At 40.8% G+C, this 144,179-nt stretch overlaps 4 protein-coding genes across 4 annotated transcripts; 2 read left to right on the plus strand and 2 right to left on the minus strand.

The window, feature by feature from the left end:
- Positions 1 to 24,470: 24,470 nt before the first annotated feature.
- On the minus strand, positions 24,471 to 58,947 carry LOC139470266 (uncharacterized). The gene is made up of 17 exons (XM_071252613.1): positions 58,883 to 58,947; positions 56,672 to 56,725; positions 53,052 to 53,126; positions 51,545 to 51,633; positions 50,139 to 50,230; positions 47,927 to 47,994; positions 44,387 to 46,716; positions 41,667 to 41,771; positions 38,555 to 41,352; positions 36,626 to 36,805; positions 35,205 to 35,343; positions 34,606 to 34,925; positions 29,523 to 29,610; positions 28,259 to 28,386; positions 27,896 to 28,031; positions 25,933 to 26,085; positions 24,471 to 25,022 (listed from the first exon to the last, which is right to left on the minus strand). Exons 1-17 carry the CDS (start codon positions 58,945 to 58,947, stop codon positions 24,892 to 24,894), a joined length of 6,951 nt encoding a protein of 2,316 aa, XP_071108714.1. The 3' UTR covers positions 24,471 to 24,891.
- Positions 58,948 to 87,042: 28,095 nt separating this feature from the next.
- On the minus strand, positions 87,043 to 87,519 carry LOC139470433 (mucin-19-like). The gene has a single exon (XM_071252842.1). The coding sequence runs from the start codon at positions 87,517 to 87,519 to the stop codon at positions 87,043 to 87,045; it is 477 nt and encodes a 158-aa protein (XP_071108943.1).
- Positions 87,520 to 101,928: 14,409 nt separating this feature from the next.
- On the plus strand, positions 101,929 to 104,642 carry LOC139470434 (uncharacterized). Its single transcript, XM_071252843.1, has 4 exons — positions 101,929 to 101,939; positions 102,905 to 102,988; positions 103,529 to 103,605; positions 104,431 to 104,642. Exons 1-4 carry the CDS (start codon positions 101,929 to 101,931, stop codon positions 104,640 to 104,642), a joined length of 384 nt encoding a protein of 127 aa, XP_071108944.1.
- Positions 104,643 to 132,497: 27,855 nt separating this feature from the next.
- On the plus strand, positions 132,498 to 136,161 carry LOC139470003 (fibrinogen gamma chain-like). Its single transcript, XM_071252291.1, has 3 exons — positions 132,498 to 132,848; positions 135,117 to 135,216; positions 135,503 to 136,161. The coding sequence occupies exons 1-3, from the start codon at positions 132,498 to 132,500 to the stop codon at positions 136,159 to 136,161; spliced, it is 1,110 nt and encodes a 369-aa protein (XP_071108392.1).
- The last annotated feature ends 8,018 nt before the right edge of the window (positions 136,162 to 144,179 follow it).

Here is a 144,179-nt window from a genome sequence, read left to right on the forward strand (position 1 = left end):
GTCATACCAAAAGACGTTAAAATATGGTACTTGTTGTTACCATGTCTGGCGCTCGGCATAAAGGACTGGTAAAACAAGGTTTGTTTGTGTTTGATAAAACAAGGACTGGTCATCTCGGAGTCAGTATACTGCGTCTGAGTGGGGTATTGGTGTTAAATTGCGGTATGGTATCTCAGTGAGCTAGCACTATACATCGGCAACAGTTCGGACTAGTACAAGCACACACACACACACACACACACACACAGATTTATTTACTAATATAACTTATTACGTTTCCTCAAACAGTGAGGGGCGGTCGGGTTCGTAGTGGTTAAAGCGTTCGCTCGTCACGCTGAAGACCCGGGTTCGATTCCCGACATGGGTACAATGTGTGAAGCCCATTTCTTGTGTCCCCTGCCGTGATATTGCTGGAATACTGCTAAAAGCGGCGTTAAACCATACTCACTCACTCAACTGACATGAACCCAGTTGCTTAGAGGATCCTGAGGGGGTTGGGTATGGTTGGGGTGGTTGGGTTGGGTTAAGGTTGGGTTTTGGGTGGTTGGAATTTTCGCACAATCATAACACGACTACAAACTGCGAAATGTTTCACGAATTATGTTTCATGTTTCATGTTATACCTCGCATCGAAATGGTGCCGACACGAGGCGCCAGAGGGAACCTAGGATTCCGATCAGCAGTCATTTGATTCTGGCACGATGCTTGTTACGGTCCATATACGACGTTTAGAAGTCGGCTCAAATGATGGTGTTGTTGGCTTCATAGCTGCGATGTCTGCCTTGGTGAAAGACTAAGAAGGGACACTGATTGTCATGGTTGAATGAGTGAATAGGATTTTAAGCCGCAGTTTGGAATGATGTTGCCATGCGTGTCACCAAGAATGTTCTTCCCACATCGTACCTTTGGAAGGACTTGAACACGGGTATTCTTTGCTTGAAGGTGTCGCGATAGGTGTCAGGGGGGAAGGAGGGGAGGGGTGTCAATGGGGGGAAGGAAGGGGAAGGGTGTCAGTGGGGGGAAGGCGGGGAGGGGTGTCGGGGAGGGGGGGGGGGGGGGATGGGTGTGTACCTACAACCAATGCTTGCCGTAAAAGGCGACTTTGCTAGTCGTAAGAAGCGACTAACGGGATCAGGTGGTCAGGCTCGCTGACTTGGTTGATGCATGTTAATTTATCCCAATTGCTTGGATCGATGCTCATGATGCCAATCACTGGATTGTCTGGTCCTGATTCGATTATTTACAGACCGCCTTCTGAAGCTGGAATATTGCGGCGTCAAGCAACAAATAAATAAACAAACAAACAAACAAACAAACCATGTTTGTACCTGCACTGTCAGAGGAAAACGTACTGTTCTCACAACGGTTTTGATCCTATCTCCATGGTTACAGTTTAATGTTTATCTAGACGCCAGAATACGTACAGCAAATGACGAAACTGGAACCGTTTAAGTGCGAACGGATCAAGTATTTGGACAACATTAATCCCGATATGTTTAACCACGGAATTCTTTAGTTGCAGTCAAGAGAGTTTAAACAAACTCGTTTAATATCCTTGATAAATTAATACACATGTTCCTGTGTGTTGAGAAATGTATTTCTTTCTGCGCAAAACTCAGTCAAGAATCAAACTTTTCATAACACAGCAACTATCACAAATCACCATCAGTAAACGTTTTGAAACTGGGAGATAAGGCATGCCTTTGGCTCGTACGAGTGACGAGATGTTTACGGAAGGCCCGAACCGCAAATTACATGCTATTTGCGTAAAGTCCTTGAGAACAATACGATTTAGAACGTTTATCGGCAGAATAAATTGCCCAGTTTCTGACTGTACTCAATTGAAGCTATCGCACACCGAGCCATCAGATCGCATTCAAGATGGCCGCTGATAAGACGAAGTGTCGTCTGCCTCCACACAATGTGGCTCTGTTTCCCGCGTCATGGAGTCTATGGGTGTGGAGTAGACGGCTGATTTCTAACGCCAGATAATGCTATCTGTAGGCAACATAATGGCGGTCTCTACTCGTCAAAACTCAAGAGAGAGACATTTATGCCAGGGAAATTCGTGGATGATGAATGTTGCCGGAGTGTCGTGACGTGTTCGTTTCACAGGTTTGAAAACTCAACACTGAGAGCTGTGCTTTGTTTCAAACCCGTCGCCAGGTCGTAAATCGTCTGTTATTGTTATAGCCCTCGGCGCACGGCCCTTCCGAAACTGTACACCCCTTCATTAGGATCATATCCAGGCATATGATATACGTTGAGTACTTGCGAGGAGGTAAACATCATGATTAAAACGGGAGACATTTTTATGCTGCAAACGTACTCCGTGGACGCGAGATGATTTGCATTTTAACGCCATGACATTAACGGAAACGTTATTCCGAAGCCTTTAGTTTGAGTCGCCATTTGTGCTGTTGAGGCGACGATTATGTGTCTATGTTTAGATGAGATAAATGTCGGTATAACACGTAGAAGATATAAACATGCCACGGCTTGCCGTAAATATAGGTGTGTGGGGACGTCCAAGGTCAGCTTGATCATCTTACTCTATACGAACATCAAGCAATAAAACGACCTTGCAGTGATGATGATATGTACATATCAAGACGTAGCAGCGATGATCTTGTTTACATATGAACAGGGCAGTGATGATCTTGTTTACATATGAACAGGGCAGTGATCTTGTTTACATATGAACAGGGCAGTGATGATTTTTTTTACATATGAATAGGCAGTGATGATTTTGTTTACATATGAATAGGGCAGTGATGATCTTGTTTTCATATGAATAGGAAGTGATGATCTTGTTTACATATGAACAGGGCAGTGATCTTGTTTGCATATGAACAGGGCAGTGATGATTTTGTTTACATATGAATAGGCAGTGATGATTTTGTTTACATATGAATAGGCAGTGATGATTTTGTTTACATATGAATAGGGCAGTGATGATTTTGTTTTCATATGAATAGGAAGTGATGATCTTGTTTACATATGAACAGGGCAGTGATCTTGTTTGCATATGAACAGGGTAGTGATGATTTTGTTTACATATGAATAGGGCAGTGATCTTGTTTACATATGAATAGGGCAGTGATCTTGCTTAAACATATAGGGCAGTGATGATCTTGTTTTCGCATGAGTGAGTGAGTGAGTGAGTATGGTTTTACGCCGCTTTTAGCAATATTCCAGCAATATCACGGCGGGGGACACCAGAAATGGGCTTCACACATTGTACCCATGTCGGGAATCGAACCCGGGTCTTCAGCGTGACGAGCGAACGCTTTAACCACTAGACTACCCGACCGCCCCTGTTTTCGCATGAAGATGGGGCAGTGATGATCATGTGTACATGGGAAGATTGGGCAGTGATGACCATTTATAGAGATGAATAGGGCAGTAATGATCATGTATACATGTTAATAGGGCAGTGATGACCATGTTTAGATGTGAATAGGGCAGTATTGATCACGGGTACATGTGAATAGGGCAGTGATGATCATTTATAGATATGAATAGGGCAGTAATGATCATATGTACATGTGAATAGGGCAGTTATGATCTTGTATAGATGTGAATAGGGCAGTGATGATCTTATATAGATGTGAATAGGGCAGTAATGGTCATATGTACATGTGAATAGGGCCGTGATGATCTTGTATAGATGTGAATAGGGCAGTGAAGACCATGTATAGATATGAATAGGGCAGTGAAGACCATGTATAGATGTAAATAGGGCAGTGATGACCATGTATAGATATGAATAGGGCAGTAATGGTCACGGGTACATGTGAATAGGGCAGTGAAGACCATGTATAGATATGAATAGGGCAGTGATGACCATGCATAGATATGAATAGGGCAGTGATGACCATGTATAGATGTAAATAGGGCAGTGATGACCATGTATAGATATGAATAGGGCAGTGAAGACCATGTATAGATGTAAATAGGGCAGTGATGACCATGTATAGATATGAATAGGGCAGTGATGACCATGCATAGATATGAATAGGGCAGTGATGACCATGTATAGATATGAATAGGGCAGTAATGGTCACGGGTACATGTGAATAGGGCAGTGAAGACCATGTATAGATATGAATAGGGCAGTGATGACCATGCATAGATATGAATAGGGCAGTGATGACCATGTATAGATATGAATAGGGCAGTAATGGTCACGGGTACATGTGAATAGGGCAGTGATGATCATGTATACGTCGTCCTCCACCCACGTCGGAAACATCTACGGAATGATGCGGTGTTCCGAACTATACCAAAGACAAACGACACAGTTACCGATCTGTTTATCTTATTTTCAATTTTTCAACTCTCCCCACAACTTCAAGTCGTGACGTAATTCCAAGTGTGTCAGGTCGCCAGGACTTACACCTCATATGTGAGGTGTTATAAGGAGGAAAAGATGAAATTAAATTGACAGCACACTTCAACTCTTCGTTTCCTTTCTGCTGTACTTCTTTCTCAAACACATAAAAATAGTTATTATCTCAAATACATTATAAAACACCAAGGTCAGAGAAAAAAACAGATTATCCGCCTAAACAGATTCCATTGTGCATAAAAGGCAAAATCGCGGTACAAATGATGAATCACTGAAAATCAGTGAAGACACCAGCTGTTCGCGAAACAAAATTATATTATAATTATAAAATTATATAGTCCACAGACATTTCAGTTTGGGTAATGCACAGTCCTTGTGTGTGCACATAACCGGCTCAGCACACCACCACCAACAAACTCAAGATTAGGGGACGATTTGGTAGCCTAGTGGATAGCGCGTCGGCTCGACACGGGTTCGATTCCCAACGTGAAAATAAGGTGCGGTACCTGGTGTCCCTCGTCACGATGTTGCTGAAACCATGCTGACTTGTGTGCTACCAAACTGACTCACTCACTCGCTCGCTGTGAGAATAAAATATTCTTAATTAACACCCAACTGTACACTTGTTCAAATGCATGTTGATTGATCAGGGCCAATTGTGTCTTACACAGTAAACTACGGTTATAACGAACTCAAATGGACCACCAATTATAATTCGTTATAACCGTAGTTCGTTATAAGTATTTGTACAACATATATACACAAAATGGATGAGACAAAGAAACAGTTCGTTATATCCGGAAGTTCGTTATAAGCGTGTTCGTTATAAACGTAGTTTACTGTAAACTACTAAAATAAATGAATACACAATGCCATTTAGAAAGTGGTCAAATGTAAGATAGGTTTAGGGTTAGATCGCTGACTTTGTGTGCTGGCGATTAGGTGCCTCACTCTAGCAAGTATGGGTTCGAATCCCGGACGGGACTTAACCCCCCAAAAGTACTAGAATCTGTACTTTACAAAGAAAGTGTTATCCCAAATATAACATTTGTTACTTAAATAAAGTTTCCACACATTCAAAAGTTCAATTGAATATTCCTTCAAATGATTCAGTGTCATCAAATTCAAATTTCTGAGAAAAAATCATCAAACCATATTTAAGCGAATGGCGACACACAGTTATTTCAGCTGTCCCAACTTTTACAGACCCGGTCGAAAAGACACACACTTCCCTCTCGCTGATTGCGTTCAATGTATCGTGACGCGGCCTTTGTAGGCTGGTGATCAAAACGATATGACCACGTTGATAATTATGTAAAAGGTTTCACTTCAATTATTAAACTTATCGCCGTATTCCAGAAAAGCGACCTTGGTTTTTCGCACGAAACACAATTAAATGATAAGGCTTAATGCACAACAAGTGTGATCAATGCCGAACCATGCATGAAACCAACGTGTTGTTCTGCGGAGTCGAGTGACATCCCGTCAGTCGATACGGCTTTACGGGGTATGATATTATCTACTGTGGCGCTGGCATAATTGATTTGAAATTAACGTGGTCTGCTCCGGCAAAGATATCAATGATCAAAGACTTCCGATCGTTTATTGATTGTACTAAATAATTACCCCGATATGGAAATTCATAGCTATTATCATGTTTAAACTGTGTTGGATATTTGAGCCTGTAATATAATTTTATCAAACTTTAAATGTTAATTACATTGGTGGCGCTTAAAAACCCAGACAGGGGTGATTACATTTGTGTTTGAATACTGAAGGGCATATGCATTTAAATTGTTGAGAGAGAGAGAGAGATAGAGAGAGAGAGTGATAGGGAGAGAGAGGGGGAGAGAGGATGAAAGGAAGAGAGAGAGAGTGAGAGAAGGTGAAAGGAAGAGATAGTGAGAGAGGGTGAACGGAAGATAGTGAGAGAGGGTGAACGGAAGAGAGAGAGAGAGAGGGTGAAAGGAAGGGAGAGAGATGGAGAGAGTGAACGGAAGAGAGAGAGTGATAGGGAGAGAGAGAGAGAGAGAGTGAGAGAGGGTGAACGGAAGGGAGAGAGTGATAGGGAGAGAGAGAGGGTGAACGGAAGAGAGAGGGGGGTGAAAGGAAGAGAGAGAGGATTAAATGAAGAGAGTGGGGGGTGAAAGGAAGAGAGAGAGGGAGAGAGTGAACGGAAGAGAGAGAGAGGGGGGGGTGAAAGGAAGAGAGAGAGAGAGGGTGAAAGGAAGAGAGAGAGATGGAGAGGGTGAACGGAAGAGAGAGAGAGGGTGAACGGAAGAGAGAGAGAGGGTGAACGGAAGAGAGAGAGGGGTGAAAGGAAGAGAGAGAGAGAGGGGTGAAAGGAAGAGAGAGAGATGGAGAGGGTAAACGGAAGAGAGAGAGGATGAAAGGTAGAGAGAGAGAGAGGGTGAACGGAAGAGAGAAAGAGGGTGAAAGGAAGAGAGAGAGTGAGTGAGTGAGTTGTGTTTAACGCCGCTTTTAACAGTATTCCAGTTATATCACGGCGTGTCAGCTTAATGTGGGAGGAAAGCCCGAAGTGATGCAGGTCTAAGACGTTTACCACTTCGGTGAAACCCACGAGCACGGGTATGGTGCTGACAAACCTAGAAACATAATTGGGGCGAACCGGGATTCGAACCCACAATCATAGGTTTCTGGCGTGCCCAAGGGACGCAACTCTGCACAGCGAATTGCGGCGCCTTAGACGACTGGGCCACCCGTGCCCCCGAAGAGAGAGAGAGGGTGAACTGAAGAGAGAGAGGGTGAAAGGAAGAGAGAGAGAGGGTGAACGGAAGAGAGAGAGGGTGAAAGGAAGAGAGAGAGGGTGAAAGGAAGAGAGAGAGATGGTGAACGGAAGAGAGAGAGGGTAAACGGAAGATAGAGAGGGTGAACGGAAGAGAGAGGGTGAAAGGAAGAGAGAGAGAGAGGGTGAAAGGAAGAGAGAGAGATGGAGAGGGTAGACGGAAGAGAGAGAGGACGAAAGGTAGAGAGAGAGAGAGGGTGAAAGGAAGAGAGAGGATGAAAGGTAGAAAGAGAGAGAGGGTGAAAGGAAGAGAGAGAGAGGGTGAACGGAAGAGAGAGAGAGGGGTGAAAGGAAGAGAGAGAGAGAGGGGTGAAAGGAAGAGAGAGAGATGGAGAGGGTGAACGGAAGAGAGAGAGTGTGAAAGGAAGAGAGAGAGAGGGTGAAAGGAAGAGAGAGATGGAGAGGGTGAAAGGAAGAGAGAGGGGTGAAAGGAAGAGAGAGAGAGATGGAGGGTGAACGGAAGAGAGAGAGGGGTGAAAGGAAGAGAGAGAGAGAGAGGGTGAACGGAAGAGAGAGAGAGAGAGAGAGGGGTGAAAGGAAGAGAGAGAGAGAGAGGGGTGAAAGGAAGAGAGAGAGAGAGAGTGGTGAAAGGAAGAGAGAGAGAGAGAGGGGTGAAAGGAAGAGAGAGAGAGAGAGGGGTGAAAGGAAGAGAGAGAGGGGTGAAAGGAAGAGAGAGAGATGTAGAGGGTGAAAGGAAGAGAGAGAGGATGAAAGGTAGAGAGAGAGAGATGGAGAGGGTGAAAGGAAGAGAGAGAGAGGGTGAACGGAAGAGAGAGAGAGGGTGAACGGAAGAGAGAGAGGGGTGAAAGGAAGAGAGAGAGAGGGTGAACGGAAGAGAGAGAGGGGTGAAAGGAAGAGAGAGAGGGTGAACGGAAGAGAGAGAGAGGGTGAACGGAAGAGAGAGAGGGTGAAATGAAAAGAGAGAGAGGGTGAAAGGAAGAGCGAGAGAGAGGGGGGTGAGAAGTGGTGGGAGGAATATATGGGTCTCGGTTTTTTGGAGAGAGAGAGAGAGAAGAGAGAGAGAAGAGAGAGAGAGAAGAGAGAGAGAGAAGAGAGAGAGAGAGACGGCAGTTGTTCATAAAACTGGCGCCACATGAAATCTACAAATGGTAGACTATTAAGTATATAAGTTATGTTCCGTGTGTGCGTAATACAATAATATATATGCTACTCATATTACACTACCATACTCAAAAGAAGTTAAAGAACACCCCATGACTACAGTTAATCTGCCAAAGTCGTCATGACCATTAACTATAGTCATAGGAAAAAAAAATTGGTGCTCTTTAACTTCTTTTGAGTAGCATATATGCGTGTTCCATGCACTTGATTCTCAAAAAGAAACTAACTATAACTAAATATAATATTCAAGCTTACGCAAGACAGCGTCGTTTGCACATGTCTAATGTATTTTAATATTAAGGTTTTCAAAAGTGGTTAAAATATTTTTGAATTCGCTAACAGTTCAGTGTTGTGTAAATCAGAGAGAACGAATCAAACAGGACAGACGTGACCTGGAGAAACATGGTGATCGGATTTGTTTGATGGCCAACGTTTGTCCAGTTGTTGGTGAATTATCTTTTTACCAGAACAAGAGGCCCGCCCATACGGCCTGCATCGCGCACCTGGATATTTACATAATCATGACAAAATATACATTTGCTTTGTACATGTATATAATACTGCAAAGATTCCGTATTTTTGACTCTGTCAGCATTTCAAAGGGCTGGATGGCAAATCTGACAGCATGAACGTGTACTTCTCTAGACACAAATGCAGCATAAAGATCTGAACTGTTTCCATGTTCAGAAACGTTCAGTCCACCATTTCTCCAATTTGATCCCCACCACCGGAGAATGCATATATGGTTGATATCTATCGCTTAGTCCCAAAGAAGAAGTCGTTTAAAACATTAACACCTAGTTACCCTTATTTTGCCCCACCCCTCAGCCCCACCATTTGTACAGTTTTGAATCCTCGCCACCGGAGAATGCTTCTAACCAAATATGGTTGATATCTATCTCTTAGTTCCAGAGACGAAATCGTTTAAAACAACAACGCCAAATAACCTTTATTTGGCCCTGCCCCTCTGTCCCTTGGGGGGTCAGCGCTCCCATTTGTACAATTTTTAATCACCACCACCTCGGGATGCTTCCAGTCAAATTTCGTTAATTTCCAAATAGTGGTTCAGAAGAAGACGTCGTTTGAATAAATTGTTGACGTACGGACGGCGGAGGACGGACGCCACGGTATGGCATGAACTCACCTTGGTCCTGAGGACTCGGTGAGCTAATAAAAACTAGAGCATGTGTTCGTTTGACAGGATCGTTAACTAGAGGGCTGATATCGGGGACTATCTTACACGTTTAATGATTAATCACAGACTTGCTTGTTTGTTGTTTAACGCCGCACTCAGCAATATTCCAACTATATGACGGCGGTCTGTAAATAATCGAGTCTGGATTAGACAATCCAGTGATTGACATCATAAGCATCGATCCACGTAATTGGAATACGATGGCATGCATCAACCAAGTCAGCGAGCCTGACCACCCGATCCCGTGAGTCGCCTCTTGCGACAAGTATTGTGGCCTTTTACAGTAAGCATGGGTTGCTGAAGACCTTCTAACCTGGATCTTCACGGGTCTGATGTACGTCATACAAAGACCGCCTCCATGGTCAAGTGGTAGAGCGTCCGCCCGGAGAGCGGAAAGTCCGTGGTTCGATCTCCGGCCGCGTCATACCAAAAGACGTTAAAAGATGGTACTTGTTGTTACCCTGTCTGGCGCTCGGCATTAAGGGGCTAAAACAAGGACTGGTCGGCTCGGAGTCAGTATACTGTGTCTGAGTGGGGTATTCATGTTAAACTGCGGCATGGTATCTCAGAGAGCTAGCACTATAAATCGGCATCAGTCCGGACTAGTACAAGCAGCCACACAAACACACACACGTGCATGCACGTCGCTATATAAGTGCAATAATCTTGGACGCGACGTTAAACCCCATTTCACCTCACCTCACCTCACCTCACCTCACCTCACCTCATACCTAACCAAAACAGACATGCACTGTTGGCATTGGTACTTCCTACACATGTATGTGCTATAGAATTTTTGACCTGGACTGGGGTTAAGATGCAAAATATTATTTGATTATTATTTTAAATATACGGGGCCACTAAGTCATAATATTTACAAAATGGTGTTTCAAAATAGAAGATTAATTCCCAGTTAACTATGTTGTAATGGGGAACTGAGTGACTCCCAGTCCGGCCTTGGCGGTGATGAAGTGGAGGATCAGGACCACATTGGCCACCATCCTCTGCATCATATAAGAAATGAGCAAACCATTCAGCAGTCATTATGAGTGAGTGAGTGAGTGAGTGAGTGAATTGGGTTTAACGCCGCGTTAAACGGGATTCCAGTTATACTACGGCGTGTCAGCTTAATGTTGGGGGAAAACCAAAGTGATGCAGGTCTCAGACGTTTACTACTTTGGTGCAGCCCATGATCACGAGCATAGTGCTGACAAGCCTAGAAATATAATCGGGGCGGAGTGGGATTCGAACCCACACTCATAGGTTTCTGGCGTTCCCAAGAAACGCAACCATATCCAAGAATCGCGGACATTATCAGCGAATTGTGGCGCCTTAGACTGGGCCACCCGTGCCCCCTGTTATTAAAAAAGTTAGCAAGTGTGTTCATATTAATGAGAACAGAAGTAGCGTTTACTATTGTTTGGGTATTAGCAAGTCTGATACCCAAGCTCACACTATGTAGGTTCATACTCCAATGAACTAACACAAAGTGACTGAGTCAATTCCTATACTTTTTATATCACTATATTACCTCAAAGGACGTAGACCTTGATCTATACATAATTATACTCTGTATGTGTGACTTACACTGACAGCCATAATAATACAACAACCAGCTGTATCGCGGAATAAAATAGTTCCTCAAAACGAGAGGTGACATGAGCTGTATGCTCAACATGCTCAATAGGGACAACTTTTGTAGTTTCTGTGAACAAATGTACTCAAATAATATCTTCATTAGATGGGAAATGTCTGTTAAGGACTACCCTAGGAAGTCAGTCGCAATAACACCGCATCGTAACACATTTACATCAATTCCAAGGCGGCAAATTGTATTCCGCGATACAGCTGGATGTTGTCGCAAGCTCCGACGTTCATACAGTCTGGCCCTAATTCTGTGAAGCTAGCGACGACGTTCATACAGTCTGACCCTCATTCTGTTAAGATATCGACGACGTTCATACAGTCTGGCCCTCATTCTGTGAAGATATCGACGACGTTCATACAGTCAGACCCTCATTCTGTTAAGATATCGACGACGTTCATACAGTCTGGCCCTCATTCTGTGAAGATATCGACGACGTTCATACAGTCTGGCCCTCATTCTGTGAAGATATCGACGACGTTCATACAGTCTGGCCTTCATTCTGTGAAGCTATCAACGACGTTCATACAGTTTGGCCCTCATTCTGTGAAGCTATCGACGACGTTCATACAGTTTGGCGCTCACTCTATGAAGGTTCATACTCCAATGAGCTCATACAAAGTGAAAGTCAATTCTTAAGAGCCTCCACTTGGAAGTCAAGATTATTGGTTGGAGCTGATTATAAGGTTAAGGTCGAGAAGTTTATTATAATTGTCATAACCAAGGTATGTGTGTGTACATGATTTAAACCTTTCAGAAACATCGCATATGTGTATAAGTGAGACAGTGGGTGAATATGGTTTTACGCCGCTTTAAGCAATATTCCAGCAATATCACGGCGGGGGACACCTGAAATGGGCTTCACACATTGTACCCATGTCGATCTTTGTAGAAGTACGATGTCGGTAATCCGTGTATACAGATACATACATACTAGAACTAACACAAATCGCTCAAACACATTATTTTGAAATGCATAATTAAAGACGGCAGGTAGATAGATTCACAACACATTGATTTTTAACACAATCTCGGGACGCCGCGTGACACTCAAAATACAACTTATAAAAAATGAAAGTCACTTGTGTTATTACGGCTGTTATGTGACAATTACTCGTTTTAAATTGCAAACTTCCAAGATTAGCTTTTAATAAAGTGATTCAAGAGAAACCAGTGCTGGAAAACGATACCATGTGGATTGCTGGTTATTTAAAAGCGGCAGGAGACGACCGGGTGTCGGCTGCAGGCAAGCACTATCCCTGTCCTCCGTCAATACACGGATACTATTGCAGGAGCGGGTCGTGTTCACGTTTCACATCCTCGAAGTTAAATGTTGACACTGGCTGAACTAGTGGACTCCGGTGGATATATTTTAGTGTGCACGTGAATCATTAACAGGCCACTTGAGGCTATACATAGAATCTGTTTTATATAAATCTGTCATGCACATAATCTGTTGTAGAGAGAATCTGTTATACATATATAGAATCTGCGAAACACAAATCTGTTATACATAGAATCTGTTATGCAAAGACTCTGGTATACGTTAAAATCAGATATTGATAGAATCTGTTATGCATAAATGTTATACATAAGATATGTCATACATAAATCTGTTATACATAAATCTGTTATAGACAGAATCTTTAATTGATAGAATCTTATGCATATCTGTTATGCATGGTGTCTTTTATACATAAAATCTGTTGCACGGATATGGTGCTGACAAACCTAGAAACATAATCGGGGCGAACCGGGATTCGAACTCACAATCATAGGTTTCTGGCGTGCCCAAGGGACGCAACTCTGCACAGCGAATCGCGGAGCCTTAGACGACTGGGCCACCCGTGCCCCCTCGGCACAAGGAGAGGAGAGCTAGCAGCACGAACAATCGTCATCTCCACGCTTTACAATAAACTAACTACCGATGAAGTATTGCGATAGCTTTTGTGTGAGTGGACCCAGGGCGGAATGACGAATAGAACCCACAATCAGCAGCTCCTGACAAGGAAAGGGAAGGCGACTCTGCATAGCAATTTGTGTCGACTTCAGACGGACACCTCTCTTACAAATGTTAAAACAACGATACAGCGAAGTGAGATCAGCTTCGTTAAACTTTCAATTTATCGTATTGTTTGTATGTGCACTCAATAAGGATATAACCATTACATGTAGAGATAGACATATCCGGCCAAAGTCATCATATCTAGCGTGGAGCGGCAAAGTTAATTTATTATACAGAAATACAACTGCCCCGAAATGTCTTGATCTGTGCCTTGTTGCGCACAAGCAGTGTTTGACTGTAGCGGTAATAATGAGCAACATTTACCAAGTTCGGGTGCTGAAGGAAGTTACAAGTAGAATTCCGATTATTGGAAATGATTTCTGTTGACGTAACACATAAAAACACGTCCTTAATGAATAAATACTCTATCTTTCTTATCTCCGAGGTCGGAGAGCCACGTCAATATCTCAACGCACCACGTGGATGCACGCGACCGGAAGTGTAACCAGAGGTTGGCGTGATGCTCCAATATAATTAATCTTCAGTGTCGGTGTTACTTGATGACCTAACGCAAAAATATAGCGTGACATTTAGCCTCGATGTCGACAGGCTAACCAGACGGTGGATGAAACGAACACGAGCCATCAAGGGAGATAACCTCAAACTCTGGCGTTTCTCAAGCAGTCATATTCAAACGTATTCGAAAATAAAAAGAAAGACATCCTAGACATTTCTGTGCGGTTATGGAAACTGAATTATCATGTAATGTTCAACAAAGCGACGGGTGGTATGGCGTGATGCTGCACTTAAAGACCCCATATATAACAGCAGTGTCTCATCTATGACGGTTTATATCAGACCCGTCATGCTGTTTTAAATCAAGAAACTGACAGCACTATAGTGTGTTTTCAATTAAATGAATGAAATGTGTACCACAGAAAACACGCGTGATGTCAACATTTTAGCAGTCCAATCGATCATGAAGAGTAACTTTGGTGAAACATCAATTTTAACAGTATGACAGCGTCTGTACTGATGTTATTATGTTTGTTTGTTGTTTAACGCCGCACTCAGCAATAGTCCAGCTATATGACGGTGGTCTGTAAATAATCGAGTCTGGGCCAGACAATCCAGTGATTGAAGTCACCCAGACTGACGGGGCGTCCATTAAGTCGCCTCTTACGACCAGCGTAGGGTGCTCTCAGGTGTTGGCAGGGCTGGGACGAGTCCAAATGTTTTACCCGGGTGCCCCACCCCTCATACCCGAGTTGTGTACAAAATATCCGATTGGGAATTGTTTCACCGCAGCCCTTACACACATTATTCAGATACATGAAGAAAACGATGTCACGCATGCAAGTTGTCTGACGCTTTACCTTTAGTCAAACATATAAATGTCACAAGGAATGCGTGCAGAGTCAGGAAGACTTTTCGGTGATTTGTTGGTTACCATGGAGTTACAGTAATGATTTCTTGTCATTAAACAATATGTCACGTGACTAATCACGGGCCCGGGGAGCCCTCGGGGTACCTGGTCCTACTCAGGTCCCACCCGACTCCAGGTCGCGACTTACCCGTTCAGCCCTAGAAATCTCCACGGGAGTGTCACCAGTGGTGGAGGAGTCAATTCCTGGAGTCGGACTCTGCCGGGTGCAGTCGGAATACTTCTACAAGCTGCGTGATCTCACGAAATAGTGAATTATGTTGAAACCGGTAAACGTAGAAAAACATCGCCCACTAGACAGGTATCTAACCATAGAGTGTCACACACAGCGATCACACGACCTAGATTATTTAGTGTGGTATTGGACACTTCAGATATAAAGCGACTTTATACACTGGATATTCGAGGCTGACTCCTGGCAGTTATGACTTGATCTTTTAAAATATAGAAATATGATACAATTCCACAAATTCCAAAACCATTGACTTACCAGGCACACTCGCTTTAACGCGGAAACCTGGCAGTTTTATCGATGCAATTGCACGACAGAATTCACATTGGAAGTCTGGCTTGGTGCACAAGCAAGCTCAGCATATAAGGGAAATGTGTTGATTTTGTGAAGATTTATAGGACGCTTCATCCAGTAGTGTCATCCGGCTCATTAAACGGACTATTTGAATGAAAACCACAGCGACGATAGAAAATGGTATTCTTTCTACTTCTACCAGTTGCAGATGTGACAGTGATTAGTTGGCCCTGGCTCATTGACAGTGATTACTCGGCCCTGGTTGAATTTGACAGGGATGACTGGACCCGGGCTCATTGACATCCTGGGCCCTGTTGAATTTGACAGTGATTACTCTGCGCTTGTTGAATTTGACAGTGATTACTCTGCGCTTGTTGAATTTGACAGTGATTACTCGGCCCTAGTTGAATTTGACAGTGAATATTCGGCGCTGGTTCATTCTGATAGTGATTACAGTATCCTGCATGGTTGAATGTTGATGTGGTAACTGTGTCCTGGTTGAATGTTGATGTGATAACTGTATCCTGGTTGAATGTTGATGTGATTACTGTGCCCTGGTTGAATGTTGATGTGATTACTGTGTCCTGGTTGAATGTTGATGTGGTAACTGTATCCTGGTTGAATGTTGATGTGATAACTGTATCCTGGTTGAATGTTGATGTGATTAATGTGTCCTGGTTGAATGTTGATGTGTTTACTGTATCCTGGTTGAATGTTGATGTGTTTACTGTATCATGGTTGAATGTTGATGTGATTACTTATCATGATTGAATGTTGATGTGATTACCGTTTCCTGGTTGAATGTTGATGTGGTAACCGTTTCCTGGTTGAATGTTGATGTGATTACAGTATCCTGCATGGTTGAATGTTGATGTGGTTACTGTGTCCTGGTTGAATGTTGATTTGTTTACTGTATCATGGTTGAATGTTGATGTGATTACTGTATCATGGTTGAATGTTGATGTGATTACTGTGCCCTGGTTGAATGTTGATGTGTTTACTGTATCATGGTTGAATGTTGATGTGATTACTGTGTCCTGGTTGAATGTTGATGTGATTACTGTGCCCTGGTTGAATGTTGATGTGTTTACTGTATCATGGTTGAATGTTGATGTGTTTACTGTATCATGGTTGAATGTTGATGTGATTACTGTGTCCTGGTTGAATGTTGATGTGTTTACTGTATCATGGTTGAATGTTGATGTGATTACTGTGCCCTGGTTGAATGTTGATGTGATTACTGTGTCCTGGTTGAATGTTGATGTGTTTACTGTATCATGGTTGAATGTTGATGTGATTACTGTGCCCTGGTTGAATGTTGATGTGATTACTGTGTCATGGTTGAATGTTGATGTGATTACTGTGTCATGGTTGATTCTGACTTGGAAAATAATCTGCGGTTGTAGACAATGAAGTCTGTACCAGTAATGTTTGTTTGTTTATTGTTTTGCACTGCACTCCGCAATATTCCTGCTATACCCATGGCCTGTAAATAATCAAATCTTGGAAGACAAACCAGTGGTTGATCTTATGAGCACCGTTCCCATGCTCAGGGGCACAATAACACATCATCAACCAAGTCACTGAGCCTAATCACCACACCCAATTTATTTGCTGTGACATATTTCCTTTCGGTCACTGCTTCCAAACAAGACAAACTGTCAAAAATTATGTTTTGTGCGAAAAAACCTGCGGCTGTTGTCTCTCATAAGCATAGGTTACCGTGGCCCTTGTCATGGCTTGAATCTGCATGGGATTTGGTAACTTCCTGTGTGATAACTGACATCCATGATGGGATTTGGTAACTTCCTGTGTGATAACTGACATCCATGATGGGATTTGGTAACTTCCTGTGTGATAACTGACATCCATGGTGGGATTTGGTAACTTCCTGTGTGATAACTGACATCCATGATGGGATTTGGTAACTTCCTGTGTGATAACTGACATCCAAGATGGGATTTGGTAACTTCCTGTGTGATAACTGACATCCATGATGGGATTTGGTAACTTCCTGTGTGATAACTGACATCCATGATGGGATTTGGTAACTTCCTGTGTGATAACTGACATCCAAGATGGGATTTGGTAACTTCCTGTGTGATAACTGACATCCATGATGGGATTTGGTAACTTCCTGTGTGATAACTGACATCCATGATGGGATTTGGTAACTTCCTATGTGATAACTGACATCCATGATGGGATTTGGTAACTTCCTGTGTGATAACTGACATCCATGATGGGATTTGGTAACTTCCTGTGTGATAACTGACATCCATGATGGGATTTGGTAACTTCCTATGTGATAACTGACATCCAAGATGGGATTTGGTAACTTCCTGTGTGATAACTGACATCCAAGATGGGACTTGGTAACTACCTATGTGATAACTGACATTCAAGATGGGATTTGTTAACTTCCTGTGTGATAACTGACATCCAAGATGGGATTTGGTAACTTCCTGTGTGATAACTGACATCCATGATGGGATTTGGTAACTTCCTGTGTGATAACTGACATCCATGATGGGATTTGGTAACTTCCTATGTGATAACTGACATCCAAGATGGGATTTGGTAACTTCCTGTGTGATAACTGACATCCAAGATGGGACTTGGTAACTACCTATGTGATAACTGACATCCAAGATGGGATTTGGTAACTTCCTATGTGATAACTGACATCCAAGATGGGATTTGGTAACTACCTGTGTGATAACTGACATCCATGATGGGATTTGGTAACTTCCTGTGTGATAACTGACATCCATGATGGGATTTGGTAACTTCCTGTGTGATAACTGACATCCAAGATGGGATTTGGTAACTACCTATGTGATAACTGACATCCAAGATGGGATTTGGTAACTTCCTGTGTGATAACTGACATCCAAGATGGGATTTGGTAACTACCTATGTGATAACTGACATCCAAGATGGGATTTGGTAACTTCCTATGTGATAACTGACATCCAAGATGGGATTTGGTAACTTCCTATGTGATAACTGACATCCAAGATGGGATTTGGTAACTACCTATGTGATAACTGACATCCAAGATGGGATTTGGTAACTTCCTGTGTGATAACTGACATCCAAGATGGGATTTGGTAACTTCCTATGTGATAACTGACATCCAAGATGGGATTTGGTAACTTCCTGTGTGATAACTGACATCCAAGATGGGATTTGGTAACTTCCTATGTGATAACTGACATCCAAGATGGGATTTGGTAACTACCTGTGTGATAACTGACATCCATGATGGGATTTGGTAACTTCCTGTGTGATAACTGACATCCATGATGGGATTTGGTAACTTCCTGTGTGATAACTGACATCCAAGATGGGATTTGGTAACTACCTATGTGATAACTGACATCCAAGATGGGATTTGGTAACTTCCTGTGTGATAACTGACATCCAAGATGGGATTTGGTAACTTCCTGTGTGATAACTGACATCCATGATGGGATTTGGTAACTTCCTGTGTGATAACTGACATCCAAGATGGGATTTGGTAACTTCCTATGTGATAACTGACATCCAAGATGGGATTTGGTAACTTCCTGTGTGATAACTGACATCCAAGATGGGACTTGGTAACTACCTATGTGATAACTGACATCCAAGATGGGATTTGGTAACTTCCTATGTGATAACTGACATCCAAGATGGGATTTGGTAACTACCTGTGTGATAACTGACATCCATGATGGGATTTGGTAACTTCCTGTGTGATAACTGACATCCAAGATGGGATTTGGTAACTTCCTATGTGATAACTGACATCCAAGATGGGATTTGGTAACTTCCTGTGTGATAACTGACATCCATGATGGGATTTGGTAACTTCCTGTGTGATAACTGACATCCAAGATGGGATTTGGTAACTTCCTGTGTGATAACTGACATCCAAGATGGGATTTGGTAACTTCCTGTGTGATAACTGACATCCATGATGGGATTTGGTAACTTCCTGTGTGATAACTGACATCCATGATGGGATTTGGTAACTTCCTGTGTGATAACTGACATCCATGATGGGATTTGGTAACTTCCTGTGTGATAACTGACATCCAAGATGGGATTTGGTAACTTCCTGTGTGATAACTGACATCCATGATGGGATTTGGTAACTTCCTGTGTGATAACTGACATCCAAGATGGGATTTGGTAACTTCCTGTGTGATAACTGACATCCAAGATGGGATTTGGTAACTTCCTGTGTGATAACTGACATCCATGATGGGATTTGGTAACTTCCTGTGTGATAACTGACATCCAAGATGGGATTTGGTAACTTCCTGTGTGATAACTGACATCCAAGATGGGATTTGGTAACTTCCTGTGTGATAACTGACATCCATGATGGGATTTGGTAACTTCCTGTGTGATAACTGACATCCAAGATGGGATTTGGTAACTTCCTATGTGATAACTGACATCCAAGATGGGATTTACCCGAGTTTGTACCCATTGGACTCTTAATAATTGGAACATCGGGTCCCAGTCCCAGTCTGGCCACATGAAGCATGCTTGATTTCTCATTGCGCATGCTCTGAAGCCTAAAGCCTATTAAAGTCTGTAAATAATCAAGTCTGGGCCAGACAATCCAGTGATTGATATGAGCATCGATCCACGCAATTGATATATGATGACATGCATCAACCAAGTCAGCGAGCCTGACCACCTGATCCCATTAGTTGCCTGTTACGACAAGCATAGTCACCTTTTACGGCAAGCATGGTTTTCAGAAGACCTTTTCTACCCCGGACCTTCACGGGTCTCATCCCCCAGGAATCCATGTGTAGGCCTCTTGGACACATGTTGCATCAAGCCCTGTCAGTGTACATATTAGACTTTGGGTCAGACACCAGCAATCCGCAGATGGTCAAAGAAACAAAATCGCAAAGTTGAAGCAAACAAATGTATTTCACTTTTTTGTAATATTCAGTATGATTATACATGAGCATGTACAATTGAATTGATTTATTTTCAGTCGGTTATTTGCACATTAGAATGAGAATTCATCAGTGAAGTACAACATGGTACAATTTGATACCAGTGGAAACATTGTCTCATATATAAACCGTAGTCAGAATCGTACAATCCACTCTGCTCTTTGCATAGATTTCTTATGCACATGGAAAGGGTTTTGTCACTTATATTTACTTAAAACGGAAAATATTCGGCTTTTGTAGCTCACCTGATATTCAGAGTTGTAGCACAATCACTTGAGTGAGTGAGTTGGGTTTAACACCGCTTTTAACAGTATTCCAGTTATATCACGGCGTGTCAGCTTAATGTGGGAGGAAAGCCCGAAGTGATGCAGGTTTCAGACGTTTACCACTTTGGTGAAACTCATGAGCACGGGTATGGTGCTGACAAACCTAGAAACATAATTTGGGCGAACCGGGATTCGAACCCACAATCATAGGTTTCTGGCATGCCCAAGGGACGCAACTCTGCACAGCGAGTCGCGGCGCCTTAGACGACTGGGCCACCCGTGCCCCCCACAATCACCAGAACTTGACCTCTTTGGTAATATTAATCAATATTTGTCACACAATCACACTTGATCAACATTTACATATAAAAGTGTTTCATGTTCATATTTGTCAAAAGTCGTCAGGAAACAAGTCCCCAGGTTTTTATGATAATTTTGTTTTTGTTCACGAAATTGAGCCGTAAATCACAATCAGAAACAAAATAGAAATTGATTAAATTTGTTTCTCTTTTCATGACTGCTCTATCCATGATGGTTCCCAAAAATATAAAGACAAAATTCTAATAACGCTTAATTGTTAATTGTTCAGGTGATAAACACATTACATATATTGTCTTGAGACAATGCAAACCTCAGCATCTACATGTAACACTAGAATTAATATACATCCTTCACTTTAAACAGAAATAGCATTTAATTAAATAAACTAAACTGACTCTAAAAACTATGTCAACAAACTTATAAAACATATTCAGCAATTATTTTAAAGTAAATATAAAACATCAACAGCAAAGGACAACTACATGCCACAACAGATTTCATTGGGGGTAAAAGGCAAAACAGCGTTGAAAATTTTATGAATGGATCAATGAAAATAAGTAGTGACACCAGGTGTTCGCAAAGAGGGTAAGCATGTCCTGCCCTACCTGTAGCACTCAAAGTTGCATAAAAGTAGGTGTTCGTCGGCTGACGACGTTGTTTTAATTTAGTTTGGCCTATTAATATTGAAAAAAACCTTTTGTAAACCAAAACCAGAAAAATTGTAGTCTAAAGAGTTTTCATGTGAGCATCAATTTCTCCGTGCTGATTATGACGTTGTCCATTTGAACCACCAGTGTGGCCTTGGCCAGAACTGTTCTGTCGCACAGGAGCAATAAAAATTATTCAGCAATACCAACTTATATTAATTTGAAGTAAATAGTTCTATTAATTTGGCTAAAGAAAAAATAAGTAAAACTCAACATACAAAGCATAAACATGGCACAAGATGAACTGAAAACAATCTACACTTGGTCACTGCATCATGCATCGGACACAAGGACTCACAGATACCTCACACACACAGCCAGATACCTCACACACACAGACAGATACTTCACACACACAGACAGATACCTCACACACACACAGACAGATATCTCACACACACACACACACACACAGACAGATACCTCACTCACACACACAGATACCTCACACACACACATATACCTCTCACACACAGCCAGATACCTCACACACACACACAGACAGATATTTCACACACACAGCCAGATACCTCACACACACAGACAGATACCTCACACACACACACACAGATATCTCACACACACACACACACACACACAGACAGATACCTCACACACACACACAGATACCTCACACACACACAGACAGATACCTCTCACACACAGCCAGATACCTCACACACACACACAGACAGATATTTCACACACACAGCCAGATACCTCACACACACAGACAGATACCTCACACACAGACAGATACCTCACACACAGACAGATACCTCACACACACAGACAGATACCTCTCAAACACAGACAGATACCTCACACAGACTCACAGATAGATACCTCTCACACACACAGATACCTCACACACACACATATACCTCTCACACACAGCCAGATACCTCACTCACACACACAGATACCTCACACACACACATATACCTCTCACACACAGCCAGATACCTCACACACACACACAGACAGATATTTCACACACACAGCCAGATACCTCACACACACAGACAGATACCTCACACACACACACACAGATATCTCACACACACACACACACACACACAGACAGATACCTCACACACACACACAGATACCTCACACACACACAGACAGATACCTCTCACACACAGCCAGATACCTCACACACACACACAGACAGATATTTCACACACACAGCCAGATACCTCACACACACAGCCAGATACCTCACACACAGACAGATACCTCACACACAGACAGATACCTCACACACACAGACAGATACCTCTCAAACACAGACAGATACCTCACACAGACTCACAGATAGATACCTCTCACACACACACAGATAGATACCTCACACAGACAGATACCTCACACACACAGACAGATACCTCACACACACAGACATATACCTCACACAGACAGATATCTCACACAAACAATTTTAACAAAAACGCTTTGCCTTTGAATCATTGACTCCCGATTACTATATTTAACTGTAAAAGCACCCACTTGCTAACACTGATTTAACAGCTGTCAAGGTGATGGTGCTGAAATATTTCTTCTCAGACACAAGGTTTAAAATCACACAAGTTACTTCCCTTTACCAGCGAGTTATGAGGCAGCATTCACACCACCAACACACACACTCACTCACCACACAAACTCTCATTCAACACACTCACCACACACACACTCACCACACCCAACCCCCCCCCACACACACCCACACACACACACACACACACTCACCACACACACACTCAACTATTGAACGAAAGATACAATTCACAGAATCGTCAACATTTGATTGAACTGAACGTTTTGTTCCCAACGCTCTGAAATGGAGACTATTGAGGTAAAGCCTATGAAATGGGTACCGGCTATTGGAATATGAAACAAGATAGAAACCTCTAAAGATTGTTTTAAAGAGTTCCAAACTAAAACTGACATTACTAATTACCTGCATCAATAAACACGATTCCCTTACATATTTCTTGACCTGTTTCACTGTGGTTTAAATAGGGCAGATTTGATACATTTTACCAGAAATCATCTCACCTATGATAAATGATCAATTCTCTTATCTTGTTTCTGTCTTGGGTTCAGCTTGTTTCATATCAGTTGGTCTTCCTGGATAGTTTACCATATATCCTAGAATAGCGAAGCATATATCTTAGAATAGCAAAGCATATATCCTAGAATAGCGAAGCATATATCCTAGAATAGCAGGCATATATCCTAGAATAGCGGAGCATATATCCTAGAATAGCGAAGCATATATCCTAGAATAGCGAAGCATATATCCTAGAATAGCGAAGCATATATCCAAGTATAGCCAAACATATAGCAACGTTTAGTGAGTGAGTATGGTTTTACGCCGCTTTTAACAATATTCCAGCAATATCACGGCTTGGGACACTAAAGTACTCACAGAAATGAAAAAAAAACTGTTTTTTCGATCTCAGATTTTACATAAATGCAGTTAATATACAAAATATATAAATATTCAAACAACTCAATTAGTACTAATTCAGCCTTGGCATAAATACAGCATATCAAAGGTTTTTATGTCTTTTTACACGTAAAAGTGTGTAAAAATATGAACAAAACAGACTATTGTGAGACTGATCATACCAGGTGTTAGCAGATCAAGGTGAATGTCCATGACCTATGACACCTTGACGACAGGTGAAAACAGGTGCTTGAAACCCATGTGCATGTGATTTGTCAGTGGTTAGTGATTTGTGAGTGGCATTGTGGGATAGTGAATCATCGTCAAAATATCAGAACGTAAAAGTAACATATTCCCTTCTCAAACAACAACTTACATGTCATTATTATTATGTACATAAACATAGCTGTTATTTTTATTGTTGTTTTGATAACTTTTTTTCCAGGCTAATTTGCATAATGCCTATAGCCTGTTTCTGCCACGTCAATTTGGACTTAGTTTTTTTTTTGAAAGTTGAAAGTGCCTACAAATTACCTCCTGTAAAGTACATTTTGTATTGAGAGATAAAACTAGCAAATCCAGACTAGTACTTTTCCAGTTGTTTTGTTATTTCGTATTTACATCTACGTAATGTTTTGTGTCGATTATTAAATCCAGCAAAACAGTTTTTTTCATTTCCATAAGTACTTTTTAGAAATGGGCTTCATTGTACACATGTCAGGAATTGAACCCGGGTTTTCAGTGTGACGAGCGAACGCTTTAACCACTAGGCTACCCCATCACCCCATTCACGATTAGCCAAAGATATATCAAAGTATAGCCAAACATATATCCAAGTATTGCCAAACATATATCCCCATACATCAGTATCACATGAGAGTTGATAATTCAAAGTTGAGCAAGAGTTATTGCCGACCAATCCCCACATAATATCAACATATCTGACTGATGACAAGATTGTTGAGGATTGACGATGTAGTTGATGTTGCTGATGTTGTTGAGGATTGACGATGTTGTTGAGGATACAGTTGGCAATCAGAAAGAAGGATGATGTTGATGTTGTCTCGGACACAGTTGGCTATCAGAAAGGAAGGACGATGTTTTTGATGTTGTTGAGGACGTAGTCGTCCAGGGGCTGGAGCCGCCAGGTGCTGATGCTGTCGAGGACCCACTCCCTGGATACGGTGATGAGGCGGTTGTGTTTGTAGAAGCCTGCAACACAGAGAACCAGCAACAGTCCACATGCGACGGTGACCTGGAATAACTGACTCTGTACCAGACAACCAGTGATTGATAACATGAGCTCGGTTCCACGCCGAAGGGGTATGATGACACACTGTCTGACCACATGCGACGGTGACCTGGAATAACTGACTCTGTACCAGACAACCAGTGATTGATAACATGAGCTCGGTTCCACGCCGTGGGGGTATGATGACACACTGTCTGACCACCATGACCACCCTATTCATATACTAGCCTCATACATGTTTTTCTGGGTATCTATTTTAATCAGGAATCTTATGGCAGCAGAAGATGTTAACTCTTTAGGACTGAAACATTGACGTGCAATAGAAAAATTGTTACTCCGGAGTTGAATCAAGAGTCACCAGCCATTTTGTAGTCCACAAATACACAGTCCGCCATCCTGGTTTAAATTGGTCTTCAACAACCCATGCTTGTAAGAGGCGACTAATGGGATGGGGTAGTCAGACTGACTTGGTTGATGCATGTCATCGTATCCCAATGTAGTAGATCGATGCTCATGACTTCAATCACTGGATAATCGGGCCCTGACTCAATTCTTTACAGACTGCTGTCATCTAGCTGTAATATTGCTAAGTGTGGCATTAAACAAGAAACAAAGAAAGCATATTCTTAACCAATTTACATTGTGTATAAAGTTGCTAAACGTGATCACATGGAAATGTGAAGAGTGAGTCAGTGAGTATGGTTTTACATCCCTTTATACAATACTCCAGCAATATCATGGCAGGGGACACCAGAAATGGGCTGCACCGATGACAGGAATCGAACCCGGGTCTTCAGCATGATGACCAAACGCCTTAACCACTAGGCTACCGCCCCGGAAATGTGATTTCCTAAGTTAACACAGACTTACAGTTGAAATGCTCCACCTCCGACTTGGTGGGTGCCTCGTCCTCAGTGTCCAGACAACGGATGATCAGCGGAATGGCGGCAGCCATCTTGCCCAGTTCCCAGGGGTCCTCAGCCAGAGTGGCCCCGCCCTGCTGCAGTAGCAGACTCATGTCATCTGAAGCAGGGAGCACATGTTGGAAGACCAGTGTCACAAACACTGCGATATTACAGTCATATCACGGCAAACAGAAGCAATGGGTCAGTTATCACTGTAACCTGTAGTCAGCAATATCACATGAATAATGGCGGTGCATAGATAATATCATCCATCCTTGTCAAGCATGGGCTGCGAATTGGGCTTCAGTGTGGTGATGGGAATTGGTTGCAAGATCATGAGTGAGTGAGTTGGGTTTAACGCCGCATGCAGTGATGCAAGTGATGCAGGTCTCAGACGTTTACCACTTCGGTGAAACCCACGAGCACGGGTATGGTGCTGACAAACCTAGAAACATAATCGGGGCGAACAAGGATTCGAAACCAAAATCATAGGTTTCTGGCGTGACCAAGGGACGCAACTCTGCACAGCGAATGTGCCCTCTGCAAGATCATGATGAAACGATACATCGGTGAACCTGTGCATCATAAGTTTTCATGCAATGATACGATACATGATATGTTTTCTTCTCATAATACCAGACAATACACTTGCTACAGCTAGCTTTTCCTTTAGAACATGCTCTGAAATAGTTATAGACAAGAAGTTTCCATGCAATTTGACGTTAATATGTGTATCGCGATATGTATTGTATCATTACCAATGTATCGAGATACGCATCGTATCATGACCTTGCTACATGTATTGTTTCTCCCCTACTGATGCTTGGATCATCCAAAGTGAAATTAATTACCGTATTCGATGTAATCAGTGCCCTAATCTAATAAGCGTGTACGGTGATATTGGCTAGTGAACAATCCCAATTAGAACCCTTTCCGATTCATCAATGTACACAAGACTTATTTATTCGTGTATGATACGCACTTGTGTGTTATATGCACCCTTAAGCATGTTAAGTATGGGCAATTTAATTCTGGAAAAATATATCTGTTGTGTATAATACGCACAGACTTTTCTTTTGCATCATTTCAGGCTGTCAGCATAAACCTCGAAATTTATGATCTTTCAACTCAATAAGAGCCCCCTATTTCTAATTTAGAGAGTGCCCTCGGTGCTTATTACATCGAATATGGTAGTTACATTTTAGCATCATTTTGCTGTTTTTCAATGTTAAGTTCAATAAAAATAGATTTACAAAAACAAACACAAATAATTACATATTTCTCTCTCCTCACTGTTTGAGGAGTGAGTGAGTGTGTATGGTTTTACGCCGCGTTTAGCATTATTCCAGCAATATCAGGGCGGGGGACACCAGAAATGGGCTTCACACATTGTACCATGTCGAGAATCGAACCCGGGTCTTCGGCGTGACGAGCGTTATATTAGTAAATAAATCTTTTCAGGAAACAAAATTATCTCGGGGTCTTGTTACTATATTTTTTAAAAGATGAGGATAGTTGAAAATTTGAGAAAGGGCAAAATCGATTGTGTTCGGTTATGGAAATCTGAGTTCGCTTGGTCCTTTCGGCCTGCTAAACATCTTCGAAATATTTCAAATAATTGGAACATCACTACTTCTGGGGATCTAGTTAACATGACATCACCTACATCGAGCATGTGGCTCTTGGGCCCGTACTGTCTGCTATCTCCAAAGGGGTACGCTACATCCAACAACTTGCAGGGGTTTCTGTAGACCTGTCTGGTATCTTTAGTCATTTCATCGCTGACTCCGATACACGTGAGTGTAAACCCAGAAAACAGCTTCTTGTACACAATGTTGATACGTACCTTTCGTCATTTCATCGCTGACTCCGATACATGTGAGTGTAAACCCAGAAAACAGCTTCTTGTACACAATGTTGATACGTACCTTTCGTCATTTCATCGCTGACTCCGATACACGTGAGTGTAAACCCAGAAAATAGCTTCTTGTCCGACGTCCGTGCCCTCCGTGGGCCATGGTGGTCCTCCACTATCACTGTGTCTCCAACAATCTCGTATTTGTCCTTCAACCAAGCAGACTTGTGTAAGCGTCATTAAAACTGAACTTTTTACATCAGTTGTTGTTGAAGACTCAACTTAAAACACAAACAAAGAATTTAACACAGCAGGGTATGGTGCTGAGAAACCAAGAATCCAATTCAGGGCAAATCTGGGATTCAAACCCACAGCCATATTTTTCTGGCATATCTCAGGGACAGGTCTGGGCCCCCTTCATCTACTTGTGCCGTACCTCTGGAAGTGGCTTGTTGGCGAGTAGGGAGTCTCGCACCCAGTCGAAGGACACCACCCAGCACTTGCCCACAATCCCTTGGAAGTATTTGAGAGTCCGGTCACAGACAGGGCGACTCTCACCTGCAGCTGCAACAAGTAGTGATCAGTGTGAGGACGGAGGAGGTCTACATGTTCCCCACATCAGACATCGTTACCACCTGTCCCCGAGTCAGTCCTCCCCTGTAACAGCCTCCAGTCACACTTCGAAAGTCATGACACATTCGGCCCTCCCAAGTCATAGCACAGTCAGTCCTCCCAAGTCATAACACAATCGGCCTCCCAAGACATAACACAATCAGCCTCCCAAGTCATGACACAATCGGCCCTCCCAAGTCATGACACAATCGGCCCTCCCAAGTCATAGCACAGTCAGTCCTCCCAAGTCATAACACAATCGGCCTCCCAAGACATAACACAATCAGCCTCCCAAGTCATACACAATCAGCCTCCCAAGTCATAGCACAGTCAGTCCTCCCAAGTCATGGCACAGTCAGTCCTCCCAAGTCATAGCACAGTCAGTCCTCCCAAGTCATACACAATCAGTCCTATCAAGACATTACACAATCAGTCCTCCCAAGACATAACACAATCAGCCTCCCAAGTCAAACACAATCGGTCCTCCCAAGACAAAACACAATCAGCCTCCCAAGTCAAACACAATCAGTCCTCCCAAGACATAACACAATCAGTCCTCCCAAGACATAACACAATCAGTCCTCCCAAGTCAAACACAATCAGTCCTCCCAAGTAATAACACAATCAGTCCTCCAAAGTCATAACACAGTCAGTATGCACAAGTCATGACATAATCTGTCCTCCCAGGTCATAACACAATCTGTCCTCCCAGGTCATAACACAATCGGTCCTCCCAGGTCATAACACAATCTGTCCTCCCAAGTCCTGACAGTCTGTCCTGCCACCTTGGTAGGATGCTCTGAGTAAAGATACAGCTTTTTAGCTGACAAAGCTACAGAGAACCCATATGATGCATTAACCACAGGGCGGTCGGGTAGCCTAGTGGTTAAAGCGTTCGCTCGTCACGCCGAAGACCCAGGTTCGATTCCCGACATGGGTACAATGTGTGAAGCCCATTTCTGGTGTCCCCCGCCGTGATATTGCTGGAATATTGCTAAAAGCGGCGTAAAACCATACTCACTCACTCACTCACTCACTCACTCACTCATTAACCACAAAAGAGTGTGGCGTAAGTCTCCATGACAAACCTTTCTTGACAACAAGGTGGGTGACGGTCTTGTTGAACTTGGGGAAGAAGACACTGCCGGTGACCTTACTGAACTCCTGGACAGACGTCTGAAAACACCAGTCATAGCTCATCAGTTCACCAGTAATAGCTCATCAGTTCAACAGCCATAGCTCATCAGTTCACCAGCCATAGCTCATCAGTTCACCAGTCATAACTCATCAGTTCACCAGTCATAGCTCATCAGTTCAACAGCCATAGCTCATCAGTTCACCAGTCATAACTCATCAGTTCACCAGTCATAGCTCATCAGTTCAACAGCCATAGCTCATCAGTTCACCAGCCATAACTCATCAGTTCACCAGTCATAACTCATCAGTTCACCAGTCATAGCTCATCAGTTCAACAGCCATAGCTCATCAGTTCACCAGTCATAACTCATCAGTTCAACAGTCATAGCTCATCAGTTCAACAGCCATAGCTCATCAGTTCACCAGTCATAACTCATCAGTTCACCAGTCATAGCTCATCAGTTCCCCAGTCATAACTCATCAGTTCACCAGCCATAGCTCATCAGTTCACCAGTCATAACTCATCAGTTCACCAGTCATAGCTCATCAGTTCACCAGCCATAGCTCATCAGCCATAGCTCATCAGTTCACCATTCATAACTCATCAGTTCACCAGTCATAGCTCATCAGTTCACCAGTCATAACTCATCAGTTCACCAGTCATAACTCATCAGTTCACCAGCCATAGCTCATCAGTTCACCAGTCACAGCTCATCAGTTCACCAGTCATAGCTCATCAGTTCACCAGTCATAACTCTCTGACCACAATGCAGTGTTCAGTTACTTCCTTCACAACAATACATTCTTGCAGATCATTTAACCAGCGTTAGACTTTGGCACTAGTCCTGTAGTCCTTGCCAAAAACTGCCCAATAGTTAAGGGATATCCAGGATATCCATGCATACATTCATTATATCAAACAGGCCGCCGGTATGATATCCAGGATATCCATGCATACATTCATTATATCAAACAGGCCGCAAGTATGATATCCAGGATATCCATGCATACATTCATTATATCAAACAGGCCTCCAGTGTGATATCCAGCATATCCATGCATACATTCATTATATCAAACAGGCCGCCGGTATGATATCCAGGATATCCATGCATACATTCATTATATCATACAGGCCTCCAGTGTAACATCCAGGATATCCATGCATACATTCATTATATCAAACAGGCCGCCAGTGTTATAGCCAGGATATCCATGCATACATTCATTATATCAAACAGGCCGCCACTGTTATAGCCAGGATATCCATGCATACACTCATCATATCAAACAGGCCGCCAGTATGATATCCAGGATATCCATGCATACATTCATCATATCAAACAGGCCGCCAGTGTTATAGCCAGGATATCCATGCATACACTCATCATATCAAACAGGCCGCCGGTATGATATCCAGGATATCCATGCATACATTCATCATATCAAACAGGCCGCCAGTATGATATCCAGGATATCCATGCATACATTCATTATATCAAACAGGCCGCCAGTGTTATAGCCAGGATATCCATGCATACATTCATTACATCAAACAGGCCGCCGGTATGATATCCAGGATATCCATGCATACATTCATCATATCAAACAGGCCGCCAGTATGATATCCAGGATATCAATGCTTACATTCATTATATCAAACAGGCTGCCACTGTTATAGCCAGGATATCCATGCATACATTCATTATATCAAACAGGCCACCAGTGTTATAGCCAGGATATCCATGCATACACTCATCATATCAAACAGGCCGTCGGTATGATATCCAGGATATCCATGCATGCATTCATCATATCAAACAGGCCGCCAGTATGATATCCAGGATATCCACATAGAAACAAAGCCCCCTTGGCGTCTCACAGATTACCTCTTTCAGAATGCTTTGCTTTGTCACAGTAATGTTAGAATAATCTGCACAAACAGATTCCACTTGGGAGTAAAAGGCAAATAGTGGTAAAAATCCTATAAATGGATCAATAAAAAAATCAGTGATGACACCAGGTGTTCATGAAAAGGGTAAGCACGTCCTTACAGATAGAGCCTACCACCTACACTGTTGTTTGATCACTTTGTCTTCATGTCATGGTTTTGTGGGCACTGAAATATTGCTTAATATATTTGTGAATTCTAAGGCAGGAATTGATTTGAAATTGTACAAAAACTAGACACAGTTCCCCAAAACAGGTAGTTTTCTAAAAATAGTAATACGAACGGTACAAAAACCAAAAACTCATTTTAAATGAATTTGGATGTCAAGGCATCTACTCCTGTGTAGCCTGTCTACCCCTAATTTGCCATATAAGTCAACCCTCGAAGATGCGGGTCAGAAGAGGTCTTCAGCAACCCATGCTTCTTGTAAGAGGTGACTAACAGATCAGGTGGTCAGACGAGCTGATTTGGTTGATGTATGTCATCATATCCCAATTGCATGGTATGATGCTTATGATATTAATCACTGGATTGTCTGGACCAGACTCGATTATTTACAGACCGCCGTCATATAGGTGGAATAATGCTATCTGCAGCGTTAAACAACAAACAACCAAACAAACAGACCATAGGACTCGTTCACTAACAATCTGTCTATAGTCTCAGCTATTTATCAGTATTTATTTTTCCCAGAATGCAAGCAGGTGAGGTCGACCTCCCACATTTATTAAACTGTGGCCTCTTTGAGTACAACACGGCCAGATCTCATGGCATGTACCCTTGATTCACTGTGTTAATTTAGAATCAGTTTTAACAGCTTGACATCGACTAACCAAAGTCATCATTGTTTGGCCAGTCCGAGTGTCTTCTCTAAATGTATTACCCCTAATGCAACAGGATTATTTCCATTAAGTGTGTTTGGTTCAAAGATTTCTAAATTTGAAAATATATATAGATAAGGTATTGTATGAATTTGTGAGCAGTATCTGTTGTATGTTGTTCCATAGAATGAGTGAGTGAGTGAGTGAGTATGGATTTACGCCACTTTTAGCAATATTCCAGCAATATCACGGTGGGGGACACGAGAAATGGGCTTCACACATTGTACCAATGTCGGGAATCGAACCCGGGTCTTCGGCGTGACGAGCGAACGCTTTAACCACTAGGCTACCCGACCGCTGCTGTTCCATAGAAGATGCAATAGTAACTCATCAGTTAAAAACTTGATTTTTAGTCAAATCTAAATATTTTTTACATTTGTATACTTATCCTGCATTACTCCTTAATGCATTCACTGCTTACCTTGCGACAAAGAAAACAGGACAACGTACCGGCGATGGTCCTGGGTGAAGAAATAAACTGTTCATTAGTACCACTTTTCATACCCTGCCATCACTGTCCTGTGACCTCTGGTGACCATAGGTCACCTCTTCACATCACTGCCTGTCACCCAAGCTTAAGAAAAACATACTTTTGAGGTTTCTGAAGCCAAAGTGGGGAGGCAAGTCTTGGAGTTTTGAAGCGGGAAACCCTCAGAATACAGAAACCTCAATAATTCAGACCCTGAAGGTACGACACCAATTAGTCAATAAACCATGAAGCGGAAAAGTTCAGAAAATCGCAATTACGGTCGGGTTATTTCAATGTGAAAAACAATTGAACATGGGAATTAAAGAGTAGTTCCCTATACATCTTTAGTAATAAAGTCAAATAGCTCATCAACCAATTCTTTACTTCCTACAATATACAGCCTTGTGGACAATTGATTCTCTAATATTCTTCCACTGGCGAAATCTGATCGACTGCACAGGCAATGGACTGGCTCGGTAGAGGGCGAGTTCATTATTTGCATCGGGGGTTGGTATACTGCTGGGCTACAACCAACGGCACAAAACTCTGTACACCTTCGATGTCCTGGAGAGTCACATTGCGAAGATAATGACTGGCGAAAACTGTGTCTGACCTCAAAAAACATCCTTCCATGATTGTTTTAATAGCACAATTGCTGTGTTATGCCATGGTAGAGGCTAGTACCCTGATCTCATGAGGATTATTTGCTCTCTGCGGATCCAAATTGGGGATCGAATAAGCCTGAAGGATGCGGTGGCTAAAATAGAGAAATACTGTTTTCTTGGTGAGGTCGTAAAATGACGATGCATAGAGGGGTTCAAAGGGGAGCCCTCACAAACCTCGAAGTACGACGTACAAGTTCCACACAGGTGGGCGGAACTTTGCCTTCTGATCCTCAAGCCTGAATGAGCGTAATAAGGTCTGTAGTTCCGGGACCATAGTCATCTTGCGATTTTCCGGGACGGCCAGTACTGACTTAAGTGCAACCAAATACATAGTAATGGTGCAAATCTACTACCCTGTTGTATTAGAATTCAAAATGGCGGGGGTCGGTCGGGAAGCCTAGTGGTTAAAGCGTTCGCTCGCCACGCCGAAGACCCGGGTTCAATTCCCGACATGGGTACAATGTGTGAAGCCCATTTCTGGTGTCCCCCGCCGTGATATTGCTGGAATATTGCTAAAAGCGGCGTAAAACCATACTCACTCACTCAATCACTCAAAATGGCGGTGAACAACTAGCGTGTGGCGGGGAAAAAGACAGGGTCTTTTTATGCCTAAATAAATCATATATAACTTTACAACATGTTGAGAGTAATATGAAAGGAATACATCACCCGTCGCAGATGAATTTTAGAATTGTAGACGAAAATTGAAGGACTAAATAAATCCAAAACGAGGTACACGTTTGTGCTGTAGCAAGACAGGCAGTGATGTGAAGAGGTGACCCAAGGTCACGAAAGGTCACAGGACAGCGATGGCGGGGTACGAAAAGTGTGACTCATGAACAGTTTATTTCTTCACCCAGGACCATCGCCGGTCCGCTGTCTCGTTTGTTTTGTCGCAAGGAAAGCAGTGAATGCATTAAGGAGTAATGCAGGATAAGTAAAAAATATACATAATATTCTTAAAATATGTAATTTATTCATTTGGATTCATAGTATGTTTTTTTTATTCAAAATCTGTTGGAAACAGGTCCTTAGATCAAAATCTGATGATGAAGATAAATATCTCACCGCCTGTTCTCGGTTCAGTCCGCTTGTGATGAGCACAATCTTCTCCGATCTGGGCTTTCCCAGGTTGCCGGTCTGAAGTGGACTGAGAACTGTCCGACTTTTGGAAGACTTGGAACGGTCTGGAGATTTAAACTTCTCAATTATCTCAAAGGCTTTGATGATTTCAGCTGACTTCCGTGGCTTGGGGAGTCTGTCGAAGTCAGGCGGGGGAGATGGCGACCTTGGACTGATGAACAGGTCGTCATCACTGGATGAGTCGTCGCCATCTTTTGTCTTGTTGGATGCAGGGATCACATCAGGTGTCATCACCTTGCAGTTTTCTGAAGTGAGATTTACAGCATGGATTTAAAGAGAAGGTTTGTTGAAGAGAATGCTTGTTTGTTGGCTTGTTGGTTTAATGCCATCAGCAATATTCCAGCTACATGACAGCAGTCTGTATATCGGCAAGTCTGGACCAGACGATCCAGTGATTGACATATCCGAATTGTCGGGGTGAAATGACATGCAATGAAGCAAGTCACAGACCACCCAATCCATGGCCACTACGTGCCTCACAGAGCATGGCGTATTGGGGACCAATTCTAACCCAGAATCCTCACCCTCCACAATGTCTACATCTTCCGCCACTTCCACCATGGTCCCATCTACATCCTCTCCATGACCATCATCTTTCATAGCTTCGAGACGCCTAATTTCCTCTCTCATTTTCTCCAAGTCTTTTTCCAGTTTTCCTTGTTGCTGCAAACATGTCATGACAAAAGATTGTATATGGTTTAAGATTGATTGATTGAAGAAGTGCCTGCCTGTGTTGATTGATTGATTGAAGAAGTGCCTGCCTGTGTTGATTGATAGATTGATTGAAGAAGTGCCTGCCTGTGTTGATTGATTGATTGAAAAAGTGCCTACCTGTGTTGATTGATTATTTGAAGAAGTGCCTGCCTGTGTTGATTGATTGATTGAAGAAGTGCCTAACTGTGTTGATTGATTGATTGAAGAAGTGCCTACCTGTGTTGATTGATTGATTGAAGAAGTGCCTGCCTGTGTTGATTGATTGATTGAAGAAGTGCCTGCCTGTGTTGATTGATTGATTGAAGAAGTGCCTAACTGTGTTGATTGATTGATTGAAGAAGTGCCTGCCTGTGTTGATTGATAGATTGATTGAAGAAATGCCTACCTATGTTGATTGATTGATTGAAGAAGTGCCTGCGTGTGTTGATTGATTGATTGAAGAAGTGCCTACCTGTGTTGATTGATTGATTGAAGAAGTGCCTGCCTGTGTTGATTGATTGATTGAAGAAGTGCCTAACTGTGTTGATTGATTGATTGAAGAAGTGCCTGCCTGTGTTGATTGATAGATTGATTGAAGAAATGCCTACCTATGTTGATTGATTGATTGAAGAAGTGCCTACCTGTGTTGATTGATTGATTGAAGAAGTGCCTGCCTGTGTTGATTGATTGATTGAAGAAGTGCCTACCTGTGTTGATTGATTGATTGAAGAAGTGCCTACCTGTGTTGATTGATTGATTGAAGAAGTGCCTGCCTGTGTTGATTGATTGATTGATTCAAGAAATGCCTACCTATATTGATTGATAGATTGAAGAAGTGCCTGCCTGTGTTGATTGATTGATTGAAGAAGTGCCTACCTGTGTTGATTGATAGATAGATTGAAGAAGTGCCTGCCTGTGTTGATTGATTGATTGAAGAAGTGCCTACCTGTGTTGATTGATTGATTGAAGAAGTGCCTGCCTGTGTTGATTGATTGATTAAAGAAGTGCCTGCCTGTGTTGATTGATTGATTAAAGAAGTGCCTACCTGTGTTGATTGATAGATAGATTGAAGAAGTGCCTACCTGTGTTGATTGATAGATTGAAGAAGTGCCTGCCTGTGTTGATTGATAGATTGAAGAAGTGCCTGCCTGTGTTGATTGATTGATTGAAGAAGTGCCTGCCTGTGTTGATTGATTGATTAAAGAAGTGCCTGCCTGTGTTGATTGATCGATTGATTGATTTATGCACCTACCTGTGTCGTGAGGACATCACTCTGACTAGAGAAAGCACTGGACGATGTAAAGTTCATCTGTTGGTCGCCATAATCATTCTCATCATCATCATCATCATCATCGTCATCGTCATCACTGTCACTGTCTGTGATGATGGCGTGTCGAGATGTCTTCCTCACGCCAACAGGAGCTTCATCACTCTGATACACACAAATGATGGAGATGCAAACAGCACAGAAGTAGTTGGAGATAACAAAGACATCAGTCGGGATAAGATATCAGCCCTCTAAGTAGCGACCATTTTGGTGGCCAAATGTGACTTTAATCTACGACTGGAGACCTAAATTTATCTACTGCTTGCCACTTGGCTACCTTAAAGTAAACATTACTGGCGACAATATCTGTTTAAGATATAAGCGAGGTGAAATGGGTTTAACGTTGCGTCCAAGATTATTGCACTTATATAACGATGTGCATGTACGTGTGTGTGTTTGTGTGGCTGCTTGTACTAGTCCGGACTGATGCCGATTTATAGTGCTAGCTCACTGAGATACCATGCCGCAGTTTAACATGAATACCCCACTCAGACAGTATACTGACTCCCAAGCCGACCAGTCCTTGTTTTAGCCCCTTAATGCTGAGCGCCAGACAGGGTAACAACAAGTACCATCTTTTAACGTCTTTTGGTATGATGCGGTCGGGGATCGAACCCCGGACCTTCCGCTCTCCGGGCGGACGCTCTACCACTAGACCACGGAGGCGGTCGTTTAAGATATAAACAGAAAGTAATTGCAAATCTTGTTTACAAAGTCGTGATTGTATGGCCAATGTCAAATACATAATTAATAAAGTTAATAGAGTTACAGGGGTTTGATTAATAGCTTGGGTATTTTTTAACCTGTTGCATTTACAGGAACACGAGGATAACATGGGGTTTTCATGCATCCGGTGTTAGGCTTTATCATGTTTATATGAGCCGGAGACGGTTGGCATAAAACCCCACATTCCCGAGTGATACTGATACAACAAATTTATCTCACCGACATGTTTTAATCTGCTGTTGTGAAAGAATTAAAGCAAATTATAAATTGATAGAAAACAGCTGGTCGATTGAGCCAAGGTTAACGTGTGCCGAGTCATGTAACTTTGATTGACTCGGAAATAGTTTGCAGCTTTTTGCTTCAAAGGGGGGTATAATGGATTTATTCTCCCACTGAGAAATCCATGTGCAGCCTGTTTCGTTCATGGTTTCCACCCTTGCCGAACTACGTTGGAATTCCTGAGCTCGATCGTAGCGACACCAGTGGCTTTTACGAGTTATGTCCCTTCTCTGCCTCTTCTATGGGCCAATAAGATTCCACTCCTCGTATCACTTGCATTTGCTTCAAACAAAATGGTGGCGCCCAGTGAAGACGATCTGATCAATCATCAAGATCTTTATCGCAGAAAACGGATCTTACATCGCGAAGTGCATCAAATCATTTGAGCACCTTGATCAAAACATGAAAAGATTTGGAAAATATCTGTTGACACCGAGTTAGCAGAGCAAATGTTTTGCAAATCCTGCAATCGACCAAAATCTGCATGTCAGTTTACGAACCGGATTTCAATTTCATTGCGCGATTTGGATTGGACTATGCATGGACTCGTTAGTCCAGCCAAACTCTAACTCCATAGTTCAGCAAGGGTGGAAACTGGACTTTTATAGTCAGTTAACACTCTTGCCTCGGGAAGATGGTATCGATAATGATATGATTCAGTATCGATACAGCTGTGATTCAGTATCGATACAGCAATGATTCAGTATCAATACAGCAGTTATTTAGTATCGAATCAGGAGTGATTCAGCAATGGCACAGCAAGATCACTATAGTAAGATAACAGCATACAGCCATCTCAATCAGATGTATTTATCAATCAATGAAGCAACAGATCACAACGTCACTCACCTCGTCCTCAGGGTCTGGCACAGGGCTACTGGCATGGACAGGGGAGCTTGTCTTTGGCAGGTCTGCAAACATCGAATCACCTTCCGGCATGTCTGCTTTCCTTATCACTTCATCGTCATCCCGGAGCACAAACTCTTCATCAGAGCTGGAACACTCCGTCCTGGCCGCAGGCTCCTCAAAGTCATCCAACAACACAATGTCGTCATCAGCCTTATCCTCATTGGAGGACTGAACTGTTGGGAGATTTATTTCACAGTTAACTCTGTATCTTCGTTTATGTCCAGATGGTTCTCTCTTGGATCTTCCCGAGAGTTCACACCCTGAAGACTCAACTGCTGCAACTTCATCATCATCATCACTTGACAACACATGTTTCGTCCTTCTTTCGGATTTAGCCTTATACTCAGTGGATGGATGAATCAGAGGCAGACTAACCCGTGAAGCACGTTGACCTTTGTGTCTTTGTTTCAGTCCATTCCCTTCTCTCTTGGATCTTCCTGACAGTTCACACCCTGATACAACATCTTCACTGTCAACTGCCAACACATTCTTGTTCCTTCTCATGGAATCAGCTCCTTTCATCTTCAAAGATCTGCTCCCAGAACCAGGTCCAGCATGAGTTACATCACTCGGAGTTGGACCGACACATTCGGAATCTGTCAAGGACAACTGCTGCTTTGCAGGTGGACATGTCTCCTGTGATGAGGTCGACTGAGACTTAACTCTAATGTCTTGATTCACAGAATCTGGCATTCTCCCCGATGAAGACTTTGACGAGGAAATTACAATTGGACTGCTGGCACTTTCTTCGCTGGGCTGTTTCTTCTTCAGTGAAGCCAACCCTCTTGCAGCTTTAACACCCTTCTTAACCGATCTTGGTGTCTTGGGACTGTCAGAATCACTTGAATCATCGTCCAAGAACTGTGACTTCCACTCCTTCACTGTGGCTTGTTCGGGAGAACATGTGGGACTATCAACATCATCATCATCATCATTGCAGGTTGGCACCAGTGTGTTCTGTGATGCATCGTCTGCTCCAGCAATGACTATGTTCAATGACTGCTCTGTATTTCGGTTAAAAATGTCCTCCATGGATTCTTGGACCTGACAGCTCTCTGACATAGTATTCACAAGCTGTGGAGTATCATCAACACACTGTTGCTTGTGATGCTCTGATACAATGTCAAACTCTGAATTATTATCACGGCCAGAATTTTTATCCAAACTATGTCCTTTGCAGTTGCTGCTTTCAACAGTGCCACACACGTCAGTGTCCATTGGTTCGTGATCTCCGTTGACACATGTTCCTTCAGCCTCCAGAGACTTCTTAGCGGATGGCTTTGCCCTCCTGCTTAATTTTGTCCTGGATTCTTTGGGTCGAGCTCGCAGAGGACTTCCATCAAGGGAGAAACATTTCCTCTTCGGCCTATGAATGACAAGAGGTTCATCATCCGAATCATCAAGTGTAATCGTAACAGGGGCACTGCTGACTTCAGGAATGGCTGGAGCTTCAGCTGAGTCCTGGAGGGCCGAGGTGTCCTCATCACCATCATCTGCTTCAAGATGCTTTCTCTTCTGAGGCTTGCTTCTTCTGTCAACAGCTTGTGTATTCTGACGTATTTCTTTTCCAGTTGAATCCTTCTGCTGATTATTCCTATTCCTTGTCCTAGATGTTTTGAAACCAATGTCAGAATTCTTAAGAATGGAGACACTTTCAAGAGTGGAGGCTTCTCCCGACCTTCCAGAAGTCACATCCTGTTCGTCTGGCTGCTCGAGTAGACTCAAGGATTCGGTCACAGTTTCAGGAACATCTACAGATGCTTCTGCAGCTCCACCATCAACTTCCACAACATCCGCAGCCTCTTGGTCATCACTGACACACATGTCTGGGGGCAAGGTCAGCTCATCACATCCCACGGGTAGGGATGTGGGGAGAGTTGACGCCTGGCTGTCCACGTGACAGATTCCCGGTACTGGATCCTTTAACTTCTGTTTCTCCTGCCTATAGTCTGTTACATCACAAATAGCTACAGCCTCCTCCGTATCTGAACACGCTATTTCAATAACAGGGTCCTTATTTCTGTTTGAACACCTTCGAGAAACTCTAGATTTACATGTGGTCACACTGCCGGCTGCCTCGTGTCTGCCTGCTCGAGTTCTCAACGACCTCGTAGATCTGCCTCTGCTGGTCTCAGCAGTATCTTCTATCAAGTTCACTGACTCTTCTTCTATACTTTCAGGAATAGCATCTTCACTCTGACTTTTACAATTCGGAACCCCGAGCTTCTCAATACCAACAGCCATACCACTATCATCACAACTATCTTCATCGTGTTTTGCTATCACAGACCCTGAGTTTGCAGCGCCCATTTTCTCTGCATCAGTCACAGAGTGTGAGATGTGTGAGTTGTGTGAGTTGTGTGGAACATTACACATGGTGGTAGCAGTGTCTGCAGCAGTAGTCTCGACCTCATCCTCTGAACACTGGTCAGCTAGAGCGAATCCTTGATTGTCACTTACAATACATCGTTCCTGTGCTTTGTGATGTACTCTACCAGCAGAGGACTGTCCACCTTGTGAAGGTGCTCGATTGAGGCTTACTACAGGTTGTCTTTCCTCACTATTGCTCTGCTTGCTAGTAGATGACGATGGTCTACGTTGGCGAGGGGTCTTGTTACCATCAGTATCTTTTACAGTGCTTCCATCTCGATGACGTCCGGGGCATCCATCAGCCTTGGACAACTGACTGTCCTCTGACATCTGAGAGAGTTGCTTCTTGATTTCATCAGGCTGAATGTCTGAAACAGACACAAAATAGAGTGAGTCAACAGTAAAACAAGCACCTGCAGAATTGCAAGTTGATCTGATCGTTTGTTGTTGCTTAACACTGTATTCAGCAATATTACAGCCATATGATGGTGGCCTGGAAGTCTGGACCAGACAATCCAGTGATTGATTTTATGAGCAACACAGCTATGGTATGATGACACGCAATCAACAAAGTCCCCAAACCTGACCACCCAATCCATTTGGTCGGACTAGCAAAGCAGAGCTTCAAGTTGAAGTGAAAGTTCGCAAATCAAATGGAGAAAGTTGACTTTACCAGGCATACCTAGATTAGCTTCTTCAAACTGCGTGTTTTCTAGAGAAATGTTGAGGTCTTCTGTGGAGGAGCTGTTCGCTGAAGACGGCAGGTCGTCCTGAGTGATGTCATTGTCTACAGAGGCAAATAGGATTTGTTTCAATTATGGCTTTTGATCTTGTGACTCTCTACACTGAAGCATGTGAACTGAGACAGCAAGCACCTGCTAGTTATGTAGGATGAGACAGCAAGCACATGTTAGTTTATGTAGGATGAGACAGCAAGCACATATTAGTTTCTGTAGGATGAGACAGCAAGCACATGTTAGTTTATGTCGGATGAGACAGCAAGCACATGTTAGTTATGCAAGATGAAACAGCAAGCACATATCAGTTTCTGTAGGATGAGACAGCAAGCACATGTTAGTTTCTGTAGGATGAGACAGCAAGCACATGTTAGTTTCTGTAGGAAGAGACAGCAAGCACATGTTAGTTTATGTAGGATGAGACAGCAAGCACATGTTAGTTTATGTAGGATGAGACAGCAAGCACATATTAGTTTATGTAGGATGAGACAGCAAGCACCTGCTAGTTTATGCAGGATGAGACAGCAAGCACATGTTAATTTATGTAGGATGAGACAGCAAGCACCTGCTAGTTAATGTAAGATGAGACAGCAAGCACCTGCTAGTTTCTGTAGGATGAGACAGCAAGCACATATTAGTTTATGTAGGATGAGATAGCAAGCACCTGCTAGTTTATGTAGGATGAGGCAGCAAGCACCTGTTAGTTTATGTAAGATGAGACAGCAAGCACCTGCTAGTTTATGTAGGATGAGACAGCAAGCACCTGCTAGTTTATGTAGGATGAGACAGCAAGCACATATTAGTTTATGTAGGATGAGACAGCAAGCACCTGCTAGTTTATGCAGGATGAGACAGCAAGCACATGTTAATTTATGTAGGATGAGACAGCAAGCACCTGCTAGTTTATGTAAGATGAGACAGCAAGCACATGTTAGTTTATGTAAGATGAGACAGCAAGCACATGTTAATTTATGTAGGATGAGACAGCAAGCACCTGCTAGTTTATGTAGGATGAGACAGCAAGCACATGTCAGTTTATGTAGGATGAGACAGCAAGCACATGTTAGTTTATGTAGGATGAGGCAGCAAGCACATGTTAGTATGTTTACATTTGGAAAGTGTTATTTGACTTAACAAAGTAATAACCAATCAAACACAAGTATAAGTAAAGACCAAATTCTTTTATAATTTGTCATAAGTTATCCATGTTATCAGACTCTATTGATGTAAAAAAACACAATGAATTTATCGAACACATGCTGTTATGGCTGAATTATTCCTGCAAAACAATTCTTGCTCAGACAGTTGCTTTTAAACCTTAATAATGGCAGGTATGTGTGCTTGGCTAGCCAATGGTATTATTGTCTGAAGCACTCATAAAATGCTGCTGTTGTCAGTGTGGGAAATAACATGGATGTGATAGATTATTTTCTAATTCCTCATCATATCATGTGTTATGTTGTTTCATGCATTTTAAAAGCCGGCAATCACATGTGAATCTTCATTCAAAACAAGAGCAGTGGTTAATGTGCAAACAAGCAAACTTCACCAGGAAATCTTGATTACATCATCATCATCATGATTAGACTTGTGTGAGTGAGTGAGTGAGTATGGTTTTACGCCGCTTTTAGCAATATTCCAGCAATATCACAGCGAGGGACACCAGGAATGGGCTTCACACATTGTACCCATGTTGGGAATGGAACCCGGGTCTTCGGCGTGACAAGCGAATGCTTTAACCACTAGGCTACCCGACCGCCCCTAGACTTGTGTGAACATGGTTTACATATTGTTTCTTGTTGTTTAACGCTGCACTCTCCAATATTCAGGCAATATGACGTCAGTCTGTAAATAATCGAGTCTGAACCAGACAATCCAGTGATTGACATCATGAGCATCAAACTCCTCAACTGGGATATGACATGCATCAACCAAGTCAGAGAGCCTGACCAGCCGATCCCGATTGTGGCGTCTTAGGACAAGCATGAGTTGCTGAAGACCATTTCTAACCAAGATCTCCAGGGTCTCTTAACCAGGACCTCCACAGTTTAGCTCTCGCCAGTTGGATCATTTTGGTAACTGTTTTCAACACATTACACATATGAATATGAAAGGGATATAAAATATATTAATTTAAAAAAGGGATATTTTTGATAAAGTTATTTGGGATAACAGTGCACTCTGAGTGGTTTCGTTGAAAACAGTTATGAACATAGCATGTGTCGTGTATTTGACAACAAGCATATCAATTTCAGTTAGTTCCCTCCTTTTTCTGGGGGCACGGGTGGCCCAGTCGTCTAAGGCGCCGCGATTCGCTGTGCAGAGTTGCGTCCCTTGAACACGCCAGAAACCTATGATTGTGGGTTCGAATCCCGGTTCGCCCCGATTATGTTTCTAGGTTTGTCAGCACCATACCCATGCTCGTGGGTTTCACCAAAGTGGTAAACGTCTGAGACCTGCATCACTTCGGGCTTTCCTCCCACATGAAGCTGACACGCCGTGATATAACTGGAATACTGTTAAAAGCGGCGTTAAACCCAACTCACTCACTCACTCAGTCCACCCTTGTTCTGGCTCTAAATGTTTACAAACTGGTGGATCCTGCAAACATGCCCTCAAAAGTCAGAGAAAGGCAGGTAATGTAGATGATATCAAGATATCTTACCTTGCCTGGCAGTGTTCACATCCTGTTGGTGGACAAGCTCCACATCCTGTTGGTGGACAAGCTCCACACTGGGCGTGGGTGAAATGTGAGACTGTCCGGAGCTCTCTGCCAATGATGCCACATCCCCTACATCCAGTTTCTTGGCATCTGTCTTCGTTTCTCTACCAGAAGATTGTGATTTCTTGCGAGGAATGGGAAGAGGCATTTGGCTACATGAATCTGAATCTGTCAGACGCACCTCGTCATTTCTGTGGTCAGTGGTCACCTTGCTGGCCTGTCCACGATGATGGGCCATGTGTGATGGCGGAATGCTCTTAACTGGTTGACCTGTAGCAGCTGACAACATCGGTGTTGGTGGTATTATTGACATAGTCTGAGACTTCTCTGTGTCATTTGAGTTGGAGGAACTAGAGTTGGTGGTCTGTGACTTGACATTATCTGTCGGACCGTTCCCAAAGCTGCCCTTAACTGTGTCGTCGCCATCAATCATCTCAATATCTTCATTCATCACGTCACCAAACCCTTCTTCCAGTTGAGCACCATCTCCTTCCTGCTCAGCCATATTGGACACAGCATCCTGAGTACAAAACGCAAAATCATGATCCTCAGCATCTCCGATCTTCTCAATGAGGCTGCTCAGTTCCTGCTCAGGACTTTTCAAAGCGAAATGGACATGTTTTGTAGCTTTGCTTTTGTCTTTCTTTGTAGTCATATCAGACTCTACACCTCCTCCCAGTTCAGACAAACTGGCCTCCTTGGTCTGGAGATCATCCATCTTCAAACTTAAATTGTTCCCCTTCTTTTTCCCAGGCTTTCTTCCTCTCTTTCTCTGAATCTTCTGCTTGGGTTGCAGAGTCTGACTACTCTTGAACTCGTACGGGTCTGACGATGGCAGCTCCGACTCTGTAGTTTTCTTCCCTGTTGAAACAACCTCCGTCTCCTTTGTCCCTCTTGTCTTAAACATCCTCCTCCTGTTGGCTGGAGGTGCTTGTGTCGATTGCCTTGATTCTTGAGTTCCCTCAACCGAGTTAGCAACATTTGGTCTTGATCCCCCAGCTGCATTGCTCTCAGAAACGCTGAATCCAAAGTTTTCAACTTCACTGTCTACATTAATCACAATCTGTTCACAATTCACTGTACTCGTTGACACCATGTTGCCATGGTTACTAGCCAGAGAATCATTCTGAGAGAAGTTTCCTTTGTCTGTGGCATGCTGTGCTTCCTCTATCCACTGTGCCACCATGCTGGACTTCTGATGCTTCCTCACTTGAGCCTTGCTGTACGTCTTCACTGGACCAACACTGTGAAAGTCCTTAGTCAAGTTGGGAGCGTCCACGCTGCTGAGAGGACTTCCTTCATGAAAGTCTGTCTCATATTGAGACTTCTGTGTTGTTTCGGTCTTGTTCTTCCATCCTGCGGTTCCCCTTGCTGCCCGTCCAGTATAGATGCTGAGTTTAGATTTTATCGGTTTTTCCTTTTTCTTGACTTCCTGAGACTGAAATAACAGACCCCCATCGCCGCTAACATCCGACCCACACCTTTCCCCCTCATATTCAGTTTCTGGGGTCAGTTGTAAAATCTGTTCAATCCGGGAAATATGTTTCTCTGATGTTCGGGACAGACGGCCATCCTTCTCTTCCACACCAACACAAACAGGACTGACACCCTTACTTCCAACTGTGCTATTATTTGCCACACATTTTGTTTCAGTTTTGAAACAATCGTTCGTATCAATGTCCATCGTGTCGATACAAAAGTTATCTCCCTTTCTTTCTATGATCTCCCTATTTCCGAGTGTTTTAACTTCTACTGACCTTGTTTCATTATTTAAACATTCATCCACATCAATGACCACTGCCCCGCCACAAGACTTGTCATTTCCTTCACTGACCCTCGCTTCCCTTTGACCTGTAGACCTCTCATCCGAAGCATCTCCTGTTCCACCTCCGCCAGACAAAACCTTGATGGACGAATCCTCATCTGTACCAACACTGTAACCACTGACAGTCAAACTCTTGTTGACTCCACATGACCCTTCTACAAGGTACTTCAACAACGCTGCCTCTTGCTCTAAAGCTGACATATGTCTAGCATCTGACTCAAGTTTTTCTCCCTCTTGCTCTAAAGCCGACATTCGTCTCTCATCTGACTCCCGTCTGTCTCCATCTCCCACTCGCTCCTCTCCTCCATGCAATGGCACGTGGTCTTGTCGACTGCGTCGCGTCTTCCTGCTGTTGCGTGTTCCTGTGCTGCCAGTGTTTCTCAAGTGTAGAGCTGGCCGATGTAGACGAGTCTCAAGTTTTTCTGTAGTTTCTTCATGTTGGGCATGACTGGAATGTCAAAGAACAAAACAGGAAATTTTAGTATAAATTCTATATTTATATACTTTTTCTACCTCACACTATGCACATCTTCTATCTTCTTCTATCCTAGTGGAAATGTTCTTGAATCATATTTCCAGCTTCTCAAACAAAAACATTAACCCAAACACACCCCAGCATCTCTATGGTAACGACCAACAGCTGGGTCAATAACATGCTCTCCTGCCAGCAACCTTCCATGCTTTGACCACGTGCTCTACCAACTCATTCTTCTTTCTAATCGCCATCGTGTGTGAAGTGTTTCTTGGACCCAGAAATTATATGCATTATATTTTTTAGACTTTACTTCAGCAAAGACAACCATCTCCAAGTAGAGTGCAGAATCATACAATAGACAGCATGTGCATGGGTTCTAGTTTTGTTCCACTAATGTTATATCGGGGCGGTCAGGTAGCCTAGTGGTTAAAGCGTTCGCTTGTCACGCGGAAGACCCGGGTTCGATTCCCGACATGGGTACAATGTGTGAAGCCCATTTCTGGTGTCCCCCGCCATGATATTGCTGGAATATTGCTAAAAACGGCGTAAAACCATACTCACTCACTCACTAATGTTATATCATTCTGATTCATAAAAATGCGGGGGCAGTCGGGTAGCCTAGTGGTTTTAAGCGTTTGCTTGTCACGCCGAAGACCCGGGTTTGATTCCCGACATGGGTACAATGTGTGAAGCCCATTTCTGGTGTCCCCCGCCGTGATATTGCTGGAATATTGCTAAAAGCGGCGTAAAACCACTCACTCACTCACTCATAAAAATGCTTTGATACAAAAAAACAACAACAATAATATATTGTGTCTCTATCAAATATACCCCCACCCCACCTGCAAGTCAGAGTTAGGACAGATACTCAATATATAAGAGTTACAACATAATGCCAGCAAGAGTAGTATTTTGTTTGTTCATACAGCCCTGATGGCAAGTTCTCTGTGACATTATCTGGCCAATTTTCATTCTTCCATAAATGTAGACTGTAGTGAGTGAGTATGGTTTTACGCCGCTTTTAGCAATATTCCAGCAATATCACAGCGGGGGACACCAGAAATGGGCTTCGCACATTGTGCCCACGTTCGGAATCAAACCCGGGTCTTCGGCGTGACGAGCTAACTCTTAAACCACTAGGCTACCCGACCGCCCCTGTAGACAGTATGTGTCCTGGTCTCACCTCCCTGCCGGTACTGCATCTCCTGGACTGTCAACACGTCTTGTGGCTTGCTTCCCACCTCTCCTGGCCTGACAACACATGTGACTGTTTCAACACCCAGGGTACCAGCAACTGGTACTTCTCTGTACGTATTGCATGATCATACAGACATCACTAGCGTGATCGTGTATGTTACAGTTAAATTTGTTTGTTTGTTTGTTGTTTACGCTGCTTTCAGCAATATTCCAGCTATATGACGGCGGTCTGTAAATAATCGAGTCTGGACCAGACAATCCAGTGATTGACATCATGAGCATCAATCCACGCAATTGGGATAGCATGACATGCATCAACCAAGTCAGCGAGCCTGACCACCCGATCCTGTTAGTTGCCTATTACAGCAAGCCTGGGGTGCTGAAGACCTATTCTACCCCAGATCTTCACAGGTATTAGAGTAAATACATGACCAAAATTGACGAGTGTTGTAACTAACTAAGAAATACCAAAAAGGATGAGAAAACGTGGGGATACCTTATAGTGTGACCATGAAGAGAAGTGAAGTCATGACATGTAGGATTGAACACCCTTTCATCACCTGCCCCAGTGCCTCATGGGACAACAGTGGGTTACAAAACGTAATGTGAGGTTGCACGTTCAATTCTCATCAGGAAATTTTCATGTGAAAAGAATTGTGACAAGCAAAAATCAATATAAGATGCAGTTAAGAGGCTGTTTATACAATTCAAATGTAAAACCTCCAAGGTCTTACAATTCAAATGTAAAACCTCCAAGGTCTAACAATTCAATCCAAGGTCTTACAATTCAAATGTAAAACCTCCAAGGTCTAACCATTCAAATGTAAAACCTCCAAGGTCTAACAATTCAAATGTAAAATCTCCAAGGTCTTACAATTCAACAGTAAAACCTCCAAGAAGGTCTCACAATTCAACAGTAAAACCTCCAAGGTCTTACAATTCAAATGTAAAACCTCCAAGAAGGTCTTATAATTCAACAGTAAAACCTCCAAGGTCTTACATTTCAAATGTGAAACCTCCAAGAAGGTCTTACAATTCAACAGTAAAACCTCCAAGAAGGTCTTACATTTCAACAGTAAAACCTCCAAGAAGGTCTAACACTTCAAATGTAAAACCACTCAGCAGATCTCACTTGAAGGTAGAAAGAACCTCTCACAATTTTACAATGAGGTTGCAGGACACCTTAAATAAGGCAATAATGGCAATAGGCTAATAAGTATACATATGTATTCAATGCAATAATGAACTAGGCATTAACATGATTAAAGCCTCTGCCTCTATATTGGTCATGTTGTCAGTGAAACACATGTCACCTCCACAAAGCCATAACCATGATAACACTAGTTATTACCACAGCACACAAAACTTGGAAATGTTTCATTGCAATTTGGGAATTGTTACGGACATTTGCTGCAGACTTGGGGCCAAATATCTGCCTCCAATATCAGAGTTCGTGCTGGCTTTTGAAACTGCCAGTCCCAGAGGATTGGCAACTATAAAAATTACCAATCCTACCTAATTTTTGTCAGTCCCAACATGGAACAAATAAAAAACGTATAAAAATTACCTGGTTTAAATCCTTTCAACATCAATTTCAATGCTGAGTTCTTTCATTGCTGACAAATTCAGTGATGTCATTTCTGAAGTAACTTACTTAGATCTACACATCATTCACACGAAGTTCAATCACAATTTACTCTTTATTTCTGAATATTTTACTTTCACTTGAGACTAAGTCACTACAAATAGATATTTAATCTCAAAGCAAAGCAAAATATTATTTCCTTGAATTCAAAATAGAAAATATTATTTCCTTGCACGCAAAATAGACAATATTATTTCCTTGAACTCAAAATAGACAATATTATTTCCTTGCACTCAAAATAGACAATGGGAAACCCTGATGATAACAGACGAGCTGACTTCATTCGAAAAGTATACTTTTTTTGACTATCGACGATGTTTCGTTCAACTAACAAAGATTTACAAGGTACTTTATTTGCCGGTCAACAGGGACTGGCAGTCACAACTATTAACGATTCAAGCCTCATTTTACTGGTAACAAAACGGGTAATTACCAGAAAACAGGAACACTGCTCAATGCAGATCTACACAAATCTCTGAGACTGTTGTCATAGCTGACCAACCAGACACTTGGTACAACCAGACACTTGGTACCACATGAGGTTATTACCAACCTGTCTCTTGCTGGCAGTTGTCTCCCTTGGGAAGATGGGCTCGGGGGTGCAGGGAAAGAAGTCTGTTCCCAGGTGACCTCGAGATGGGCTGACTGGAGGTGGAAAACACAACATGACACAAGTGACCTCGCGATGGGCTGACTGGAGGTGGAAAACATGACACAAGTGACCTCGAGATGGGCTGACTGAAGGGGGGAAACATGACACAAGTGACCTCGAGATGGGCTGACTGAAGGGGGAAAACATGACACAAGTGACCTCGAGATGGGCTGACTGGAGGAGGAAAACATAACATGACACAAGTGACCTCACGATGGGCTGACTGAAGGGGGGAAACATGACACAAGTGACCTCGAGATGGGCTGACTGCAGGGGGAAAACATGGCACAAGTGACCTCGAGATTGGCTGACTGGAGGAGGAAAACATAACATGACACAAGTGACCTCGAGATGGGCTGACTGAAGGGGGAAAACATGACACAAGTGACCTCGAGATGGGCTGACTGGAGGGGGAAAACATGACACAAGTGACCTCGAGATGGGCTGACTGGAGGGGGAAAACATGACACAAGTGACCTCGAGATGGGCTGACTGCAGGGGGAAAACATGACACAAGTGACCTCGAGATGGGCTGACTGGAGGGGGAAAACATGACACAAGTGACCTCGAGATGGGCTGACTGAAGGGGGAAAACATGACACAAGTGACCCCTAGATGGGCTGACTGCAGGGGGAAAACATGACACAAGTGACCTCGAGATGGGCTGACTGCAGGGGGAAAACATGACACAAGTGACCTCGAGATGGGCTGACTGCAGGGGGAAAACATGACACAAGTGACCCCTAGATGGGCTGACTGCAGGGGAAAAACATGACACAAGTGACCTCGAGATGGGCTGACTGGAGGGGGAAAATCAACATGACACAAGTGACCTCGAGATGGGCTGACTGCAGGGGAAAAACATGACACAAGTGACCTCGAGATGGGCTGACTGAAGGGGGAAACACAACATGACACAAGTGACCTCGAGATGGGCTGACTGCAGGGGAAAAACATGACACAAGTGACCTCGAGATGGGCTGACTGGAGGGGGAAAACATGACACATGTGACCTCACTCACATACACGCCTGGATGTTTGTCTGGGAGACGGGGTTTGTTAGAAAAACTGAAAGCAGTGTATTTCACAGTTTTCTGTGTTAGAATTAATTAATATTTTCACCAGTTTAGCAAGTGGGCAGCCGTTATCACTTATGGGTTTGATGTCCCCATCAGCAGGGCTGAATAGTCAACACTACAACATCCTTCATTGTTGTCTCTTAACTGGTATGGGGTGTCAGAGGAACTTTTTTTACTTCAATTTCCCCCAACGAGTTCCCTCATAGAAACAGAAGCAGGTCTACTCACAAAACTCCCCTGTGTCTTCTTGGTAGGCTGTGATCAGACCTCGGACGTGCTCCACAATGTCCGACAGTCTGTCTTGATCCTGCAGACTCCTGGAAAGCAAGCAAGTGAATGGTGTTTTATGCCACAGTCAGCAATACTGCTGGACCAGATAAACCAGTGACTGAAAGCATGAACAACTATCAACATCATCCAGAGATTCTCAAACAAGCAACGAAGTCCCAGAACCAATCCTGGTTAGCCATCGAGATTTTGTTATCAGCTTACTTTACTTTACTTATTTTACTTCGAACAGATACAGGTAACTCATCTGTCCACAAACAAGAGAGAGGAAACTTTTGTTTGCATCACGGCAGCACTGTAAATATATTGACAAACCAGTGTTTCGACCCGCATTACGCCCAACACAATCGGGGTATGATGACACTATCAACCTTGTCACGCAGCCTGACAGCCTGATCCACTTAGTCACACCGACAGGCATAGGTTGCTGGGGTTGGTTGGTTGGTTTGTTGTTTAATGCCGCACTCAGCAATATTCCAGCTATATGATGGCGGTCTGTAAATAATCCAGTCTGGACCAGACAATCCAGTGATTAACACCATGAGCATCGATCCACGCAATTGGGATCAATGACATGTATCAACCAAGTTAGCGAGCCTGACCACCCGATCCCGTTAGTCGCCTTTTACGACAAGCATAATCGCATTTTACTGCAAGTATGGGGTGCTGAAGACCTATTCTACGCCGGATGTTCACGGGTCCAAAATCCTTTGGCAAGACAGGCATATGAATACACAAAGCCCTTTAGAAAGTGGTCAAATGTAACTAACGTTATATTTGGGATAACACTTTCTTAGTAAAGTACAGATTCTAGTACTTTTTTGGGTTGAGTCCCGTCCGGGATTCGAACCCACACCTGCCAGGGTGAGGCACCTAATCGCCAGCACACAAAGTCAGCGATCTAACCCACTCAGCCACCGAGGCTTCCACAAAAATGAAAGTCCGACAACTGGTAGTCTAGATCACGTACTTTGAGTACCCCTCTGACAAGTGTAAATTGGCACGGCTCCAACGGTCGAAAGCTATGAATACACAATGCCATTTAGAAAGTGGTCAAATGTAACTAATGTTATATTTGGGATAACACTTTCTTAGTAAAGTACAGATTCTAGTGCTTTTTGGGGTTGAGTCTCGTCCGGGATTCGAACCGACACCTGCCAGGGTTAGGCACCTAATCGCCAGCATACAAAGTCAGCGATCTAACCCACTCAGCCACCGAGGCTGGGGAGAAAAGCACAGGCGCAAGTATTCTAACCCGAATCCCCTGGAGAGACAAGCATAGGTTATTGGGACCTATTCTAACCCAGAATCCCCTAGAGAGTCAAGCATAGGTTATTGGGACCTATTCTAACCCAGAATCCCTGTGTACAGAGTGAATACTTCCATATGGTTAGGGTTAGCGACAGGGTTCAAGTTAGAGTTAGGTATGGCCACTGCTATTTCTCACCTTCTCGTTACTGGCTCCTTGCACAGCGGACATGGCACATGTGTCTTGGTCTTCAGAAACTCTGTGATGCAGAATCTAGAAGCAGAAACCACTCACTGTCACACCTAGACTATCATGTCTATGTCATCTTCCTGGTGTAAAGGTGTTAACTGACTAAAAATGTCCAGTTTCCACCCTTGCCAAACATGGCTTGAATTTCCAGGTTCGATCGTAGCGCCACCATCATTTTCCCCAGGCAAGAGAGTTAACTGACTATAAAAGTCCAGTTTCTACCCTTGCCGAACTAGGCTGGTATTATGGAGTTACATTTTGGCAGGACTAACGAGTCTATGCATAGTTCAATCAAACTCGCACACCGAAATCGAAATCTGGTTCGTAAACTGTCGTGCAGATTTCGGTCAATTGCAGGATTTGCAAGCATGTGCACCGCCAACTCATTGTCAGCAGATATTTTCCAAATCTTTTCCTGTTTTTAATCAAGGTGCTCACGTGATTTGATGCATTTCGCGATGTAAGGGCCGTTTTATCACAATATAGATCTTGATCATTGATCAGATTGTCCTGACTGGGCACCACCATTTTGTGTGAAGCAAACGCAAGTGATACGGGAGGTGGAATCTGATTGGTCCATAGGAGAGGCATAGAAGGGACATAACTGTTAATAGCCACTGGTGGCGCAACGATCAAGCTAAGTAATTCCAGCCTAGTTCGGCAAGGGTAGAAACTGGACTTTTAAATCAGTTAACCCTCTTGCCTCGGCAAGATGCGCCACCAGTGTCTACGTCCCTTCTACAGAGCTCCAGATAAGCTTTTGGTGATGTGGGTATTTTACCCATGTATTTAAAAATCATTGGGTATCAGTAGTTCGATCTGGGTATTCAAATTTCTGTTACCCACTAGTTTTTACACATGTGGGTATTTAAGTTAAATATTTAAAAACACTATCCATCTAGGCCCTGCAAACTGGTTTCGTGTGGGTTCGAGAGCTTTATAGGACTCAAAAATACCACGATACTTCCACAAGAAAGTGTGATGGCAAATGATCATGATGTAACTGTCATCGTGGAGTTTGGCAATGTTGACGGAATGCCCGTTTATAATTTCAAAATAAGTTGCTGATTTGCTAATCGAATACGCAGGGTTACTTCACAATATTTTGATGATACGCACAAGTTTTATTTTTGTAGCATATCTGTAATGTTCGTTGAGTATTTGATAAGCTTGGATTTTATTTTACTGCGTATTTCTGCATTTCTTATGTGTATTTTACGCAGATAGGCAGCTTATCTGGAGCTCTGCTTCTACGTTCCTCATATTGGCTAATTAGATTTAAGCTCTCATATATCACTTGCATTTGCTTCAAACAAAATGGCGGCACCCAGTTAAGACGATCTGATTGATAATCAAAATATCTATTGTAATAAAACAGGTCTTACCACGCGAAGTGCATCAAATCACTTGAGCACCTTGATTAAAAACATAAAAAGATTTGCAAAATATCTGTCGACTCCCAGTTGACGAAATCTGCACGTTGAAATCCATGTTGTTTATGAACCGGATGTCTAGTTCATTACAAGATTTTGATTGGACTATGCATAGACTAGCTAGTGCAGCCAAAATGTAACTCTAAAATTCCGGCCTAGTTCGGCAAGGGAGGAAACTGGCCTTTTAAAGTCAGTTAACACCTTTGCCCAGTGAAGATGTGTCTGTGAATGTTGGGGTAGAGGAAATATACAGATTACATATCCTCAATTCCACACCTTATCATGCTTATAGAGAATCCCAAAATGCAAAGTATTATCATTAGGGACTAGTCATTTTATATTCTTGGGAGGTGGAAAGGAGAAGGATGCGGGATTTTAAAACAAATAAACAAAAAGAAATAGTTTGTTCCAAAGTATGCCGGACAAAAACATTTTGCCTCAAGATTTTACCCAAAAAATTGTAATTTTTCGCTGAATGTCCTCTCCACACCAACCAAAATGTTAAGAAAATAATTGTTTTCTTCCTTCTTTCAGAGTTCTAAACATACAAAAGAAGTTGTATATTTTGAAACTAACTGAAAAAACAATCTGACTTCAAAAACGTCCCAGGCTAAAACTTCATCTGGGACATTTTACATTTTCTTACCCAGAGTTCTTTGCAGCCAACCTAGTACCTTCGTCACAGGCTGGCGAGATGTGACAACTTCATGCAACAATTTACACTTGCTACTCATTCATTCTTTGTTTGTTGTTTAACGCCACACTCAGCAATATTCCAGCTATATGAAGGCGGTCTGTAAATAATCGAGTCTGGACCAGACAATCGAGTGATTGACAACATGAGCATCAATCCACGCAATTGGGATCAATGACATGCATCAACCAAGTCAGCGAGCCTGACCCCCCGATCCCGTTAGTGGCCTCTTACGACAAGCATAGTCACCTTTTTCGGCAAGCATGGGTTGCTGAAGACCTATTCTACCCCGGATGTTCACAGGTCTAATCATTCATTACACAGCATACTGCACGTATTGATGATCTACCTACAGTTATAGAAAACATTCACAGGTAGCACCACAAATGCCAAACTCATTCATTTCAAAAAGACCACATGTTCCTAAACATTGCAGACAACTGAAGAGTAAGCGATTTAATGTAAATGTAATGCTTGATGTTGTTATGATCAATAATCCAACGTCATCGTGACAATCATAGAACGGTCACACACAGGCAAGTCTATAAACCTGTGCTCACCCAATCCCCAATTTGATGTTAGACAGCTCCTATACCTAAGGACAAGTATAGGTTGCTGGGGACTGGTTCTGACCCGCTAACGCCAAGGCAATGCAATAACTTACTATATTTTCTTGAGTATAGTGTGCACCCACTCTAAATCTTTTCAGTAGAAAAGAAGAGAACTCATATGTTTGCAAGCTAAGGGTGAAAAATACATCAGTGCACCGTGAGTTTTCGTGCGATGATACGATACATGATGCTTTTTCTGTATCGATACAAGACAATACACTTGCTAAAATAAATTACTTACTACTCGTTTAATGACCTCAGCATTTTTGTCTGTCAAATATTGCAAAATGTGATGTAATTAGCTTCTCCAGTTCACTACCACAAACGTGTCTGCAGCTAGCTTTTCCTTTAGAACAGGTCTTCAGCAACCCATGCTTGCTGTGAAAGGCGACTATGCTGGGATCGGGTCATCAGGCTCGCTGACTTGGTTGATACATGTCATCGATCCCAATTGCGTGGATCGATGCTCATGGTATTAATCACTGGATTGTCTGGTCCAGACTCGATTATTTACAGACCGCCGTCATATAGCTGGAATATTGCTGAGTGCAGCGTTAAACAACAAACCAACCAAATCCTTTTGAACCTGCTCTGAAATATTTATAGTAAGAAGTGTCCACACGATTTGACGTAAATATGGTTACCACGATACGTAACATATTGTGGCCTATGTATCTTGATACCTATCGTATCATAACCTTGCTGTATCGTTTCACCCCTAATGCGTGTATCATGTGCAACTCTCACAGAATGCCTTCATTTTGGGAAAAGAGTAAAAAAGTGTGCATTATATGCAAGAAAATATGGGACACATATACGATTATTGCTTACCTGCAGAAATGGTGATGGCATCTTGTTGCAATAGGGTTCTTCAGAAGATCAAGGCTGAAATACAACCCTTATCATGAAGATAATAAGATTCCAGCCTCAAAGTTCATAATACAATCAAGTCCATGGTTACTAATCTGCAGTAAAACAATCAACAAAAGCAGTAAACTATTTTAGAACATGGCTCAGCTGTTCATATGAAAACTTTCGCCCTGATTATGTTTCTAGGTTTGTCAGCACCATACCCGTGCTCGTGGGTTTCACCGAGGTGGTAAAAGTCTGGGACCTGCATCACTTCGAGCTTTCCTCCCACATTAAGCCACACCGTGATATAACTAGAACATTGTTAAAGCGGTGTTAAACCCAACTCACTCACTCATATGAAAACTAATGAGAACACTCCAAATGTCTTCTATTCTTATTCCTAGTGGTACAGCAACTGCCCGGAGAGCGACGGTCAGAGGCTCATCCCCAGCCATGTCATACCCAAAGATGTTACATGTTGTCACCCTTCTGGCGCTCGGCATTAAGGGCCTAAAATAAGGACTGGTCAGCTCGGTGTCAGTATACTGGGTCTGAGTGGGGTATTCATGTTAAACTGCGGCATGGTATCTCAGTGAGCTAGCACTATAAAATCGGCATAAGTACACTCACCCACCCACACATTTGGACGCGACATTAAATCCTCACCTCACCACCTTCTATTCTCATTCATGATCAATCGATAATTGATTTCCTTTTCAAACAAAAATCAGTCTTGACATTTTTAACCGATTCACAACACTACCTTGTAACTAAGGGTGTGAGGAATTACTGGTATATCGGTAAAATGAGTTTCATTCTTTCCACAATATGTATCACAATATGTTTTCATGCTCTATATATCGGGTGATGTCAAATGGCAATTTTTTAATCGTGTTTTTCTTGCCAAATGCCTTCACGGCCCCGGAGCATGCATCCAGGGCCGCAAGATGGCTGCATATTTATTGACCGAGTAAACACTTTATTGTACCACCATCTTGTTTTGTTCCATTTATGAACTTCCATTCATACCTCAATGTATCAGATTGCTTCTGAATTCAAAATTTATAATTAAATACAATATATCGTGATACATATTGCAATGCGGTCTTGTGCATCGCAAGATATTGTGATACACTTTAAACCTCGAATACCCATCCCAACTAGTAACTACCTGTCTGTAGTAGGGCTGGGACGGGTAACTCGGGTACTCGGGTAGGTACTAAGTAGGACTCAGGTACCCACAGGACTACCCGGACCCGTGGTTAGTCATGTGATATATTGTTAATGTGTGTGTGTGTGTGTGTGTGAGTTGGGTTTTAACAGTATTCCAGTTATATCACGGCATGTCAGCTTAATGTAGGAGGAAAGCCCCAAGTGATGCAGGTCTCAGACATTTACCACTTCGGTGAAACCCACGAGCACGGGTATGGTGATGACAAACCTATAGAAACATAATCGGGGCGAACCGGGATTCGAACCCACAATCATAGGTTTCTGGCGTGCCCAAGGGACGCAACTCTGCACAGCGAATCGTGGCGCCTTAGACGACTGGGCCACCCTTGCCCCCCGATATATTGTTAATGATTAAAATTAAAAATATATAGAACTCTATGGTCACAGTACAAGTCACCTATGTTCGCATTTCTTTCTTGTGCTTCTGACCTTTATAGGTTTGAATAAAAATAACACTTCAGTCAACTTCAGTGTATGCATGACTAACATCGTTTTATACATGTATCTAAATACAGTTTACCAGGGCTACGCTCAAATTATTTTCAACTGGACATTTTGTAACAAAACGCTGAGACCTGTAGCGGGTACCCGGGTAGTGTCGGGTAATCGCGGGATGGGTACCCGGGTAGTAAATTTTGATTCGTCCCGGGCCTAGTCTGTAGTACTGTCATCTAGCCTACGTGACAGACAACACTGGCTCTAGACAGCTAGAAACTTGCCGTTCTTCCACTGCTGGTAGTCAAACTCGTCGGTTAACTTGCATCAGTTTTACCTCCCCATAAATAAGTATACACAATCCTGTTTGGTAATGAATCAAATTGTCAACTTGACAGGTTAATTGTCACAATTCCATCATGAACATTAACCGTATATATTTTTATCATTTACGTAACCGACTGACACACTCAAACCACAGTGAAATTGTCAACGGGTCGATTGTTTACGTTCATATCTCACCATATTGCGCATTCCAATAACTTCGATATTGATCCCAACACCTTTTGTACTTGATTGCTTGTCATTGTATCTTCTTATTTATCTTTTGTTCGCCATGTCATTCTAACAGTAACTTCCCTCCTTCTTCGGTCAATAAACTGTATCTCCCGCCGATATCGCACTGTGGTGCAGTGTATGTGCGCTCTTTATCACTAATGTCCGCCATAGAGCGACCCCTAGTAACTCTGTACGGATAATACGAGGCGGAAATAACTTTCTTCGTAGAAGAGCTAGAAGCTTTCTTTTCATGTTTTCAAAGATAAAGGCAAAGTTATGTGTTCGATCCCGTCTATGGGTCAAAATATTTTAAACAATGGTTTGTTCAACACTTATAGAAATTGAAGGATGTGGCTTCACAGAGGTGAACATTCATTCTTTATTCTACAGGGTGTTAGTTATAGTTTTAATCCTTCCGCCACATATATCGAAGAAAGTCTCTATGCTCCTTGTTCACCTTGAATTGGTGGAACATTTGCTCAGTGTCACAAATGAAAGTGATGGGATGCTTACGTAATTTGAACAGCACTCTAGATAGGGTGTTCGTGAGATCTGGGCCTTAATTGTAGCAGATGGTCCTTTAAAGATTAGTCTTTGAATCAGGCAACAGTGGAACACAAGTGTGATCTTTTGAGGGTTGTTAAGGGTGATATAAAGAGAATACTAGACTCATTCTCGTCAGATACCATTTTTACGAAACGAGTGGACTTTCTATGGTATCTGACCGAGCGAAAGCGAGGTCAGATAACATAGAAAATTCACGAGTTTGGTTGTTGTATTTTAGTTATTACCCACGTTAAAAAGGTATGTAAGTGTAAATACATAACAACTTTTGTTCGTTGACAGACCACTTGAACTGAAACCGGTTGCAAAATCTGGTTGCACATGAATATTGATATATGCCCAAATATGGGCATTGCTTACATTCCTATGCATACGTATTAACAACAAGCACCTGCAGGTCTGTTTTTAAACATAACAGCACCGACGTTCAAGATCCTTTTGGAAGAATTTCTTCAACTTATAAGAATTCAAGCGCCAGATGTTGTTAGTACGCAGGACACCTATAAGAACATTTGAAAAGTCACATATAAGCGCCGCGCTTTGAATATTGGACCAACAGTTGGTCACTCGCACTGCCGGGGTCCCGTCTGTGCATTCAAAATGGTGAGGTTTCCTTGATCTATCAGCTGAATTCATATCATGTCCGTACCATTTTGGAAGAGGGAAATCACAGTGTTCGCCAAAGACATTCATGTTTACTGTACCACCCTTTACTGAAGACGTGAAAATCAACAGCTCAAGTCTGCTTGCATGTCATTGACAGCTTCGAACGAAGGGCAAGGTCACCACCGGAATAAGAAAAGATAACCGTGATCTACTCAGCGTTTTACGCTGGAGATAGGGAATGTCATTGTTCACCTTTGAGATATTTTGGGCCAAAAAATTAGAAATCAGGCACACTTCTACGGAGTTTTCGAATGGTTTGTATCGGAAATGTTCACTTTGAGTGATCTGGTCGTGCAGTCGTGAACAAACAACTCCCGAAACAGTACCACAAAACAGGCTTCGAAGAGGACACTGATGGCACAACCGGATCATTACAAGTAAGTCTCGATATCTGTCAAGATAGTTTAAACGGACTTCATTTCACCACGCTTATCCTTTTACGTTAAATCCAATCGGAAATTGCGAAAGTGGTCGGGTGCGCCACGCTCATGGGGACCCTCGGACTATTGAATGGTAGTCGAACATTGTAAATGGATATAGCTCGATTATATAATGTCTGTGGAAGCTCAATGCATAACTTATATAGGATGCAAACCGAATATGATGCGTGTGACTATCTTATTTGGTTTAATAAAGTGTTTGTTAATATCAGTCGCTCACATGAGATTGCTTCAGTTCTGCCTTGTAGTTGCAAAATGGATGACGTCTTGCGATTTTTTATGAATGAAAAAGGTAGTCCCGGTGTGACAGAGGTCACGGTTATCCAATCAAAACGAATAAAACAAGGTCAACCTTGTACGACACACGTGTGACGTACGGATTTAGTATCTTACCACCTGTATCTTCACCACGTGGGTAATAAACCTCATGATGTGGAATCTACCAAATGCTGTCACACTTAGTGTCTTCTCCTGGTACTCTCTCAGTATACCCTTGCTTGATTGTATAGTCCATAAAGGTTCTTGCATTTGACTTGATGCGCTTCCTCAGTTGCTCTAAACGACCCAGAACCTAAAGTCTCCTTTGGAAGCTAGTGGCATTTCATAATGACCATCACCTGTCGTGTGAATTCCATTCTAGATCCTTGTGATGAAGTTGGCGAGCGTCCTTGTCACGTTCGCTGAAATCAAATTACATCATTCTGGTGTTTTCAAAGTAGTTACTTGAAGTGAAACATATACTTCGTTAGGAATGGTTACTCGTTCATGGCAACTAGGGACGCCTAAAGCCATAATTCTGTAACTGTAACCAATGGCATCATAATCAGACTGTTCATCAGTTCCACGATGATTGGCGTTAATCATCCCAACAATTCCCCATCCGAGGTTGGTCTATTGGCTGTAGTTTTCCCAACCAGATGAAGCAATAACAGCCCTTGGTGCAAGAATGTGTGGACAATTATATCCCATGAGCGAGCCCATTTCAATGTTGTCATTTACCAACATCAAATCATTAATTTTCTTATCCTTACCAGATGAGATGACCTGCAACATCTGGTGTAGGTATATGGTGACGACTCGCTGGTTTAATCTCTCTTGTGTAAGCATCTGGTCGAAATACCTTCAATGAGCTGTTGAAAGCTCTTACTTTAATATTGTTAATCTTCTTGCTGTTCACTATGGCATTCCTAGAAGTCATGGTTGACAGTGTCAGTTTAATGTTGGGGTGATTGAGGTAAAATGGGATTGAACGTCGCGTTCCAGATCTTAACGATGCCATGGAGATTTTAGATGAATGGCTCCCTAGATCCCTTTGAGGAACAAGACGCTCTGCTTCCTGACTGCCTTGACGAAACAGAATGTTTGTCTTTGAAAATGTCTCGAATTTAATTACTTATTCCTAATGCTACGAGTATCTATAACTTTGCAACGGAAATGTTTTCATATTCTTAATTTGCTTTTTCAGGAGTAAGTGTCACTTCCAAAGGCCTGTTGTACATCAATGATAAGTTACTCATCGCGACATCCAAGGGATCATGTTCATTTCGAAGTATGACATGTCTTGGCTATCTGAGATTTTGACACTGTAGCATGTTTTCAGCATATATTCATCAAACATTGAAAATATTTTCCAGTTGATGTAACTGCCATGCTGTACATTTACTAGTTTTGTTACGACCACGTCAGTCTTCAATCACAAGTGTCCTTGATTTCACTGTTAGAATCCTTGTGTTAACTTTCAGTGTCATCGTTGTCAACGTTAGCATTCACATTCACCTTTTGTGACCATATAGTCAACATTATTGATTTCATTTTGACCATAACCGTTTTTCTAAGCCAGATTCCGCAGGAGGAAGATGTTCTTTTCTCGCCATTTTTAATCAGGACAAGTGTTCATATATTGAAGGAAATGTCAAGCTTACCGAGATTGCCTTGGTTATAATACTGTAAATCGTGAAATTAATGCGTCTCCAAAAGAATGTGACCGCTGGTCCCTAGCCAAAAATGCGACTCAATATGAATGCATCAGTGTATTTCTTTCTAAAGAGAATGTCCTCTGTCAGGTTTACAGGGGAATCATCACCTTAATCCAACCTAACAATAATCCAATCACACACCAAATAGCAGCGCTTATTAGCGTTGAGTAGTGTAGACATAAGTGAGTAGAACTCTTGTCTTGAACCCAGCAGTGACAATTCACAGAATGTATATGTTTGAATGACATTGTTCATGTACTTGTTACAAGTGCTGCTCAATAAAAAGTGATGTGGAATACGTAGTTGTTTGTTTTCAGCGTATGTCTAAGTTGGTATTTCTGCTATTGCTTCCAAAATGGCTTATTGTTGATATAAATGCGATATTTAATAATGCGAGCAAAGGCCACTTGCATTTGTCGCATTTAATTCACGCTCGCGTTAATTTCAAGATTTACAGTATCTGTTTTGTCCGTTGTTATCAGAGACACACCAGTCGCAAGTCAATCGGCACTAAATCCGTGAATGATAAACAATTCCGTAAGTTCGTTTACCACACATGTTTCTTTCCTTTGCGATAATGTCTTCATCAATCATATATACCACGGTGTTTTACTGTAAATGTAGTTTGATGCGATTAAGTCCTTTGAGTTTACATTTAGCCCTAGTGCTGTACATTGGGTAAAACACCTTGGGCATACTCTGTATACACTGTACATCCGTTATGTCACAATTCTTACTTCAATATCATGATCACGTAGAATAAATAAACACATGGAATCCCGGTCACCCCGATGATGTTTCTAGGTTTGTCAGCACATACCCATGCTCGTGGGTTTCACCGAAGTGGTAAACGTCTGAGACCTGCATCACTTCGGGCTTTGCTCCCACATTAAGCAGACACGCCGTGATATAACTGGAATACTGTTAAAAGTGGCGTAAAACCTAACTCACTCACTCACTCCACTCAGCATTCTATGGGAGATAACACTGATTTCTTATGCTAAGTGGTTACCTCTAAACAAATAATGCGTAATGACGCGACTACCATTTACACAATATATATTGAGCTTCTGAGCTTTCACTCTTTCATAAAATCATATGGAAGCAGGAAATGATGAATATGTTTCGAGGTTTCTATTTTTTTTAAATATCACAAATGATGTATGATTTATCTGCATAAATCGAGAAATTGGACAAAAAGTGAGTAAATAATATTTACGCGGGATCAACAATGACCATCGACAGATAGCATGCCATTGTTGGATGATAACACGCGGTTGTTGGATGATAGCATGCTGTTGTTGGATGATAGCACACTATTGTTGTATGATAGCACACTATTGTTGCATGATAGCATGCCGTTGTTGGATGAAAGCAAACTATTGTTGCATGATAGCATGCCGTTGTTGGATGATAGCACACTATTGTTGGATGATAGCACACTATTGTTGCATGATAGCATGCCGTTGTTGGATGATAGCACACTATTGTTGCATGATAACATGCCGTTGTTGGATGATAGCATGCCGTTGTTGCATGATAGCATGCCGTTGTTGGATGAAAGCAAACTATTGTTGCATGATAGCATGCCGTTGTTGGGTGATAGCACACTATTGTTGCATGATAGCATACCGTTGTTGGATAATAGCACACTATTGTTGGATGATAGCACACTATTGTTGCATGATAGCATGCCGTTGTTGGATGATAGCATGCCGTTGTTGGATGATAGCACACTATTGTTGGATGAAAGCATGCTATTGTTGGATGATAGCATGCCGTTGTTGGATGATAGCACACTATTGTTGCATGATAGTATGCCATTGTTGGATGATAGCATGCTGTTGTTGGATGATAGCATGCCGTTGTTGGATGATAGCACACTATTGTTGGATGATAGCATGCTATTGTAGGATGATAGCATGCCGTTGTTGGTTGATAGCATGCCGTTGTTGGATGATAGCATGCCGTTGTTGGATGATAGCATGCCGTTGTTACCTATCCGTTATTGTCAACTTCTGCCTCTATATATCTGAAACAGACATCATTCGACACGGCCACCAGGGATGAGGTAAGTTGCATTATTGTTGATCATATTTCTCTTCTTATATGGTGTGCCACAACATGATGTGGCGTATCTCTTTATTCCCCAGGATTTGAACTGAATAAGTCTGTTATAACATTTCACGTGCACTATCAGATTAGACGTATACTTAAAGAAATGAGTGCTCCATTACCGCAGGATCGAGCATGGAATGCATCAAATAATCCGTACAATAGGTTGCGTATGAGCGTATTTGTCAGGAATTTAATGTTTCTAAGAGTAAAGATTGGCGTATTAAAGGAATTAACCATGGTCTAGGTGTTCCGTACAGTGGACAAAGAACTGTTAAAGAAGTCAGCGATGATTTACTTAAAAAAACTCATCAACCATTCAATCCATTTAAGTTGTTACAGAAAAACAATCTTTTTTGTAAGAATGCATAATCTTTATCATGGCTGGGAAATTTCGAGTAACGATTGGAGAGGTTCTCTTATGAGTTTTAAGGGTGGTTTGGCTTATATTGTTACAAAATTTGTACAACTGAACAATACCGCAAACGCTCGGAATGAATTTCTTAATGATAAAACGGAAAATAATTTTACTAACCCAGGAGTTGTAAGAGTTAATGAATCAATAAGAACTTATGTATGGGCAATTCTCGGTGCGCAATTGCAAAAACGAACGTCCATTATCGGTTCTGGGACGGCGCTAGATGCGCAAAAACAGTTTGTCTCAAACGTGGAGGACGCCATTAATTCACCAGTTGACATACCATCGTCTATAAAACGTTATCGAGATGTATTACAGTACGCTCAATCCAAAGTGGACTATGTTTATGCGCCGGGACTATACATGTCTCCGAGTAATATGGAACTTAAGATCGGTCAAGTGATAGGCAATGATAATAAAATTGTTATTGCTACCGATCAACAAAAACCAGGCATAAATTCAGATATTAATACCGAATTAATAACGCAAACAAACACAGGCGAAACGGGAATAGTCAAGCCACAGTTATCTACTATCGCTAAAACATCTACTGACGCAAAACCACAAGTGCCACCGCATTTTGTAGCTAAAAATCAACAACATATCGATGAAAAAACAGCGCTTGTATTAGGTGGAGTCGCGGCTGGTTTACTCATGATTTGGTTAAATAGTTCTTAGCGAACTGATTTGGTTAAATAGTTCTTAGCGGATACGTACAACAGCCCTGCAATTGCTACTATCAGTGCCCACAAGTTTTGACCAAGCCAAGTGGTGGTCTTAGCTAATAAATTCAAGAGGCAGGAAACAATACTCCCTATTATACCGGGAAGTGCACCCGGCGAGCTTTCCCAGTGCTGAACCTAATTCTTTTAAATGCTTTTTTATCCACTCTTTTATACCATCCCTATCAGTAGGCGGTGATCCGCCACCTGTACTGCCACCGGTTAACGCGAGAGTCAAAGTCGATATAATAAATCTCAATGCGGTTAAAATACTGGCAATTGTTATTCCCTGTTCTCTGAACAATGTTTTAATTTTATCGGCCAGTGTAGTGTCATCGTTGAGGACTTGATCGATAGTTTCTCGAATTCGACTTATTTGTGAACGAAGTGCCTTTCTATTACTGGAGGCAGCCTCGAGGCGGGCCGATCTTTCGTCTCCGAAGTTACGTAATCTTTCCGCTACACGGCGTCTACTGAACTCATCACCCGCCTGTTCAAGTTTTGTTTTCTCATAAGCTATATGCTTGTCGATTTCGGATAGCTTGGCTATATTATTGATGAGTTCTCCCCGCATTGTTCGCATTGCCTTGTCCAGACCTCGTAATTCCCTAATACTAAACTCTGCGGATGGTACCTCTAACGTGGAATTATCGTAATAGGTATCCAAGATTTCTCCGAGGCCACCTTCGAGGAAGCTTCCAAACTATCTATGTTACCGAGTTCATCACGCACAGTCCGAAGAACCTTAGTAGTCTTCGCGGAAAGTCGTGAGTAGTCTACAAAACCTAATTTATCACGAACAGTGCTGATACCGTGTTTACCGACTATCGTAGACAAGGCTAGGGGCTTACGAGTACGAGAATTCATAAGATCAATATCCGGAGAGCAACGCAGTTGCAATATTCCTTTTCTATCTATCTCAAACTTTGAATAGTCACGAACAATAGGACTATCATCTTTAAAGGTATCGTAATAATCATTGATGGTTGATTGTAAAAGTTCATCGTTAAGTTTCATCCCACCAAAGCTGGTTTCATCAGTACCCTCTTTGATTGTACTCGGGTTATCAAAATCATCTAGATTAATATCATCCATTTTTATATTAAACATAGGGTACATATTTTCAATATAACAATGTCTTCGCAATACGGACGCAAGTTAAACCCACAACGTAGACTTCGAGATCCATTAGGGGTCAAAGCAATTCGTCAGTCTGTAACTATAACAAATAACCCGAGTACCATCGATCAGAATCAAACGCTTCTGGTTCGCTTTCCTAATCTCGGCACACACGATGTGTTAGTTACGGGAACTGTCCGACTAGCATTTACGATTATTTTGACTTCTACCGACGTTAACAGGGAGCCTGTTCAGAACATAGGTCGTGCTATCGTTAAGAAAATCGCGATTAAAATTAGTGGTAATGAGGTTTTGAGTATCGACGATAGCGATGTATACTATTGTTACATGGATCTCAGGAGAACAGATAAAGAGCGGGAAAACTTACAGTACCAAGGTATTTGTAATCGGAACATGTTGAGACTGCGTGTAGATGCTTCTAGTGGCGATGGCACCGTCGTAAAAGATCAGGCCGTTGCCGACGCATTAGGTTACTGATTCTATATTCCCCTAGACTTTGAATTACTAGATTCCCACATGCTCTTTTATCAAGCATCCCTAGGCGATAGGTTAGAATACAAACTCACTATTAATGACTACGGCAGAGTAATCAGAGCTGCTGAAGATGCTAGCTATTCCATTGACAATATCTCGCTGGAGTACGATATGATAGCAGATCCTGAATTAGCCAGACAAATTCGTAACCGGTATACAGGAAGTTTAGCCATTTTGTACGATCGCTTGCTGCGACACCGAAAGGTCACGAGGGAGAAAAAAGATACGATGTGGAATATCAATCTAAACGTCCCCACGAGGTCGTTGAAGGGTATTTTAATGTTGTTCGAGGACCCCTCCGATGCATTTAAAAGAAATACCTAGCAGTTCTACAATCCCAAGATTACAAAAGTAGAATTGACTATCGAGGGCGTTCCTAATCAACTATTTAGCCAAGGAATGCTAGTGTATCACCAGTGGGATGACATTAAAAAACTTCCTTCTATAAAACGAAGCCCAGAAGTTAACGCGATCGTGAAATATCTGTCTGTGGGGTTGTATCGATGGGTGAATACCTCACCACGTTGCGAACAACGGATGATGACCAACTACACGGCAGTGGGAGGAGAATAGAAAATGCCAGCGAGGGTGTCACTATACATGAAAGATCTCAGAGAGCAGACCAAATGGGTAGCACTGTTTCATTGCAAAGATCGAGATTCATTCGAGGAATGTTTACGCAAAAATGACGTTATTTATACCAAGCTCGAACGAGATAAAGTCAGAAAACTGTTAGCAGCAACGAAGCACTGTAAACTCGTATTAAAAACCGATCAACCAGCTGCTTATGCAATTGCTTAGCAAAATGTGGCAAAAACATAGCAAAATGTGGCAAAAATGTAGCAAAATGTAGCAAAAATGTGGCAAAAATATAGCAAAATGTAGCTAAATATAGCAAAATTAGAGCAAATGTACTAAAATTATAGCAAAAATACGATAAATTGAACATTAGCGGTTAATATGACATAATGTGGTTTGAAATCCTCATACTTTCGCAACAGTTCATTATTACGGGATGTATTGGATATGCCATATCATATTATTTTAGACTTGAATATCTCCTCAGGTATTACATTATGGAATGCGACGAACTCATCGAACAAATGCTGAAAGATGAGCCTGCTCAACAAGTTACAGATAAATCTTTAGATAAACATAGAGAAAGACTCACCGCTTTGGTAGCCGGTGGAAAATGTTCTCAATATTTGGGGGGAAATTATACCATCGAAAAAATTGATAACATGACCGACGAAGAAATTAAAAAACTGTACGCGCATTACGAGTCTAGACTGGGAGCTACCTTGACTAAAACGATAGGTTCGGCTATATTACAACTATACACAGTCGTAGCTAGTACGTTTCTCCCTATCCCGGCTGAACATCGCATGTATTTTTGCGAATCTCTCGAGAAAGACCCATTCATCGAACACGCTATAAGCTCAGTAAGCTGTGAGTTTTATCATAGATACGGAATGTTCTTAGCTCCACTCACCACAGCTTTGATAACGGCTAGGTATTGTCAATTTAAACATACGTGCCCACTTAATAATAATGGAGACTCAACAGGTGACACCACAACAGATTGTGGAAATGCAACAACAAGTGAACGAGGACCCGACTGCACAATGAGTGAATGAGGAACCACCACAAACACAGATTGCACCACATGTGAATGAGAAACCCAGAGTTACGAAAAAATTTTTTTAAAAAATCTCCGCAGGCAGGATGGGAGGACTCACGCACAAAGCGAAACTAATGAATAATTCAAATATTGATCCGATTAAAACATGGGCACTAGTAGGAGTTGTTGCTATAGTGGCTGTTTGGTTGTTTAATAAGACCGGAGAAGAGAAAACGTCACCCCCGATGTCACAACAACAAGTTCAATTAGAGGTTAGCCCCCATATAATGCTATAAGAAGCATGACTACTCCAGTTACAGACGGTAAAATGTTGGTAAACGCGATGTATCATTCAGCTGTGGTCACCGGCTTGGCCATTGGCTATTCCCTTATGGCTAAAATGATTACTAAAGCCACAACTCCCAAGCTAGATTTTAATGGTTATGATATTGGTATGATGATTCTTGATATTGGATTAGCAATGGCAACGAAAGATATGCTCATCAAACAAAGGCTAATCCCGGAAGACATAATGAAGTAATTAAACATTTGAATATTGTATATAATTGAAGATGGCATCATTTGCGATGATGGTCGGTGGAGCTATTGTCAATGCTCTAGGTTTTTCGGGGAGTATTTTTTTATTTTCTAGTATGAGAGGTTCGGAGCAGAAAAGACATAATAAAGCTTTAGAACAACTCGAAAAAGCTCAGTCACAATGGGCGCGGCAGAGACTGGAGAGATTAGATTTTATTCATGAAGAACTGCGTAAGGAAGGACATTCAATTCAAAAGTTTAAGGATGTCGAATCTGCCATGCACGAATACTTCCTCGTTTATGGAAAAAAAACTTGACCCAATACCGAGACCAACAATGAGTAAGTTTTATACACCGTCAGAGGAACAAAAGAACCGCAAGGTCATATTTGTGATAATTGGGTTATCACCTGTTGCAATTTTCAGCTATACAATAACTACGCATAAACCAGAGTGACAGCTAATCAATAAATAACCAACTATAAATAGCCAAGTGGAGATGTGATTTGATTTGCATTTAGACAAATGATATGATAGATGTATAAACCATGAATCTGTGCAGATTTACACTCATGGGTAAAAAAATTCAATGTAACCAACGCTGTGTTGATATTTACTGTGGAATACACTCTTATTACATCAGGCGCGGAAATATAAACTATATGTGTTCTGTATGTGGGATAGGGGTCAAAGGTCGTTATTGTTTATGTAAGAAACACGGTGCTGATAGGGTCAGAAACCAGATTATCTATTCTAGGAAGAGAGATTACATCAATGAGAGGAATAGGTTGGGAAGAATACGTATTTAGATATATCAAAAACAACCAATTAGACAAATGTATCATTTTGCATATACCATTTAACCACAATGGTTTTTGTCAGAGAGTTGAAGCCTATTGCAAAGCAACGTGGTCTACGTGGATATTCTCGAATGAGAAAAGCTGAATTGATCGATTTACTCGGTTTGGAATACAACAAACCCCCGACTGTTAGAGAACTCAAAGCTCAAGCAAAAAACAGTGGGCTGAGAGGTTATTCTCGAATGAGAAGGGCTGAATTGATCGCTTTACTAGATAATAATGATGTTGATGATGTTGATAATGATGTTAATAAAAAACAACAACAAGAATTAATATTTGTACCCACATCTGCCGGCATTGGTAAATATCTAAGAGGTTGGAATAAACGCATCATTAGATACATGAATTCAGAGAATACAGGAAACTTTAGAACGCTGGACTAATAGAGGTTCGGGTTGGGGTGTGAATAAAATCGATAGTTTATATTTAGATATAGCAAATTATATGCCCTTCAAAGGTGGATCTTATATAGATTTACCCCTGTATTATAAGAAGAAAAACTCCTTAATTAATGTAAAAAATAAATCAGATGACTGTTTAAGAATGATGATAAGATCTGCATTGTTCCCCGTAGATTCTAAAATTGCAAATAGACCTTCTAGCTATCCCCAAAACGATGGACTCAACTTCGATGGTATAGACGAACCTACACCAATATCACAAATAGATAAGGTGGAAAAGCAAAATAATTTAGCTATAAATGTTTTCGGACATTCTAAAGGAATTGTTGTACACAGGATAAGCTCCACTCCGGAACATATCCCCAGGATCAATTCATTTCTGATCGAAAAAGATGGTAAATCTCATTATACATGGATAAAGAGTTTAAACAGGCTATTATACGATCAAACAAAACATAAGGAAAAGAAATATTTCTGCGAAAGATGCCTACATGGGTACAGCAGACAAGATCTATTAGAAGCGCATAAAGAAGACTGTAGAGGTGTTGAACAGATTGCTATCAGGATCGATATGGCTAAAGAGGGAAAAAATATATTATAATTTGAACATTATTGTAATCAAATGGCAGTACCGTACGTAATTTACGCCGACTTCGAAGCGCTTATCAAACCTATAGAAAATACCAACCGTAGCAATCAAGGTAGTAGTTTTCTGTACAAAACTCAAGAACATATTCCTTGTGAGTTTGGATATATAGTTGTAAGGTATGATGGGAAAACAAACCAGCCCATGATTTACAGAGGTCCCGATGCAGCGGGAAAGTTCCTAGAATATCTACAAAATGAAGAGAGAATAATAAGGGAAAATTTATTGCGTAAGAAACCCATGTGTATGATGAGGGATGATTGGAGGGTCTATAAGAAGTCAATGAGTTGTCATGTTTGTAATAACCCCTGAATGGGGATTCCGTAAGAGATCATTGCCACGTCACGGGTAATTATCGGGGAGCCGCGCATAACGAGTGTAACTTGAAACTAAAAATGAATTCTCAAACAATACCCATCCCCGTTGTGTTTCATAACCTTAGGGGATACAATTCACATCTCATCATGCAAGCTATCTCAAAGACCGACGGCGGTTTAACGTGCATTCCTAATAATATGGAAAAATACATATCGTTCTCGTTGACTAAAACTATACATTATAGGGACAAGGATGGGAAAGCCAGAATAAAACAAAGTAATGGGCTTAGATTCATAGACTCCATACAGTTTCTGTTATCTTCCCTGGACAATTTAGCTAATGCGAACAATCCTGATGACTTTTCGATAACAAATCAATATACCGATAAGATAACACATCACTTGTTGCCGAGAAAAGGTGTATATCCTTACGAATATATGGATGATTGGTCTAGATTCGACGAAACTAAATTACCACCCCTTGAATCATTCTATAGTAACTTAACAGAATCTAAAATAACAGATGCCGATTATGAACACGCTCTGACTGTGTGGGATAGATTAGGTTGTAAGAATTTAGGCGATTGTCACGATCTGTACTTAAAAACTGATGTACTGTTACTCGCCGATATATTCGAGATATTTAGAAAGACATGTTTAAAACAATACGGCTTGGACCCGGCATGGTACTATTCCAGTCCCGGACTATCGTGGGATGCATTGTTGAAGAAGACCGGCGTAGAACTAAAACTACTCACAGATTACGATATGCACTTGTTTATTGAGAAAGGAATAAGAGTGGGTATATCGATGGTAGCGAAAAGGTATTCTAAGGCTAATAATAAATTAGTGGAAGGATATGATCCGAGTAAACCCAACACGCACATATTATATCTCGACGCCAACAATTTGTACGGATGGGCTATGAGTCAACCTTTACCCACGGGCGGTTTTGAGTGGGTCGATGATATTGATATCCATAATATCAATGAGAATAAAGGGTACATACTAGAAGTTGACTTGGAATATCCAAATTCGTTACATAAAGACCATAACAGTTATCCGCTAGCTCCCGAAAGATTAATGGTTAATAAAGATTGGATGTTGGAATATCAACACTCCTTGATGGGTAATACAAGGTTAGCTAACGTACAAAAAACTCGTACCAAATTTGATGGATAAGACAAAATATATAGTTCACTACAGAAATCTCCAGTTATATCTATCGTTAGGTATGAAACTTAAGAAAATACACAGAGTTCTAAAGTTTGATCAAAGTCCTTGGATGGAGCCTTATATAAGGTTGAACACAGATTTAAGAAAGATAGCTACCAGCGATTTCGAAAAGAATCTATATAAGCTCATGAATCACTCAGTATTTGGTAAAACTATGGAGAATCTAAGGAAGCGTGTTGATGTTAAATTAGTCAGATCTAATGAGGAAGAAAGACTCAGGAAACTTATAGCAAGTCCAGCTTTTAACAGAAGCAAGATATTCGATAACGGCTTAGCCGCGTTGCATATGCAGAAGAGTAATACAAAATTCAACAGACCGGTTTACGTCGGTATGAGTATTCTCGACTTGTCAAAACACTTAATGTATGACTTTTATTACAACAAACTTAAGAAGCAATACGGCGATAGATGCGAGGTGTTATATACCGACACAGATTCTTTGTTGATGGAAATACAAACCGAGGATTTGTATAAAGATATGGCAGAATAAATAGATATGTACAACACGAGCGATTACCCAAAAGATAGTCCACTGCACAGCGTAGTAAATAAAAAGGTGTTAGGTAAGAAAAAGTATGTGGTAAAAAAGCATATCAAACACGAACAGTATAAAGAAGCATTATTCAACGGTAGAACGTTTAAACACGAGATGAACTCTTTCAGACGTTACAATCATAGGATATATGGATTAAGAATGAACAAGACATCATTATCCCCCTTAGATACAAAGAGATGGATTGATGAAGATGGTGTAACTACCTATGCTTATGGTTATGGCGGTAATACTGTATCGTTGGGAACTATGAGCAACTCTTCTTGTACAAATGCCCTGCCGGTCCATCTTTAAGATAATAAAGAATAGGCTCTCCTTCTTTCATAACCAACCAACTAATGTTATATATCTTAAGGGACCAAATCGGATCGGTTGCGCGACGTAGGCCTCCTTCGAGTTCACCAGGCTGATATAAATATCTTACGCTTACTCTATCCGAAAGTTTTTTTCTTTGCCTCTCCTCGGTGCTGAAGATTCGGAGGTCACAGATTTCATTTTAATCGCATCAGATGGTTTCTTCCCGATTAATCTCGTTACTTCGTTATTCAGTGCTGATACAACAGCTGATAATCGTGTCAACCATTCGGTTGATCTCAATCGTTCCGATTTCATTTCGATCCCATACTGATAGCCAAACAAACGTTCTGCTAATGTCCGTTTAAATTTTTCAACGATAGCTTGACTAAGTAGTCCTCTTTTTCACCACGCCTGATTTCGACATCGTGCTTTGTTAACAGTTTAGGCCATTTAAGTGATCCGCGTTTATATATGTGGCTCAGTGCATTAGCTACTTCTGTTGAATCTTTCGAGGTTAATGGCTCAGCCTCCTTGTAGCGACTAGCCACATCCACTATGGTTAAAGCGTATTAATACGTTTTGCGTGTTACCTTATCATGGGGAAGAAACAAGATGTCAGCCTGATGAACTTCATTCGTTGTAAAAATGTTAAACTTCTTCCTCGGTATATAACGCGGTACTGGTAAGTATATTTGCCACATCGCCTGTTTCTTTAACCAATCCTTGGCCACATCGCACAGCGAAAAAAATGCAGTTTCTAGTATCAGGATACTTTCCGGATACCTCCGGACACTTACCCAAAACGCATCCAGGTATCCGGTGGCAGATACCTTGCCGGATACCAGATCCGTGGTATCCGGCATGGACACGTTACCGGAAAGTATGCCACCTTATCTACCCTTATGAAGAAACAAATACTTTGAGATAATAGTATCAAGTGTAGCAAATATTATCCACAGTCTGGAAACCTTTCCTAAATCCAGTTTGTTAAGATACAAAAACGTTCTCACATTCAGCCCATCAATTCAATACAGCAAATTACTTTGGCAATTATCTTTTTCAAGTAGAGTCATAGGCCTATACTCAGCCAGGTTTTCAACATGTCCTTTCTCACCGGATACCTCAATCTGGGTGTCCAAGGATCCGGCACCGGATACCTCATTCTGAGTTTCCAAAAACATGTCACAATTTGTGGGGTGCATTATGTTCAATCAAGTGTGAAACACCTAAAAATATATTGGAAACTAACCAAGAAAATTGAACATTGCTGAAGGTATTCGGAAGGTATCCGGCAGGTATCTGGATGCAGTTTTTCAAGATGTCTTATTTCTTGTAAATAATGTTAGCCTGGGCATATCAGATAGCTGTAGTGATATTCTGTGTCATTTTAGTGGTAAATATCCCCTTAAAGTTGAGATCTATGGGCATGTACTTTTGGAGAAGACAATTTTTCAATTTCATCTATAATTCTTTTTTGATGTTAAGCTGTTTAATGAACAAACATCAGTTCTAATACATGTATGATGATATCCTTAAATTTCATGTTCAGACTTCCAGATTGTTCTGAGTGAAAGTATAAACTCATCGCGTGTGTGCTCACTTGGGCCTTTGGTCCTGGTGAGATGATAATAAGATTATTTGTAAAGGTACAAGTATTTGTTATATCTAGAAATACCAGCTTCATCTAAGTTTGAAACACAATATGCCTCACTCTGAGGGTGACATGTACCAGATTTTATCACACTACAGAGAGCTCTTCCTCAATTACTGTGAACATTTTACATTGAAAGTTAATTTGACCTTCAATATATAATATTGCGACTATTTCAAAAACAATAGTAAAGTGCTTCATATAATTTATATCACCTGTGAAGGCCCTAGGGAAAACTATATGCAACAATGGAATTATGGCTTATACTACTCATTGAAATTAGGTGACTGTGATTTGTTACCACTGCACATACATGAGTATTCAAATAATATAACATATATTACTGCATGCATAATACTTCACAAATATCTCTAGAAATAGGCATTTTAGTAATAATGGAAAAAAAATACTTTATGAATGACCTTCAATATTGCCCTGATCTTACACTTCAACCCTTCATGAGTTATCACTTTTGACCTTGACAGTGAATTTGACCTTCAATATCAGTGACAAATATTTCAAAAACATTTCAAAGAGCTGTCCAGCACACAAACCAAATATCATGTCCTTTAGTGGAATTCAGTGTAATATTGACAAACATATGACAATGATATACAACTATATGTATAAGAGTTTTTTAGACTTCTGCGGGAAAAGGCACTTTAGAGAAAAAGTAAGTGTATGACCTTTTGCCAACTTCTATCCCTGCCCTAAGGAAGAGTTTGGCCATTAACAAACTTTTTGTCTGGCTATGACATTGACCTTTGACATAACAGATCAATGTGTTATTCCAAAGATGTCCAAGCAATGCATGGTTTCATACGATAACTGTGGCTATCAAACTGAGGCAAAAACTTTGAAAATCCCCATATACACAGCTGGCTAATGAAACATAAACAACAAACAAATTGTCATTTTCTTTTATTTTCATGCCTATATCACACATTGAACAGTGTTCACATGATGGTTCCTGATGCAGTATGCAATTTCCTCCTATTCTTCAATACTCATAACAGAGCGGGAAAACTGTTCGCTTGAAAGCATCAGCAGACCATGCTCACCAGTTCAGAGTTACTTGCCCTCAAAACTCCTTTTCATTCTATATTGCCATGGAAAAACAGGAACCAGGATGAGGGGAGGCCAGATGGGCTCTATCCCTGTTGCATTGTGTTAGTAGAATTGTGAACATTCTATTTGGTGTTTGGGTCCACATTTATAGACAAGTAGTCCCAAACATCATTCCTTTCAAGTGATTACCACATGGCCAAAGACAACAATTTCTTCAACGTCCTTGAAGGGTCCCACTCCGACCTGGCATTGGTTGATCTTCTCACATTAGCCAGACCAGCCTTTGTGAATGTGTCCCAGTGTCACTTGGCATACAACTTCTCGGTAGGCCCCCATTGAAATAACAGGACTCTCCTCATCGCTGTCTGCCAATCACTTCTGAAATCTGGAGGGGTCCTTCCAGACTGTCAACCTGGAGTACTCATCCGGGTATTTCAAGCTGGACATCAGTTTCTGCAGAATTATGTATAAAGATTGTAAAAAAGAATTGCAACATGTACTTACAGATAAAAGGCAGCAAATTCACTTAATTTATCATATTTCAGTCTTGTTATATACCAAACATTTGAGATATACATTGTTCCATGCTGATGAGTTGAAACAATCATTAACTGACATCTCTTAAAAATGTTCCTAGCAACCTATGCTTGCCATACAAGCCAAAGTAACAGATGGGGTAGCTAGTGGGCTCATTGATCGCTCGTAATCGTACCCCAATAACGTGGGATATTGTCCACAACAGTCATCATCGGTGCGTCTGGATCGAGTTCATAACATTAATCACTGGTTTGTCTAGTTGAGATATGAGATTTAATTATTCATAATCCTTGTCATTTAGCCGAACTATTACTGGATGTGGTGTTAAATGAGTGAGTTGGGTTTAACGCCTCTTTGAACAGTATTCCAGTTATATCACGGCATGTAAGCTTGATGTGGGAAGAAAGCCCGAAGTGATGCAGGTCTTACATGTTTACCACTTTGATGAAACCCACAAGCAAGTGTATGATGCTACCCTCGATTCAAACCCACGACCATCGGTTTCTGTCAAGCCCAAGAGATGCAACTATGCACAGCAAGTTGTGTTGCCTTTGATAATTGGGCCATCCATGCCAACAGGTGATAACGAACAAACAAACTAAAGAAATATTTGCAGAATAGCTTCATGAACATGATGAACCAAAGAGAATAATTTCAAATATTTACCAGTCACTGCTACTCTTCTCTTGTTCCTCATTGCTTCTCTTTTTCCATTGATGCTTGGCAGATGACTGACTCATTCATTCATCCAGACATTCTGCAAACATAAGTAGCATTCTAATTACAGAAATGTCCAAACTGTACATGCTGTACATTGAATTCAGTTGAAAAGACCCCAGTTGAGATTCCAACTTAGAACTGTCCATATTAAAATATTTCATCCCAAACATTCAGAGATAAAACATAACCCCATATTTAACAACTGTTTGACAACAAAGCCACGGTCATTCAACATACACTTTACATAGGGAATCACTTGTTGCAAAAAAGATCATTCCATGAAATATTGAATTATTAAGTTATGAAGCTTATACAAAACAAGGATATAACAGTGTAATTATTAAAATATCTTAAGCGTCAAAGAAAATAAAGTCTTTGTTGACCATTATTGTAAATTATAGTCTGTATTAGCATCCCACGAAAGTTTAGAGTTAATAATCGTTCCTAGATCTTTGTACTTATTAACAATTTCAATTTTCTTCATTATCTATAAAAAGTGGATCTAATTTGGATCATCTTGTTTTGACCACAAATCCATAACGCCCCTTATGCAAATCCTTGTCGTCATAACAAACAGTTGACCATAATACTGAAAAAAGACCCTTGACGTTCACAGTAAAGTATGTAGAGCAGGACACATTCAGGTAAGGAATATGTGAATATTACAATGATCACGTATTAAAGTCATTTACCACATGTAAGCTTCTCACGTGTGACACATTAACTTTTATAGCCAACATGTAAGTAAATGTGTAATTATATTTTTTAGGACAAGTAGCCTGTCTATCATATGTTAGTATTTGCTTATGTATATAATGTAGAAATATGTTTACTTCAACTGGATACTTTGTATACTAATGTGACTCACTGTCTTATTTCATATACTCCCTGTACTCTGTGAGAATGATTAATAGCCTCAACTTATTTTTCCAGATGTGAAGAATCAAGAACAGCTTCAATTACAGGGAAGCTTTGGAACACTGATCATCGTGAAATGGAAGATAAGACATTTTAAGGGTATGAACATTTTCACTTGAACTAGTTGAACAATAACCATGATGACAACTTTATCATGGGGGAATTTTTGGTGGTGGGGTAGCCTAGTGGCTGAAGCGTTTACTCTTCATGCTGAAGAACCAGGTTTGATTCCTGCCACATAGCTGGGATATTGCTGAGTGTGGCGTTAAACATCAAACAAAGCAAACAGCCGCATACTTACTCATGTGGGGATTCCAGGTTGAAGTTGGTCCCCATCAACATGATCAACCTATGCTAGTTGTAAGAGATAACTTAATGGATCGGGTGATCAGGCTCGCTGACTTGGTTGATCCATGTCATCGTATCCCAATTGTGTGGATCGATGCTCATGATGTCAATCACTGGATAGTCTGGTCCAGGCTTGAGTATTTACAGACCGCCGTCATATAGCTGGAATATGGCTGAGTGCAGAGTTAAACAACAAACACCAACATGATTCTAGGACCTGCTCTTGTGGATATCATTTTGAGGATCCTACACATAACTTCTTTTCACGTTGTAACTATTGCAATATGTTCTACTACATGTGTTTTAAACATATTTTTTTTCATAGATTATAAGTAGATAATGAAGGAGAAGTCCATATTGATTAAATCTACCAGATTCTGAGATAAATGCACGTATTGATTTATATATTTCAATGTTTTCCTGTACATAATTTACAACAATACCATATAAAGCTTTCTTATATCATTTCCATGCTGTTAAATAATACCTATGATTTGTAATAATAGCATAATTTGGACAAAAATTAGTAATGAATGGTATTTTTATAACAGGTGCCACACGTGCGGGATAGGTCATTTGACATGAATCAGTTTTATGTGAATTTAAATCACTACAAGCTGATCTGAGTCATGAAAGGATATGACTTTGATTCTGTGAAAATGGAAATGCTAAAACATCTCCCGATATTAACCATGCTATTACAGAATCTGTTCACTTGTTTTTGTATGTAAAATATTTTTGAACGATTACATCCATCTAATGATTGTGTGTGTGATATGCCAGTATGTAGAGATATATGTGTACAAGCATGTACATACGCGTATAAAAATTATGTATGTTTGGCTAGGTACCAGTATATGCATGTGTGTTGTTTTGTGCGACTTGTATATTAGCATTATGATAGTTTCAACAGACAGTTTATGTATATCAAATGTTAAATGTCTTTGTAGGGAGAATTGCATATCAAAACTGTCATTATTTTGTAACTGATAAGTAGAACTTTTAAGTAGAAAAAACTATTATCTGGCAAGATACATTTCCTTGGTCCACAGAAACATGTTACCAGTAAGCTGACTTGATAAGTAGCATATCAATCAGTGTGGTTGGAAAGTAACTAAGCCGTCACTACTCAATTAAGTAATTAACAGACAATTGCAAGTGATAATACCCACCCGACACTAATTGCCCTGTTAATCTCTAATCCACCAGGGGGCGGTCGGGTAGCCTAGTGGTTAAAGCGTTCGCTCGTCACGCCGAAGACCCGCGTTCGATTCCCGACATGGGTACAATGTGTGAAGCCCATTTCTGGTGTCCCCCGCCGTGATATTGCTGGAATATTACTAAAAGCGGCGTAAAACCAAACTCACTAACTCACTCTAATCCACCATGAGTTGACATTGAGTTCATCTTGCAAATGAGCTGTTGTGAGCGTAACGAGATGATAAACATCAAATGTGAGGCAGGCTTTGATCATGTGTTCTGTAGAAGAGATGATGTCACTTGTTTAATGTTTATTTAGGATAAGCTACATCCCTTGATGCTACCAAGACCATCCTTGAGATTATCAGACAGTTTGTCTGGATACAACCTGATGTCTCAACTGTACTTATTGGATTCTGCCTTGTAGCAAACTATGTGTGTGACAAGGACTTTGACCACTCTGTGCAGATGCATAACAATGCATAATGAACTTGGGGTATGATTCAATTATGTCACACAAGTCAAAGGTGGGTTCCAATGTATTTAGAAACACACGATAGATTCAATACTGCGTACCTTTATAACAATCAAATGAGTATTCAAAAAGGAATACACATATATTTACAATTACCCTTGAAAAGTTCAAAAACCGAATAGAACTACTTTAATTATGATTACACTTGACCAATATATTTGGCAGTTTTCCCGTTATTGTTAATCTTCATTAAAGATAGGATAAATGATAATTATTTCCAATGTGGCTCCCATTGCAACTAAAGCAAGGATCGATTCAAATTAAGCCTGATTCAGCTGCTACATTGAAATGTAATTGCTCCTCTAATCAGTAATTCAATCAGTTGTATAGTGACTTGATATTTGGCGAAAAAATCTGTTGTATGAAATCCTAATGTTACTTACTTTTGTATTTTGGATGATATTTGTATTTGGTAGCCTAGTGGGTAATGCGTTCTCTGAAGCCCTGGCTTGTATTCCCCACATGGGTACTGTGTGAAAAGCCCATTTCTGGTGTCCCCGCAGATATATTGCTGGAATATCGCTAAAAGCTGTGTGAAACTATACTAACTTGCTCATTCATTATAGAGTATTTTGAAATCGCTTACATGACTTGTGTGATTGAAAGTTTTGATAATTATGAATAGTTCTGCTGTTTTTACGTATAAGAACCTATTTTATGCAATTTTGCATTGCCTTGCAGGGTAGAAACTAACATGTTTAGTCCACTAGTCCTTTCAATGATAACATATATATAGCAAAACCCTTAAAAATGGCTAATTTGAACTAGTCCTTATGATAACTTAACTATGGGGCAGTTTGGCAAGGACTACAGGACTAGTGCCAATTTCTAATGCTGCCTTGTTTACCCTTCCTTATATTTTGATGTAATGCAAACATTTGAGAAAAAATCAGGTGAGCCTTATTGCACTACAGGAATTTTTTTCAGAAGATCAATTACAATTTTGTATTTTCTGTAACATTTACTGTTCGCTATGGCTTTTTTATAATGGTTAACATGGTTTGGTAAACAGTTGCTTAATAAATTGTCATTACCTTACTGATTGAGAAACCAACTTTTTACCCTTTGTCAATATATGTGTGTTTCTTATATTTTTTAATGACAAGTTTTTAAAGATGTTACAAATTGTTTCAGGTACCTGGATTTCACAATGACACCAGATCAGACAAGTCATACAAAGGACTCTCCGGATGATGAATAATCCTACCCAGAACAACTAACGGGTTCACCTCAGAAAGTGATGATTCTGAATGAATAATGCCACATCAGTGTGATTCTGTAGGTTGTTTTATTACGACATTAATCAAGTCTAAAGGAATTAATACCACAGCAGTGAGACTATGTTTATGTGGTGTACACTGACGCTGACTATACAAATCTGAATGATTTTTGTGGTTTACTGCACAAACATAATTGACTTTAGATATTCTTCTACCTTGAAATTCTTCTGAGATTTGACTAATTTGTTTATTTAGAAAATGGCATTGAAGCATCTGTTTCTGTTTTTGAAAGTTCTTGCAAACACCTCTGGTTACTGAACCAATGAAATGTCATAAAATCAATAAATATGATTTTTTATCTTAACAAATTCTTTGTTTTGCTTCTTTAAGAAATATGATATTGATCATTCATAACAAAGGTGCTGAGCATATATCAAATATACTAATGCCCTGAATGTTTTCCTACAATTAATACAGCTCACTGAACGAAGTTTTTAGTTCCATGTCAGTAGAAAAATTACATTGATATTTTTATGTACCGGTACTTTATTAGGTGTTTTCTGTGGATGCCATTAGTCTTATGCACCCATTTGGGTCAATTATATTCTGTTTTAAACTTCAATGAAACTCGTCTGTCAAGATGTAACAAGAACTGATACAGTTACAAAATAATCTTTTATTAATCTCACCAGGAACAAAGGCCCGAGTGAGCACATAGCCAATGACTGTCATTTTTTCGTCAGAGTGAGTATGGTGTTATGCCACTTTATGAGCAAAATTCCAACAATATCATGATGGGTGACACCAAGCAATGTACCGATGTGGTGAATCGAACGCTTCAACCACTTGGCTAGAACAAACTGGGAATACGAAGATGAAATGTAAGGATACCATCATACCAGGACTGAATGCTTTTCATTTAAGACGCTGAACATCTAAAATGAAATATATATGAACTTGAAAAATGTTTTCACCAAAAGTACATGCCCATAGACGTTAACTTTAAGGGAATATTTACAACTAAAATAACACAGAATATTACTACAGCTATCTGTTATGCCCAGGCTAACATTATTTAGGCCCAAGTGAGCAAACACTCGATGAGTTTATACTATCACTCAGAACAATCGAGAAGTCTGAACATGAAATTTAAGGATATCACAATACATGTATTAGAACTGATGTTTGTTCATTAAACAGCTTAACATCTAAAAAGAATTATAGATGAAATTGAAAAATTGTCTTCTCCAAAAGTACATGCCCATAGATCTCAACTTTAAGGGAATATTTACAACTAAAATAACGCAGAATATTACTACGGCTATCTGTTATGCCTAGGCTAACATTATTTACTAGGAGAAAGACATCTCGAAAAATTGCATCCGGATAACTGCCGGATACCTTCCGGATACCTTCAGCAATGTTCAATTTTCATGGTTAGTTTCCAATATATTTTTAGGTGTTTCACACTTTATTGAACAAAATGCACCCCACAAATTGTGACATGTTTTTGGAAACTCAGAATGAGGTATCCGGTGCCGGATCCTTGGACACCCAGATTGAGGTATCCAGTGAGGTATCCGGTGCCGGACACCCGGATTCCAGGTGGCATACTTTCCGGTGAGGTGTACCATTCCGGCAAGGTATCTGCCACCGGATTCTTCCTATACACAAGAAAGGACATGTTGAAAACCTGGCTGAGTATAGGCCTATGACTCTACTTGAAAAAGATAATTGCCAAAGTAATTTGCTGTATTGAATTGATGGGCTGAATGTGAGAACGTTTTTGTATCTTAACAAACTGGATTTAGGAAAGGTTTCCAGACTGTGGATAATATTTGCTACACTTGATACTATTATCTCAAAGTATTTGTTTCTTCATAAGGGTAGATAAGAGTATTGATTGGAAGCTTTTGATTCACATTTTAGAAAGGGTCTGTTTCATAAATTATTGTTTGGAAATGCGAAAGGTAAAACATTTTGATTAATGAACACTGGATAAGAAAGTGAAGTCTTGTGTTTCATTACAAGATGGCAACATAGTTTTTTTGAATGTAATATTGATGTTTGGCAAAGATGCCAGCTGTCGCCATTATTAATTTCTTTCATTATGAATGATTAATTTGTCTTTCGATAATCAGAGGTGCATTCATATCAATTAGTTGGAATTATTTATCTTACTGCTTTTGCACATGATATTTTAATTTTGATAGCACCTTTAGAAGTTTACAAAGCAGCAGTGATAAGCTAACTACTTATCGTGATAAATGTCATTTAAAAGTCAACGTGGATAAGATGAAAGTAGTTATATTTGGAAAAGGCAGTAGATTGAAGAATAATGAACAGTTCACGCTGAAAGCACATACAGTCTTTCGATAGGGGATGTTCTGAAGGCTCCAAGGCAAAGCCTCAGGCCTTCATGATGAATACTATCAAATATATTTAAGTTACTTTTACAGGCCCCACCATAAATGATGGAGCCATAGTCCAGTTTAGAACGGATAAGTGGAGGAGGGTTTTCTGATCCCCTCCCCACTTTGAATTTGAAACGACTTTCAGAAGGTCAAGGGCCTTCAGGCATATATGTTTCAAGTTTCAGCAACAACAGGAAAGAAAAAGATTATTTTCATTCTGAAAATGGTGAAGATTATTATGAAATATTTTCAATGCATGAGCTCAATACTGCCCTTGAGCAAGCTCATGATACTGCAACTGGATCTGAAAATATTCATTATAAGCTCTTAAAACACTTGCCTGAATCATGTCTCAAGACGCTTTTAAATTTATTTGATGATATTTTGACATCAGGTACTTTTCCTCTTTCGTGGTAAAATGCAGTTGTAATCCCCATGCCAAAACCTGGTCGGGATCATACAGATCCAGCAAATTACCGTCCTATATCACTAACTGCGTTTGCAAAACTATGGAGCGAATGGTGATTAATGTCTTAGTTTGGCATTTGGAAACCAATCATCTCATTACTGATATCCAGTGTGGTTTTCGTAAAAATAGAAGTACCATTGATCATCTTGTGCGTTTAGAATCGTTCCTAAAACATTCCTTTGTATATAAATAACATGCTGTATCCATCTTTTTCGATTTAGAAAAAGCCTATGATACAACTTGGAATCATGAGATGTTCATGATTTTGGATTGAGGGGCCGTTTGCCCCAGTTTGTATCCCGTTTTTTAACCGAAAGACAATTTCAAGTCCGCGTGGGTTCAACCCTGTCTGATCATTTTAATCAGGATCAGGGTGTCCAACAAGGAGTATTTTGTCTATCACATTATTCAGCACATTATTACTCTCCTCTCTACCACCACACTTTGACCTCGTCTCCTCTCTACCACCAACCTGTAACCTTGTCTCCTCTCTACCACCAAGCTGTAACCTTGTCTCCTCTACCATCACACTGTAACATAGTCTCCTCTCTACCACCATGCTGTAACATAGTCTCCTCTCTACCACCAAGCTTTAGCATAGTCTCCTCTCTACCACCAAAAGGTAACCTAGTCCCCTCTCTACCTCCAAGCTGTAACATAGTCTCCTCTCTACCATCACACTGTAACCTAGTCTCCTCTCTACCATCACACTGTAACCTAGTCTCCTCTCTACCACCAAGCTTTAGCATGGTCTCTTCTGTACTACCACACTGTAACCTAGTCTCCTCTCTACCATCACGCTGTAACCTAGTCTCCTGTCTACCACCACACTGTAACCTAGTCTCCTCTCTACTATCACACTGTAACAAAGTCTCTTCTCTACCACCAAGCTTTAGCATGGTCTCTTCTGTACTACCACACTGTAACCTAGTCTCCTCTCTACCATCACGCTGTAACCTAGTCTCCTGTCTACCACCACACTGTAACCTAGTCTCCTCTCTACTATCACACTGTAACAAAGTCTCTTCTCTACCACCAAGCTTTAGCATGGTCTCTTCTGTACTACCACACTGTAACCTAGTCTCCTCTCTACCATCACGCTGTAACCTAGTCTCCTCTCTACCACTAAGCTTTAGCATGGTCTCTTCTGTACTACCACACTGTAACCTAGTCTCCTCTCTACCATCACGCTGTAACCTAGTCTCCTGTCTACCACCACACTGTAACCTAGTCTCCTCTCTACTATCACACTGTAACAAAGTCTCTTCTCTACCACCAAGCTTTAGCATGGTCTCTTCTGTACTACCACACTGTAACCTAGTCTCCTCTCTACCATCACACTGTAACCTAGTCTCCTCTCTACCACCATGCTGTAACCTTGTCTCTCCTCTACCACCACACTATAACAAAGTCTCTTCTCTACCATCACGCTGTAACAAAGTCTCTTCTCTACCATCAGGCTGTAACAAAGTCTCTTCTCTACCATCACGCTGTAACCTAGTCTCCTCTCTACCACCAAGCTTTAGCATGGTCTCTTCTGTACTACAACACTGTAACCTAGTCTCCTCTCTACCATCACGCTGTAACCTAGTCTCCTGTCTACCACCACACTGTAACCTAGTCTCCTCTCTACTATCACACTGTAACAAAGTCTCTTCTCTACCACCAAGCTTTAGCATGGTCTCTTCTGTACTACCACACTGTAACCTAGTCTCCTCTCTACCATCACGCTGTAACCTAGTCTCCTGTCTACCACCACACTGTAACCTAGTCTCCTCTCTACTATCACACTGTAACAAAGTCTCTTCTCTACCACCAAGCTTTAGCATGGTCTCTTCTGTACTACCACACTGTAACCTAGTCTCCTCTCTACCATCACGCTGTAACCTAGTCTCCTGTCTACCACCACACTGTAACCTAGTCTCCTCTCTACCATCACGCTGTAACCTAGTCTCCTGTCTACCACCACACTGTAACCTAGTCTCCTCTCTACTATCACACTTTAACAAAGTCTCCTCTCTACCATCACGCTGTAACCTAGTCTCCTGTCTACCACCACACTGTAACCTAGTCTCCTCTCTACCATCACGCTGTAACCTAGTCTCCTCTCTACCATCACGCTGTAACCTTGTCTCCTCTCTACCATCACGCTGTAACCTAGTCTCCTCTCTACCACCACGCTGTAACCTAGTCTCCTCTCTACCATCACGCTGTAACCTAGTCTCCTCTCTACCATCACGCTGTAACCTAGTCCCGTCTCTACCACCACGCTGTAACCTTGTCTCCTCTCTACCACCACACTGTAGCCAAGTCTCCCCTCTACCACCACACTGTAGCCAAGTCTCCCCTCTACCACCACACTGTAGCCAAGTCTCCCCTCTACCACCACACTGTAGCCAAGTCTCCCCTCTACCACCACACTGTAGCCAAGTCTCCCCTCTACCACCACACTGTAACCTAGCCTCCTCTCTTTGGTCATTTCCTACCAGGTGATCCTGGGGCTGTTGGGGACCTAGTCTCATACGTGCTAAGAGATCAAGTGTTGCATATGTTTCCACAGTAACTAAGACTGGAAAGTATTTTCGTTAATCTGTAGAGGCATAGATACAATAACATGAAGATGATGAAACTTCAGTGATAGCAAATCATAGTAAATTTTGTTCTCTGCTTTCAGGAGTCACGTATATTCTTTAGAATGTGTTAATAAAATTTAAGTAGGAAACATATACTCTTCAAAAAAAGAAACTTGACACTGACTTTCAAAATGTAATATAATGCGATTGTTTCAAAATAGGACACAGAAACCATAATTGAAACAATGTTTGATCAATGTACACAATGTTCAAAACATTAATCGTGTCACCTAAACAGACACACGTCAACGATACAGTTAATGTCAAAGGGGTACAGAAAATGTCAGTATCGGTTGTGCCCACCACGTGCATCAATCGCCGCTTGACACCGATGACCCATAGATGCAATCAAGTTGTCAATTACACGCTGTTGGATGTGCTGCCATTCATGCTGAAGTGCATCAAGAAGCGCCGGAAGTGTTTGGGGCGGTGGATTCCTTCTGCGAACTCGTCCCACAGATGCTCAATCGGGGTCAAATCTGGTGACCGGGCTGGCCAAGGTAATGTCTGGATGTTGTTGTGTTGTAAGAAGTCCTGACAAACGCGTGCAATATGCGGTCGAGCGTTGTCCTGCTGGAACTGTCCGCCATGAACGTTGACGTGAGGAAAAACGTAAGGCTGTAGGATCAAGTCTCTGTATCGCACACCTGTCAATGCACCTGCCACCATCACGAGAGGCGCTCTACCACCGTGATGAATTTCGGCCCATACCATGACACTCCCGCCGCCAAATGGGACAACCTGCTGCACACAGTTTACTCCGACGTCTGTAGACACGTGCGCGCCCATCAGCACGTGTGAGTAGGAAACGGGACTCGTCAGTAAACAGTACATTTCTCCATCTTGCACGTGCCCATCTAACCCTCTGTTGGCGCCAAAGCAGACGGTCGGCCAGATGACGTGGGGTCAATACATGACGTCGAACAGGTGTTCGTGCAAAAAGTCCAGCCTCCCTCAGTCTGTTGCGGTCTGATATTCTGTGTACCCCAGGGATCTGTGTGGTTGTAGACGTTGCTGTGGTAGTGCGGTCTCGGAGGTGTCGCAGCCGGATGTATCGATCTTGTGCTTGGGTTGTCACCCTTGGTCTTCCTGACCTTGGTCTGTCGTCAACTCTGTTGATGTTGTTGTATCGGGTCCACAGTGCGGAGATTGTCTGTCTGGATACGCCAAAGTGCCTGGCCACTTCTTGCTGAGTTGCTCCAACTTGTAATCTCAAAATGGCGTTGTTCCGTTGAGCTGCATTCAATCTTGGCATTCTGTCACCGCCTCTACTGCCGTTATAAGGTCTGTATGAACAGCCGTTGATGTGGACTTTTATACCAATTCAGCAGGGGGGCCTGCATGCCTAAATGCGGGATCCTGTGCTGCACGTTTTTTACAGGCGGTTGCGTTTGGATGAAGCTGTAAAATTGCTTTATGTGCTTTGCATGTGTTTTCGCGATTTATAGACACATCATCTTTCTGTTTGAATTATTTGGTTCTCATTTAATCTAATTGTAATTATTTTAGATATTTGGCAAAAAGTGGTTTTATATCTATGTCAAGTTTCTTTTTTTGAAGAGTATATTTAAACGTGTATAAAAAAGTAAATGTGTGATTTCACAAAATACATCGATGCAGGCTCCAAATATTACTCCTGCCTACTCTTCCATGAATAAGTAACCCTGACAGAGATAGTTCTCAGTATCAAGTGAATAAAATATAACCCGAATTGTACAGAAAGAACATTGTTGATGACGTCCATGATTGAAGAAGACAGATTTTAAATAATTTATATGATGGGCAATACAGATTTTTGGTTAGCGATCCAATTCTGTACTTGGAATATTCTATTGTCGACGATCATTTATATAGTGTATTGGAACAGGACTTCAGGTGTTTTGTAACCAGACTCCCTCCGGAGCAAGACCGCACCCGTGGTCTAGAGGTAGAGCCTCCGCCCGGAGAGCAGAAGGTCGATTGGGGTTCGATTCCCGGACGAGGCATACCAAAACACGTTGAAAAATGGTAATTATTGTTAACTTGCCTGGCACTCGGCATTAAATGGCTAAAACAAGGACTGGTCGGCTCGGCGTCAGTATACTGTGTCTGAGTGGGGTTGTCATGATAAATTGTGGCATGGTATCTCTTTGGGTTACCACTATAAAAACGGCACCAGGCCGGACTAGTAGAAGGAAGCACACACACACACACACACACACACACACGCACGCACGCACGCACGCGCGCACGCACGCACGCACACACACACACACACACACACATACGTGTGTGTGCACGCACGTCGTCATATAAGAGCTGCGGAGATAATGATGGAAATAATTCCAGAATCGATTATTTGCATACCGCCGTCATATAACTGCAATATTGCTGGGTGCGGCGTTAAACAACAAACAATAACACACATACACACATACACAGGCCATTTGATAATATATGGAGTGAACCCTACCATTTCTTCTGAAACAACATACATCCTGCTTGTACTTTATCTCAATGCCTTTTTTATACTACATACGCCTGGGTGCGATAAATGCAAGTAGAAATATACATTGTGCAAATAAACTATTAGTTCTTTTCATATAGAGGATTTGATAATGTCCACAGTAGCATAAACATTTTGGGTATATAGATTATATGTACAATATAAAGAGTTACACGCTAAACTACACTGGATTTTGCCATTTGGACACCAAGGCGGTATAGTAAAGTGTGTGAACTTCACATAAAGTTGTTGATATTAAACCAGGGCAAAGTCATTGTTATGTTCTTCGTAAGTGAAACCGAGTGTGCGCTCAAAAGTGTGTTTTGTTTTACGCCGCATTCGGTAAAGTCCCAGCTGTATCCCGGCGTCCTGTAAATAAACGGTTCAGACAACCCAGTGGGTAATGATGACAAAGAGTCAACCAACTCACAGAAGCTTAAAACCGACCCTTTTAGTTGCTTCTTGCAACATGAGATAGCGCTCCGGGGACCTTTCCTTTCCCTGGCCACCATGGGTGCATAGGTTCAAAGAAATTTCACTGACGAGAACACATACTATACCACAATATACTATATTTACTTTAAATTATGCTTCCTGGTTATCCAAGCATAACTATTTTCCTTGTTACATTTTTTAGTTCCTCTGTTGTATGGAATCCAGTTGTGGACGCAACTCTGCACATGGAATTCTGCCGCCTCAGACGACCGCCCCTCCCTCTCAATACCCCTACCCCCCACCCACCACACTTACTCAAGATACTGCATGATAATAAATAATGACACGAACTTAGTCGCTGATCAGAGCTCGTCACTGTTAGACAGACGATGGTCAGTACATGTCGGTATTGATCTCTCACAACCAGACGGAGGTCAGTACATGTCGGTATTGATCTCTCACACCCAGGCGGTTGTCAGTACAGATGGGTATTGATCTCTCACACCCAGGCGGTGGTCAGTACAGGTCGGTATTGATCTCTCACACCCAGACGGTGGTCAGTACAGGTGGGTATTGATCTCTCACACCCAGACGGTGGTCAGTACAGGTCGGTATTGATCTCTCACAACCAGACGGTGGTCGGTACAGGTCGGTAATGATCTCTCACAACCAGACGGTGGTCAGTACAGATGGGTATTGATCTCTCACGCCTAGACGATGGTCAGTACAGGTCGGTATTGATCTCTTACAACCAGACGGTGGTCAGTACAGGTCGGTATTGATCTCTCACAACCAGACGGTGGTCAGTACAGGTCGGAATTGATTTCTCACATCCAGACGGTGGTCAGTACAGGTCGGTATTGATCTCTCACAACCAGACGGAGGTCGGTACAGGTCGGTATTGATCTCTCACACCCAGACGGTGGACAGTGTAGGTCGGTGTTGATCTCTCACATCCAGACGGTGGTCAGTACAGATGGGTATTGATCTCTCACATCCAGACGGTGGTCAGTACAGGTGGGTATTTATCTCTCACATCCAGAGGGTGGTCAGTACAGGTCGGTATTGATCTCTCACATCCAGACGGTGGTCAGTACAGGTCGGTATTGATCTCTCACACCCAGACGGAGGTCGGTACAGGTCGGTATTGATCTCTCACACCCAGACGGTGGACAGTGTAGGTCGGTGTTGATCTCTCACATCCAGACGGTGGTCAGTACAGATGGGTATTGATCTCTCACATCCAGACGGTGGTCAGTACAGGTGGGTATTTATCTCTCACATCCAGAGGGTGGTCAGTGCAGGTCGGTATTGATATCTCCTATCCAGACGGTGGTCAGTACAGGTCGGTATTGATCTCTCACATCCAGACGGTGGTCAGTACAGATGGGTATTGATCTCTCACACCCAGACGGTGGTCAGTACAGGTCGGTATTGGTCCCTCACATTCAGACGGTGGTCAGAACAGGTGGGTATTGATCTCTCACATCCAGACGGTGGTCAGTACAGATGGGTATTGATGGGTAAGTACAGGTTAGAATTGGTCTCTCACGCCTAGACGGTGGTCAGTACAGGACAGTATAGGCCCTCTCACATCCAGACGGTGGTCAGTGGAAAACAGTGTTGGTCTCAAACACCCAGACGGTGGTCAGTACAGGACAGTATTGGTCCCTCACATCCAGACAGTGGTCAGTACAGTACAGGATAGTATTGGTCTTTCACATCCAGGGAATGGTCAGTACAAAACAGTATTGTCTCTCACACCCAGCCGGTGGTCACTACAGGACAGTATATGTGATGGGAATTTTGTGAGAAGGTGAAGGTGATGGGAATGTTGGGCTGATGGTAATGCACCTGATGGGAATGGTGGGTTAATGGTGGTGTAGGTGGTGGAAATGCTGCGTTGATGGTGGAAATGGTGATGGGACTATTGGTTTGATAGTGGTGTAGGTGATGGGACTATTGGTTTGATAGTGGTGTAGGTGATGGGACTATTGGTTTGATAGTGGCGTAGGTGATGGGACTATTGGTTTGATATTGGTGTAGGTGGTGGGAATGTTGGGTTAATTGTGGTGTAGATGATGGGACATTTGGGATGATGGAGGTATAGGTATTGGGCATGTTGGGTTGGCGGTGGTGTGAGTGATGGGAATGTTGGTGTGATCGTGACTTAAATTATGGGACTATTGGTTTGAAAGTGGTATAGGTGATGGGAATGTTGGTTTGATAGTGATGTAGGTGATGGGAATGTTGGGTTCATTGTGGTGTAGATGATTGGACTTTTACCTGTCTAAAGCTGTACATATACAACCAGCTGATATGATGTACATTACCTGTCTATAGATGTACATATGCATCTCTCTGACCTGGTGTACATTATCTGTCTATTTGTAACAACTGCATCTAGCGGACCTGATGCACATTACCTGTATATTGCTCTACCTGGTGTACATTACCCGTCTATTTGTAACATGTGCATCAAGTTGACCTGGTGTACACTACCTGCGTACATATGTACCTAGCTGACCTCGTGTACATTGCCTGTATATAACTATATATATATCCAACTGACCTGGTGATGTTGTTGAGACATAATCAGGAATTTGTCTTTCAGAAAGGGGCATTACATTTTATATGGAGATATCTGTAAGAATGAGGATTTCAATCTGAGACACTTTTTTTGTCAAAATGAAAATGCAAGAAAATAAAACAGCTGTTCATGACCGAGATTTAAGCCATTTAACGGCTTCCACAAGAGCCAGTGCCTGCCCACTCTGTGCACGTACGTTGTTGCATTGATCTCTTCAATGCAGCGTCACGCGTCGTCTCGCGCTGCTTCAAAGCATTCCCCAGCCTACCTGGTGGTACATTGGTAACTTTCGTGCAGATAGTCTTGCTGTCTTCATCTACTAAGTGACAGTCTCTGGTACCGGGAGTAGTCTCTATTCTGTAAAATTCTGTGATCCTTTGTGAACACTATAAGATGACGCAGATGTGGTCAAGTGACAGTAGAAACTTGTGTCTTGCAGTTTACTTCTTGTCAGTATTTTCCACATGCAGCACGAAACAATCTGAACTTCAGAACGTAGACAAGTTGACGCCTGGTTCTGCCACCATCAGAAACATTGGCATCAAATTGTGCCAAGTAAGATGTAATGAAAAGGGTGGATGTCTGAGTTTCGAATACAATCATGAAACTTTGACCTGTCGACTATCAAGCGATGAAGCAAAGAAAATTAAGAAGAGGGAAGGATACATCGTACAATCTAAGGATCATGGTTATGTAAGTAAAAGATACACCTACATGTAGCTAAATAAAATCTAAACGCATATAAGTTTCATGCTGTCTTCTCAATTATCACAGCATGTGTAAACTTGATGTTGTCAATAGTAGTAATTCAATTCTGTATTTGATGCTGACGTTCTGCCTTGGAGTTTCTTCACCGGCATAATTGTGTATTTGTGTGATTAATAGCCATACAGATATATGACAGAAAAGAAACAACCAAACAAATCACTCAGCGAAAAATTTCAGATTTGTATTATTTTAATATTATATCAGATCTGTTCTACTCAAAATCCAGGTATAAAGGCCGTCTACAATTCATAGTAAAGGCAATAAATCAATATGAACATGAAACCTTTCATTGGTCTTCAAGGTCAAGACATGGCCCTGTGCATCCAAGACCTGCAGCCTGATTTCCCGATGTTTGGATACTAGGTCTGGGAAAACCGTCTGCGTAAACGGTAAGCGCCCAGAGAATACCCAGAGGGTACTATTGTTTTCAATAGCATGACATGTATTCACTCACTATAGTGATGGGCTCTGTAGTTGTGTATCATTTCATGACGTGTATTTATCTGTGACACTGATGGGCATGGTTTTTTAAATCATTTCATGACATGTATTGATCCATGATAGAGAAAGAAAGGGCACTGTTGTTTTGATTCATTTTATGAAGTGTATTGATCTATGATAGCGAAAGGTCACTGTTGTTTTGTATCATTTTATGACGTGTATTGATCTATGATAGAGACCTGGCACTGTTGTTTTCATTCATTTCATGGCATGAATTGATCTACGATAGAGAAAGTGCACTGTTGTTTTGAATCATTTCATGACATGTATTGATCTTCGATAGAGAAAGGGCACTGTTGTTTTGAATCATTCATGACATTTATTGATATATGATAGAGAAAGGGCACTATTATTTTGATTTATTTCATGACATGTATTGATCTACGACAGAGAAAGGGCACTATTGTTTTGTATCCTTTCATGACATGTATTGATCTATGATAGAGAAATGGCACTGGTTTTTTTAATCATTTTATGACGTGTATTGATCTGTAATAGAGAAAGGGCACTGTTGTTTTGAATCATTTCATGACATGTATAGATCTGTGATAGAGAAAGGACACTAATGTTTTGAATCGATGAAACAGATAAGGGAAGTAGAGTTGTGATAGGCATTGTTCTTTTGATAAGGGTGGTGTCTACGCAGACATGATAGTGAAGGGCGCTGTTGATATTAATAGCATGACGTGCATTGACACATGACAGTGAAGGGCGCTGTTGCTATAATAATTATAGCAAGACTTGTATTGACCTATGATAGTTTTCTGCACTGTTGATTTCACTAGCATGACGTGTATTGACACATGACCTTGAAGGGCGCTGTTGCTTTAATAATTATAGTAAGACTTGTATTGACCCTTTATGGTTTTCTGCACTGTTGATCTTAATCGCATGACGTGTATTGACACATGACAGTGAAGGGCACCGTTGATTTAATAATTATAGCATAACTTGTATTTTCCTTTCATGTCGGGGACCTTTCCATCAGCTCAAGCTTTTGGTATCTACATTTCACAACTTTAGAGGTACATTTGGGCATGTTCTTTCTACGAAGAATTCAAAGCGCGCCATACGACTCTTGCACAAAAGTTGTTTGTTCAGGGTTCATTCAAGGCCTTGGTAAAGGTTTCAAAAGTTTTATGGAAGGCATATGGAAGACACTTCCAAATTTGACGCATCAGTGACGAGATCGAAGCCAGATGCAATTCCCTATTCTGACTTGTACCATATGTTCTTGTGTTAGGTCAGGTGTTTGATCGTGTGATTTGTCAAAACAAGGTAATTTAAATCATATAATGTCATTCTTCAATTCTGTGCTTGAAAATCGCTTCCTTTTTTTACAAACATTACCGAAACATTGCAGGTTTTCCTGGAAAGTGCGCATTAATATATATTACATCACAGGGTAAGTGATGTGTCAGTCGGACAATGACAGTAGTCAATATAGTTCCAACTGAAACATGTTTTTTTACAGTGGCGAAACAACAAATACGCAAAACATCAATTGCCTACACGAATTATTTTTAATTGCCTTTCGTGGCAATACATCGGCCTGTCCACTAGAGTAACTGCCCTTTGTCAAAGGAAGCTACTCTAACCCTAGTCTGTGAGACGTCACGGCCACGGTGAGGCGTTGTTGACAGTCTGTCCTGTCATAACGTTACAAAAGTGCAGTCAGATGTACACACAGCGACAAAACAAAACAAGGTAACTATTCAAACATATGTCCGCCAAATCCAAGCCGCAGAGATCTACGAGCACAGATGTGGCTACTGATTCCGCTTGGCTAGGACTAGTGCCCTCGCAAAATGTTTTTGCAATTTATGTCCCCAAAGTTACCCAAACTTGTAAAATGCCTCAGCTACGTCACAGTTAGACACTGATTTTCAGTATATTAGACTGTTCTTTTATCACAGTAGTTTATCCAGATTCCAGATGATAAATTCTGACTCGAAACTTGACCTTTGGTATTTGTATCTCTATCCGCATTATCCGTTTTTATCCGTGGGCTTTATCCTGCAGAGAAACCTACCCATTATAAGATAAAGTCGATTATGCTCTTTCTTCGACGATTTCAAAGAGCGTCATACGACTCTTGCTCAGATGTTTTTTTATCAAGGTCACAGCATTTAAGGCGTCGGCAAAGCTTTCAAAAAGTTTTGTGTTAGACATGTGGAGGACATTTCCAAATTTGATGCATCAGTGACAAAAATGATGTCCGATGCAATTCCATATTTTTATTTGTACCATATGTTCCCGTGTTTTTTTCAGGTGAACAATTGATTTGTCTTTGTATGTGTTTGAGAAGGATGCCACCGCTGGGGCAGGATACGCTCACGTTTTCGCGAACACCTGGTATCATTACTACACATAAACACATGCTCATGATATAGTTGGAACCGTACAATCGACTCTGCTTTATGCAAAGATTTCTATTGGATATGGGAAAGGTTATGCTGCTTTATTTGCATCAGGTGGAGCAGGATACTCGCATCTTTTCGCGAACATCTGGTATCTGCACTATTTGATAGTGATTAAGATGTCTGGATGTCAGGCAGGACGTCAGTTGACCAAGTCAGTGTATTCTAATATGGATGTCTAGGAAAATATAGGTCAGTTATAACATTGACCGTGTGACCATGTCATTGTTACCTAACATGAAGGTCTAGGTGTCAGACTGGCTCAGTACATAAGGTGAACATGTGACTACGTCAGTGTCAGTGTTATCAAACATGGAAGTCTCGGTGAAAGTATAGGTCAGTATCTACACCAACGGTGAGCAGTGGCGCTCCCTCCACCGAATGGAATGACCTCATAAACACAGCAGGGCGCTGTGCTTTCACCCCTGCGACGGTACGCACGTGGCCATCCGCTCTGTACAAGCGGAACCTGCTTTCATTAGTGATGGCGCCTCTCTACCAGTCTCGGCGTTGCCAGATTCGTACTGACTTGGCCCTTTTCAGTCTCCATTGTCTAGAGGTCAACATTTTATATTAATTTTGTTTACATATCACCAAGAACAATGATTATAGTGTTAAGTTTCTTAATTTCATCAGGTAATTTATTTAAGAAATAAACAACGAGTAGGCGTTGTTTATCGTACAATAATATACTGCAGGGAGAAGAAACTATGAGTGGCGCAGTTGTTTATCATAAAACGACACTACAGGGAGAATAATCATTGGAGGGCGAAGCCTCGAGTAGTTTTTTCTCAGTGCAGTGTTTTATTGTACGATAAACAATGACCACCAGTCATACATTTCTTATATAATGAGACATCAATATAATGTACAGCCTCTTTAAGGATGATGATAAAAAGTACAAGCTTTAAAAATATTTACCCATATTCTAATAATGAAGACTCCCTGATCATGAATAGAATCCGACCTCGGCAATGTCGGACAACTCCATTTAATCATCAGGTGAGTTTGGTAGTGGTATTTCCCGGACATTCTCACAATCCTCACGTCGATAATCTGTACCTGTTCTCACAATACCGACTGTCAAAATCTCTCACACTTTTGGATGCGTTCGTTCGGCCACTGCGTTTATCTGCGTTGCTCAGCTAAATCTATGGGGAACAAATCACGAGACACTCCCCTCTCAAACATAACGTCGTCCAATATATAACGTCATCAAGTTGCGAGCGCAGATTCGAATGTCCAGGAATGACGTCATGATAGAACAAAGTGTTTTCATGAAATAAACCCTGCTCCGTTCTTCAATTGTTCTTTTCGATTTGAGGCGTAGCCAGCTTATATTGCAGAATAGTGGCAGTACTTGATTAATTAAGATATAATGTCTACTGTATAGTAAATTAATATACAAGTTATTATGTTATAATATACGGCTTTGAATTCATGTCAATATAAGCACTTGTAACCACATTTATCTGACGAGGTCAGTGTGAATAGACTTGACGAATGAATGAAACGGTTGAACAACATATGTAATTCGTTGACTGGACTGTGTGAGATGTGACGAATCGTGACATCTCTAGGTCCTGTGGCAGGGGTACTAGACTGACTGCAAGGAACTCTGTTGTCTGCCTTTTCTATTAATTGCGCACATACATGTATGAAGTAAGTACGAACGCGTTGAAATGATTATTCTCATTTGCCATTGGGCTTTGCTTCAGCTCCAATGATTGTAAAACCAAAGTACTAATCATGGCAAAAAGTGTTGTTTTTCTGAGACTGAAAATACATTTTGGATCGTTTGTTTGAGACAATATTTCAGATGTCGTTATTGTTGGTGTCGATTTATAAATAACCAACGTGGTTTCACAGCAACATAATACCTTTAGCAATTCATTCAATGCCGGTCTCCAACAACATTTCAAATCGATGGGTGTTTGCACACTAGGCCTCTAGAGCTTTCTGTTATTAATATGCTGGCAATATTATGTGGAACAAATGTATTTCTGCAACAACATTTTTGTAAAGAATGATAAGGTAATGTGGAACACGTGTGGAAAACGATTCTCATTTTTGTTACTAATTTGACTCATTTAAAACAGACAAATGCAAAAACAATTCGGTGCCTATCACACGGGCAGTCGTATTTGTCACCATATACTAGTAATTGCCACGTGTTTGTACCCTTGATGGTTTTCCAACCAAACGTCATCTAAAGGACTGTTGTGTCGGCAACATTCGGTCTCAGATAGTTAGCTGATCTGTGAGGATTGTACTACCGCCCTTACTCGGTATGTTCAAATTATGACAGTGCTACAAACAAAGCTACAGAGTTTGCCTGTCACGGAACTACAACTGTGTTTGTTACACAAGCGCAGGGTCAAGCAGAGCTGTTTCGCATTACATTGTCATCCCATAGTTATACCTTTGATGTTAGAGAATTACCGAAAATCTCTTGTATAACCCGACACACCAAACGATGTAAATTCTGCCGTAAGTAAACTCCTCATCAAACGTTAAAAATATTATTTTAATTACGCCTACATAATGCTCTCTTGTCCACAGAACGATCATATTCCTATTTTAGAAAACATAGACCTCCAGTAAGATCTGTTTATTCTTATGTTAAAAGGGATTGTTGAATATTGAAACCATGGCAGTGTTTTCGTAGACATATCGTAACATGCCAGGTGTTTCGCTTCAAAAAGAAATAGTTGTAACAGTTTCAGTGTTAAAACATCTAGAAACGTCACTAGGAACAATTACTAATGTAGATAGGTCGTCGCTGTACATACATTTATTACAGTGTATTTCTGTGTTTTCTGCTCGCATAATGCATGCATTTAAAGTGTTAAAACTGAACTTAAAAGCTTTACCAGCCCATATAAGGATACAATGCTCTTGTAACGTATTTATGTTAAAACAAGAGGACATTCGACTCGCCTGCAGGAATTTGTACCAGCCCCGGGCAAGCAGGCTAGTGTCAAGTTGTAACACTGTAATTATATGGACATAGACAAGCCATCAAGACAGTTGTCAATTTGTGTAAAATGGACATTATCTTCTCATTACAATAGACGGTGAAATGTACGATAAATATGTTTCCCACTAGAACGACACTGGTGGGTGTCATATCCTTCTTGACAAAATATATAACACTGTGCATTGATTTTCAATCTCACAGACACATGTCTGAGTATTATTTAAATACACAGGGACAACATAGAAAACAATGTTTACTATTTGACCTGTGTGTACTATGTAGGTTTGCCATATAGACATTCTGCTGCAACGCAATACCGTAACAACTTGAGGGGGTCATTTCCTTGTCAAAACAAAACCTCCCACAATTAATTAATTTAAACTAAAATACTTATCATTCCATAATTTGTAATTATGAGCAGGTATCTGGTGTAAGAGCTCATCGGGTGTCCCAATACAGTAATGACTGCACATATTCTTGTTTTTATTGTATTTAAGATCTGATTTGATTTGATTTCACAAAATGTTCATGAATGTTGTTTGTTCATGTTCCAAAATAACAATTTATTCAGTTACTACAACATTTAACAAAGATAAGCAATATATCTCGGTAATTATCCCAAAGGCAGTGTGCAACATAATACACTCTGATTTAAACTTTAGAAATTGGATTAAGGAAGTGTTACGACATAGATGCATGGGATAGATGAACAACAATCTGAATCTACTTTAAGGAATTTGTCAATCACAAAGTTACCTTATATTTATACCTCCACTATAACGAATGTATTTAAATCAAATTCATCAGTGAATATTTTAAAAGGCAACATATTTGTCGAAAGGCAAGAACTTGTCTGTGGCCAGAATGTATACTCAACAACAAAAGATCCTGTGACACCAATATTTTAGTGTATTTTTCAAACCAGTAAAGTTTGGTTTTCAATATTGTAGTACATGTATGGAATCAAGTCATAAAAACGCAACTGCTACAGAAAAGCAAGCATTCCATGCAGAAGTTGACTTTTATGCAAGCCCTATGCATTTCACTACCCAAGAATGGGTATAAAACATGTGCGTTAACGGGATTCCATATGCATTGTTTAGCATCGTGCTGACAACAACGGTTCAGAAAAACAAAACAATTACGCAATTATTCAACATTACGAAAAGCCACGCCTGTCCGAAAATGAGCGTCTGCGAGCCATTGGTATACTTGAAGCAGGATCGATTCAACGTGATGTTGCAAGACAATTTAACACCTACGAAATCGATTCCAGCCAGCAACAGTGACTGCAAGAAGCATCCCTGGCCTTCGACGAAAATGTTCACAAACCGTACGTCGCCGCCACAGATGTGCAGGGATTGTCGCCAGAAGACCCGCGATTTTGACAGGAAACCACCGTCAAGCATGTCTACAGTGGTGGAAACAGCGTCTACGCTGGACGGCCATGCAGTGGGGACAAGTTCTATTCACTGACGAGGCTCGTTTTCACCTCAGCCACAGCGATGGACGGATTCGAGTGTACCGACGTCGAGGTACGGGGGCGGCAGCGTTATAGGTATGGGGTAGGATTACAGCAAGACAGAGGACCCGTTTGATAGTGGTAGAGGGAAATCTCAACGGACAGCGCTACCGCGTTGTTCTACCGGTTTTGAGTCGTCATGGCCCAGGCATCACCTTTCAACATGACAACGCCTGGCCTCATATTGCTCGACTTGTTCAGGATTCTCTTCAACAAAACAACGTGAATGTCATCCCCTGGCCGGCTCGCTCCCCTCTCACCAATCGAGCACATGTGGGATGAGATGGATCAGCGCCTTCGACGTCAACCACGTGTTCCACAGACACACCAGGAACTACGAAACATGCTCCAGCAGATATGGACAGATATACCACAGGACTTTGTGCGCCTGGTCCATTCCATGAGACGAAGATGTGTTGCTTGCATCGCAACCAGAGGAGGACACACACGCTATTGATTTGTAAATTGACATTTTGGCATGAAATCACGCATTTTCTGAGTGAGTGAGTGAGTTAAAATTTATATCGCATCGGCAATATTTCAGTCATATAGCGATGGGAACAAGGTATTAGATTTAAAATATCTGTCGACAAAGGACAGTAAAATAGTGAGGTTTATCACAGTTTTTATTAAAACAAACCAGATCATAATTTTTAAAAACCATTTAGCTATACATAGATTAAGTCTTATCAATTTAAATATGGCTATAGACCACTAATAACCAAAGCTAGACCACCTGACTGGGGATCATGGGGACTTACAGTGCTTTTGCTTCCTGCATGATTCCAGCAGGATTTATGCTATCACTTTGGTAACGAGTGGTTGTACGAAATATTAACCAACACTATTAACCAACACTAGTTGATATTAATTACTTCAATATAAATGGACTCATGTGCCACTGTCAGCGGGAAAATAATTTTACACTACTTTAACCCCCTGAGTGGCACCGCCTTCATACATCTCAGTTGACAATAATATCCAACTATTCTAAAACAATTCAAAAATTATAAAATAATGAAATTTCTTTTAATAAAACGAGAATTAAATCAGCACTGATATTATAAAAAAGATCCTTTAAAGATGTTGAATGATAATAGTTGCCCCTTATGAGAGAAAAATCAACACAGTCAAGTAAAATATGCTTGACTGTCACACGGGACACAGAATGGAGGATCCTCACCTTTTAAAAGATACTCGTGGGTATATCGACTGTGTCCAATACGACATCGTTCAAAAAAACTTGTCTTGTCTTGTCTCGAATGGCAACCCAAGTAGGTATACACTGTACCTTATTGTTGTTTTGCATAGCATATAGCATATTTCTGAAGTCAGTATGGCAAGTTAAACCATTTGAACACTTACAGGAATCTTTTATCTGTTGCAAACCGAAACTGTGTCAGATTTGGTAAAAAACATAACTTTGCACTAAATCGTATTCAATGTCACACGAACTTTTGTTGTTCAGTATGTTATGCGTATGTGCAATATATACATGTAGTTTTCTGAACAACATATTCTGTGTTTCAGCCTCGAGCGACCCGAGTCAGCATCCGAGCCACAGCGAGAGGGTCTCACTGCTCCCAGTGACGACACAAACGTCTGCTTCACAGGGTAGGTGGGAGAACCCAGCAGATGGTAACTTACTCATTAACCCTTCATTCCAACAGTCTCTACAAATAAGAAGCACATGTACAAAGACGTGGGGAATCGGTTGCGTTGTCGTAGATCGATGCTCATGATGTCAATCAATTGATTGTCTGGACCAGACTCCATTATTTACAGACCACCATCATATAGCTGGAATATTGCTGAGTACGCCGTAAAACAACAAACATGCTGATATAAAACCAGTGCAATGTCATATTATTCTACTAATTTCAAACAGCAACTGTACGGACATTATCATCTTATAAAGCTCAGGCTAACAAAAGTTTACTCCTGTCAAACAGAGAATAATGATACAACCACTTGATGCAGCAGAAAGATTTTAAACATTTTATACATCATCCTGAATTACATGAACCAGCTGTCGTCATTTCGTTAATCGTTGTATTGTTATCATACATGTTGGAAGTGTTCATTGGTGTATCAATGTTCGTGTAACGTATCAACACTTCGAGGTGTGAACAATATTGATGTTTCCATCAACAGCAGTCTGCCGCCGACTCCTTTACGCCTGCGAGAATGGGTTCCTGGGGAGGGCGAGGAAGATCCAGTCAAAGACAGGGGTAAACATCCTCAACTGTAGAGTGAAAGGCATAACACGGTTGATGGAGGCAGCAAAGGAGGGAAACAGAGACATTTTGGAGCTCTTTATTAAAGTACTCACGGAAATGAAAAAACCCTGTTTGTCTGAATTTAAAAATCGACACAAAGTGTTACGTAGCTGTAAATACGAAATAACAAAACAACTCGAAAGGAACTAGTCTGGATTTGCTAGTTTGATCTCAGTGAACAATACAAAATGTACTTTACAGGAGGCAATTTGTCGGCACTTTCAACATTCAAAAATAAAACAAAGTCCAAATTGACATAGCAGAAACAGACTATAGGCATTATGCACCTGTTCTCACCTGCTGTCAAGGTGTCATAGGTCACCTTGATCTACTTACACCTGGTTATGCCCTGTTTCACAATAGTCTGTTTTATTCACGTTTTTACACACTTTTACATCTAAAAAGGCATAAAAACATTTGATACGCTGTATTTGTGCCACTGCCCAATTAGTACTAATTTAGTTGTTTGAATATTTACATATTTTGTATATTAACTGCATTTATTTAAGATCTGAGGTCGAAAAAAACAGGGTTTTTTCATTTCCGTGAGTACTTTAGTAAGGGAGCTGATGTGTCACTGGTGGGCGATGATGTGACACCATTCTTCACTTAGCCTGTTATGGAGGAGAGATTGGGACGGTGAAGTATATCCTGTCTCTGAACGCAGTGGACTTCAACAAGAGTAGAGGAATGAAGAACAGGACACCGGTGAACACCGGTGATGGCGGCAGCATACCCTGGAAACAGAAAAGTGGTGGAGCTCCTTGTGACTAAAAGGAGCTGACGTGTCACTGGTGGACGATTATGGTGACACCATCCTTCACTTAGCCTGTCGTAGAGGAGACGTGGAGATGGTGAGGTCTCTCCTGTCTCTGAACGTGGTGGACATCGACGCCAGGAACAAGAAAGGGCGGACTGCGGCCGACGTGGCGAGAGACGAGGGACATGGTGGTGTGGTGAAACTGCTGGTGTCCCGTGGCGCTCACTGAAATCAATGTAGTGTTTGTGCAGACAGTGACGAAAAGTTGGTACCGATAGTGGCGTCGTCGCTCATGTTGTTTACATTTCAGTTTTAAGATAAAACTGGGTTTTTTTGTTTCTGAAGATGAATACATCTTGGTAAAAGATTGTGGGACATTTTGTCATTTGTTATGATTGGAACAATTGGACAATAGACCGATCCAGTCCCGTCCACAAGCTGCCGTCCTCGTTTTCGGCGTTTGGGGGGACAACCACTGGCTATTCGCTATGGCGTCAAAGCCGGCGAAACCTGAATACGCGGGCGATGAATTTGGCTAAGAATACTTTGTTACCAGTCGTGTGTCAAAAATATCTAAAGAGAGTTATACATGATCTGTTTTGGGTTCTATTTTAGTTGTCAAATTGCGTATCGGGGGTGAGAATGAGTCATAAGTCCGATGTAATGGTGTATTGGTCGATGAGAAAGTCACCATGGCTGAAAGTTAGAAGCGTGCACTACTTCGAAGCACTCATGTCAGGCAGAGCATACTATTTGTCAATTTACAGCATGTCAATAATATATTATTCATCCAAGGGCGGAGTAACTAAATTTTGTTCTTACTTTACATCGTAATTTAAGTGTATGGACAGTACTGGAAACCTTAAACACAAGCACGAGTTACAAATCCTGTTGATATCTATAAATGGCACTCAGCAATAAATAGATTGTCAACAGTTACATTGCCCACGTATTTGTGTCTGGTGCTCTAAGTAAAACCAATATAACCTGAAAGGTATCGAGTTAGTGGGTCTTTTTACTGAATAAACATAAAGCAATAGTTGATAAAATCAAAGCAGTACATCATTTCCCCTCACTGGTAGATTGGTTTTTATTATATTATAAATCAATCATAACATATAGATCTATTTTATTTGGGCATCGGGAACATGGGGTCGGGCATGTCACCTGGAATAAATCAAGACCTGCTCAGAGGATTATATTCAGACCCAAATCTGCATCAGATGTCGGTAAACTGTCCCTCTTCCCAAGTTTTAAGATCTCTATGCCATCCTAAAATAATGCAGAATGTAAGGAAATTAAATTATTAGTTTTTTCCCCAATTTGTTTGCCAAGGGCATTTAGTTTGAAATTCTAAATTTAGATATAAATCCCTGGTCACACTTCCAGAATATTGGACTTAATAAACTGTCAGTATTCAGGTACATGGATGTGAAAACAGTGGAAAACATTGAGAGGATCCAAGATAGAATGAGCACCTGTAACTGCCATGGTTATATCAAATCAGTCGGATCCATGTTCCAGAAAAGGGAAACCTGCGATGGTAAAAGTATTTGAAGACAGGGTCTGCAGTACTTCCCAAAAATTAACTTGCATTGATAAAATTTAAAACACAAATCAAAATACATATATGATCTTTTATTCAAAAGACTTGTCATGAATCCAAGAATTATAACTGTTACCAACTAAACATGTAACTTAAGTACAACAGATATCTCATTAGGAAGAGAACTTATGGATGCCAACTTCTTAATTATGAGGAAGACCACCATCCTTAAATTCTCTTTCTTTTATGTATCACTTCTAAATGCCATCCAAAGACTTATATATGTCAGAAGTTTTAATCAACAAAATTACCTGTTGACATCATGACTGTTACTTACTAAGAAGAAATAATTCTTTTATTGCTCCAGAAACCACATGCCTATAGGACATAACACCAAAATATATATATATATATATATATCATTTTAAATATCTTATGTGAAGTAACAAGTATTACTTATGCATGAGACCGAATCCGTGGTCTGGTGGTAGAGCGTCCGCCCGGAGAGCGGAAATTTCGGGGTTCGATCCCTGGCCGCGTCATACCAAAACACGTTAAAAGATGGTACTTTTCGTTACTCTGTCTGGCGCTCGGCATTAAGGGGCTAAAACAAGGTCTGGTCGGCTCGGAGTCGGTATACTGTGTCTGAGTGGGGTATTCATGTTGAACTGCGGCATGGTATCTCAGTGAGCTAGCACTATAAATCGGCATCAGTCCAGACTAGTACAAGCAGCCACACAAACACACACACGTACATGCACGTCGCTGTATAACTGTAATAATCTTGGACGCGACGTTAAAGCCCATTTCACCTCACCTACTTATGCATGAAACAACATACATTTTAATGCAAAATATCAGGTTCCTTGACACCTGGAGTTCATTAGATATTTAAACATATATCCCAAGTATGCTTCACAAATATTGGTGTGAACATGACTTTTCCTCAAATAAAATAATACACACAAACAGGGATTCAGACAAGTTCCTATTTTAGGATACTGACTGACTGTCATCAATAATGTCCTAAAGTTGTTCTAAAATTTGGTAAAGTCATATCAAAAGATAAACAAACCACTTGAAATTGTCCTGAAGACAGCAAAATCACTGTGAAGTGAATATAAAGCCTATTCTCAAAATAGTCATAACCAAAACTTAATTATCAAATATTGACAATTTCCTCAAATCAAGGTAAATAATTTTTATTTTAATTCAATCTGTCAAAATATTTCAGTAATTCACTTCCTTCTCACGAAATGTTCCTTCGAAATGATGATGTGTGATTGGTTTGTAAACATCGCACCTCGTAATATATTTATAATATGTAAATTGTATGTCGTAAATGGTTATGTAGCAGTTTAGTGAATGTCTTTAATGAGTCAACAAACACATACTACGGGGTTGAGGTCTTTATTGCGATGCGATGAGTGTGATCAAGGATCTAGATATCATACACCCTAAAACACATAATTACACAATAAATACTAAGTAAAACGTTATTATTAATGCTAGATACATAGCACAGGCTCATTACAAGTAAGTATTTACATATCTCAGTCATCCACTAAACACAAGATAGACTGAACCTTAAACGATTATACTACAACATATACAGTAATATACATGATCCACAATACCGACATTCAAGGGAGATAACTCCTTGACTTTCTTTTGACTCTATTATATACACACTATAAATACATAACGCTTACACATTCTGTATAAACATATACAATACATTAAGACATAAATTAATGATATGATCTTACATTAAATGTGGTCATCACAATTAGATTACATTGTAAGTCTTAGACAAATATAAATAACACAATGCATACCCTGTGGGTGATACAAGGGTGTGGATCCAAACTGACACACGTATGGCAACACCATAGATTATCTGAATAAACAATACATAGACTAAAACACTATTTAACATTAAATATATTGAACAAAGTAATACACACATTTTAGTTACAATGATTTGCGTGTATCACATCTGAATCTGTACATTACAAAGCTTTTTAAAACACTCTTGAAGTAAAACACTTTCACACATATTTCACTGAAGTGATACATTTTGGTGATAAAGTATTGGTGTTTAGCTTATCTTATGCAGATTTAAATATTTAGACATAATCAACATTTATGTTAGATTACATGCATTTAGTTTACTTCATATAACACTTTAAACATACTGTATTATTTAAATACAACACAAGATAGAGATTATAACCATTTAACTCACCTGATTTAATATTATATCTTTGTCCTTTGCTGGTCTGAGCAGTTCTGTCAGTTTATGTGCTGAGAGAGTATGCAGTGTAATCAAAGCATGCAGTTTAACAATAGGTGTTAGCTTGGCCAATCAGCAAATGAAGCTTCTGGCCATGGGGCAGTTAGTAGGTAAGACATAAGACATGTCAGATACACTTTGATATAGCTGACTGAAACTGACAACTAGTTATATATAATAGATAAATGTAAAAACCTAAAATGAAATTAAAACAAATATATACAAAAACTATATCGGCCACAGTTATATCCCAATAGTTAGACGTCCCATTAGTTAGACGTCCCAAGTGTTAGACATGTTTATTTAGGCAAAGAGGGAATATACCTACAGGTGTAATGGATCAGTCCTTATTAGATTAAAGTACTGAGTAGGGATAGGGGACTCACAAGTTATGGAGTATATATGTTACAATTTCGTTTAATCAACCTAAATTACCTTACTCTCAGCACAGGTTCAATAGGCATGAGATTAACTGTGTAAACTATGGAGTAGCTTAATTGTCTTACTGTATGATCAGTTGAAGGAGTTGAGTTTAGATTATCTACTCATCAAACAAATAAAAATGATCTTGGGGTACGTATCATTATCAGTATGGATATGGCTGGTTTAAGGAAAGTAGAGTACATCATCACCTCTCGGCGTGGAAGTAAGCAGTTGATATAGGATGGATATATTTACAACAGAAACCGCGAGAGGTAAACCTGCACTAATTGGAGATTCAGAGCGTGCAAAGAGCACATTACAGGTAAATATCATCCCGTATTTTTTACTTTGTTAGAAATACTTTTTTTTAGGTCCCACATAACTTGTCCCGCTAGGTAGTGACCACTTCCCCATAGGAAATACAAACGTACCAATCCAAACAGAAAACCAAGAACCAAAATTCCATTACAATAAAACTGGGACCAATTCAAAGATATCTGCAACGAAGCTAACTTAAACGAAATAGAAAGTAATGATCCATAAACCTATTGTAAAAAAACTATATAATAAAAACAGACTATATAATAAACGCAGCCAAAACCTCCATCCCCTTCAAAACATCTAAGACAGGCAAACCGACCGTACCATGGTGGAATGAGGAAATAGAACAGACTAGACGAAAACGTAAATCGGCCTTCAATAAAGCAAAACGCGACTACAAACATATAAACATAGACCACGAACTAAACCACCAGGTTCAAAAACTAGTCCAAATAGGCAAAAGTAGAGACTGGAAAAAATTCTGCGAAGGTATAAATAACCGTACAGATGCCAAAACGGTCTGGCGCAAAATCCACGCCATTAGAGGCTTAAAACGACATAAAAAAACACCCAGCATTAACTCAACCAACCCCCCCCCAAAAAAGCAAATAATCTCGCCAACCACTTTTCGGCCGTTAGCAGTAACACCAACTTCAGCCAAAAATTCCAAGACAAACTTAAAACAGAAAACAAACCCACAAAAGAACCAAACAATAACAATCTGGAAATAAACCAACCCTACACAATGGAGGAGCTCCTCTATGTAATCCAAAACAGGAAAAAGGGCACAGCCCCTGGATTAGACCTAACTTCTTACCAAATAATTAAAAAACTCCCCCTAAAACTACTCCAGGCACAACTCAAACTATACAATCTCATCTACCTAAACGGACAGGTTCCTACACCCTGAAAACAGGCCCTAGCCATACCAATCCCTAAACCTAATAAACCAGCTAATCAAGCTACCTCATAAAGACCAATATCCCTAACTTCAAACTTATGTAAAGTAATGGAATCAATGGCTAAAAATAGATTACAACACTACCTAAAACAAAATAACATCATGAACCCAGATCAAAGCGGTTTCACTCCTGGCCGCTCAACCCTAGATAACCTCGCCCGACTAGAGCAAGATATTAAGACAGGACAACTAAATAAACAATATACCACAGGCATCTTCTTAGACTTCTCTAAAGCTTTCGACATGGTATGGCACGACGGGCTAATACAAAAACTTCAAAATAGGGGTCTAAGCTCAGATAATAAACTACATCCAGGACTTCCTAAACAATCGTAAAATAACCGTGGGTATAGACCAAACACTATCGGACCAATGTCCCCTAGAAAATGGCACTCCCCAGTATCCTCAGCCCCACCCTCTTCAATATAATGATAAACGATCTATTCGAGGGCTTATCCCCTAAAGTAAACACATAAAAATTCGCGGATGATGGAGCCCTCTGGATCCGCACTAAAAGCATTAAAATGGCCCGAAAATTTACTCCAAAAATCTCTTGATAAAATACAACAATGGGCTGACAAATGGGGCTTCTCCCTTAACTCAGAAAAAACAACAGGAATAGTATTCAAACATAAAAACATGAAACCCGCCTCCCCAATCCTCCAGCTAAACAATCAAACAATCAAATTTCAAAAACAAACCAAATTCTTAGGACTTATTTTCGAAGAACATCTCACCTGGGATGCTCACATACAAAACCTAACAACTAAATGCAGTAAAGACCTAAACACCCTAAGATGCCTAACTGGCTCTAACTGGGGATCCTCCAAAGATACCCTCCTCTCTCTCTACATATCACTAATTAGATCAAAACTAGACTACGGCTGCGCCATATACAATATAACATTTGTCTTTTTCATATTTACTTCACGGCCCCATTTCTCACAATATAGCTGGACAACATTTAACTGTTTCAGGAGGCCACTAACTGGAAATGATAATAAAGCAACATCATCAGCAAATAGTAACAGCATTATATCAATTATATCTTGTGACACAAAGACTCCGTAATCACATTCATGATACATTTCAGTTACACGTTCATTTATGAAAAATATAAATGGGACAGGGCTGAGTACACAGCCCTGTCTTACACCAGCTGAAGTTCTGAAACATTCAGTTATTCCTTTATCTGTCTTGATACATGCCTTAACTGATGAGTACATGCTCTGTAGAACGTTTGACAACTTGCCTGTTAATCCTTTAGTAATTAATAAAAACATCATGTTCTTTCTATCCACACAGTCAAAAGACTTTTGAAATCGATAAAGGCACAATAAAAACGGCCCTTGGGTTTACTAACACATTTTGTACACAAAGATTGAAGAATAAATATATTGTCTGATGGAGAATAGTTGGGTCTTCAAGTAACTGCTTAGAAAACACCAGAATGATGTAAATGGATTTCAGCGAACGTGACAAGGACTCTCGCCAACTTCATCACAAAGATCTAGAATGGAATTCACACGACAGGTGATGGTCATTATGAAATGCCACTAGCTTCCAAAGAAGACTTTAGGTTGTGGGTCGTTTGGAGCAACTGAGGAAGCGCAAGAACCTTTATGGATTATACAATCAAGCAAGGGTATACTGAGGGAGTACCAGGTGAAGACTGAATTGGTGGAACATTTGCTCAGTATCACAAACGAAAGTGATGGGTTGCTTACGGAATCTGCACAGTACTCTGTGTAGGGTGTTCGTGAGATCTCGGCCTTGTAGCAGATTGGTCTTTGAATCAGGCACAACAGTGGAACACAAGTGTAATCTTTTGAGGGTTGTTTTAAGGGTGATGATGTGGGATCTACCAAATGCTGTCACACTTAGTGTTTTTAGTTTTTCAGAACATAGTGTTCTGGTTCGTCAGATGGATTAATAGTTGTAATTATTGTTGGGAAAAGGTCACTTCCACAAATGTCATCTAGACCAACCATTTGAATTCATTTAAAATATTTGAATCTGTCAGTGAAAGATCTAGGGCAGAGTATGTGCCAGTGGCAGGATGGAGATATGTGGTATTACCATCATTGAAGATGCATAAATCATTGTTTGAGATAAAATTTTCAAGGACTTTTCCCTTATTATTTGTATCAGTACTCCCCCATAGGGGATTATGACTGTTTAAATCGCCTGTGATGATACAGGGCTTCGGAAGCTAATCCTCTGAAGATCTGATTGACGGATGGCTGAGGAAGGTGGAAGACAGTGAACACAATGTAAACACTACGTTCAAAGTAACACGGACAGCTTGAAGAGTAATGTTAAGTGGACCAGGGCTATGGATTATGCTCTGCTTCACCAGGATAGACGAACCTCCTGTAGCTTTATCACCAGGAGGGGAAAACGAGTTGTGAGAACTGTACTGACGGATATCAAATAGATCTGCGTGTTTTAGATATGTTTCTTGGAGACAAAAAATACTGACGGTTTAAAATCTTGGATTAAAAGTTGTTTTTCATTAAAATTCTTCTTAAGACCTCTGCAGATCCATTGTATTTTGTGGATTCATGGTGGTGCTTCCACAAGAGAAATGTCATGCGAACTTGAGGAAGACTCTGTAGTACTCCTATCGGTTTCGTGTTGAGATGGAGTTACCTCCATGTCCAGAGGACCAAATGAGTTATGGACCTCTACTGGGATCTCTAAAGGATAGGTAGTCTTTGGTGTTTGCAGCTGCTCTTTTTGCTGCTTCCTTTTTCAATAATTTCTTTTCCCTGTTTGTGAGTTTGACAATTTCTGGTTCTGGCTCTGTTACTGGTTTTTGAGTCTGCGACTCAACATTGTTGACGGTTGTTGGTTTGGGGGTTGTCACAGCTGGATTTTGGAGTGAAGCAGTTGGAATTGGCTGCATAGACTTGACCCATGTCAGGTCAGACTGGCAGTCGATAGAGTCAGTGGTGACAGGAGGACGTGAGGCAGCAGCAGAGTAAGAGATAGAAGAATAGGCTGCAAGAGGACCTACAACCCTCTTCTTAGCTTCATAGTAGGATAGGTTTTGTTCGGTCTTGATTTTCATAGTCTGTAATTCACGTTGCCAGACAGGACAGGATTTGGAAGATGCCATATGGTTCCCACCGCAGTTTGAACACTTCACATCCTTCTGCAGTCAGTGGCCTCATGTTTGTCACCGCAGCGGCAACAGACAGCAGAGGCATGGCATGACTTGGATCCATGTCCAAACGCTTGGCAGGTGTAGCACTGGAGTGGATTGGGGATGTACACCTCCACTCCGATGTAACAGTAACCGGCTTTGATCGATTATGGAATCTTCGAACGGGGGAAAGTGAAGAGATAGGTGTTGGTCTCTACAACCACACCGCCCTTTTTGACCGTAAATCGTTTAACAGCTGTGACGGACTGTTGGACAAGTTCTTTGACTATTTCATCCTCGGTTATGCCGGACATCCAGCGAACTCTGTCACGGACAATTCCCTTGTGTGAGTTCAGTGTCGTGTGCTCAGAGACAGCAACCTTGATGTTTACAAACTCTTTCAAACCGAGAAGATTGATGGATTGCTGTCTCCGTGCACATTCCACAAGGAGAGAACCGATGCTTGGTGACATTTGTAACCTCTCCACAGGTACCATGTATAGCTTTAGAGATTGCACACGGATTTAGTTTTATAGATTCCTTGTCACAAGCTTCGATAATCAAATAAACGTGGCCAATAGTCAGATCGGTTGGTGGTATTTTCGTCAGATTCAATGTATCTACGTTTTGAACCAGGGTGTTGGGAAGCCATGTCGAAAGGAAAATGATTCAGCACCCCTTTTCCCCACCTTCCATTGAGTGTCTACTAGGACAATATGCTGCAGCAGATTTCCAAGCTTCAAAGACCGCGTGGATAAAGGGGTGTTACACTCCAGCAAATCTGACACGAAAAGCTATAACTATCTACCAAATTAAGAGACCGGCTGGTTAGGCCCATGACAATTAATTTGAGACGTACAGAATCACCAGCTGCAGATTGGCCCATGAGCCATCGCCTTCTGGGCATAGGGCTCTAAGCACTTTATATAGATTCATACAAATATGTAAGGCATTTTATATAGATTTGTTTTTAAATTTCAAATATTTGTGTGAAATAGTTTATGCACAGGGCATGACATGACCAGCCGATTGAAAAAAAAACGGCCTTTTCTAACGCCCATCAAAGTTAGGGTCGAAGTGGTGCCCAGACTAAGGAGCACTATTGCCGGCGTTGCCCTCAACCACCAGAAACCCTTCCTCTGCTGACACAGAGTCGCAGCCCACAGCAAACAGGCTGCCCAATTCGGTCGCCTTTCACGATCAGCAATTGGGTGCTGAGGACACATTCTTGTCTATCTTCCCCGGGTCCCCACAGGGACATTATACAAGTATAACACATTGAAAATACTTATATATGTAACATAGGTTTATACTTGTGTGTGAATAAGGTGGCATATCAACACCCGCCCCACTCTCTTTTCTGCCCTAAATGCACATGACCAATGGTCATTGAGCGTCATACAGCTTCTTACAACTGAAGACATTTGGACGTTTATCATTATAACAATAGGTAGGTATTCTGCAAACGTGCATTACAATTAAAAATACGTTACGAATATTTGAAAAAGAGAAATTTCTTTACACTACATATGTTTATCGATTTCTTGACACTTTCCTGAATCAGTATAAAACCGTTCTAGACCAATAGATTCATGCAAATATATCCTGTTCCTGCAGACGATATAACGTCTCGTAAAACACGTTTTCCTATCATGTGTGTGGAAAGCAGCACGTTTCTGTAGTGACTGCCATATTTATGATTGCATGTACAATGTACTTGCAACATGAAAAACACTGACATGCCAAGTTCTATGCAAGCTTATATATTACGTACATTACACATGTATGAAATCGCTACAACACGATCTAGGTTTCAATGAAACAGTTGCGATGTTATATACACTTTATATGCAATTCTGTCGATAATCAGAGTATGTTATCAAGTAAATTATATATCTGTTGATTGTTCTCGACCATGTGTCATATCTACATATAGACATATATATGTACATATATAAGTATGTCAACTTCTGTCTCTATATATCTGCAACAGACATCATTCGACACGGCCACCAGGGATGAGGTAAGTTGCATTATTGTTGATCATATTTCACTTCTTATACCCAATCTTAATCTATTAACACTTCAATGTTTTTAGACATTTCCGAGGTTTCCGCCAAATCTGGGCTTAGCGAGTACTTTATCTGCCCTATTTTAGTTTGATTTTGTTTGCACACATTCATCTCGACCATAGGATTGGTGATTGACAACAATTAATATTCATTCGGGGTAACGTTGTAAACATAGTGACGTGTTAATATTTGATAGGAAGGTATTGTTCATATGACACAGTTATAGTTATAGTTGATGTTTGACAAGAATTGAAAATAATAGAATAAGGAGCAATTGTCGTTGCGTTTGAACCAATTTTAGTAACACGTATATATAATGTAGTACTCATTATCGGACATTTGTAGCTTGTTCCAATCCTATGAAAGATGTAATGCTTTCTATGAATCACACAAATAGGATACTGCAGCGACGGCGTCAAAGGTAGTAAATTAGGATGTGTAAATGTAAATGGCTTTTTCCGATAAAAGGGGCCATACCATGTTGCAAGTACCGCTAACGAAGCATGGATGTATTGGGAGTGTGTGTGTTTTCTGTGCATCAACAATGTTGGGATTTGTGTGACAGAATGTGTCCCGCAAAACCCATCATCGATAAGTATCAATAGGGCATTTGTCATCAAACGTGATGATCATAGATACAACTCTGTCTTCAAAGGTTCATGGCAATTTGTCAAAAATGTTTACTGAGAAAACAATATGTGCATGGACTTCTTCCTACACTACTGCCTAGAAGTTCATTCCCCTTACACGTATGGGCAACGCATTACACAACCAGTGTACATCGGGTTGGTCACTCGTGTGGAACCCGTCCGCCACGCGTGTGATACCCGTGTGCAACGCGTGACACACTCATTAGAGGGGGAACAAACTTTTGACCAAAGGAGGACCCGTGTTAAGCTGAACCTGGAGGTGGTAACAAGGAGAGAAAATTTTGTTATCCTGACGAAAAATGATTATACACATGTATTTGCTAATGTCTCCTTTCTTTATGTGATTTTGTGGGAATAACATGAATACTGTTGTGATTAAATATATCTGTCTTGTTTTATACGACCATAGCTTCTAAATCCGATGGTGTTAAGAGAATACATGGTCCTGGAACATGTTATTGCAATTGAAATGCTTTTATTGTGATTTGACATTAACCGTCTGTAGTACGACTTTCAGTGATAATATGTATGAGGTTTGGCGGCGCATTGTTTATATTGGACCCTATAATTACTTTATGATGACTTGGACTCTTTATATCAGCTCCATAGCCGTGAGGCTGGAAAAGAGCAGCATGTAATTAATGAGGGTGTGTTATATCATTGAGGATACACTTGAGGGAGAGAATACTAATTACCGTACTACAGGAAGAGACCTGTAGACGTAAGCGCGGGGTTGTGTTTTAGCTGGCCGTTCGATAATGGCCGCCAGGAGAAGTGAGCTTTGACTGCGTCATCTAAAATAAATTACAGTTTTGGAAATTTAGGTATATTTGTGGGGAGCATCGGTAATGGTGATGAAGTTTTGATATGTCACTTGCTTGGTAATTGTGCGATCTTCGTGAACACTATTTTGACTTGCAACACAAAGTAAATATTTCATCTGAACATTGCCTTTTTTACCGTGTGTATATGTTTACACTCAAAATGTAAACAGATTTCACTCTGGAAATTTATTAAACGCCTAAATATTCAGTTATTTTACAAATTAACTGAAAAATATGTCCATCTTTATTAAAATGATAACGAATTCCAAATATTTGTTTATGTTTAATATCATCACCAAGTACAGTTCTGTATTGTTTGGCTTCTTCTCTTAGCATAATTAATATATTGTGATGTGTTTAGGCTCTTTTGATCGTCCTTATCATTTTTATTCAGTCGGTTAAATAAATGGACAGATTATGCAGTCAATTTGTAAAATGACTGAAATATTTAGATATTTAATAAATTGCCTGAGTGAATCATATTTTACACATTGACTGTAACATATACACACTTACAAAAGGAAATTCTTGTGAAAACAGCGTCTATCGCGCATCGAAAAACTTCCCAACCAAACGGAAAGGAACAAGAATGATTCTGTTCAAAGCTGCACCGAATGAATGAAAACAAAATGCAAATATCATTATTACAATCTACCAAAGTTATAATGTATCCGGGAATATCAACATAAATAGAGGTTATCACGCGAGTGTGTTTGGGGATGGTAGATATCCTGCATTAGGAATAAACATTGTATTTAGCGAGCCTTGGCGAAGCAACATACACGCAAAACAACAGTTGTTTTTACTTGCCTTTCGCGACAATCCATCGGTCTGTCCGCTAGAGTAACTGCCCTTTGTCAAAGGGAAGCTACTCTAACCCTAGTCTATGAGACATCACGGCCAGTGATTGTTCACAGTCGGCCTGTTCTGTCATAACGTTAAGAAGTGTAGTCAGATGTTTACACAGCGCCAAAACGAAACAAGGTAACAATTCATACATATTTCGCCTAAACCCAACTATTTTTATTTGTGGAAAAGGTTTCAAGCCGCAGAGGTCTACAAGCACAGATATGGCTTCTGATCCCGCTTGGCGAGGCCTAGTTCCCTCGCAAAATTGTTTCGAAATTTATATCTCCAAAGTTGCCCAAACTTATAAAATGCCTTAGTTACGTCGCAGTTCGACACTGACTTTCAGTATATAAGACTGTTTTTTTAAATAATTGTATCAAATATCCCTGTAGTTTATCCAGATTCACGATGGTTAATTCTGACTCGATCGCCGAATGACGAGTGCGACGCCATGTTTGTTTATAAACAGTGAAAGTAGTCCCTACTTGACCTTTGATATTTGCATCTCTATCCGCATATGACCCCAACGGATATCGTTTTTATCCGTTGGCTTTATCCTGCCGAGAAACCTACCTATTATATGATAAAGGAACAATATCCATTGTGTATGCAGCTGTACAAAAATACTTATTCGATGTCAAATGTCTCTGTGAGAATCAAATACTTTAATACTAATTATTTGGAAACAATATTTGGAATATATATGAAATATATTAAAATATTAAAATATATCGTTTTTAAACGTTATTTAAATGTATCGGATATTATAACCCGTGTTCGTTTCTTAACTGATCACTTAGTTTGTTTCAATTGTTTCACAGAGGTGCCAAGTCAGCTGAGAAAGCCCACGTGACAACTATTTTTATAATGTCCACGGTTCTAAAAAACATCCATTGAGTTAGATAACAATGAACAACCAGTCAGTGTATTATCGGTTACCCTTTGAACAAAGTATGTTGTTTTTACATCTGTACTTCACGCCATGATATGAGTGTATTCCCTAGGTTTAGTAAACCTACCTTCACATGTAAACACTTACTTTTGACATATCCACTGTGCAAGATAACGGTAATTAATCAATCAACGTATTTCCTGTTGATCCTTTGATGTCTGGGAATGATCCGTTGATTTACACAAAAAAGTAAAGCAACTGATCATACATCTCTTGCTGGGCTGCCATGTGCATATCACATAACTCATATTTCACCTCACTTCAAACCTGGATTTAGATTGAATAATTACCCCAGGTACAAGAAAGACCAAATTGGAACCTTTATCGAGTAATCTGAGTGGTGCTACAAATAAGTATACATGTTATAAATTCATTAACTGAGCAGCAAGTGAATTACGACAAATACACAAGTGTAGGGTTATACCAGAAAATGTGGATGACAACAAGGGAGTAGTAATTGTATCATCCACGCAATCCGAAATCCGCAAATGCTTTCACTCAAGGATACTTTTTTTAAAACTGTAACCATCAGGGGTATTTCCAAATAACGACATCCGATGAGCTTTCGCCGTTATTTGTCTGTTTGTTTAGGCTGAAGAAATTAATTACCATGCGCCCTTTGGCGAAATCTTCATTGATCACGGGTAACCAATCAGTTTTCAAAAATGCGTAAGTTTATTTAGCTGTCATTGCAGACTGGTAGCCCAGTCTCTTGTCACGATCGGTTGCGTTAGCGAGCAAATTGACTCACGGCAGCTAGTAAGCCCAAGCGGAAATCCAAAGGTTGTATTACCTGAAGAATCAACCTTCATTTGAGAAACATCTACTGCTCTCAAAATCAATATTTCTCCAAATACTAAAAGTCAGAACTTCTAACCAAGGATTACCAGTTGAAACTGGTCGATGGCTGAACATTCCCAGGGAAGACAGCCAGTGTCCCCTCTGTGATTCTATCGCTGTGGGAGATGAATTGCATTATTTATGCCGATGTGAAGCTTTTCACCAAAGGCGATATGAACTCTTAAATAAGCAATATCTTAAGTTTCCAAACATTTAAGAAAATTATGACCACTAACAGTGTAAGAGATCTAAAAGGCCTATCTAAATTCCTTAACAATGTGTACAATACAATTGGTAAATTGTGTTAGTATCCACGTATCCTATTTTTATTATTTTTGTTAAATTGTACATAATAAAAATTGTAGATAATTGTATGTCATGTTTTTCTAAGAATAAATGAGATTGAGTTTGAGTCCGACACCCGAGAAGAAGCCAGAGATTAGTGCCCCTTTTGGAATAGTTTATAATCATGTGTTTTAGAGTTAGCTGTGTTGGCTTAAACGTATTTTTATTTCAAAAGAAATCTGGATCGGTAAACAAGCAAAACTTGCTTATGTAAATACTTCTCCAGGTAACAACTTAACAACAGCTGGATATATATATATAAGAGAGTGCTGAACATAAACATACAAAATGCACAAATGAAATACACAAAGCCAATACACTGAAGCAAGTGGTGTCTGTGAAATAAGGTAATGCAGTTTCCTTTACTACATGCATACAATTAAGCTACTCAAACCTTTTGCTTTTGACAATGATGTCGTGAACTGATTTAAGAAGAGTCATGTTTGTAGAACTGCTTAACTACTGCCATGTAATATCATTTTTAGACCATACCCATGTGTGTAGAAATACACAGTGTTTCTGACATTATCGTATTTTTTGACAGGTATAGAAAAAGTGAATTGCATCTTCAAGGTGATATCCACAAGTGCAGTCTGGTATGTCTGATACATGTCGTCTAAACTTATCAGCGTTTAAGTCACTGCAGCCGAGCCTAAGGCGACAGTGGACAATTTGGCATGATCTATGAAAATATTTGAAGTCAAAATTATTAATAATTGCTTCAGAACGATTAATTAAGGATTTGATTTCTTTTAATAAGCGAGCATTTGTTACTTCATCGGATAGATGGTTCCGCAGGTTGATCATATCCAGAACAAATGATTAAGCATAGGTCTGTGTTCTGCATTTGATTGTTTGTATGTTGAATCTATTTCTAAGGTTATATTTGCTGTTATCAGAGAATTGAATATACACTTTTCAAATATTTTGGCTAAGCAACTTGTGAGTGCTACAGGACTATAATTTGAGCATTCATGTTCATCGCTGACACTGACACCGCATCAGCCCGGCTGTGGACTTGACACAGTTATGTTTTAAACACATTTATTTCACAACTTGTGAACTGGATTGGTAACAAGCAAAAACTTATTTGAATACCGCTCCAGAATTAGAATACAATATAATATGACAAAAGTACAGTCAAGCGTAAGAAGGCACGGCGTCGGCTGGCGAGCGTGTGTGGCTAGAAGTCTAGCGGCGGTATCCTTGTAGTAGTCTCTTGGTCAGCTTCTCTTCCTGGGGGTTGGGATTCTGGTAGAGACTCTTGGAAAGGAGGGCGGCGGTATTGGCGACGAAGTGGTTTGAGGTCGGTACGCCACTACTCTGGAAGAAGTGGTACAAGTCTGTGTAGTTTGTGATGTCTTACTCGATGTCCTGCCCCCCCCCCCCCCCCTTCTTGTGCACCATGACGAAAGGGACTCCTTGTTTGGCGTAGAGATGTTCCTTTGGGGTGTTGACCTGGTCAGTCTGGAGATCCGGGTGGGCCTTGTAGTGGTTGATCGGAATGTCTGACTTTTCCACTAGTAAATAAAGTTCTTTGGTATGACCTCTTTTATCCCTGCTGACGTTATCCTAATCCTAATGTTCAATTTCAGTCTGGCTCACCAAGCGTAAGAAAGCATTGTACATGTTTTGATAAACCACACTGATGCAATTAAGGAAATGAATATTTGCTGTGGGCAAATATCTATTTTCTATATATATTTGTGGATATGAAGCATTCTAGTTAATTTTGGATACACTGGGCACACATACATAACAAAAATGCTTGACAGGTGATTTGGTTCCTTGTTGTGTTTATTTCCAGGGCCATCCTGATCGTCGTTTACTACTATTAGGTGTATGGTTGGAGGCAAGATCAAAGTCGCCGCACAGCATTTATTAGATAACAGACGGGATCGTCCGTTTCGCTTTGAACAACCACCCCACCCTGTCTGTAGGAGTTATATAATCGGTGCGCAAATAACTGATTTAAGAATTTCTAAGTTTATTTTTGACGTCCTTTCAGGATTACCTAATAGAATTGAATTTACATCATATCCCTAAACAAAAAAGTACATATTCTGTCTTAAATCATTGTAATTTGGGCATGTGAGAAAGAAGTGAAGTGCATCTTCCGTGTGATGGCCACAGCTACATGCGGGATTATCTGATAAATATCGTGCGACACAACACAATGATACACAGAAATGATCTTGTGTTTGAGACAATACTTTTACTGTGCCATTTATTTCAGTGAGTGAGTGAGTGAGTGGCGTGTTAGCTTAATGTGGGAGGAAAGCCAGAAGTGATGCAGGTCTCAGACGTTTATCACTTCGGTGAAACCCACGAGCACGGGTATGGTGCTGACCAAAATGCAACCTAGAAACATAATCGGGGCGAACCGGGATTCGAACCCGCAATCATAGCTTTCTGGCGTGCCCAAGGGACGCAACTCTGCACAGCGAATCGCGGCGCCTTAGACGACTGGGCCACCCGTGCCCCCTCATTTATTTCAAGGCCGCTGAGAAATGGTTTTAGACACTTTGATTGCATTGTACATTACGAAGACATGACACTTTAATCCCGTTGCTGTCTCATTACACAGACAGCAGTGAGGGGGTAAAGTAGCTAAACAACATGCAATATCGTTCATACTCTAAGGCATGAACATGGTGAGTTGAAAGGAAAATTATTTTGTTCGTTATAAGAATATAAGTTATTGAAAGCAGTGATGTTAATGTATGTGTACCAACCTGCCTCAATCAAATGCAGTAATTGTTAAAATAGTTTTGTTTCCAAAGCAAACTATCTTGTACAGAGGTTTAAAAATGGAACTTGTGACAAATGCCATAATTGAAATAAAGTGAACCCCGTTAGTCTAGACCCTTGTTAAATTGGGACCTCGCTTTCCGATCGATTACAGTTTGGAACGTCCTCGATATGCTTGGGTATTACATCTCAATTCTATTCGTATAAATATCCCGGATCCATTCACTACGTTTCTAACAACTAACTTAGTATAGACTATATCTCGCTGATGTGAGTAATTTGATTGGACGGCTATTTTCAGTGTCGTGCCTTTCGACCCGGGTTGAAATAAATCTATGGTAGTGAATTTGTCCAAGGTATTTGTAGTTATAGAATAACGGTATAATACATTCCATAATTCAGGATCAAGACAGAATTTAACTGATATCTCTATGTACCAAGCACTCAACTCAGAAGTTTGTATTCTGGAAGATTGTAACGGTATTAACGTGGCTTCGGAGCATTTCAACTTTTTTAGTTGGTTTACTAGGCCTACCGACAATTATGAAAAAAGTGTCTTTTGGCAATTACGTTATGGGTCGACAAGTAAATGAAATAGAAATCACCCCTATTCGTAAGAAATGGTGAATAATACGTATACAAAGCTTTATTCGAACAAAGAAAAAAATATCAATTCTCTTTCTGTAAAGCTTGTTTGATTGTTCATTCATTAGTAGCAGGACCAATCTGGAAGGTGATTTTTTTTCGACCACCTGCAATGAATTTTAGGTCAAGGATTTTGAAAACCAACTAATAGCAAAGAAAAGGTCTAATTACACCAAAGCAGTTTACCAGGAAAGTGAAAGACATCATGAGCATCGATCTACGCATTTGGGATATACTGCGTCGCTGATAAATCGCATTATTTTTGAGAAGCAAGTACATGGACACCATCAAGATATATTTTACGCCCGTTTCCAAAGGTTTGTGGAAAGTATGTTTAATAAAAGGAAATCTTGTTGATAAATGTTGGTTCAGACGGGTTTTTTGACGGTTAATAAGTCAGATCAAGCACTTCCCCTCGGATAATTATGATGTTTAAAACCCTCATCCACGGGGGTATTTTATCCTACACTTATATATTATATATTAGAAATATGAAGTAATTATTATGCTCGTCCAAAGCTCTCATGTTGGCATTTGTGTTGCTGACATATATTTACAATACGACACTACAGTGGGCTAATAAAAATCAAACTATTTTTTCTGCATCCTCTGGATGACACCATACAAAGCCACAGAGGCAGAATACATAGAGGTTATCACGCGAGTGTGTTTGGGGTGGTAAATATGATGTATTTGGAATAAACATTGAATCTACGAGCCTTAGCGAGCTAAATAAAACGTGTTATTCCAAAATCAGGATATTTACCATCCCCAAATGCACAAGCGTGAAAGTCTTGTTATCATATAATGTCATTCTTCAACTGTGCTCGAAAATCCCTTCCTATCTCTCACAAACAGTACCTAAACTGCAAATATTCCTGGATGGTGCGCATTAATATATATGACGTCGGAGGGTAAGTGATGTGTCAGTCGGACAGTGAATGAGTGAGTGAGTTTGGTTTTACGCCGCTTTTAGCAATATTCCAGCAATATCACGGCGGGAGACACCAGAAATGGGCTTCACACATTGTACCCATGTCGGGAATCGAACCCGGGTCTTCGACGTGACGAGCGAACGCTTTAACCACTAGGCTACCCGACCGCCCCCAGTCGGACAGTGACAACAGTCAGTATAGTTCCAACTGAAACATGTCTCTTCTACAGTGGCGTAACTAAATCTAGCAAAACAACAACTGTCTACACAAATTGTTTCTCTTTGCATTTCGCAGCAATACATCGGTCTATCCGCTAGAGTAACTGCCCTTTATATCAAAGGGAAGCTACTCTAACCCCAGTCTTTGAGACTTCACGTTTGTTCAGTCTGCCTGTCCTGTCATAACGTTACGAAGTGCAGTAACGCAGTGCGACAAAACGAAACAAGGTAACAATTCCGACATATTTCGGCCAATTCCAGCTGTCTTAATATGGTGAAAAGTTTCCAAGCTGCAGAGGTCTACAAGCACAGATACGGAAAATAATCCCGCAAATCTTGGTGTCCTCGCTAAATTGTTTCGCAATTATATCTCAAAAGTTGCCCAAACTTGTAAAATGTCTTAGCTACGTCACAGTTAGACGCTTATTTACAGTACAGACTACACTATTTTTATGATAATAATAGTTTCTCCAGATTCCCAATGGTTAATTCTGACTCGATCGCCGAATGATAAGGGCGACGCAATGTTAAAACTTTGTTTGTAAACACTGAAAGCAGTTCCTTCATGACCTTTGATGTTTGCATCTCTATCCGCATATGACCCAAACGGATATCGTGTTTATCCGTTGGCTTTATGCTGCCGAGAGACCTACCCATTATATGATAAAACTTCCTCATTCGCCCAGGACAGTAATGTTTCGTGTTGGTATTTCAACACAAATGAGACATTCACATGCCAACATATCGCAGCCGCGGTCACCTGTATATGTTCTTATCTATTAAAAGGAATTGCTGCTACTTCAGCATTGCGAACACCTGGTGTCATTTCTGATTTTCAGTGATCCATTCACAAACCTTTCAAAGCAATTTTGTCTTTTGACTTGTTTCATGTTAGCGTATTGTTTCAGGTGAACATTTGTCTTGCCATTGCATCAGGTATATATTTGAATAGTTTTATATATATTAATTACCACTACTAAAACAAGATGCTCACAGATATTTCCCCAATGTGAAATACTTGGTTCACATTGCGATATTCTTACATATGCTGATACCTTTGCCATCAAGGCTCATATCACCTTAGTAACCTCATAAGGCTCACCAAAATCATTGAAGACTCCAGGTTTTCGGGTAAATAGAGAGCATATTCTGCACTTACGGATACTTGGATGGCATGGGACAAGCCATTTTCGCCCATTAGTTGTACTAAGTGAAAATGATTTGAATCATGTGTCATTATACTTGTAGACGCAGCTTTATTTTTATTTTAAAAATCAAAATCATGAGTTTTGGGCAGGGGAAATTGATTCGCCCGTGGTTCTGCCCATGGACGACGAAGTTAAATTTGGACTATAATAAGATGGAAATAAGATGTTTAATTGTCTAGTTCAGATGAGTTCTGTCAAAACGAATATTATTATTTGTATGCTGAAACCATGTACACCATTAGATCAGCCGATTGACGTGACAACATCCACGTCACAACAAGCGAGGTCAAACCACGCGCATCTGTCGAGGCGACAAATTCCCAGCGGCGGGAAATCACCAACCGTTTATTAGTCTGCACATAAAAAATGCGCACTGTTACGTCAAGTAACTAAGGAAACAAAGCGTTTACTCATTGCTGACACAACGGATAACTTATTAAATAAAAGGTAAAGCGTTACGATATATTATAATACGATAATCGAGAGTACAGTCTCCGTCAATAATTTGTAAGTCAAATATCAATTCGATCTTATATCCTTTGCAGAATGTTGGAAATGCGAACCCCATCGTTTTGATAATATATTCTATTTTCTGAGGATATTTATCACGTGTAATTGCTTATATACTCCGCAAAAAAAGAAATGTAAACGTAGTAAAATCGTAAATGTCTGACAGAGTGTTGCCGGCACCCACCCACACCAAATATGTACCTAAAAAAGGAAATGGTCTCATCCCACGACTGACCGAAACAACGATATCGGCCGACTGGAAACAGGAGAATCATCTTTAGCTGTAGCCAGGTTTTCCCAGGTAGTGTCTATCACATTTACACGACTGTGGAACCGTTATCAGACACACGGGACAACACGTGACCTTCCCAGTCCGAAGGGTTCAGTCGACCATGTATCTCTGCTAGAACGCAGGGCAGATTCATAAGGCTACGTCACTTACCTGACAGAACCACAACGGCCATCCATACAACTACGGCAACATCTGGATTGCGTATCAGCCATTGAGGAACTGTTCACGCGCTAAAGGTGGTTGCGCTAGTCGACCAGTTTGAGGTGTCCTATTGACGGACCCGCATCGTCGGCTGCGACGCACATGGGGTCAACGTCACAGAGTATGGCCACAACTGCGATGGAGACATGTTTGGTTTTGTGAAGAGTCACGTTTTATGCTTCGCCGTGCGGATGTCAGACGTCGTGCTCGCAGGCGTCGCGGGGAACCTTTTGCACGAAGCTGCATATAGGATGTGAACGGATTTGGCGGTGATAGTGTGATGATGTGGGCAGCCATTTCCTACACTTTTAGAACAGGTTTGGTGCAAGTTCTGGGGCATTTTACAGCACAACGTTACTCTGATGAGACTCTTCGGTCACACGTCCATTCCATTGTGCATCAAGCGATCGCCAGCAACAACCAAAGAACCTCCGTAAGGATACAATGTATGGATGAACAACTTTCGGAGTACATGTAGGTTCTAAAACCGTTATCAAGCAAATTATCATTCCTTGCTTCATAACGGTGTTAGAACCTACACCGAAACGTCGTTCCTATTGTAATAAAGAAGCTGTTCATCCATATATTTTATCCTTGCTTAGCATTCCAACTTCTAAAGGCCTCTCAAAGAATTCACAGAACCTCCGTCAGTTCGCTCAAGCATTGCAGAACATTCCCCGAGCTAAAATTCGGGATCTGAGTGATTCCATGGGACGACGATGCCAGGGTCACTGACAACGACGTGTAACAATGTTGAACAATCGATTACCATCTGTAGATTATATACATGATATAAATATACATGATCTTTTGGGTTTCATTTTTTGCAGAGTATATATACATACATAATTAGTTATCAGGTATCTTGTACAATCATAGCATGTTAATATACATTAGACACGGATACTATTGCAGCAAACCAATACTAGCGCCATTATCACAGTTATCATGTGGCAAGAGCACATCAATATTCACCGTCACTCGCTTGAAGTTCAAACATGGCAGAAAAAGGCCGAGAAGCACGCTAACCACCTTACTTATTAATTTCATCATATTTCGTAATCCGTAGCACTGTATACAATATAAGTTACATGATTTTAAGGCTGGTATGATAGTTTTGATTTTGCGCACTCAGTGTTTGACATCGTAATTCGCAGTTGAAAAGTGACAAATTTACGGGACCATATATGGTGGCAGAAAGGGTGTGTGAAAAGTGAGGGACCATGTATGGTCCCGTGGCACCAAGAGGGTTAAAAGGTAGAATAGGGTATACCATTTTGTATTTTAACATTGCTTATCTCTATTTTATAGCACAATTGTTTTACAGAGTTCTGTATACTTGTGTATTTCAGAAAGTGTGTTTTTATATTGAAATGTTTCTTCGATTATTTTACATACAAACGATAATTTACATAGTTTGCTCCTTTTTCTCTCAAATCCTTATACGACCCGTAAAGATCCGGGGCAGAATAGATCTTCAGCAACCTCTACTTACCCTAAAAGTGACCATACTTGTTGTAAGAGGAGACTAACCAGATCTGGTGGTCAGGCTCGCTGAATTGGTTGATACATGTCATCGATCCAAATTGCGTGGATCGATGGTCATGATGTCAATCACTGAAATGTCTGGTCCAGACTCGATAATTTACAGACCTTACACAGTATACAATTATTATCTGTTTTGTAGTTATCGTTATACCAAAGTCCCTGTGAAAAAATACATGAAATTTGCAATTGTTTTCTCTATGATGTTTCCAGAAAAATGTAACTAAGCAGTACAACCTTATAGTGTTTGCTCCAGAACTCAGGGACATTGACATGACTGATACTTGATCTGTAGATGACCTGCTGATGATACCTTAGTAGTCTGCGTTATTTCATTTACGCCTCCATTTATAGTTTCACAAACAATTTTACTTCTTTTTTTATCTGGTTTGTTTCTCTTTTGACTTGACTCTAGAACCAGAGGACATGTCCATTCCTCTTTTATACTGGATTCCAAAGCTCCTTACAAATCCGTACAAAGAGAGAAATATTGCTGGGTCCAGCAAATGTACCAAATCCCTTTCTCAAAGATTAACTATAATCCTGAATACAAATCCTTTGATAAACAAAGGCAGGACTTTCTTTACATTCACATAAAGTAATTGAGACAGGTGGAATTAATACCATGCGGATTCTGAAAACCTCAAAAGATTTGCTCGTGAAAATGACATTGTGTTCGATGTCATCGGGGTACTCTTTTACCCCACCGTCCTGGAATGCAAGTCATTAGGCCTTGTTTTTGAGATGTTGAAAGTTAAGATGCGTTTTAGGCACAGTTTAATGATGGAAAATGGTACTTTCAAACATCGTATCTGGACCCGGACTTTGCTTATCATCCTTTATAACTTCATCATACGTTAATAACCTTATAACTTTTGCAAAATATCAGACTGAATTGTTGGAATGTCGTGTATTCCTAACGAGGTATCTAAGTCTGTTGTTCTGGTTTCATGCTTCGTATACATTGATTTATATTTCTTTGATTTTTTTATATATTTCTATTCATATTTAAATTTCCCTTGTGTTCATTGAAATTCCTGCATTCTGATTCGCTGAACTGATCACGTGTTATTGCATTGATTTCCCAATGAATGTCCAAAATTAAGCCACACCCACCGAAGCGGACTACTTTTATTACGACTGGATGTCGGGGAATTCAATATTACAGTCGAGGGAATTCCCTCTCTGCTCACGTGTATCGTCATGCACAGGACATTTAGCGAAATTCAAGCATATTCATTGTCCAAACAACCCTTTTGGACCGAAGGCCGAGAAGGAATGAAACAGCAAACGTGCAGGCTGGCTCGCCTGTTTTGTTTCCACTTGCCTCGGTTTCACAACTTTCATGTCTTCGGGTTTCATTTCTACCTAGCATTTTTCCAACTGTGTCTTCACGTTCTCAGGGAATTAATGTTCGAATCTGGGGGCAACTGACCATGTAGTTTGAAACGGCCGCCTTCTCCTGGACATAGTTGTCCCGTTCGTTACAGTCTGACTGTTGCAGTTCTTCTCGCCTCTTGTCTTGATTGACAGGTCCAATGAACTTTGTTTTAATACTACTCTCCATTGATTGGCTACTGACTGTGTAGGCGTGTCAAGATATGTGCATAAATTAAACACTCACCTGATTCCTGTCACGCCCCAGTATGTGTTCCTACACTAATCTCGTCATTTTTGACTGCTTTGATATAAACAACTTTTTTTGGTTAAACTATTGTATGTTCCGTTGTCGAATTTAATTTTAAGCATTGACTGTGTATTTTTTCGGTTCATTGAGGTATGAATCGAAAAAACGACGTACAAACTTTTGTAAGAATCCTTAAATGAAAGTAATTCCTGAGCTGACTTCGATTCCCTCGATTTCTCTCTTTCTGCCTACCTGGCTTTGGATAGTACCTTGGGTGTATATTTTATAAGATCAATATATTCTTTTTATAAGATCAATTTCCTTTACAATTATTTTCTTCTTCTACTCGACCTGTTTCATGTAACAATGGCTAATTTATAGAGGTTATTTTGCCTATCTTTCTCTCTTTATCTTTTAGCACGTTTTTTTCGTTTAGTGTGATGATTATTGAATGGTACCCCCAAATCATTAAAATGAAAGAAGCTGTTCGCAAGAGTAAATTCATTAATACATTAATTAATTAATTAATTTTGTTTTGATAATGATTGGTTGTTTCATGAGATTCAGAATGCTGATGAGGTGCTTTTTTAGCAGGGTTTTACGGTCGCCAAGTGTATCTTTTTCGAATTGATTTCTTTCTCTCCAAAGGACAAAGATGCCACGGTCCTCTTTCGTCTTCAGGATTTCTTTCCACTGGTGTATGATTATTTTCTATTTGTATGTTTCATAAGCATAATTTTGTATGTCATGATAACGAATATTTACAAAGTTGACGTTTTTTGGCCGGAATATCCAAATAAAGTCTACCCTGAATTAAAAAGATCTATATCAAATAGTAAATACGACTCAATTCACTTCACCCACAACAAGACCCGTAAAGATTTCGGGGTAGAATAGGTCTTCAGCAACCCATGCTTGCCGTAAAAGGCGACTATGCTTGTCGTTAAAGGCGACTAACGGGATCGGGTGGTCAGGCTCGCTGACTTGGTTGATCCATGTCATCGATCCCAATTGCATGGATCGATGCTCATGATATTAATCACTTGATTGTGTGGTCCAGACTCGATTATTTACAGACCGCTGTCATATAGCTGGAATATTGCTGAGTGCGGCGTTAAACAACAAATCAACCAACCAACCCACAACAATACTTCGTATTACTACATAATGCACCGAGTGACCAAATAGTTCACAACTCGCACGTCCATGTACTGGTCAGATATGTCGCAGCAGCAATAAATATTAGGTTCTTTAGCAAGTCCAGAGTTTGTCACAGTCGAATTTCTTGATGGAGGCACGTACTCCATTTTGGAATCCCAAAAACAGTGTTGGAAGCTGAGAACAAGTAGATAAGAGTCGCAGAGTGAGTGAGTTGGTTTAAACGCCCTTTTCGAACTGTAATTCTGTTATCTCACGGCGTGTCAGTTTGGTGAGAGAGGAAAGCTCGAAGGGAAGCAGGTCTTAGATGTTTACCACTTTGGTCAAACCCACGAGCTTGGGTATGATGCTGACATACCTCAAAGTATAATCGGGGCGAACTGGTATTCGAATCGATCCTACTTTCTGGCTTGCCCTGAGGACCCAAATCTGCACATCGAATTCCGGGGCAACCCGTGTCAGGGCACTCTTTTACAGCCAGTGTTCCGGACGCTTACTCCATAAAAATGCTTGAACGATCAAGTCGTTCCCAGAAGTGTGGTAAGGAGATACATGTAACGCTCACTAACGTTTCAGGTGTAGATATTGTATGAGCGTTTCGGCCACCATCTGCTATGACCATATCATTTGCTGCCACAAACATTGTTTGTTTGTTGTTTAACGCCGCACGCAATATTCCAGCTATATGACAGCGGTCTGTAAATATTCGAGTCTGGACAATCCAGTGATTGACATCATGAGTATAGATTTCGCAATTTGGATACGAGGACATGCACCAACCAGGTCAGCGAGCCTGACCACCCGATCCTGTTAGTCGTCTTTTACAAACAGTGTCGCCTTTAACGGCAAGCATGGGTACACTTTTGATTCATCAGTAAACAAAGTTAAACATCGAATATGTAATATACAAAGTCACTGACATACACGCGGGAGGAACAACAAAGCCACCATGGACATTGGTTGGTTACATTTGTGTTCAATAGTTTCGATGGTTGGTCGTAATGAAAAGGAAATCGATTTGGATTATTCAACAATGTAGTATGGATGGAAGACTTCATGAAAGTGACTGCAGTGAACCTTTCATCCGTCCTCAAGAAAAAGAGGCACAACTCCGATTATGGTTAGAGTACGCCATTGTCACTCATGTCTGACGATTTGCTGTGGATTACAAAAGCATTGTTTTGTATCATTTTGTTCATAATCGTATTGAAATCATGAACTTTTTTGCTGTCATCATCTATTAATACGAAATGATAAATTCTTACAACATTACAAAATAAGTGAAAATGAAGTAGATTGTCGTATCTTTTAAGGAAATGAGTCCTTGTATTCCAACATTCAGCTGTTCATTATCTATTGAGTACGCGATTCTTTGCCATTTTATTGATGTTTTTCCTTTTGGTTCTGGCACATCTAAGGTAAAACCAATCACAGTTCTGGTATTTCATCGATATAGAATGATAGACTCAATAGTAATCAACCATGAGTAATTATCGAGTAAATCTGGGGAATCACTGGCGTCAACTGAGATTGTGAGAGAAAACAACACAAGATGTCGTACCAATGTAATGTCTGTATAGATCTTTGTTTGGCGCAATATTTGTGATGAGTTTGGTGTTATAAATATTAGAGTATCTCTGCCAAGGATTCTTATGTATTGTTCAACTCGCTCTCATTAGATAGCAAACGCAGTTTCGGAGGAAGACGTCAGCATTTTGAGGGAGTATTATTAAACACCTAAACGGATTAGACGTACGTTAGTAAATAATGATGGATTTAACTTCACGGATCAGATTTCAATCTGGCTCACATGTGCCCGTACTTTGTATTTTGGTTTTACTCGTTGACTGTTCCTGTTCGAGCGAGTTCCGTGGGGAACTGTTCACAGCAATGTCCGGGTGCTCTGAAGGTGTCATTCTTCCGGTGTCTCCTGTCAACTCTGATGTTGTAGCATCTGCAGGTCAATGTTTGGCAAACTGTCTTGAAGATTCCAGCTGCATGTCCGTCAACTTCTGTGAAGATTCTCAGAGTGGACAGGTGTGTCACAGACTACCTGAGACGTCAAACGGGACATGTTACGATCTGCAGGCGGCCGTTGGGTGTGTTTATCTGGAGCCGGTGAGTAACTTGATGAGTTCTTCCTCTTACTCTTGTGTTCAGATTGACCCGATGTCCAGACGAGATGAAATGTTTCAACCATTTTGTTTTTATTTGAAATTCCGCTGATCCCCTGTAGGGACGTTTATTCAGGAAAAGCCTCAGCATTCAATAATTGTCAATACTAATTGTCTTTAGTTGAAAATATAATATATCAATTAGCACATGGGGTAAAGTGAGAATACAGGTGAAGGTAAAGTGGGAAAACACTTAGGTGAATGTAAAATGAGAATACAGGTGAAGGTTAAGTGAATATACGGGTGAAGGTAAAGTGAGAACACAAATAAAGGTAAAGTTGGAACACGGGTGAAGATGAAGTGAGAATACAGATGAAGGTAAAGTGAAAACACAGGTGAAGACCAATGCGGAAGACGGAAGACCAATGCAACAACGCCATCGGCCGACTGCAAACAGGAACATCATCTGTGGCCGTAGACAGGTTTTTCCACGTAATAGTAAGCACCATCACAAGAACCGTATTCACGCGACAACTAGGGACCATTCTAGATCTGGTCAACAACGCATCAGTGCCAGAACACAGGACAAATCCATACGGCTACGTCACTTACGATAAAGCACCACCACGGCCACCACTACGGCAATATCAGCCCAGACAGTGAGGAACCGTTTTCGCGCTGAAGTAATTCACGGTAGTCGACCCGTTCGAGGTGTCATTTTGTCGGACCTGTATCGTTGGCTGCGACAGAGTGTGGCCACAACTGCCACGAAGACAGTTTTTGCTTAGTCACGTTTTATGCATTGCCGTGCGGATGGTAGACGTCGTGCTTAAAGGCGTCGCGGGGAACGTTATGCACGAAATTGCTTGCAGGAAGTGAACAGATTTGGTGGTGGTTACATGATGATGCCCAGCAATTTCCTACACTTTTAGAACAGATTTGGTGCATGTTCTTGGAAATGCAACAGCACAGCGTTACATAGATGCAATTCTTTGGCCACACGTCCTTCCTATACTGCAACAACCGAAAGTCATTTTCCATCAAGACAAGGCCCAATGTCACATTGCAAGACTGAAAACAGCCTTTTTATGGAATCAAGTCCTGCCTTGGCACACCAGGTCTCCAGATTTAAACCCAATTGAACATGGATGCACTGGATCAGCAACAACCAGAGCACCTGTGCTGACAGTTGGCACAAGCGCTGCAGTCCCCAGACCACAATTCAGAATCTGATTGCTTCCCTAGGACGACAATGCCAGGCAGTTTTTGGACTCTAATGGTGGGCATACAAGGTATTGAGAACAGATGACCTTCACCTTGAACATCTACTCTATGGAACCTGGGTTAATGACAATGATGTGTGCCAACCTTGAACAATCGATTATCATCTGTTGATTATTTAAATGATATAATAAATATAATATTTAAAACCACTATTGCGTTTCTCTTTTTGTAGACGAAACGTGTATGTGTATGTGTGTTGTCAGATTTATGTCATGAGCATCTTGTAGTTTTCTTGTCATTTTAGCTCAATTTTTAATAGATTCAATAGAGACGTTTATCCCAATCTTTCTTCAGTCACTTTGGTGTCCATCTTGGATTTTATGGCATTGTAAAACATGTTTTTCAGAAGAAAAGTCAATTGTTCACCTGAAAACACACAGGGACTTATGGCTCATGTCAAAATTGGGGATTGCATCGGGCATCATTTTTGTCACTTGTCAAGTTTGGAAACATCCTGTACGTATCTACCTTAAAGCTTTTTTTAAAAGCTTTACTGAGGCATTGCATGTTGTAACAGCTTCAGAACACGAGTCATATGAATCAACTAAACTGGCTTTGCATGTGATTGTGACGGGTGCTCACCTTTTCACGAACATCTGGAAGCAACACTCATACAATCAAGCCTGCTTTTGGACGAGATGTCGTCTAAATATTATAAGGGTCTTGTCGCGTTTATGATTATACTTGCGTCCACTACCGCTGCCAGAATCAGTGGGGGAATTCCAAAATCACACTCATCGTATACGTTTATCATTACGATCTAAACAATGAGTGGTAAAAGTCATAAGCGAGATGGATCAGTGGTACAAATCGATGGTCAACGAATCCTGACACATGTAAGGATCACCACCCTGCACAGTGAATAACCGCCACAGCGTCTTCCAGAGAACTCAAATCTTTTTTATATAGCATTTTTGAGATATTTTGCAATTTTTCATGAGAATATTTCTTGTAGCATCTTTGAAACCTATTATTGATTTTGTTTCAGGTGAATGTGTGCCAACACGGGGGAACTTTCAATGACTCCATGTCTAAGTGTGACTGTTCTGGTGACTTCACGGGACCCTACTGTGAGAGACGATACAGAGGTCAGATGCATTAACACGATCCTCAACAAACCTCAACGATGTTGTCCTGTGTCTGAATAGTTTTGTTTGATGCCCCACACCACAACATACTTTTGCTTCCAATAAAAGTTCCCATACGACCCAAATGCCCTGATACATACGATTACCCAAAATACACATACCAGAAGAGGATTCAATTCTGCTTCATCTAAACGCATCGCTTGTTATATTTGTTTATTCATGTTCATTCTGTGTTCATCTGCTTAGTTCAACAAATTTCTAATCCACTTAAAAAATATTTTTTCAGACTGCTCTGAGGCCCACAAATATGGAATGCGAGGGAAAACATCCAACCATCGAATCATCAGCATTCAGCCACTTAACGCTCCCACAGAGTACGAGGTGGAATGTCTTCTTGCGTCTGGAGGCTGGACGGTGGTGGAAGAACGAAAATCAAGCTGCCAGAACGACTACAACAAGACATGGGATGAATACAAGACTGGATGGACCACGCCATGCAACAGGTGGCTCGGACTTGATGCTCTACACTACATCTCAAACCAAGGCATCGCCACCTTCGATATGAGCGTCCGCGGAAGTGGTGCATTATCAGGACAGTACTACTACTCTAATTTCAAGATTGGCGATGAAGTCGATGGGTACACTCTCACCTACACGGGTAGCTTTCAGCATACTTCTAAAGCTTCAGGGAATGGTTTTGAGTACGGAGTAGCGAGTAAGAGCATCAATGGTCAAAGGTTCGCCACGTGGGACCGCCCCGACTCTTCGGGGTGCTCTGTATGTGATGGAGCAGGGTGGTGGTATGGGACTGACTGCCCTGAAACAAATCTCCACAAGAAGTTCGATACCAGTGTATCGTCGATGAACATGGCGCAATGGCCAGACAACAATGGCGTTCTGGAAAAAGTAGCTTTTATCAAAACAGAGATAAAGGTAATTTGGTAATACACTGTCAGCATGTAATGACCTGCATCAGCCTGCTGATTCTCAAACAAAGTACTAATCGCATTTGGAATCCTATATATACCTAAATCAACAAACTCTTGAACAAGGCCAGTGCTTGGTACATGGGTCCTTTCCACAAGGCACTGATGACCATCACATAGTGTTAATACATGTAATATCTATGTCCGAACTTCTTAAGCTACTTTACAGGCAAACCAGTGCATAGGTGAAATGTATAAGCTGGGAATATGGATGAAGTTTGGAAAGGACATGAAAAAAGTGCTCATTCAATTTTTTTTCTTGAAAAGTGACGAAAAACAATTTTAAATTCATTTTCTATCAGAACTTCTAGTCTTTTGCTTCCTGCCTCTGTGGCAAAATTGTGTTTTTTCTGGACTTGTCTTGAACCAATAAAATGTTCTTGGTATATGTATATTGGTTTTTTATCCATGACACATATTCCCACTCTGAACAAATCGCCGTTAAATGTATTGTTGGGTAATTTTCAGTTACAAGTTCGCATTGCCACAAAAGTGAAAAGGGGCCTCTTTTTTGGAACAGCCAGATCATATCATTACGAAATACATTAAATCTCTTAAAGGTTCTGAAAGCGTAATGTTTCATACACATTGCTATTAAACACGTTTTTCATGAAATCATACGGCGACATACACGTACATTTGAGCGTGAGTGAAATCCGTGGCAATGAATACACCAATAGCTAGCTTGATATTTATTTCGGTATTTAAGGCCACATGGCCCATTGTATAGTTGACATTTTCAGTCTCATTTGTTCAGTCAAGTGATATACATGATATATAAAAACAGAAAATAACAATTATAGAAGATTTTAACAAAATGTTTCAACAATATGGCTAGTGAAGGTATAACAGCTGAGTTGTTGGATTTTTTTAGATTGATCATTAACATATTGTTTGAATGCCTATTATTTAACATCGGAATACACTTTTCTCTAAGATGTTCATACTTATGACATACTAATAAACCATGAAGTTCATCCTCAATCTCTCCTAATAGGCAGTTTTTACAGACACACATTTCAACTTCCCTTTTTACATTTTAAAATTTACATTGAAATTGGTTAATGACACCCGTGATTAACATAATGCCCTAACAAGCGATTTATCATCTAACATACTCATATACTTCTCTGGTTCTATAACAGACTTGATATCCTTGACTGGGGAAACGTGAAGAAAATATACTATCATGTTTGTTTTGACTATACATGTCCTGTAACCTTTCTTTAGAAGAGTGTACGAACACCTTGGAAAATCAATACAAATCCACGAAAAGCAATAATAAATGACATTAGACATCCAGTTCGTTTTACCATTTACCAAGAGCTTTCAGTAATGTATAACATTGGTGAAGATATCTTTGCGATGCCATCTTCAGTAATTTAAACCAATATTTTGTCCATCGAAGTTGCCTTAATACATGGATGGAAGCATATTTCCAACCTTTAAAAACGTTTAAAGTAAGAAGCATGTACTTTTTTAATAGCTTCATTATATTTTGCTCCCCATATTTCTGCTAATTTTGGTGCTTGCGATGATAGCGTCAAGCCTAAATATTTTTTTGATTTGATGTTTACACAATATACGGCTTTTCCATTGGACGAGAGGTCGGTCACATGACCGCGAAATTGACGTTCATAAGTGTATGAACGACACAATTTGACGTTCGTTCGTTTTTCATGAGATCGGGTTCTTGAAATGACGTAAACACTGACGGGCTACTTCCACATTCCTGGAGAAAACCCTGGGAATTCCCTAACACGAAAAGCGTTCTTTCTGATCATTTAGAAACTTTATTCTTGGTCTCAGCGTTTCAGTATACATTGAAAAGTGTCAGAGAGCGTGACTGCATGATTGTTCACGAATGTCCCCGCTGCGGCCTATCCTAATGAACAAACGAAGAAATGCGCATCTAAACTATCGTAATATCGACTCAATCCGTGCCAAGGCTGACATTGACCGTCTCCAGCAATCTATGAATTTACCTAAGTGTCTGTTTGACGCATCTTTATTCACCTTTCAATGATCGGCCAGTTGATCAATGATGACGAACACATGTAACCGCCACAGGTTCATTAACAACTTCGGAAATCTCTCCCGCCAAGTTTATCGTGTCGGCCATTTTGACCGATATAGCTGGTTGTTGTATGGCTGTCAGTGTAAACATGAATTCAAAGGTACTAAACGAATTGTGTTTAGATTTTGGCCTACATCCTTTGAGGTAAGAAATTCTGATAAAACAATAATAAGAATTGACTTTCACTTTGTGTGAGTTCATTGGAGTATGAATCTTCATAGAGTGAGGACCAAACATTGTATGAACGTCGTCACAAGCTCGGAAAGTACACATTTTCGATGGACAAAGATTAACACGAACCAAAATCTGAAAATACATTATTGATACGGACATTAATCATTATGTCTTTGATTTCGTTTAGATATCAATACATCGACCGACCTAATTTCAATTTGTTTTACCAGGTGACTGATCAATATGCCAGCCAGGATATGATCACAAAATACGTATTGAAATACATGTACAGTTTCTGTGAGACACTATGATTGTATATTCCAATATTAATAAGGAAGGGCGCGGGGAGGGGGTACCAGGTTTTCTTTGAAACAGAACATTTTATCAGTCAGCGCTATGAAACTTGCAATTATTTTCTCTGAAAGAAGTGGCCTAAACAATTCTTAATGCAGAATGCATATATGTACCATGAAGGTTACTAAAAACTACATCTATAATCCTAAACATTGGCGAATTCTTATATAAACATTTGTCGTATCGAATTCCTATAATTAACCTCAAACATGTTGTTTTCAAGACTGTGAGTATTAATGATCGATGAACCATGGTTACATAAATCACACATGAACAATGGTAAAATATAAACATGAGGCGACAGATTTGAAGACAAGCATACTTTATAACATTTTGACAAAGGATCGACCCAGCCTGAAACACATTTTCGACACATTTGAAACACAATGTGGCATTAATAGTGTCGTTCTTTTCTCTTGAAAAGTATCGATTAATCAACCTGGCTCACAACAGTTCCATGTTTTGGTTTTAAGTTCTTGTTCGATAGTACTTTGGACTGCTTGACAAGATATATTGATTCAGTTGATGTGACACATGATCTCCCTGCATCTTATTGGAGTGAGTGAGTGGATTGGGTTTAACACCGCTTGTAACAGTATTCCAGTTATATCGCGGCGTGTCAGCTAAATGTGGGAGGAAAGCCCGAAGTGATGAAGGTCACAGACGTTTAGAACTTAGGTGAAACCCACGAGCACGGGTATGGTGCTGACAAACCTAGAAACATAATTGGGGCGATCCGGGATTCGAACCCACAATCATATGTTTCCGGCGTGCCCAAGGGATGCAACTCTGAACAGCGAATTACGGCGCCTTAGACGACTGCGCTACTCGTACCCCTGTATCTTATTGGAGCACGTAAAGTACTTGTGATGAAGTGGACACATATTATAACACTAACACTAATGACACATATTTCTTCGGTGTTACTCTTTACTTCTAAGCAACTGATTCTCTGCACACACGTGACTGAGAATTAACATGTCGTGTTTAGTTTCAGCAATATCCGTAAACGCACTCCAGCTTCATCGAATTGTCTGATTAAGACGTGATTTGTTGCAGGCTGCCTTCGTATTACAGAGTACTGCTGTGTGGCATTAGGAAACATACGCTTATTCTATTTGTGTTATCGGTAGAGAAGGAGACGTTTACCCTTTTCGCGAACACCTTGTGTCATCAAGTGTATTTTCAATGTATGCTACTCATCTGAACACAGGACAGGAACAGGATAGCTGACTGTATATCCTACTGAACACAGGACTGGAACAGGATAGCTGACTGTATATGTCACTGAACACAGGACTGGAACAGGGTAGCTGACTGTATATGTTGCTGAAGACAGGACCGGAACAGGATAGCTGACAGTATATGATACTGATGAGAGGACCGGAACACGATAGCTGACTGTATATGTCACTGGACACAGGACCGGAACACGAAAGCTGACTGTATATGTTACTGAAGACAGGACCGGAACACGATAGCTGACGGTATATGTTACTGAACACAAGACTGAAACATGTTATTATAGGCGAGGAAGCGTGTCACCGCATTAAAATGATATTCCTTGCCTGTGATGCGGAGACTATGTGCACAAAATGACAACGTGGGTTGTGAGCATTAACAACGACCACCGCCGACTCGGAATGATGGCACGCAATCGTCTATTTACAATCAGCACATTATGACCTTTGGCATAAAAGGTGGGGACAGGGATTATCTGATTTGGCCAATTTAAGTGGACGGTTGCAAGTGACTATGTGATATATACTGACGTCCAAAAGAAACTTTACCAGAGTTTGAAATCACTCTTGCTAAAAAATAAAAAAAACATACATGCATGAAGTAAAGTGTATTGAGAAGATCAATATATCAACATAATCACGCTGATAATGACAATCCGCGACCGAGAATGGCGTCAGAGCCCCCCAAAGTTGGGTGTGGTACAAAACTCGAGCTTTCACAATCATGGACAATAGGTAGAGTACATAAATAATCGCTCACGTTCAATAACAAGTCATTAGTAGCGTGTGTGACCACCAAATGCCTCAATACACGCAAAAACTCTTCGACGCACAGAAAAAGTCAGTCGTCTGATGAGGTCACGTGGGATTTGACGCCATTCTTCTCGGAGGGCCAAGATCAGTTCTTGTCGGTTGGCTGGAGAGTGTGGTCGTTGCCATCAAGTCCCAGAGATGTTCTATGGGGTGAGCGTGCAGGCCACGGCAGGACGTTGACGTTGCTGGTTGCGACGAAGTTAGTGACAATTCTGGCTGATAAATGACACCACGTGGCTGCTGTTGGAGAAATGGTAGGACAACTGGACGAAGAATGTTATCCATGTAACGCTGAGCTGTCAAGTTTCCGTCAACGATGACCAGCGGTATCCTCTCCTGCCCACAGATCCCTCCACACACCATGACACTCCCTCCATATGGTACGACCTCCTGCACGCAACACGCCGCCGTTCGGTCACCCCTTCGGCGGTAAACACGTTGTCCTCCATCAGCCCTAAACATACAGAATCGACTTTCGTCAGTGAAGCAATCCTCTGCCAGTCACGTCGTTGCCAACGTCGTACAGTCCGGGCCCATCTCAATCGCAGACGACGATGTTGCGCTGTCAATAGCTGTCCTCTGTATGGTCTAAAAGCCCTGATTCCATGAGCCCTGAGTCTCCTGGCCACTGTCTGTCGACTAACCCTGTGACCCATTTGTCGCCGATGACGCCACTGCCAGGAAGCGATTTCGGAGGTGCAAGGCATGCAAGTACCGGTCATCATGGGGCGTGGTCACCCTGAGTCTGCCTGTTCTTGGCCTGTCAGCGGTCCGCCCTGTCTGTATGTGACGTTGCATCAAGTTGGTAACGGCAACACGGGAGCAACCGAAGGTTTGTGCAATATGGGCATGGGTGGCTCCCATCTGTACCATACCCAAGGCTCGTTCACGTTGTTCGACTGTGAGTCGTGGCATTTCTTTTGTGTTTTTTTATCACTGTGGATGTCTGACTTACCGTTGCAATCGTTTTATACCCTTACCTGCACGTGCATTTGCAGTTGTCCGTGGTGCACGTGTTTTTCACTTTTTCGCGTGTTATCTCGCAAACATGTAACAGACGATTTACATTTTCTGCATACACTATTGTTGTATTTAGGTTATGTGTTTTAGATAGACTTCATCGAAAAAAAATTATACTTTGTCTGAAATTCATATTTTCAGTTGGTAAAGTTTCTTTTGGACGTCAGTTTAGCTGTGGTGAGGTTGGATAAGTGGTGTCCAATCACATTTCGATCAAGTTGTCATTCATTTCCATTGATATTTAATTAATGTACACAGATTATACTGCAAATGTACCATATTTATATGTATTCAGTACACAATATGTATTGTTCTCAATATGTGTAAACCATCGTTCCTTTGATTCTCCCGAATGATGATCGATTTGATATATCAGAACGTCCCAGTACAACAACTATTTCATGTTAACGTGGGCAAGGTGTTGTGTTTTAAGGGTTTTAAGGGAACACTAGTGCTGTAAACGGGAAGGACCTGATAATACGTTTTACTGAGCGAACCATGTATTTGAAGCGAATATAAGAATGAAAGTCTGAGGACGGTTTACTTAAAGTTAAGTGCCAATCAATACGATCTTGTTTTCTCATAGCCAATGAATCTCAGATATTGATAGACATTGTGGTGACATCATTGCCAATGCTGCAAAATTAAAAACAATTATACCTTTCCATTTCATGCAAAGTATTGTTTTGATTTCAGCCTAATGTTTGAAAGTACATACAGACATATTTGCAAAGAGGTTTGTAAGTTATTTAAACTACAGAAGCATGGTCAAAATGCAAGAAAATGAGCCAGTTCATAATCGTAGGCAAGCATTACGTCATTCAGGTGTCCCAGATTCCTATGATCGAAAGTTCGATTATTCGCCCGGGTTATGTTGTCAGCACCATACCCGTGCACATGTTTTTCACTGAAGACATAAACGCCCACGACTGGTTTTCCTCCCTCGATAGGTTAAACAAAACCCAGCCCATAACCGGATGTCCAGTCTTCACAACGCCTCCGTTGTTTGTATTTGTGATTGGGTCTTAAACTTCCATATGTAGATAAGCAGGGGCACAATGTTCACAAACATCCTCACCCATAAATCTGTACTTGGTGCCAATACCGATTTTCAGAGATCCATTCATATACTTTTCACGGCCATGTTCCTTTTGCGCCCAGTGGAATCTGTTTCGGCAGATAATCGAGACTAGTTGTTCTCTGGCTTTGACGTTTCATATTCACGTACATGGCGATTCACAAAAGTGTGACATTCCAATCACTTTGTTTGTATTTTCCACAATTCACTTTATATCAGTCCTTTCTTCGTATGTGAACTGAGGAGAATTCTGCCCAAACCATACATTACTGCTTTTAACGTTACTCTAAAACCTGAAGACACGGCCATTCCCCTTTTGTGCTGGATTCCAAAGTTCTATAAAATACGTACAAAGATAGGGATATTGCTTGCTCCAGTAAATTTACCACTAAATCCTGTCTCAAAGATTAACCATAATCCTAAATACAATCAAGGAAGGACTTTCTATATATTCACAAAACATATTTGAAACAAATGGAATTACCACCATGTGGACGCTCAAGCGTACAAGTATTTGCCGGAAGTTTTGCAATCCCAGAAACGAACAATGTTCAAATTTGTCAAAACATTTGATTTTCCAACTATCGCATACGACACACGTAAGGAAAACTTCTTTCCTTAATCCACGGGGTAATACTCTCATAACGTGATGACGATAGCACTCTATCGTCAAAGGTTCATGACAACGTGTCAGAAATGAAAGCAAAGGCCATCTGAAGTTTACTGAGAAAACAATATCTGAAATGCTTTACTTCCTCATTGATAATGTGAAATTTTGGGATTTTTTTAGAAGTCATTTGAGAAAGAGGTAAGCATACCCGATGTGCACCAATTGTGCTCCCCTTCTTGCTTATATTTATTTGTATATACGAGTCAGAATACTAGTATCTGCTTGCATTGGTAAAATCTAAACAAGGGAATTTGATTGAGATTGACTTCAGCTTCATGTATATCCATGATCTAATATGGTAAATAATGGTAAAATAGTCAATTCCCTTCCATGGGCTGGAAACAAAAGTGATGAAGATATATGCTTAAAGATTCAGAGTGACCAAATAAATCTCAACATGACTGTATGACCAGCGGGACGATTTCAATCCTCAAATTGTCAACTTTCATGTCCATCAGCACATGACAACGTTTTAGCTTCTTTTCGAGCATGCCCTTTCTATGGAGATTTCAAATAGCGTCTCTTGCACATAAGATGTTCGGTCAGGGTT

This window comes from Haliotis cracherodii, unplaced genomic scaffold, assembly GCF_022045235.1.
Source record: "Haliotis cracherodii isolate W230 unplaced genomic scaffold, xgHalCrac1.p SCAF_20, whole genome shotgun sequence".
Lineage (NCBI taxonomy): Eukaryota > Metazoa > Mollusca > Gastropoda > Lepetellida > Haliotidae > Haliotis > Haliotis cracherodii.

Excerpts from the sequence above, each read along its gene's own strand:
- LOC139470266 (XM_071252613.1), bottom strand. The coding sequence starts at position 58,947 with ATGACAAGCAATCAAGTACAAAAGGTGTTGGGATCAATATCGAAGTTA. Across the intron at positions 51,634-53,051 it reads AAGGAGCCAGTAACGAGAAG|GAGTCTGCAGGATCAAGACA; the intron begins GTGAGAAATAGC and ends CTTGCTTTCCAG. Across the intron at positions 34,926-35,204 it reads AGATGTAGACATTGTGGAGG|AAAACTGCAAGGTGATGACA; the intron begins GTGAGGATTCTG and ends ATCTCACTTCAG.
- LOC139470433 (XM_071252842.1), bottom strand. The coding sequence starts at position 87,519 with ATGACCAAAGAGAGGAGGCTAGGTTACAGTGTGGTGGTAGAGGGGAGA.
- LOC139470434 (XM_071252843.1), top strand. Across the intron at positions 102,989-103,528 it reads ACAAACGTCTGCTTCACAGG|CAGTCTGCCGCCGACTCCTT; the intron begins GTAGGTGGGAGA and ends TTCCATCAACAG. Across the intron at positions 103,606-104,430 it reads AGATCCAGTCAAAGACAGGG|GAGCTGACGTGTCACTGGTG; the intron begins GTAAACATCCTC and ends TGTGACTAAAAG.
- LOC139470003 (XM_071252291.1), top strand. The coding sequence starts at position 132,498 with ATGATGGATTTAACTTCACGGATCAGATTTCAATCTGGCTCACATGTG. Across the intron at positions 132,849-135,116 it reads GGTGTGTTTATCTGGAGCCG|GTGAATGTGTGCCAACACGG; the intron begins GTGAGTAACTTG and ends ATTTTGTTTCAG. Across the intron at positions 135,217-135,502 it reads CTGTGAGAGACGATACAGAG|ACTGCTCTGAGGCCCACAAA; the intron begins GTCAGATGCATT and ends ATATTTTTTCAG.